This window comes from Pyrus communis, chromosome 2 (assembly GCF_041283825.1).
Source record: "Pyrus communis isolate YQ-2024b chromosome 2, ASM4128382v1, whole genome shotgun sequence".
In the NCBI taxonomy this organism is placed as follows: Eukaryota; Viridiplantae; Streptophyta; class Magnoliopsida; order Rosales; family Rosaceae; genus Pyrus; species Pyrus communis.
The window spans coordinates 15,957,744-16,097,665 of NC_142566.1; the positions used below are offsets into that span (position 1 = coordinate 15,957,744).

General features: G+C 36.8%; 14 protein-coding genes, 2 long non-coding RNA genes and 3 pseudogenes across 35 annotated transcripts; 11 read left to right on the forward strand and 8 right to left on the reverse strand.

Moving 5' to 3' along the window:
* The first annotated feature begins 4,268 nt into the window (after nt 1-4,268).
* Nucleotides 4,269-9,407, forward strand: XSP1 (xylem serine peptidase 1). The gene is made up of 11 exons (XM_068488874.2): nt 4,269-4,498; nt 4,576-4,673; nt 4,907-5,004; nt 5,120-5,263; nt 5,411-5,516; nt 6,213-6,726; nt 7,200-7,297; nt 7,400-7,624; nt 7,803-7,911; nt 7,998-8,211; nt 8,532-9,407. Exons 1-11 carry the CDS (start codon nt 4,334-4,336, stop codon nt 9,068-9,070), a joined length of 2,310 nt encoding a protein of 769 aa, XP_068344975.2. The 5' UTR covers nt 4,269-4,333; the 3' UTR covers nt 9,071-9,407.
* A 1,796-nt stretch (nt 9,408-11,203) lies between these two features.
* Nucleotides 11,204-14,048, forward strand: LOC148698640 (subtilisin-like protease SBT1.1 pseudogene; annotated as a pseudogene). The gene is made up of 2 exons (XR_015955879.1): nt 11,204-11,272; nt 11,565-14,048. The product of XR_015955879.1 is annotated as a subtilisin-like protease SBT1.1 pseudogene (transcript).
* LOC137748697 (subtilisin-like protease SBT1.1) lies at nt 11,572-12,636 on the forward strand. The gene has a single exon (XM_068488873.2). It carries the CDS (start codon nt 11,572-11,574, stop codon nt 12,634-12,636), a length of 1,065 nt encoding a protein of 354 aa, XP_068344974.2.
* Nucleotides 14,049-18,831: 4,783 nt separating the features above from the next.
* On the reverse strand, nt 18,832-21,715 carry LOC137748394 (uncharacterized). Of its 3 annotated transcripts, XM_068488541.2 has the most exons (4): nt 21,367-21,653; nt 20,475-21,096; nt 19,446-20,325; nt 18,832-19,339 (listed from the first exon to the last, which is right to left on the reverse strand). In XM_068488541.2, the coding sequence occupies exons 2-3, from the start codon at nt 21,079-21,081 to the stop codon at nt 19,451-19,453; spliced, it is 1,482 nt and encodes a 493-aa protein (XP_068344642.2). In that variant the 5' UTR covers nt 21,082-21,096; nt 21,367-21,653; the 3' UTR covers nt 18,832-19,339; nt 19,446-19,450. The 3 variants fall into 3 exon arrangements, with proteins under 3 accessions (XP_068344642.2, XP_068344641.2, XP_088540760.1); XM_068488540.2 differs by having other exon boundaries at nt 18,832-20,325; nt 21,367-21,715; XM_088684634.1 differs by having other exon boundaries at nt 18,832-20,325; nt 20,475-21,152; nt 21,367-21,654.
* A 2,527-nt stretch (nt 21,716-24,242) lies between these two features.
* On the forward strand, nt 24,243-27,263 carry SYP81 (syntaxin of plants 81). 7 transcript variants are annotated; one of them, XM_068488266.2, is made up of 9 exons: nt 24,243-24,380; nt 24,567-24,740; nt 24,868-24,998; nt 25,088-25,171; nt 25,262-25,366; nt 25,919-26,062; nt 26,361-26,603; nt 26,710-26,841; nt 26,984-27,263. In XM_068488266.2, exons 3-9 carry the CDS (start codon nt 24,921-24,923, stop codon nt 27,125-27,127), a joined length of 930 nt encoding a protein of 309 aa, XP_068344367.2. In that variant the 5' UTR covers nt 24,243-24,380; nt 24,567-24,740; nt 24,868-24,920; the 3' UTR covers nt 27,128-27,263. The 7 variants fall into 7 exon arrangements, with proteins under 7 accessions (XP_068344367.2, XP_068344366.2, XP_068344369.2 ...); XM_088684654.1 differs by having other exon boundaries at nt 24,264-24,380; nt 25,101-25,171; XM_068488265.2 differs by having other exon boundaries at nt 24,567-24,998.
* A 722-nt stretch (nt 27,264-27,985) lies between these two features.
* On the forward strand, nt 27,986-30,360 carry LOC137747498 (protein FATTY ACID EXPORT 1, chloroplastic). The gene is made up of 2 exons (XM_068487620.2): nt 27,986-28,155; nt 29,443-30,360. The coding sequence occupies exon 2, from the start codon at nt 29,453-29,455 to the stop codon at nt 30,086-30,088; it is 636 nt and encodes a 211-aa protein (XP_068343721.2). The 5' UTR covers nt 27,986-28,155; nt 29,443-29,452; the 3' UTR covers nt 30,089-30,360.
* A 1,274-nt stretch (nt 30,361-31,634) lies between these two features.
* Nucleotides 31,635-33,513, reverse strand: LOC137748301 (transcription factor TCP9). The gene has a single exon (XM_068488434.2). It carries the CDS (start codon nt 33,168-33,170, stop codon nt 32,265-32,267), a length of 906 nt encoding a protein of 301 aa, XP_068344535.2. The 5' UTR covers nt 33,171-33,513; the 3' UTR covers nt 31,635-32,264.
* Nucleotides 33,514-34,821: 1,308 nt separating this feature from the next.
* On the reverse strand, nt 34,822-36,624 carry LOC148698641 (uncharacterized). Its single transcript, XR_015955900.1, has 2 exons — nt 36,390-36,624; nt 34,822-36,305 (listed from the first exon to the last, which is right to left on the reverse strand). It is a non-coding gene; the product is annotated as an uncharacterized LOC148698641 (long non-coding RNA).
* Nucleotides 36,625-41,307: 4,683 nt separating this feature from the next.
* Nucleotides 41,308-43,590, forward strand: LOC137746484 (uncharacterized). Of its 3 annotated transcripts, XR_015955903.1 has the most exons (3): nt 41,313-42,252; nt 42,778-42,958; nt 43,149-43,590. It is a non-coding gene; the product is annotated as an uncharacterized LOC137746484 (long non-coding RNA). The 3 variants fall into 3 exon arrangements; XR_011069858.2 differs by lacking the exon at nt 42,778-42,958 and having other exon boundaries at nt 41,308-42,252; XR_015955902.1 differs by lacking the exon at nt 41,313-42,252 and having other exon boundaries at nt 42,260-42,958.
* Nucleotides 43,591-60,940: 17,350 nt separating this feature from the next.
* Nucleotides 60,941-65,539, forward strand: LOC137746753 (RING-box protein 1a). The gene is made up of 6 exons (XM_068486762.2): nt 60,941-63,118; nt 63,551-63,690; nt 63,798-63,848; nt 63,944-64,003; nt 65,022-65,093; nt 65,209-65,539. Exons 2-6 carry the CDS (start codon nt 63,558-63,560, stop codon nt 65,244-65,246), a joined length of 354 nt encoding a protein of 117 aa, XP_068342863.1. The 5' UTR covers nt 60,941-63,118; nt 63,551-63,557; the 3' UTR covers nt 65,247-65,539.
* Nucleotides 65,540-66,132: 593 nt separating this feature from the next.
* LOC137746752 (peroxisome biogenesis protein 16) lies at nt 66,133-69,793 on the reverse strand. Of its 2 annotated transcripts, none has more exons than XM_068486760.2 (8): nt 69,242-69,793; nt 68,591-68,648; nt 68,010-68,226; nt 67,604-67,908; nt 67,245-67,513; nt 67,068-67,135; nt 66,682-66,743; nt 66,133-66,557 (listed from the first exon to the last, which is right to left on the reverse strand). In XM_068486760.2, the coding sequence occupies exons 1-8, from the start codon at nt 69,308-69,310 to the stop codon at nt 66,496-66,498; spliced, it is 1,110 nt and encodes a 369-aa protein (XP_068342861.2). In that variant the 5' UTR covers nt 69,311-69,793; the 3' UTR covers nt 66,133-66,495. The 2 variants fall into 2 exon arrangements, with proteins under 2 accessions (XP_068342861.2, XP_068342862.2); XM_068486761.2 differs by having other exon boundaries at nt 68,575-68,648; nt 69,242-69,555.
* A 541-nt stretch (nt 69,794-70,334) lies between these two features.
* LOC137746750 (peroxisome biogenesis protein 16) lies at nt 70,335-73,408 on the reverse strand. Of its 2 annotated transcripts, none has more exons than XM_088684681.1 (7): nt 73,131-73,408; nt 72,500-72,557; nt 71,984-72,200; nt 71,574-71,881; nt 71,209-71,477; nt 71,014-71,077; nt 70,335-70,654 (listed from the first exon to the last, which is right to left on the reverse strand). In XM_088684681.1, the coding sequence occupies exons 1-6, from the start codon at nt 73,230-73,232 to the stop codon at nt 71,015-71,017; spliced, it is 1,017 nt and encodes a 338-aa protein (XP_088540807.1). In that variant the 5' UTR covers nt 73,233-73,408; the 3' UTR covers nt 70,335-70,654; nt 71,014. The 2 variants fall into 2 exon arrangements, with proteins under 2 accessions (XP_088540807.1, XP_068342860.2); XM_068486759.2 differs by having other exon boundaries at nt 71,019-71,077; nt 73,131-73,406.
* Nucleotides 73,409-82,935: 9,527 nt separating this feature from the next.
* LOC137747481 (zinc transporter) lies at nt 82,936-87,996 on the forward strand. 3 transcript variants are annotated; one of them, XR_015955918.1, is made up of 12 exons: nt 83,007-83,234; nt 84,368-84,560; nt 84,667-84,752; nt 84,989-85,073; nt 85,453-85,531; nt 85,705-85,835; nt 85,985-86,071; nt 86,241-86,353; nt 86,482-86,612; nt 87,047-87,184; nt 87,353-87,462; nt 87,570-87,996. XR_015955918.1 is itself a non-coding variant. In XM_068487595.2 (11 exons), exons 1-10 carry the CDS (start codon nt 83,179-83,181, stop codon nt 87,157-87,159), a joined length of 1,074 nt encoding a protein of 357 aa, XP_068343696.2. In that variant the 5' UTR covers nt 82,936-83,178; the 3' UTR covers nt 87,160-87,184; nt 87,570-87,996. The 3 variants fall into 3 exon arrangements, 2 of the variants coding, with proteins under 2 accessions (XP_068343696.2, XP_068343697.2); XM_068487595.2 differs by lacking the exon at nt 87,353-87,462 and having other exon boundaries at nt 82,936-83,234; XM_068487596.2 differs by lacking the exon at nt 87,353-87,462 and having other exon boundaries at nt 87,600-87,996.
* Nucleotides 87,997-88,628: 632 nt separating this feature from the next.
* Nucleotides 88,629-92,374, reverse strand: LOC137747480 (ATPase GET3A). Its single transcript, XM_068487594.2, has 7 exons — nt 91,875-92,374; nt 91,336-91,460; nt 91,034-91,184; nt 90,737-90,847; nt 90,198-90,336; nt 89,994-90,109; nt 88,629-89,185 (listed from the first exon to the last, which is right to left on the reverse strand). The coding sequence occupies exons 1-7, from the start codon at nt 92,133-92,135 to the stop codon at nt 89,009-89,011; spliced, it is 1,080 nt and encodes a 359-aa protein (XP_068343695.2). The 5' UTR covers nt 92,136-92,374; the 3' UTR covers nt 88,629-89,008.
* Nucleotides 92,375-93,576: 1,202 nt separating this feature from the next.
* On the reverse strand, nt 93,577-98,574 carry LOC137747530 (SPX domain-containing membrane protein At4g22990). Of its 4 annotated transcripts, none has more exons than XM_088684701.1 (11): nt 98,419-98,574; nt 97,653-97,723; nt 97,460-97,580; nt 96,645-96,959; nt 96,402-96,515; nt 95,796-96,250; nt 95,377-95,669; nt 95,108-95,292; nt 94,406-94,596; nt 94,183-94,316; nt 93,577-94,011 (listed from the first exon to the last, which is right to left on the reverse strand). In XM_088684701.1, the coding sequence occupies exons 2-11, from the start codon at nt 97,703-97,705 to the stop codon at nt 93,773-93,775; spliced, it is 2,100 nt and encodes a 699-aa protein (XP_088540827.1). In that variant the 5' UTR covers nt 97,706-97,723; nt 98,419-98,574; the 3' UTR covers nt 93,577-93,772. The 4 variants fall into 4 exon arrangements, with proteins under 4 accessions (XP_088540827.1, XP_088540825.1, XP_088540832.1 ...); XM_088684699.1 differs by having other exon boundaries at nt 98,304-98,548; XM_088684706.1 differs by having other exon boundaries at nt 96,380-96,515; nt 98,304-98,509.
* A 16,848-nt stretch (nt 98,575-115,422) lies between these two features.
* On the forward strand, nt 115,423-116,324 carry LOC148698642 (uncharacterized; annotated as a pseudogene).
* A 6,362-nt stretch (nt 116,325-122,686) lies between these two features.
* Nucleotides 122,687-124,973, forward strand: LOC137747513 (membrin-11). Its single transcript, XM_068487639.2, has 4 exons — nt 122,687-123,055; nt 123,331-123,451; nt 123,546-123,695; nt 124,647-124,973. The coding sequence occupies exons 1-4, from the start codon at nt 122,805-122,807 to the stop codon at nt 124,806-124,808; spliced, it is 684 nt and encodes a 227-aa protein (XP_068343740.1). The 5' UTR covers nt 122,687-122,804; the 3' UTR covers nt 124,809-124,973.
* A 324-nt stretch (nt 124,974-125,297) lies between these two features.
* Nucleotides 125,298-128,834, reverse strand: LOC137747512 (zinc finger CCCH domain-containing protein 48). The gene is made up of 8 exons (XM_068487638.2): nt 128,607-128,834; nt 127,389-127,902; nt 126,839-127,024; nt 126,639-126,740; nt 126,402-126,548; nt 126,090-126,269; nt 125,770-125,867; nt 125,298-125,682 (listed from the first exon to the last, which is right to left on the reverse strand). Exons 2-8 carry the CDS (start codon nt 127,899-127,901, stop codon nt 125,535-125,537), a joined length of 1,374 nt encoding a protein of 457 aa, XP_068343739.2. The 5' UTR covers nt 127,902; nt 128,607-128,834; the 3' UTR covers nt 125,298-125,534.
* A 3,299-nt stretch (nt 128,835-132,133) lies between these two features.
* On the forward strand, nt 132,134-138,579 carry LOC137748354 (protein-lysine N-methyltransferase EFM1-like; annotated as a pseudogene). The gene is made up of 16 exons (XR_015955935.1): nt 132,134-132,241; nt 132,324-132,414; nt 133,156-133,330; nt 133,428-133,533; nt 134,029-134,111; nt 134,818-134,859; nt 134,955-135,112; nt 135,233-135,346; nt 135,424-135,504; nt 135,811-135,872; nt 136,566-136,622; nt 136,766-136,837; nt 137,094-137,342; nt 137,602-137,717; nt 137,846-137,953; nt 138,143-138,579. The product of XR_015955935.1 is annotated as a protein-lysine N-methyltransferase EFM1-like (transcript).
* The last annotated feature ends 1,343 nt before the right edge of the window (nt 138,580-139,922 follow it).

Consider the following 139,922-nt stretch of genomic DNA (forward strand, 5'->3'; position numbering starts at 1 on the left):
CTACATAGGTTTCAACGTGGTAGTTATTGTCTAATTATTGTCTTGAATATCATTAACACTCAACAATGTTCTTCCAAAACATGGTGAATAAAGTGCCTCTTGAATGGTCAAAATAATGTCATTGGACAACATTATACGAGCCTTTTTATATCTTCAATCAAGTTGGATGGACCTGAGAGGGTTGTCAGAGGTGCATTATTAAGTACGAAGTTAGTAAAATAGATGCGTTCACGCAAAACGGTGTCCGTGGTTGCACTATTTGCTAGACAACTAACTTTCCCACTAGTCATACCTAGAATAAAATTAACTGAACCAGTCACATGCATAAAAGTTCGAAAACTTAAATCCATTCAATTAATTTATTTTTTTTCGATAAAAGTTTGTGAACTTCAGGTTTATAGTACCTGTAAACAAACGCATATATATACAAAAATACTCAACAAATATATACAAGTAGATCTTCCGTGCCTATGATTATGATTGAAATAATTATTTGGATTTCGGGCTAAAATTAAAGTTTGGGCGAAAAAAATTAAAACCCATAAGGCCTAAAAAAAAGGCAATATAATTGGTGGACCAAAGCCCTAATGGGCTTTTAAAAACCATTTAAATGAATGACGTCCAGGCCCAAAATTGGGCTAGAGACATCTCGAGTTGAGTAAACCATGGCTACAAGCACATTGGTTTAAAAAAAAAAAACATATATTGGGCTGCAGAAAAAGGCCCAAACAGAGGCATGCTCTAGTACTTCACGGATACAGGTGCACCAGTATAAGAGTTGGGCTCTGGTGCAACGCGGTGCAGGAATAGCGCCTTAGCTATGAGGGTTGGGATCTGCTACTACGTGGTGCAAGAGGACATCAAAACCCACTTGGGCTAGTGTCATTCCCAAGCTAAGCAACTAGTTTATGGGCTGCAATATGTGAGCCCAAAGAAAAAAAAAAAAATCTCTCCAGTGGTCTGAGAGAAACGTCATCCCAAAGGGCTGGTGCTTGGACCGAGGGTTAACCAAGCCCAGATGGGCTTGGGTAAAGACCAAAGAACATCTCAACGTCATTAGGTGATGTCGCCGGAGGTGAGGTTAGCATCGTCGCTACTGACAGCCACGTTTTGGGTCGAAAAAACGTCAGTACTAATCGGGTTTTAACAAAGAACCTCGATTATGACGGAGAAACGAGTCTTGATGTCTTACAAACCAAGAATCCATGAATTCGAAAACGGGGCTACAAATTTTGGTGAGATTTCGAAGAATCTCAACCAAGGGCATGTCGGTGATGACTGCGGGTCACTGAGAATGACATGCCATTGTTTCTAGTTCTGGGTTTGGAGCCCAGGGGCTCCGTGGTCTCGGCTTGCTCGCGGGTTGGATTTTCAAAAAATCCGAAAAAATAGAATTTTGTAATTTCCAGATCATAGTTTAATGCATATTCAACATATAATTTAATGCATGAGCAGATATATGATGCAATTCATGGCAATATCAATTCACATAATTCAACAATTATGGATATAATGCATACACAATTTATGTAGAATCTACAATTCAAAAAATGTAAAGTTGGGTCATGCATTATAGTGAATATTCATACTATATGGGCTGCAAAAATATAGAGATACAAATCGATGTTTTGGAAGAAGCTGATTGCGTAATGATATTAATGAACTGGTTTGGTGCATAAAATTATTTCTTTAATTTCGGCTTTCCATCTCCAAAGCTTGTATCACGTTCAAAACACCAAAAAAAAAAAAAAAAACAAACAAACAAACAAACAAAACAAAACAAAACAAAAAATTGAATCAATAAAAGTATATGGATTCAATAAAATCAAAATTTAATCAATTAAGAATAATTGAAACATAATACTCCCATGATTGAAGACGAATAATTTCCATGTTAGATTCCTAAGCACAACGGTTGGACCGTGCTAATAACGTGTTGTGGCTTATTTTAATCTAACATGGAGAGAGAAGGGGCGCACTGCAGAGAGAGAGTAAGTAGAGAGATGTGTTTGTAGGATTATGTAAAGGATGTGTTATTCCCCCTTACACAGTGCATTTATTTATAGTATTAAGGGAGGGAAGAATCCTTCTCCTCCAAAAAATACAAGTCTTAATAGGGAATAATAACTAGTATCAAATCTAATCTAGAATTTACACAATCACATTTAAATACAATGTTTATAACACCGTCGATATTTTAGTCCTTGGTTTGGTTGTAGTAAGAACAAAATGAAAAAGCTCTGCGCAATTCATGCTTCACCAATACTCCAAGTTAAACCTACCTTTCCTTATGTGAATATGCATATTTTATGGGGTTTTTATTGTTTATAACCAAAATTTGGCCATCCAATTCATAAATGTCAGCTTTTATAAAAAAAATTCAATTATAGCAGAAAACTCAACAGAATAGACTTATATGCCCTCTAAATTAAATTCGAATTACTATTTAGAACCCAAAACCCTTTCTCAAAGTTTTTGCACGGTTGTTCAATGAGGAATGGGGATGGAAAAGGTCAGGGACCAGTTGCAGGCATATAGAACAAGCCGTGAATACATGGTCAGCTGCGGCATTGAAAAAATCGAAACTTTTTTCATATGAATTACTTTTTTATGGAATCGATTAAAAAGTGCATATGCTCCATGCTAAGATTGAATTTATAAGCTCCTTTTCTTGGGAGAAAATAAACAATCAGTGAAATCAAACTTCATCATTCTCGGTCATTGCCATCAAAACCCTAATACTAAAATACCAGTTAATTGTTACACAAAAATATGCAGAAATTTTGTTCCATAAAATTATCAGTATGACCTATGTTGTAGCTTTATCAAGTAAGAAATGAATTTGACAGTTGTTTTTGCTCAATCTTTTTTCGTTCATTCTACTTTTTCATATTGGAATCTAGATATTATCAGACACTCAAACTATAAAATCGAAAAGAAGGCCATCTCTTGTTAGTTTACATTTATTCAGTTTTCAATAGTGAGGGCATTTGTTCTATTTACATGGTCTTTTTGCTATATTTGAAATTTTTAATAAAAATCGATACTTATTAATTGAGATGTTAAATTTTTGCTAAAAATGATAAATCCAAAATTTGGCCACCCAATTCATAAATGTCAGTTTTTATAAAACACCTAATGTTAGTTTACAAGTTTATTATATTAGAATAATTAAACACCTAATGTTATTTTATGCTAGAGTAATTAAACACCTAATGTTAGTTTAGAAGTTTATTATATTAGAGTAATTAAACACCTAATGTTAGTTTAGAAGTTAATTATATTATAATTCTTCCATGCAGGCTGAGGTAAATCCGTTCTAATTAAGACAAGCAAAATCCATCTTATAAGTTAAACGGTCGTTGTCATCCCATTTCTACCTATGAATTAATAGAAAGGTCTTTTGCTTGAATTGAAATTCAAGTAAAAAAAAAAACGTTTAAAAGTTTATAGGTTCTTTGTTTCCAAGCAACTCATGAGTAATGCTCAAAATTGGACAGTGATCTTATGAGTAATCTCCAGCTCATAGTATTCATTTCACAATGTTGATCCACATCAAATACATTCAATACAATACACCATAATATTCACCTACCATGACACATTCCACATATCATACACTAAATTGGGCGTCTGAAAAGGCCATAAAATCAATTTATGTTGAATGGTATAGGCATTTAAGACTCAATGTTAGCAATGCTGGGAGAGGAGGGAATCGAATACGAGATATAGTGTTCAAGGGTAAAAATTGTCAAGCATTTGAGCTGCAAGTCTTACGCAGCAACAAATAACCAAAGAATTATAGGATTACATAAATATTTAAAGATCAAGATTTTACAGTCGGGTTAACGACCCACTACTAATCATACCGATATTGTCTCAACTTGACCACCTGCACATTCTAGCAAGGTGTTGAAATTTATTACAAAAGACTCAGTGCAATTACACAAGTGGAACTATTCAATATAAGTTATAATTATTTGTAAAGTTTCTGATCCGAGACTATTCTTAACACAACCGTAGGGCTACTAAATATATATCCTCACATGTGCTAATATATATATATATATACACACACCCCATCCAGAATGTGCAACTGTAACAAACAAATAGGGAAGTGATATTTTCAGCAAGTTTCTCGAAAAGAAGCAATGTTAGCCCGTAGATAACATTGACATTGACATTGACCTGACCACAATACACAACCTGAATTTCTGTTAACTTACTTCTAAGCTTTCTCAACGAATTTTAAACAGTTCAAGGCTTCTTGCTCTTATCCTTTTACGTTTTTCTTGTGTTTGCTTCTTCTGAAACCACCTAGCTATCTCGTTGGATGTATAAAAACAAGAGGAACCAATTTGCGAGGCAGCTGAGTGCAAACCCAACACTAAATCTTGCAAGCATGTGGAGCAAGAAAATTAGTTCTTCCTTTCTTCTTCTTTTTCTTCTTCATTTGATCTTAGTAGGCGTTGTTTGTGTAAAAGGAGATGACCAAAAGGTACATATCCTAATACTTTGTCTTAAATTTAATTTTATGTTATATTAACCCGGTTTTGTAATTTATGGAATGCACAGAAGTTTTACATTGTGTACTTGGGAGCTCATCCTGTGAATAATGAGGACTCTGCAGCTTCCCATACGCATATGAAAATCCTCTCATCTGTTAAAGGAAGGTTGGTTGGCACTCTACACTTCCTCTCATGCACACATGCAAAAAACAATAAAATGTTGAACTATGCATGAAATGCACACGTGGGTTGGTTAGTTGGCCAAGATAGTGTGATTATTAGTTCGAATTCCTATCCCACAAAATTAAATTTAGAGTAGATATCGTCTTGAAAAAAACTATGGAATTATATAGAAGTTCTTTTTTCCCATTCGATGTTTACATGTTTATGTTTTGCAGCTATGTTGATGCTCAAGAGTCCATGGTTTATAGCTATAAAAAGAGCTTCGATGCCTTTGCTGCCAAGCTTTCTAGCAATGAAGCCAAAAAATTAGAAAGTATGTGTGTGACTGTATCGGTTTGAATCCAAATCGTCATGACCAATAGTTCAGATTAACATTGTGAGGTAAGAAAAAAGTTTTTCATGTTAACTTATGTGTTGTGAATGTATAGGAATGGACGAGGTTCTCTCCGTGATTCCTAATAGGTATCACAGGCTACACACAACAAGATCATGGGATTTCATTGGGTTACCACAAAAAGCTAGACGAAATTTGAAGACTGAAAGTGACATAATTGTTGGTCTCCTTGATACAGGTTATAAAGAATACTAATTTCTTCTTTCTGTTGCATATGACTTCATAAACTTTAAATTATGATGAAAATAAAACTTTTACACACACACACACACACACACACATACATATACTTGAGTCGTGTATAACCTGGTATTCAAATTTCCAGGAATTACTCCAGAGTCCAAAAGCTTTAAGGGAGATGGATTAGGTCCTCCACCAGCAAAGTGGAAAGGAACTTGTGGCCACTTCGCCAATTTTTCTGGATGCAACAAGTAAATTTTTTTAACAGATTCATAATTTAATAAGATTTTGCAAATACCCCTTTCAAGTTTTCTCATAAAGTTGATTGAAAAGATTTCCATCCATACACACCACAGCACAGAAATTAACAAGGTTCGTTTCCACATAATTGCCAAATGTCTTTTTTTTAAAAGAAATGAAAGAAAATGAGAGCATTTTTCATTAGTAATTTCAAAAATAAACATGATCATTTATGACCAACATTGACACCCTATGATTTATCAACATTAACAAAAATGATTCCAAGTTGTGATGAGTATCTGCACGTTCATTTCAACCAAAAACAAAGTAAAAGTTGAAATGATCTCTTTGTAAAATATTGCAGAAAATTTCATGAAGGGAATCCCTCGCAACAGTTCATGGAGCAGGATAGAAAGTGCCCTTGTATTTACCGTTTCTTGACCATGCATTGCTCATATAAAATCCTTAATTAAACCTCTAAAAGTTCACTTTATGGTCAATGCACGGTCACGAAATGGTCAATACGAGAGCACCATCATATCTCGTTTCATGAATAGTGGAGCAGGATCTTTATGAAGCTCATCCTATATGTGTGTGTGTGTATTATTTTTGGGAGTTACTTATGATTGTACTGTAACTTCTAAGTTATGAAATTAAATGTCCCCTAACCCATATATGTATTTGTCAATTAATATGGTCACTTAAAGCAAGATCATAGGTGCCAATTACTTCAAGCTTGATGGCAATCCAGACCCAGCTGACATCTTATCTCCCTTAGATGTGAACGGCCATGGGACTCATACCTCATCAACCTTAGCAGGCAACCAGGTCCCCAACGCCAACCTCTTCGGCCTAGCCAAGGGCACTGCACGAGGTGCAGTGCCCTCGGCTAGGGTGGCCATGTACAAAGTATGCTGGGCTAGCAGTGGCTGTTCAGACATGGACATCCTAGCAGCGTATGATGCTGCCATACATGACGGCGTCGATGTCATATCAGTTTCTATTGGTGGAGGGGGTTCAAGTTATGTGTCGGACATTATAGCAATAGGTGCATTTCATGCCATTAAGAAGGGTATTATTACTGTGGCCTCAGCTGGAAATGATGGACCAAATTTGGGAAGTGTTCTTAATCATGCACCATGGTTGGTAACTGTGGCTGCCAGTGGGATTGATAGGGATTTCATTAGCAAAGTTCATCTGGGCAATGGAAAGGATGTCTCAGTAAGTTTAATTTCTGCTTAGGTGGTGCACACCCGTTGAATTTTGCTTTGACTTTTTTTTATTTTTTATGCAAACGATATTTTACTTTAAACTAATCTAAATTGCAGAGCAGAGATTCGTAATCGAATGCATAGGGGGAACACATAGTATGATTATTTTGATCCAAAATTAACTACTAGATGATACTTGGTGGTGTATGATGATTAAACCAAACTGTAGGAAGAATTTTTTTTATAGTTATGTTTCGTACACGTTGAAGGTGTGACCTACTTGTATTGGTTGAGGGGCCCTTGACCATACTCAAGGGGCCTCAAGAGGACTTGAGAACCACTCGAGGGGGCCTCGAGTTGCTATTTAAAAAGTGCTAAAAGTGTTTATTGTGTTAGTAAAAAGTTAGAATTTTCTAAATGTCCCGTACTTTGGCTGTGTTGTATGATGCTGTTAATTTGATTGTGTTTATATGATACATGCAGGGGGTTGGAGTGAGCATGTTCAGTCCAAAGAAAAACTTATACCCTATTGTTAGTGGGGTTGATGTAGCACAAAGCTCTCAGACCAAGGAAGGTGCAAGGTAATCAATCACTTTGTTCATCATCCGTCAAGAAAAACAATTTAACTTAATCTGAGAAAATAAAAAGATACTAATTCTTCGGACGGTTGTCGTGTATGACAGGTTCTGTGTTCAGGATACATTAGACCCTGGAAAGGTAAAGGGCAAGCTTGTTTTCTGCAAACTCGGATCTTGGGGCGCAGATTCTGTGGTTAAAGGAATTGGAGGGGCTGGCATTATAATTGAAGATGATCAGTTTCTTGATGCTGCTCAAATATTCATGGCTCCGGGAACCATGGTCAATTCTACAATCGGGCATATCATAGATGCATACATTCACACAACAAGGTAGAGAGTGCTCTCCACTCTGCACCCAAGTTCTAGTCCCATCCTCGTAGTTTAGATTATCCCTCAAATGAATAATGAATAAAAGATGGGTGATAGTACACTAAGAACTTATAACTAAATTTATTTAATGTTTATATTTTTACATAGAAAAATAAGTAGCATTTTCTTTATCATGCAGATCACCATCAGCAGTGATATACAAGTCTCAACAAACAAAGAAACGTGCTCCGTTTATTGCTTCGTTCTCCTCCCGGGGTCCAAATCAAGGATCCAACCGCATCCTCAAGGTGTTGTCTTGGTCATTTTCTTATAGTTTAACTAAGACTGCTAGAAACTCATGAATTCGTTTTTGGTGCCGTATTATGTGATGCAGCCTGATATTGCAGCACCTGGGGTTGACATCTTGGCGTCTTATACTCTTAGGAAGTCGCTCACTGGATTGGCAGGTGACACACAATTTTCAGAATTTACACTCATGTCTGGAACTTCCATGGCATGCCCGCACGTTGCTGGAGTAGCAGCATACGTAAAGTCATTCCACCCGAATTGGTCACCGGCTGCAATTAGATCTGCCATCTTGACCACAGGTAAGGAACTTTTTTCATTTTTTAGTGCTAAATGTGTCCCCAAATAACTAAAAGCATTTCTGAAATGGAAAAACATGTAAAATAACACTCGCTTGGGGAGAAACACCCTTAAGTGCTTCTGGAGAAGCACGCTATACGTGTTTTCACAGGACGTGCATTTAGTTGAATGTAAATTGAGTTTTTAATGGACGATTTTATGAGCTTCTGACAAAAGCACTACGTGCATAAGCATGCCTTTACTAATAGTACTCAAATTCTTTCATTACGCTCACTGTTATCATGACTTGCACTCTGATTACATTGTTTACATCTTTGTCAAGCAAAACCAATGAGCCAGCGGGTGACCGGAGATGCAGAATTCGCCTATGGTGCCGGTCAAGTGAACCCAGCTAAAGCTGTTAACCCGGGCCTAGTCTATGACATGGATGAAATATTGTCCTACATTCAGTTCCTCTGCCATGAAGGCTACAAAGGGTCCTCATTAGCCCCTTTGGTGGGTTCAAAAACCCTAAACTGCTCCTCATTGCTTCCTGGTCAAGGCTATGATGCTCTCAACTATCCCACCATGCAGCTCAGCTTGAAAAGCAACAAGCAACCAACAGTTGGTGTTTTCAGAAGAACTGTCACCAATGTGGGCCCTGCAAAATCCATCTACAATGCCACTATTAGAGCACCAAAAGGAGTTGAAATCACTGTGAAGCCCATGAGTCTGTCTTTCTCCAGCACCTTGGAAAAGAAGACCTTCCAAGTTGTGGTGAAGGCGAACCCTATGACCAGTATGCGGATGGTATCCGGCTCGCTCGGATGGAAAAGCACTCGATACACCGTGAGGAGTCCCATTGTGATTTACAGTCCATGATCAGAATATTACTTGGAGTTGAAGGTGCCTAGTTAGTGTGTGTGTGTGTGTGTATACAGGAAATCCATGAAACAGTGAACTATAGTAGCATTCTCACAGGCTCTCTCTTTTATTATTGAATTAAAAAAAAAAAAAAAAAAAAAAAAAAACAACGACAACAACTATGGATAGAAATTGACTCAAATAAAATGTTTGTCCTCCATAGTTGTTTGTGTAACTCGAATATAATTTGACGAACCATTCAACTATTGTAAGGTTTATAAATGAGAGATGCAATCAATAAATATAGTCTAAATAGTTTTATTTTATTTGAAAAGGAATTGTATGTAGTATTGTGTTAGGTGAGATCCATTTGCATAAATGTTTCTCATTCGAGTCATACTCCCTAATAGTTGTAGTATGATGAAAGCTTCGCAAGGAAATCGGAGCAGGCTATCACGAGACAAATATTCTTTTGGATGAGATTCCGTTTGAAACTACTGTACTTGTGAAGTGGGGCTAATCATCATGTCATATCACGTTAGTAAGTGCATACATACCATTATTTCACATCTCAGTCCCACTACTAGTCGTCTACTACTACCTTGAATTGAACTCAAAGCAAGGCATTGGTGATAAGGCCACGTGGTGACTGCTAAAAGAACAATAATCAATTGGTCATTTTGCGGATTTGAAGGAAAACGCTAGAGAGTGGCCGGGATTTGCTTTAGCCAATAAATTTTGTTTTTGCTCTGGACTTTTCTCCCAAATGAACTAGTGCATGCTCGAAAAAATGATTTCAAATCGAGTAATCTTAGAAACATCATATTTTGGTCAACTGTACTATTTTTTCAATAGAGGACTGGCCGACAAATCAACAAGCACCTCTTATCTTTCAGGGGACCATAAAGCAAGGCTGCAAAACCCACTTCCTTTCACAATGTATATTCTTCTACACTTTGGCATGATTAATGGTTTCTCTCTTTAATTTATATGTTTTTTTTTTTTTTTTTTTTTTTTTGGAGTGGAGGAGCTGAAGCAAATTGATCGCATTGTCAAAAGTTTTTCCCTAATTTGGCATAAGCGTGGGATAAAGGACGACCCTCGAACACCCGAACGTACCAAAATTTATTAGAAAAGAAAATGTACAATGAGGGGGGACAAATAACCAAAACCCAGAAGAATAAATACACTAGAAAATATGTTGTAAAAACATGTATGATACGGTAGTTGGACATGCCCAACAAAAAGAACAGTAGAAGTGTCGCATATGTAAACAATGGAATGGTATTGCAACTTTGCTGTAGCATAATTCTAACTCGTTTTCCCAAACTGTAATCAAAACTAGTTAGCTCATGAAAGTATAAAAACCATAGCCCGTAGTTCATTCGGTAAATTGTTGTGCTTAAATGAATCAATAGGGTGATAAAAGTTGTATGAAAGAGGAAAAAAAAAAATAGTGATTTTGGTCATCGTATTTTAGCCGTATGCACTCTAAAAATGTATATATTTTCGACACTCACAAGAAGAGTGCGTGTAAGAGGCTAGGAGAAGAAGAAAAAAAAAAGTGTTAAAATCGCTAGCCAAAAATATAATATGAATCAATACTTGCACAAGCACTTTCGCAGCCGAAGGCATTTTCTTTTTTAAATATAAGAGGTGTTCCATCACACATGATTACAGACTAAATCTTCCTTCCCATGAATTACTTTTGCACCAAGAAGGTGTGTGCTGGATACCTCATGATTCGGCAGCTTACCTTTTGTTCAGTTATGTTTCTGGTTTTGATCCATTTGCAGGCGTGCACTTTGAAGTAGAGAAAGTGGGCACGCTTGTTGTCGGTATGGTGCATATAAGAGTAAAGAGATCAAATTGTCAACTTCGAGTCACCCTAAATGTTGAACATCAACCGTATTAATGAAAAAAGAAAAGTTTAAATACCCTAATTCCACTCCAACTAATACCGAGGCCTTTTGCAATAAAACCTCACACTTAACGAATTATGTAGGTTGTAATTACCAAGTTGGGGACAATATTGGTGTTGTTGGAGGTAGGCCTTTAGCCCGTCTCTCTGATAATTTCTACACTAAGTGCAATATTCGCATATATATCAAAAGCATGCTTCTTTTCTTTTCTTTTCTATATAAACAACCTTTTAAGCTGGTAAATCTTCACCCCACACAAAATACACTTCCTCATTCTCCTTGTTTAAGGCAAGCAAAGGTACATATTCGAACATCTCTTCGAATTTTTCTCACTCTCTCGATGTATCTCTTGAGTAATGTTAGACCGACCACATATATTTGCTAGCTACATTCATTACGCATTATATGACAACTGATGCGTACTTACTACATCAATTATTATAATCAGTTTTTCATTGACAACTTCCGCATAATTTGGTAGCTACATCATTTCAAAACTATGATCCCTCTAACATTACTCAAAGTTGGTGGTGTTTCTTTGCTTAATTTGTCTTCCTTGTTATTTATTGACTTGTCCTTTTTTTTTTCAGAGCTACCATGGTCATAATTAGAACATGCTTGCTGTTCTTAGTCTTCATGGCTACAACAAAAACCGCTTTAATGAAAGAACAGACATACATAGTTCACATGGACAAGGCGAAAATCACGGACTCAGATCACCAACGGTACTACAAATCTGTGATCGATTCTATCACCACACTCTCATCTCAAGCAAAAGAGGAAAACAAACCACCAACTCCTCAGCTCCTTTACACTTATGAAACTGCTGTTTCAGGTTTTGCAGCAAAGCTATCAGTCTCTCAACTCCGATCCTTGAACCGAATAGATGGTTTCCTCTCTGCGACACGTGATGAACTGCTAACTCTCCACACCAGACACACTCCTCAGTTTCTTGGCTTACAAAACGGCAAAGGACTTTGGAGTGCTTCTAACTTGGCCTCAGACGTGATCATTGGCTTTGTCGATACAGGGATCTGGCCAGAACATGTTAGCTTCCATGACACAGGCATTTCCCCGGTGCCCTTTCGTTGGAAAGGCACTTGTGAGGAAGGCACAAAGTTCTCAGTTTCAAATTGCAACAAAAAGCTTGTTGGTGCAAGAGCCTTATTCAAAGGGTATGAGGGCATTATTGGCAGAATCAACGAAACAGAAGAGTATCGATCTCCGCGTGATTCAAGAGGGCACGGAACTCACACTGCTTCCACTTCAGCTGGAAACCTTGTAAGCCAAGCTAGCTTATTTGGTTTGGCCAAGGGCTCAGCCAGCGGTATGAAGCGTACTGCGAGAATCGCAGCCTATAAGGCCTGCTGGCAATTCGGATGTGCCAACTCTGATGTAATGGCTGCAATTGACAGTGCTGTTGCAGATGGGGTAGACATTTTGTCACTCTCTTTGGGAGGCACTTCTAGGCCTTTTTACAGAGACAACATTGCTATTACTACATTTGGAGCAGTTCAAAATGGAGTTTCTGTTTCATGCTCTGCAGGCAATTCAGGCCCTTCTGCTTCAAGTGTTAGCAACGGTGCACCTTGGATTATGACTGTTGCAGCAAGCTACACTGACAGGCGTTTCCCAACAGTTGTGAAGCTCGGGAATGGGTAGATTTTCATAGGGACGTCTCTGTATTCAGGTGAAAAAACTAAGCAATTGCCACTAGTGTATAACAGAACCGCAGGTAATAGCCTAGGAGCTGAGTTTTGCTTTGAGGGTGCACTGGTCAAGAAGCTTGTAAAAGGAAAGATTGTGGTTTGTGAGAGCGGATTATACATGCCAGCAGGCACTGGAGAGAAGGTGAAGAAGGCAGGGGGAGCCGGACTGCTCTTACTCAACAGTGACGCCGAAGGAGAGGAACTTATTGCTGATCCTCACATTTTGCCTGCCGCTTCTCTTGGATCTTCGGCTGCAAAAGCCATCAGACAATATGTGATGTCATCAAAGAAACCATCGGCTTCGCTTGTGTTCCAAGGCTCAGTCTATGGCAACACTGCGCCTGTGATGGCAGCATTTTCGTCGAGAGGACCAAGTTCAGCTGGACCAGATGTGATCAAACCTGATGTGACTGCACCGGGTGTGAACATTTTGGCTGCCTGGCCACCCAAGCCTAGCCCAAGCATGCTCAAAAGCGATAAGAGAAGCGTGCCGTTTAATATAATCTCAGGCACTTCAATGTCCTGCCCTCATGTTAGTGGCTTAGCCTCTCTTCTCAAGTCGAAACATAATAATTGGTCACCTGCAGAAATCAAATCGGCACTAATGACCACAGCTTATACCATAAACAACAAGCGTTCTCCAATTTCTGATGTTGGCTCGAATAGTTCTCAACCAGCTAGCCCTTTTGCATTTGGTTCGGGGCACGTTGATCCAGAAAGTGCTGCTGATCCAGGCCTAGTTTATGACATCACCACTGAAGACTATCTGCTTTACCTCTGCAGCTTAAACTACAACTCTTCCCAAATAGCTCTTTTCTCCAATGGGGTTAATTTCACTTGTCCTGGTACTTCAGTTGTTCAGTCTGGCGACTTGAATTACCCTTCGTTCTCCGTAATTTTCGACCAACATAGAAGGAAGACGAGTGTGACATACAAGAGGACAGCGAAAAATGTCGGTAGCATTCCTAGTACTTATGCAGTGCAAGTGAAAGAACCTGCTGGAGTTTCAGTGAGTGTTGAGCCTAAAACCTTGAGTTTTAAAAAGATGGGTGAAAAAATGAGCTACAAAGTGAGATTTGTTGCCTTGGGTGGAGCAACTTCAACCAATTCTTCCTTTGGATCTTTAACTTTGGTGGCTGAGAAATATAGAGTTAGAAGTCCTATAGCAGTACTCTGGCTATAAGTTTTGGGGCTAAAACCACCAAACTTTTATTATTAGTGATTGCAAGTTTTAAAGAATTTGCTAGAACATTGGTTGATCCATAGAACCTTGGTTTATCTGCAATAAAACCCTACTACTTTATGTCATTGATGGCTATAGTTGAACTAAAAATTATCAATAAGAACTTTCTATGTTTATCTGAACTATATTTGTTGATTATACTATTGACGCATTTTTCATAGATAGAAGTTATGTAAGATTAAGATTAAGGAATGATATGATTAATAAATGTGGTACATGTAACGTTGTTTTTTGTTACGTGTTTTTTTTTTTCGCTCATTATGATCCTGTTGCGGTAGTGTTTGATCACTGGACTAACATTTAGTCAAATATGAAAAATTCTTGAATTTCATAACTTTCCTACTTCTTTGCTTTGTCCAATTATGTATCCTTGTTGAAGAAGATGGAGCAAAACTAATGATCCTTACGTTGTCAAAGCAAACCACATACATATATAGTTTGTACGGTGAAAAGTAATAAATTTAACTAGAAAATTTGTTGTGCATAACTCATGATGGATGACTGCACAGTGTTTACCAAAGCGTACTTAGGTTAAGGCAATTGATTAGGATGGTATTGTATTCAAGTTCAAATACTCTTTATTCTAAATTTGAGTATTTTAAAATATATATTTTTTAAAGGTGAGTACCATACCTAATCTTCATTCTCAAATATTTGTGTATAAAAGGAGAGTATTTGGTCGTTTCCTCCCTGAACTTGTATTGCGCAGCCAATTTTTATTTTATTTTCTTTTATTTTTATTTTTAAACAAACGATATTGTCTACACCTTTGTACTACATTTTCGATTTAACTCCCTCAACTTTTAGTTTGATCAACTCCCCTTAATTATAATACATGGCCATTTTCCCCTCAATTGTCTTGTCTTCGTTAAAAAATGTCAGATTTCAAGAAGAAAAAGATAACAAGTAACTTTAAGAAAGAAAAGAGAGCAAATAAAAATAATTAAGACAAATTCAGATTAAATAACAGTTTTCATATGAGTTTCAAGGGAAAATACTAAGTTTAAGAAAAAATATAAACCTTATCTCATTCCATTTGGGATTTGGATCCTCTCCGGATCCCCTCCTTGAGGATCCTGGGGATCAATGCACAAGGACTGTTGATCAAAGATCGCGCGGCCAAAATTAGATACTTTTTATATTTTTAAAAGTAAAGCAGTCTCATTTTACGTGAAAATCATTTAATTGTGGCCGCATGATCTTTGATGAACGGTCCTCGTGCATTGATCCCTGGAATCCCCAGGGAGGAGATCCAAAGAGGATCCAAATCCTGGTGCTACAATTGTTTTCCTTTTACCCAAAAATTTCATCCCTACCTAACAGTGATATAAAAATATAGGGTAAATTACACAAAACTATCTTAACTATAGATTGAACCACAATCTCATACCTCATGTTTTAAACATTGCAATGTCATACCTCAACTTATGAATTTGTTGCAATGTCAAACCTATATTAAATTTTCTGTCAATTTAGCTATTAAATGATGATGTGGCAGGAGCGGGTCCCACTTCTTTGCCAACTGGAATAGAAAATTAATTAATTAATAATAAACTAATATTTTTTATTGAACAAGGATTGTTCAATCTCTACCATTCAACCCCAAATGAACAGTCCAGTTTAACCCCCTAGAAAAGTTCTTGCTTCCAACACCAAACCTCTTTCTCCATCTTTCTTTCTCCTTGGATCTCATAATATTTCAGTCACTTTTTCTCTCCATTATTTTTCTTTTGTCAAAATTTCTCTCAAAGATATCAATTGAATTGCCCCCTTTTCTTCGAGTTAGATTTGATGTGCTTAGCGGCAATGGCGAAGCCACATGAGGACGAGGAGTGGCGGCCACCACTCCCCTCACCAAAAAACTCCATTGGAGAGCTAGGTTCAGCCCCTCCCCTCGACGAAAAACTGACTGGTGTAGCCCCTGTGCGCGCAACAGCAGCAGCATATTTGATTTTTTTTTTTTTTAAACGACCAAGCCAAAACAACGTCGTCTTGGTCCTGGTTTAAAATTTTTAAAATAAAACAGTTCCGTTTTGGGTGTTTGAAAAAAAAATTATATATATATATATAGGGGACAGCGTGTCGCCTTCCTGAGTCCTTCAGCCCTGTGTCATGTCCCCCTTTATTGTTTCAACATCTCATTCACCAATCAGAGAGAGAGAGCAGCTTTGCCCCCAAAACCTAAACCTTTTAATATATTTCTCACCCAAGCAACATCAGCTGCACTGTGTGCCAAAGCTTTATACTTAGCCTCAGTAGAACTTCCAGAGACTGAATTCTACTTTTTAGACTGCCAAGAAATTGGATTGTTTCCTAAAAACACAACATACCCTATGACTAATCTCCTAGTGTTGAGATTCCCAACCTAATTCGAGTCTGAAAAGGCATTAAGATTGAGCACTGTATCCGCAAAGTATAGAATTCCATATTGAAGTGTGCCCCGAAGATATCTTAGTATCCTTTTTACAAATGAAAAATGTGAATTTGTCGGTAAAGACATAAATTGGCATACTAAATTGTCTACATAAGCAATATCTGGCCTTGTGAAGGTCAAATACTGCTATGAACCAACCAAACTCCTATATAATGTTGGATCTATCAAAACCATGCCTTATGCATCAAGTAATTGTTGATGTGGTTTACATGGGGTTGTTGCAGGTTTGCAGGAATCCATACCTGCTTTGTGAATCAAATCTTTAATGTATTTTGACTGATTCACAAATATATCTCCATTAGCTCTGTAGTGAACCTGCAACCCTAAGAAATACATGAGTTTCCCCATATCTTTGAGCTCAAACATAGAAGACAATTCTTGAATAACCTGTTGAACTTTTGAAGAGTTTGATCCTGTAAGTATGATGTCATCTACATAAAGTAGTAGAATTATCATATATGTGCCATCTGTCTTAACAAACTTGTATCAAAGGGTGAGGCAACAAATTGTAAAGTTGTCAAGTAGCTAGTGAACTTGGAATTCCATGCCCTTGGAGCCTGCTTCAAGCCATACAAGGATTTGATTAACTTACATACATATGTAGGATGAGATGCATCAACAAAACCTTGGTTTGACACACATTGCCATTCCCAAATGATTAAGGTTGATTCTGAGTACTTCTATAATAACAATTAGGAGCCGTGTGACCTCTTCTAGAACATATTTGGCATTCTGGTGGCACTGATGACATGTAATTTGTATTGCCCTGCCAACCACTTCCTTGTCTCGAACCATTTCCAGAAAGTATCAAGTTGAGCCATTTGAACCATTCCCACCAAGGCTATTCTGAGAACCTCTACTACTCGAACCATTACCATTGTCATGACTAAAACTCCCTGTCTTATCACCAAAATTAAGAAAGGACCTGAAATTGTTGTTATTTCCAAAAAACCTCATGTTGTTGTAATTGTTGTAGTTATTTCTTTGTTGTGGATGAAATGATTTTCCCCCATTACCAGCATAACCAAATCCTCTATTAAAGTTCACTTCACCCTAAGCTTTCTGAGTATTAGAGCTATCTCCTTGTTCATAACCTTGATAGCCTCCCTGATATCTTTGTGAATAAGAAGGCTCACCTTGAACACACATAGCTGACATTGTATTTGACAGACTTGTAATCTTGGAATCAATGTATGCTTCAGCACCAAGAAGCTATGCTCGAAAATCTTTCAAAGAAATCGATGTATCTCTTGCCAGCAATATTGTTTTGATGACTTCAAATTCTATTGGTAAACCCACAACACCACAATCATAAAATCATTATTTGTTATCTTTTCACCAGCTGAGACTAACTGATTTCTAATCCCTTTCAATCTTAGTAAGAAATTGTCCACATAATCATTCCCTTTATGTGCAATATGAAACTCTATCTTCAATTGATTCACTCTTCATCATCGAAACAGATGCAAACCTTTCTTGAAGACATTCCCATTCTTCTTGTGATGTCTTACAAGGCCTCACCCAAAAGTGTTGCAATTAGTAAGCTTAATAAAGCTAAGTCCTTCTTGACAGTAGTGATGCAAAACTTTGGTGGACATTGATTCTCCATTAAAGAACTCAAACAAATCATATCCTCTGAGAACCGATTGGAATTGATAACTCCACTTGACAAAATTATCATCTTGAAGTTTCACAGTTATCATTCCTAGCAGACCTTCAATATTGACATTATTTGACCCCATATTGAACCAAAAAATTGCAGCTAATCAATCTTCACAGTAAACAATCTCAGAGAAACAAGCAATCTCCAATTCACAATTTTCACAGACTGCACAACAACAATCTTTATATTAACCAATCTACAATTCACAATCTTCACAATAAACACTCTTCAAGAAACTTGCAATTCACTTCTCAATTGAAATTCACACTTCTATTCTTCAAGAAAATCTCACTTCTTATGGCATCAGCCTTTAATCAACATGCTTCTACAATTCTTTCTTCATGAAAATCTCGTTTCTTTTAACACAAACTTCATCAAAATTCAACACAATTCTAAGGACTGACATTGAAACTTCATCAAAATTCAACACAATTCTAAGGACTGACATTGATCTTAATATCTTTCAACAACTGAACAATAATAGCTTCGGCCTCAAAAAACACTCAAAAGTGGAAAGATTTTCACTGTGACAAGTAAACAAACACTTGCTATGCATAAAGCTCCAAGAACATAACCAGAGAAAGCACCAATCTTGAATCGTAACCCAGTCTTGAATTGAGAAACCCAGATGAAGAAACTCCGATCAGAGCTCCCCAAGAAATCTCCAGTTCTTTAATCTTCAGCGGAAGAAATGGCATCGAGGATCGTCCGGGCGATTGATACCATGATAACAAAACCAGAAAACTGTAACAGATTACTAAAGCTAAAGAAATGTACAAAGCAAAGAGAAGGATGAACACTCAGAGAGGAAAGTAGAACTCGATCTTGTATTATTTTCTCATTGAATACAAATGAAGTACAATCAGTCCTTTTATATCCCAAATGAGTCGTACACTACAAGCTACAGTATTAACGAACTTTTAACAACCTCTAACAGCTCTAACAAACTTCTGCTGACAAGGCCTTGCTGATGTGTCACTCCAATAGGCTCACCCTGGCATACGCTCTGTGTTGGACCACCACCGCTTCCGACGACGACAGGACAGAGAAAGTAAAAAGATTGAGGTTTTAAAGAGAGTAAAAAGATTTGGAGATTGGGGGATCGAGAAAGAGAGTTTTTTTTTTTTTCTCTTGTAAGCCATTTCTGCCATGTCAGCTGTTAACAGACAAATTGACGGGCAAGGAGACGAAGGTTTGAAACCGCAAGAAATTCGAAAGTCAATTCAATACAATACAATCCATCCTTTCATGCTGCTTGCACTACTCTGAAATTTTGCTTACTAACCAGATCAAATACAAACAACCGTGCAAAACACCTGAGCTCAAAGAAAAAATTTATAATGAGAAAATCACACATTTCTGGATTCATCTCATCGAAACTAATCAGCTTCTTGATCACTAATCAGCGTCAGATTTAACTACCTTCTTCATGGGATGTTAACAAGCTTTGGCCGTCTAGTTTCTGGATTCACCTCTACTCGAAGACCAAGTTGAGCAATTTCTGGTGTATCAACAGCCCCTTGAAGCTCCAATTCAGCCACTACCCTTTCGTTTTCTTCGTTGCCTTCGAATAAGTTCCTCACGCACCAAATGCCCCACTCCCTTAAGTACGGATTGTCGTCATCAAGGCCACACTGTTGCAGGAGCAGAAGAATCCCATCCTTTTGTCTAATCTCATCTTGTACAAGCTTCCTTTTATATGTGCAATTGCCAATGACTGCCACTATATCTCTCCGAAATCCTTTATAAGGGCAGGGCTTTAAGGAAGAAGGCTTTGGTCCCTCTTGGTCCTCACCTTGCTTGATAGCTTTCCTCATTACTGATGTTGGCTCAAGATCACGAAGCAAACATAAAAGTAATTCTATGAGGCCATGGGATAGCAAAACATCAACAGCATCCCCCAGGTCCTCGTTAGAGCCTCTTACGGACTTCTGAGCACATACATCTCTCAGGATTGTGAGTGAGTATCCTAGAACATCTATCATAATAGAACCTGTTGGAAGTCCAGACTTGCCTCTTGCGGCATAATTAAGAATCCCAACAGATTTCTTAAATATCCCAAAGACACACAGTACAAAATCACTAGGTACAGTAATCTCTTGAAGCCGCTCATTCAAGATGTCAGATATGTTTCTCAAGAAAAATGCTTGCTCAGTTGAGAAAACGTCTTCTCTAAATTCAGTGTCTTCGCCATTCTCAGTAGCACCAACAAATCCTAAATTTGAGAAAAGTGACTGGAAGTAAGGTCCTTCTAAGCAGGTTCTTGAAAGAATCAACTTGTACCAATCTTCTCCGAAACCAACTGTAAGACACCCGAAAGGTTAAAACAAGGCACAGATTAGGGTTCGTTTCATTAATATTAGGTTTCAGCAAAGGAACTCAACTGAAGCTAAGGCGGATGGTATCAGTGAAATATTGGTGAGATAAAAAAAAATGAATATACAAAGTTACCTGCAGCAGTAGTCTTTACAATCTCTTTCACGATAGTTATCCCACGATCACCACAAAGTTGGGCAAACAGTTCAGGGCTTCCATCACAACAAGCATAGATAACCATGCACAAGGGATCACAAGTTTCCCGGCTCTGAACTCTTGCTATAGCGACAAATTCTTTCGGAAAAAGTTGCTGCCAAATGGCACACTGATGCCGTTGTCCAGCCAATGAAACATTAGCGAGAACTTGCAACCCCATCTGAATGATCCCAGTATCTGGCTCCGAAGAAAGACTTGCAGAGTTCAAAACATTCAATATGATTGCCACTCCATTTCTTTCAATAAATAAGTCCTGATTTGCAATCTCTCCCGCACAAAGATTTCTTAGGAGCTTTAAACATAATGTGAGAAGATGGCAACCAGAAGGGTAAGGGAGAGATTGTATGAGCAGGATGACACAGGGAAGAATATCCTTAGACGCAAGGCCTGCACGACCATCCGCAGTTCTACAAACTTGTATTAAATTTTCCAACGAATTTACGAGGGTAGATGAGTTTCCCTCACTTAAAAATGTCCGGAGAACATCTTCAGGTACAGAGCACTCTTGCAGTGCTGTATTATCCATTACTGATCAAATCAACTGATATCAAAACCAAAAAATGCAGAAATTTCAATAGCTAAATTGGGGATAAACAACTGTGGTAGAAAAACAAAAACTATATCTCAATCATTTCTTATTTAACATGAAATCAAACAAAAACCATATATGCTGAACTGAATTGAACGACAGTAAGTACTTCATCCCACCCAGAATCCAAATCCACCAATTCAATGCCAAAAAAAAAAAAAACCCAATTCACAAATTTTTTGAACAAGAAAAAACAGCAAATTCGGGTAAAAGTAAATTTACCTGGCAAGGTCGATCAAAACCCCAACTGGTAATCGATGGTAGGGAAAGGGACAAACCCAATTGAAAGTTTTGTTCTTTGTCCGACACCCAATTGAAATTTTCCTCGGCTGCGAAGCCGAAACAGTGAAACTGAAAGGGGAAGACGGTTAAATGGTGAAAAGATGGTCTAATTTGGATAAAAACTCATGTACGCTCAAAAGACTGGGTTAAAACTTAACGGAGCCTCAAAGAGTCATTGGGCTGGCCAAGCTAGGCCTTATACCAGCCGTTTCCTGGGCTGGTAGCAGCTGCTGCAGTCACTTTCCAGGTTCAACGCCCAGGTTTGAAAGAGTCCAACATTTGAATTTCCAAATGCCAGCGGCCGTTATTTAGTCGTTATATACACACGAGGTCTTTAAGAAAGAGATTTGTTTTTATTTTTTATTTTTTATTTTTATAAAAATAGTGATTGGTTGTGGGACACATATACTTGGGATGCAACTCGGGCAGGTTGGGTGGGTTGGAAAGTCAACCCACCTTAACCCAGCTTTTACAATTCAAGCTCGGGTTCGGGTTGGGTTTTATTTGGATTCATTTGGACTTGGGTTGAGTTTTATTCATAAGCCTGGCTCGACTGCTGTCTACAACAACTGCTCAAAATCATTTTTGGGTCTACTCTCTAGTGTGAGAGGATAAACTAATTGCTCTTCAGTGCGAAAGGGTAAACCAATTCCCCGACACGCATATGGGTCTGCTCTCCATTGCGAGAGGGTAAACCAATTCCCCGACACTTATATGGGTCTGCTCTCCAATACGAGAGGATAAACTAATTGCTCTCCAGTGCGAGAGGGTAATCTAATTCCCCGACACCCATATGGGTTTGTTATCCAATGTGAGATGATAAACTAATTGCTCTCCAATGCGAGAGGGTAAACTAATTCCCTGACACCCATCTAGGTAAGCTCTTTAGTACGAGAAAGCCACATGGCTCAAAGAATCGAATGCTTGAAGATCGAGTAGGAAGCAAAATGGTCAGGGGGCAGCATCCACTTTTTGCGCTCAACAATTCGCTCATCCAACACTTCATCTTTAGCAACTCTAATCTTGGCAGTTCCATCCCTGACTACTCCATCTGTGGTAGCTGAGAAATCAAACTCAAGCAGTTTCCTCATTTTCGACAAGCAGCCTAAACCGTAACCTATGCCATGTTATTTCCTCAGCCCATGCCATTTCCTATGCCTATGCCAAGCTAATCCTTGGCTTCAATCAAATCGAGCAGCACAAGCAATGGCACATGCCACACCACCTCCTTGGTCTATGCCAAGCCGACTCCTGGCCCCTGCCAGCCAACGTGCTGCACCACCCAAACGGCTGCACCGCGACAACACTATCTAAGAAAAAGACAAGAAAAATTAAATTTTTTACATCGATGCGGCGCGAAGACGAAGCAAGCAACGAAAGACGATCTTTTGCATGGGCAAGATGTAGAAGATTGCTAAAGGAGGGAGAACAAATATCCTCTAAGCTTTCTCTCTCTTGTATGATAGAATAAATCGCTCTCCAAAATTGATTTAACAACCCACTTAAGGTGCACTTAAATAGACTTTGAGAGGAATTTATTTCCTTTTTCTAAAAGGATCTAATTTCATATTAAAGAGGGAATCTACATCAAAATAGGAAGTAGTCCTAAGTTTCCTAGAGCAAGATCTCTACACCTGCTACCTTTTCCTACGAGCAACCCAGCAGGTGTGGGGGCATTTGTGGAGCCAAAAATAATCAAGAGGCGACATATGGATTTTTGGGTAAAGAGGACAAAATTACCCTTAAGGCACACCAGTTTTCCTACGCGCGAGCAGCGAGCAAGCATCCCTCAATCAAGCCAAAAGTGCCCAAAATAGGTAACAAATTCAAAATTATTTCATCCATCCTCATCTTATATTCCCTACAAGGTATTTACTCCATAACCTTCAAAACATTCCATATAACTTGAGTTACTTGGCCAATTAATGGATTTATTAGGTTCATGTATTTTTCTTCATCTCTCCCTCCCACAAATCGAGCATGGCCTAAATCGAATTCGAACTAAACTGATCAATATTAGGCCTAATTGGATTATTAGTTTCCGTGATGATAGGGTAGTTGGAATGTAGCCTCTTAAGTAAAAAAATTAGGATTTAAGCCCCAGTGGTAAAGATTTAGGCCCAAAATAAAAAATTCGGTCAACTCTTCGTTAATTATTAGCGCGTGAGTCACATATATTATTTTTTTAGTAGGTGCATCTTACATGTGAAGCTAACTTTATCTCTTTAGTCTTACGTGTGAGTCTCATATGCTAACAATTAACGAAAATTTGACAAAATATTCAATTTTAAATCGAAATCTTAACGGACTTTCACTACATGGGGTTAAATTCTAATTTTTAAGCACATAATTATCTTCTAACTACTTTACCATCACAAGAACTATTAATCCAATTAAGCCTTAATATTATTTTGCTGAGTTATCGGTTTTAGAAGCAAGGCGACCTTGGCAATGCCCACCTATGTTTGTATTTATAAGTAAAAAACTTCTAATCAATTGTATTATTCCTTCACTTGCAAAAGCACAAATTATTTCCTAAAAAAAAAAAAATTTTAAAAATTATAAAAAAAGAAAGGTAAAAAAAAAAAGGAAAACTAATGAAAATGGTTTAAAAACTTTGAGTTTTAACGATAAGGACAAAATAAAAGGTAAAGTGAATAGTACCAAGATTGAGTTTTTAGTGTAAAAATATGATTTTTCGTTAAAATAAAACAGTACTGGAAGTTTTTCGTTAAAATTTCAGTTAAAAAAAAAAAAAAAAAAAAAAGACAATGAAGGATAGAATTGTAATTCTGGTAATAAAGAAAGAGTACTTTGGGATCCAAGTAGAACCATCTTCTCAAAATTCTCAGCTTTGATCTGTGAGGGGTAAGGCTGCTACACCAACTCCAGATCCTCCACAGTTCTCTCAACTCATCTCTCAGCTCTCTCTCTCTCTCTCTCTCAATCTTCAGGTAACTGCCGTTGGATTTCCCCTTTTTTCATGATTTCTGGAATTATTTGGGTATCAAACCATGGAAATATTATTGAATTATTGTAATTATTGCAAATTTCTGGTGATTTGGTTCCTGGTATTTATAGATTGGCAGCTTTGATTTCAATTTCTGGGATTCTTAGAATTGTTGTTATGAATGTGATAGGATAATTCTTATCAATTGGTAAATTAGAGTAAAGGAAAGGAATTTGACAAGGAAAGATAAACGATCACTTGGAGAGGGAGGAGATCAACCTACAGGGTTTATACCTGAGTAGTTGTGTAGGCACAATGGCAGCAGCGACCACTTCACAGAACCTACAATTTCAGTTCAATTAGGGTTTCTCCATTCCCAAACTCTAGCATTTCTCCAAATTCTTTGGATTTCCCATTGAAATTAAGTTATTAATTGTTCTAATTTCTTATATTTTCGTATTTTGGTTGAAATTTTCTTTCTATCCCTGAAGAAGAAGAAACTGGGAATTGGTGAAATTAAGGGTTAGGGTTTGGATTGTAAAGAATGTCCAAAGTCAGGGATAGGATGGAAGATTTCAAAGATGCTGTGCGCCAATCTGCTATCTCAATGGGTTACAACGAGGTTCGTAGATTAATTCCATTTATCTCTCCAATGTTTACAAATATATGATTTTTCTTGTGAATTAAAGACTTTCATCTGAAACTTTACAGTCCAAATTGGCAGCGATTCTGGCGAAATTCATCATCCATGCACCCCGGCAGCGGTCGCCTTTCACCAGAGCTGCCCTCAAGACGGTATTTACGCATTTGCCACTCTGCTTCTTCTTTTCCAAAATCTTTTATCTGATTGTGTTTTAGATCATTTCCCTTGATTAATTGGGTTAGCTCGAAAGCATTGGAGCTCTAGAACAGTTTATGTTGAAACATCGAAAGGATTATGTGGATCTGCATCGCACCACTGAACAGGAGAGGGATAGCATTGAGCATGAAGTAAGTTATCAGTTGACAAATCTTTGCTTATTGTTTTTTTTTTTTTAAACTAAGTTATGTCGCTGTGGAAGATTTCAGGCTCCCACAGCTCTATTGGGTAGTCTTTGGATGAAGGAACTCTAAAAATCTCATCTTACTAATTATTATTGTTGTTTGTGCTGACAAAATGATTTATTAGACAACTCTTCAGAATTGTCCCTTTTGTTTAGATGCAAAAGTGTTAAATTATGCATTCCTACTTTACAAAGTTACTGAGCAGTTGATGTTACCAAACTCTGATTTCATATATGCTATTCAATTTGATGTTTAATGCGGGTATTTGTAATTGTATATGTAAGAATGAGTTGTAGATTCTGTAACGCTGAGCTTGTTTCAATGTGCATGCGTAAATCCAACGTATTCAGTATTTGCTTGATATCTGTATAAGAACAATGTCTCGTAAATTGCTTGTGATCTACATTTTTTTTTTGTACTTTTCTGCTTCTTGTGTCTTGAATGAAGCTATATGGTTTTGCAGTGTGCTTACTTTTTTCAATTTGTCATGATATGCAGGTTAGTGCTTTTATTAAAGCATGCCAAGAACAAATTGATGTTCTAAAAAATAGCATTAATGATGACGAGGCAAACTCAAAGGGCTGGCTTGGCATTAGGACTGACTACTCTAACGCTGATACTATAGCACACAAACATGGTGTGGTATGATTCTTTACCAGTTTATACCAAGGATACCTAGTGATATTATATTTTTATGCCCCAATAAGCCTTTGCACTCTCAAAGGAGAAACCATGTCCTCCCTGGTCGTGTTTGATATGGGAAGTTGTGTAACTTTTAATAGTTCTTTCTTGAGCTAAATTATATTACCAGATTATTGGGTGATTGTTAATGTTCAATCGAGTTAATTAAGATTCCATATTCCTCAGTGTAGACATATTTGCAAGGAATGAATGGCATGTTTGCTTATTTAATTATCCAATGCATATTCTGAAACTGCAGGTTTTGATTTTAAGCGAGAGACTCCATTCAGTCACGTCACGGTTTGATCAGCTAAGGGCCATACGCTTCCAAGATTCCATTAACAAAGCAACACCAAGAAGAAAACCTAAGCGGATTAAGACTTCAGCATCCACAGATACCTCAAACTCTGACAATTTGGAGCTCAGGGAACCTAATGAATTTCAACCCGAGCCTCTAACAGTGCAACAACAACTCTTGGATGATGAAACACGTGCCCTTCAGGTATTCTAATACTTAGCTGTCTGTCTATTCTTTAGACTTGGCTATTTCATTATTTAGAAACCCTCTATTGCATAAAGTTGCTTAGTGCTGCTCTTGGTACGCGCAGGTAGAGCTGACTAGCCTTCTAGATGCGGTTCAGGAAACTGAAACTAAGATGGTGGAAATGTCTGCGCTGAATCACCTTATGTCCACACATGTTTTGCAACAAGCCCACCAAATAGAGCAACTATACGATCAGGTGGGTGGATATAAGATATATGTTGGTCCATGGTCGTCGGTTGTTGTTTTGTCCCACTATTTGCTTTGAATTGTCAGTATTCTTTTATAAACGGATAAATAAATGTTCCAATAGCTGCTGATAATTATCTTCTGTTGAACAGGCAGTTGAAGCAACAAAGAACGTAGAGCTCGGCAACAAAGAGATCTCCAAAGCAATCGAGCGGAATAGCAGCAGCAGGACCTTTCTTTTGCTTTTCCTATTTGTACTTACGTTTTCGATTCTCTTTCTTGATTGGTATAGTTAAACATCGTATACATTATTTTCGTTAAACTTTCACACAGGAAATCGGGAAGAACTGAAAAGTTGAGTTGAGTGATGTTTACTTGTTCCTCTTAATCCCTTCCCAGTTTAATGATATGATAGTAAATCTTCCTCTTCCAGATTTTGGGTCGCACAGGGGCTTCTGTTTTGTCTTTGTTTATATGTGCTTTCCTCGAATATATACGTATTTGTGACTGATATATCGGAATTGTGTCTCCTGTATTTTGTACGCGTTTGTGACTCATGCTTAATATATTGTAAGAGAAGCAAATGCCATTTAATGTTGAATGCTCTTAACTAATCGAATTACAAGTTTTAACCAATCAAACTATAAGACTATAATTTTTGACATGCTAATAATAATACTCTAGAAAACACTATATTGGAAAAGAAAAATGGATGCGATTTCCACATAACTTTAGAACTCTGTTTATTTCTAGCTTTTTGGAATGAATACATCAAAGACACATAGAAATGGGTGTATGAAAAGAGAACAAGTGTGCGAAAGTCATTTTTCTATCGAAAATAATAAAAAAAAAAAAATTAGTGTTTTAAAAAACTCACCCCAAGGCATATCTAGATGGCTTTGAAGGCGGGGTAGGAAGAAAATTGCCTTCATTTTATGGATATTGGCGAAAAACTCGCCTAGACTTGATGGGGTGCGACCTGGGCAACCAAAGCGTGCCTCAGAGCGTTCGATTGGGCAGCCAATGCACGCCTCAGGGCATTTGGTGTGCTTTGCCTCTACAACAACAGCAACAACAAAAACGATGAAGGGTATTTTTGTAATTAGGCAGACAAAAAAAACAAATTTTGGTGTCCAAATATTACTATTTTCTCCAGTAGCAGCATCGGCCCTCGCTCACAGGCCCATTCCATCTGTCGTTGTTTATTCAAGTCGGCAGCAATTCCAGATCCTTCGCGGTTCCCTCACTCATCTCTCAGCTCTCTCTCTCTCCCTCACTCTCAGGTAGCTGCTGTTGTATTCCGTTTGCTGCTGCCGATCTGCAGGTACAGCTTCAATTTCCATATAAATTTGACATTTTTCATGCTTTAGAATTTGGGGATTAAGCCATGGATTTTGATGTGCAAATTACTAGTGATTCGGTGCGTGGGATTTAGAGATCGGGAGGTTTAATTTCATTTCTGGGATTATTATAATTGTTGTTACGATTGAATCCTTTCTGTTAGAGGCTACGATAAATTATTCGTAATCCAGTGGCTTTTTGAGAGAACTTTTTGAAAGAATTTCTTCATTTGTGATTCAAATCATAGTCAGTTTAATACAAGTAGATTTCTATTTGATATAAGCTAGGTTTCATGCCCTTTCAGAGGTTTTTGCTCGACATTAAAATACACGCAGACGAGCCAACTATCTTCACGTGTAAGTGAGAGGTTTTAGGTTCGATTCTCTCCAAAAGAGAATTTAAACCACATTATTGTTAGCCTATTGTGAGGTTTAGCTATTTCCTCCTCCGTTTTGGTGTAGATAATATATTTTGTTCAAAAAATAAAAAAAAAATTCCACGCAGATGTGGTCGTAACCATATTGGTTGGAGTAGATGTGCTCCCCCCTCCCTAAACACCCGAGTTCGAATCCCTCTACCCACAGTTTAAATAATTTAAGGTAGAATGTCACTTGTACAAAAAAAAAAAAAAAAAATCCATTGGATGATAGTATGAGTAACGATGACAGCTTCGGTTTTTCTTTTAACTCGCTTTAAAAGGGAAAGGGGTTAGGATTATTGATAGGGGATTGTTAAAGGGCAGAGAATCAAACACTAGCACAACTAGAGAAGGAGAGTAAGATGAAGAGCCAAGTTCTGTTCATAAATTCATTCAAATACATCCCCTCAACCTCCAGAATTCTAGCATTTTAAAAGGTCTAGCCAACTGCTTAATTAAATGCTAACCCAACTTCCTAGTCCTCAAAAACTTCATAAATGATAATCAAGTCCCAACCCAAATACATAATTAAAGCACAACTTACAAAAATACAAATTACTAAAATATAAATTAGCCACTTAATTATGAGAGCTCAATGAATTTCTCTTTCATGCACTACATCAATTATAGCTTTCAGTTTGATTATTCTGGTGGTTAAATGAATGTAATTTAACTCTTTCATACATGATGCATCCTCACATATGAGATTCATATCCATTAGATAAAACTAATTTCATAAATTTAGATGCAGCCACAGAAAAAAATAACAGTTCTGGATGAAATCCTTGTGATTTCTTTAAATATTTGATTAATTATGCAGGAGACTTCATTAACTTTAATTTTGTATTACAGATCAAACAACATGAGCACAATTGCAGCAGTGACGACTTCGCAGCTTTCATGCTTCTCTGCCATGAATCGTCAGCTCCGCCTCTCAAGACGTTCACTCCTTTGCCCAACCACTGCTCGTCCCAGGTCTTTGTCGCTTATTGTCATGAGCATTGAAGGGGGTTCCAAGGCCAAGAATAGTTTGAGTTACACAAGCGATGCACCAAAAGCAAAGTCGGATCCCATTTTAGATGACGAACATGTCGCTCAACCAAAAAGAGCGGCCAAGATTCATGATTTCTGTTTCGGGATTCCATTTGGGGGGATTGTTCTAGGTGGTGGACTTATTGGATTTATCTTTTCCAGAAATCCTGCCACGTTGAGCACTGGTGTCCTGTTTGGTGGGGCTTTGCTAGCCCTTAGCACCATTAGCTTAAAGATATGGAGGCAGGGAAAGTCCAGTTTACCGTTCATTCTAGGACAAGCAGCTTTGGCGGTAGCCCTCCTGTGGAAGAACTTACAGACGTACGCTATGACGAAGAAAGTATTTCCAACAGGCTTTTATGCTGCCATTAGTACTGCAATGTTATGCTTCTATTCATATGTCGTCCTCTCTGGAGGAAACCCACCACCGAAGAAGTTGAAGCCATCTGCAAGCACTGCGTCGTGATAGAAACTACCCGGAAGGCCTAATTAGGTATTAAGGTTATAAACTTTGTATGACGGACTTTTGTATTGTCTATACGAATTAGAGGTGTTTTCTGATGAATAAGAGTGTCAAATTTCAAACACTGTTTATGTTGAGGCTGATAAAATAGCATGGCAGAGGCTTGAAATGTTAAATCTGCTTCCAGAATTAATTTTGTAGTGAATGGATGGGTTTGGTCATTTTGAATAATAGAAGGCAAAAGAGTGGCTGCTGGGATTTAAGACCCCAAAAGAGTCTTTGGTGTTGCTTGTTAGGAGTCTTTGTTCCTATTGACTTTTTTAAATTTTGTTGGCAATATAGTACGGTTTTTTAGCAAAATAACGATATTCGTTATGTTAAAATTAAAAAAAAAAAAAAAAAAAAAAAAAATCTCCTAGACTCCAATTTAAACCCTTGCCTAGACGCCTAGGCATTAAGCACCTACTCGATTATCACTTAACATCTTTTAGAACTTTGATTAATAGAATCAAACTTCTTCCCTTGGGAACCAAACTTTACATTTTTAATTGGCTAATTTTAACTTTTACCAGGAACCGTTTGATAACACTTAGTTTTTGCTTTTACCTTTTTAACTAACAACTGAAAAATTGTATAGCTTTAAGTTTTTAAAATATTGTAAATGTTGTAGACCTATTTGATTGCATAAGTATAGAGAGAGGGTATGACAAGCATAGAGAGAATTGAGTGAATTTTTAAGTGTGTTTTCTCACCTCATTGCGCTTTTATTTATTTATTTACCCCAATAGTATTACAAATCTAATATAATAATATCTAAAGAAAATGTATGGTAAAATCCCATAAAGATATTCCAAGATAAATAAGATTTACATAATCATATTTCTAAACTATTAGGACTGCAACATAAAAGACTTACAAATCCATAGTGTTTAATGGAGTTTCATATACTCCTTGTGAATTTTAGGTAAAATCATTAGAAATCATAGGGGGGAGATGCTTGATTTCCTAAAACCTAAAAAACACTATAAAATCACTCTAAATCCATTAAAATCCTTCATCTTTAAAATACTTGAATATCATTTCCTAATTGAATTCGCATGGAGTTTTATGAAATACATTAAAATTTGAAATGAATGCACTCGTATTGCTATGCAATTTTATAAACTCTTCTAAAATCGTGATTCAGTACTCATGGATTTTCATATATTCAATTGATCTCTTGATTGAATTGTCAAAAAAAAAAAAAAAAATTGAACTCTTGATTGAAGACGTAGATTTGTAAACTCTTTTAAGATCCTTTAAACCCTTACTTGAATACACTCCCTTAATTTCGATCGCTCAACGTCGCCGCTTCCTCCCCCCCCCCCCACCCCACAAGAGTACACACTCTAACGCCCTATCAAGACATAATCCTATCAAGACATAATCGAGAAAGATTCAAACGCTGCTAAGAATGTCCTTAAATAAAGCCAAATTATAAAAACTTTGAATGATAGTCAAGGATTGAGAAAAATATGCACAAAAACATAAAAGAAAGTACACAAGTGGGAAAGTTAAAATTAGGTCAAACACTGAATAATGCCGTACGCTACATTTACATTTCTCTTCACCAAGTTGGGGTTTTTGCATCTAATGCGCCCATCTTCATCCCCTCATCACCGTCACCTTTCCATTTGTGCACAACCACAATCACAACCACAACCACAAACCCTAAACCATTATTTTATTACAATAAATAAAATAACAAGGGAAATAGGTAAAAACACTAAGCGGACCCCCACAACAACGGGGCACCTACCCATCAGACACGTGTCAACTTACCCCACGGACCCATCCAACCCTTCCGCTGGGACCACTCCACGCGAAGGCCGCCTTGGTAATGGTGCTTTTGAACTTGGGCCCCGCTCCCACCATCACATGGACAGTGAGATGGAGTAGGACCCGCGCAGATTACACCATACAAACCCCTACTCTCACCCACCTCCTACGCCGTTACACGGTCCACAATTGTGGTCCCCACCTCCGCCTAATCCAACCCCACTTCACACGTGCATCGCCTTAAAACCCTCTCCTCACGTGATCACGTGCTTCCCCTTTCCCACCCAAAGGCAAAACCCAGCGCCCTTCGCCGCCAAAATCCGAAACCGCGGACGATAGGTTTCTGGGTTTTGCTCCGCCGTCAGTGATTTGAAGAGCCAGACATGAATTGTAGCTCCTTTTTCTCGTAAATTTCCAGCGAGAAGTCTCTCAGCGTCTGAGTGCCGCCGCCACTGCTCGTTGCGGTGGCTGGAGCCGCCGAACTGGGACCAACGAAGGAGGATATGGGTCTGGCCGAGATGTTGATGAAAGGAGCGGCGGGGAGAGTGGTTGGAAACGTAAATATGTGAGGCTGGGTCGTCGAGGGGACCATGAAGAAAGCTCCCGGAACGACGGTGTTTGACGGTATGGCCCACATGGGGACCATGCCTTGAGGCCCCACCGCTTGTACAGCTGAAGTCGGTGGTTGTGGTGGTGGTGGTTGTCGTCGTCCTTCCGTTGTTAAAGGGGCTAAACCCGCCGACACTGAGACGCCGTCGTTTAAGTCCACGTACTCGCTGTTGGAGTTGCGCTTGCGTTTTTTCTGGTCGGGAGGGTCGTCCCCGGGTCTCACATCAGTGGGGATTTTAAGCGACCCGTTCACGGATATAGCAATCGCCGGCACCGTTCCGGTGCCTGTGGCGGCGATGATAGCCGGCTCGGCGTGCTCCAGAAGCCACTGTATTGTGTCCCCATCGGACTTGTGCCCGAGCTCCCGGGTCAGCTGGAAGATCCGAGCCGCGCACGTGGCAGGCATTCGGATCCTCCGTCCCCGCCCCTCAACCTTCGTGTGTCGGTCCTTGGTCGACGCTCTCCTCGGCGCGTGCACCGCCACCGTCATAGGTACGTCTTGCTCCTGCTTAGGCGGCAGCGCGAGAGCCCGAGAGGGGTCGGCGGGGTCTTCTGGGTCGGATTCTCCTCCGCCGTCGATTCCGAGATCGGCTGCTGAGGCGTCTTCGTCCTGGTCTCGGTCTCGCTCATGTGGCTGTTCTTCTTGAATCATGTCCATGTTTGCAGAAAAAAATCAAGGGAACCCAGTTGAGAAGAAGCAAACTCGGCGTGTCCCAGCAGGTAGAATCAGAGATTTGAAGTTGCAGAAAGAAAAACTGTGGGGGCAGGACAAAGAGTGGAGGGAAAAGCTTGAAGACGAAGAGTTTTCTCAATGTGCTTAAACCAACAGGTTTGGGGGGATATTCTCCGGTATTTATATTAGTGGATTGATTAGATTAATTTGATTATAAATAAATATGAAAGAAAATATTTGAGAAATAATCTACGGTTTCTTCTCCTTTCCAGCACCGATATGTGGGAGCCACCCTTGTGATGAGTAGTGGTGGGACCATTTAGTAGGGTTTATCTGTTAGGAATAGGATCCTCTTCAGATTCTCTTTACAAGGATCTAAGGGATCAATTAATCATGGTTGTTCATTGTATATTGTACGGTTATAAATTATTTAAAATTTAAAATTTAAAATTAAATTTAAACAGTACCTAATGAAAACTTACCGCACGATGTACAATGAACAGACCCGATTGATTGATCCCTTGAATCCTCACAAAGAGAATCCAGAGAGGATCCTTGTCCTATCTGTTCGGGTTGAGTCAAGGTGTTTGATGGGTCTCAATGAAAAATGCACTCTTAAAAACTACTCTAACTCTTGGAATAAAACTCAAATTTTAGGTTTTAAATTTATTCTAACTTGCTCTAACATTTGGGGCAAATATGAGTTAAAACCCAAAACTAATTTATGGGACAAATTTAGCCCAAAATTCCCCTGGGTTAATGGGGCTAGCTCATTTTATATGTGTATGTTTTTTAGTTTTATATTTATAAATTCATTGAATCCAACGACTAAAATCTAATTTGATCAAATACAACAGTAAAAAAAAAAATAAAAATAAAAATCTAATGGTCCAAATTTAAATCTAATGGCTAAAGTAATTAAAAAAAATTATTTTATGTGTTTCATACTCTTTCGTAGTGTTCCACGAGTTTTATGGTGCTGGTTTAGTGATTTTTTAATATTTATCGGAATCTAAATATTTGTAAGTTAAAATGTTTATAAAATTAAATTAGGATAGTCAACATAATTTTTTTTTTAAATTACTTTAAGAAAAAAAAATTTTAATTCATTATTTAATAATTTCAGGCTAAAAATTTAACCCATAAGGGTTGGAGGAAAAAAATTGTTTCTGAGTTAAAAATTTTAGGTTTTCATCAAAGAGTTGAAGATGGTCTAAAAGTTACTCAATTTTTATTTGTTTGGAAGTAGAGTAAGTTGCCAATTTCATCTCTGAACTTTTACTTAACTTTTTTATTCTCCCTAAAATTTTTCATTGTAAAATTAAGAACTTAAGCTCATTTTTTTGGCCAATTTCACCCTGCTGTTAGTTTTTCATTCATTCAATCCAATTTCTATTAAATGGAAGTATATGCATGTGAGGATAGTTATGTCGCTTTGTTCTTTAAAATAATTGAAAACCCCAGATTTATAGTATGTTAGCCTATGCAAATCTATGTGATTTTATAGCTTTTATGTTTGAATGACACACCCAACCCTCATATCCTCCAAACACCAGGGTAAGCACGTGTTGGTCGACACTCGAGGATGACGAAGCCATATTAACATGCACATAAAAATATGAAGAAAGAACGAATGTAAGATAAAACACGTAAACTTAACTATAATGAATATGCAAATGTGGGAACGTGTTCAGAGCATACAACTAATCAGGAATACTGTACAAGGAATATTATGAAAAGGTACGAACAAAGGAAGGGGTCCTACATCGAGAGGACTCGAACATACCAATGCAGGAGTGCCCTGATGCTGATATTGTACGCTTGGATTCTAAGTCCTGAAGGGGGCGCAAGACAAAGCATGAGTGGACCAAGTTTATATATAAGTAATACTAAAATCAACTACTCCAAACGTACTAACCCCCAGTTTTAAAAACTCATATAGCATAATAAATAATAGGTTTTTCCAAAACCCTAGCATGCCATAAAACGTTGGATTAAAACATATATCGTATATAGTGTGCTTTGTAGTGCTATCACAATCGCCCGAAGGCACTACATCGACCACTTGAAAGCATTAATATATCTTTTGCCCGAAGGCACTACATCGCCCGCTTGAAGGCACATATATCTTCCGCCTGAAGGCACTACATCGTTCGCCCGAAGGCACATATATCTTCTACCTGAAGGCACTACATCGCTCGCCCGAAGGCACATATATCTTCCGCCCAAAGGCACTACATCGCCCACCTGAAGGTGCACACACACACACACACACACACACATATATATATATGAATATCCACTAAGTAAGCACAAAAAATCATGAACATAATCTTTCCAAAATATATCTCATCAGAGCTCAATAGCTCAAACATCATATCATAAAACCATATTCATACATATTTAAGTAAATGTAAATATGATAAAGCATGACATTTTATAAAGCGTAAATCCGATAACTCATAAACGTTTAATAAAACGTAGTTATAAAATCATGATTTTCATGTATGCATTTCTAGCAATAAAATCATGCATTTTAGAAGGGGTCCACTCACAAATACTCTGTCACCAAAAAGCCGCTCAAACTAGAGAGGACGGGGTCATCCCTAACAAACGCATCTAAGCACATAAAAGGACCAATTAGTAAAACTCTACTAAAACGATTGAATTTGGGAAAATGGAATGCGGATTTGGGATCAAGATGTCGAAATTAGTCTAGAAAGGGTCCCGGAAAAATTTCATATAAGTCAAATATTCCAGGGAATTTCCCTAACGGAATATTCTAGGAATATTTCCTAACGGAATATTTCAAAGAATATTCCATTCGGATTTGAGTCGGGTCAGAACAATGTTTTGGGTTGAGGGTCGGGTTGACCCGTTTTCAAGCTGTGGGTCGGCAAATCTCCATGAAGAAGAAAGCCGGAGCTTGCAAAGCTCTGTTCATCCTCAAATCTTAACTAAAACTAGTCATTCAATATACCAAATTGAAGCCTAAGGAACAAGGAAGAATATTATACCTATCCCCTGGCCAACCGTGACCGGAGTTGATCGAAAAATGGTCTGAAAGGCTCGGGTTCTTGCCGGAATTTGGGGAAGTATCCCTGAGCTATTTTTGCGATGCTTCGACATCCATAACACACAAGCACGATCAAAAACAAACTATGGGGACAAAATGAGAAGGTTTAGAGTGTTTCTGAAGCTTACCCATGTCGATATTGGTGAGAGTTCGCCGGAGAACATTTTGAACAGTGACAGTGACACTATACCGTGAGAGGGAAAGAGAAGGAGGAGCCTTGGTGGTCGCGACAGGGAGGTCCTAAGGATGATGGGGTTTGCCAGAGCGACGAGGCTAGTGATGGTGGAGGTGGTGTCATGTGTGAGTTTGAAGAAATGGAGAGTTACATAGAGATGAAAGTGAGAGAAAGAAAGAGAGAGATAGTGAAGATGAAAGACAGAGAGTGACGAGGAGAGGGAAGAAGGAGAGAAGGCCGGAAGACCAAAACAAAGGGGTGGGCCCTACTGGCAAGCCCAAAAAGACAAACATGAAAAATATCTCCACACATAAAATTACCAATTTACCCTCATTCCGAAATTTGTAAAATTCGGGATGGGTTGTTAATTGAAGGTCTAGTGAAGTGACCCTTTTATTCTCAAAGGAGAGTCACATGGTATGCACGTGACAAAAGTTAATGTTAATAGGAAATTATATTCACACGCCCAAGTTACTTCTCCCATACAATTTTATTTTTTTAATATTTTTCTATCAAGTGTTAGTGGTGTGCAGAAAATATTAAAAAATTAAAAGAGTAGAAGTAATTTGGGGTATATGAATATAATCTCTCAATGTTAATTTGGATTGAGTCTATAGAAAACTAAAGATAGGGGAGATTGACAAAAAAATTAGTTTAAGTTCTTGATTTTCCAATTGAAAAGTTTAGGATCGAAAATTAAGTGAAAATTCACGAGGGAGATCGGGAGTCTATTCTTTGGAAATAATATGCATTAAGAACAACCAAATTGGGACGGTTCTGATGAATTGGGTTTCCTACTCAAACTCTATGATGATGCATAAGTTCGTCTTTCTCAAGTTTAAAGGGTTAGAATAGTAATTGACCGGGATTGGTATAGATTCAAAGTCCCTTGTGTGCAACTATTGGCATAGCTAAATACACCAGACTATTATGTTTCATCCTCTATATTTGATTCGCATCGTAATGCTAAAGAATACCTAGTGCTTGTAACTGTGATTGTATTTTAACTGTACAAATGTCATCACGTCTGTAATTGTATTTTAATCTAATTAACCGTACAAATTTTAACACAATAACCATTTGCTTTTCTTGACATCATTTTTAGAAAAATTTGATAAAAATCAATATCAATGATCATTTTAATGTATAGTACAAATCGATGATCTTGAAAACAATAACATTATATGTCCAATATAATTGAAAGGGACTAGGGAAATGAAAACACAAGTTTTGTCCTTTTAAAAATTAATTTTCAAAAAAGTAAGAACTATTTTTCAAGCTTTTCTTTCCTGTAAACTTTTGTATCCACTCTAATTACTTCATCACCTCTTACATGCATCGTGACATCATCTACCTTAATCATCTATCTAAAATTAAAATAATATCAACTTGGACAAGTCAAAACATTGAAAAGAATATGCCGTTAGGTGGATGAATGAGAATTTTCTCCGCCATTTAACAAGCGATGCCAATAAAGTTGTTGCTCGGGAAAGGAGGGCAATAATTCAGTAATGTATGGACCCAACTCTCTCAATTCAGAGCGATGCATTTCATGTTAACATAAATTAGACAAACAAAATGTGAATATAATTTCAGATCCGGCATTTGTTTTTTCAAGTAATGGTGCCCAAAATTTTTGAGCCGCGCTGTATCATCGTCGGAGGTCCGATGTAAGTGATTTTAGTCGGATTTTACTCTTGGGATCGAGGAAGGGATACAAAACTCAGGTGGTGCTCCACCAAGATGGTTGCCGGAAATGACCATCTTAAAATCCAGGTTTTAGAGTATTAGGGACTTTCGAGCTAAATTTTATTGTCTACCCTAAAATTGGGTGAAACTAAGTAAGAAGAACAAAAGGGATCGTTGATAGCTGTCAGCGGACACCAATATCACCCATAATGGCGATCGGATGGAGAATTTACGTATAGTCAAACTATTGGGTCATGAACAGTTGGGGTTGACCCGACCTCCTTAACCTGGTCTAGTCTGGGATGAAACTTTCCATTTCCATAAAGTTGGATTTTTATGAGATTATGGGCCTCCTTGCTATTTATATCATTTGGAAAAAAACCAAAATACCCTTCAAGTTAAAATGCTTCTAACTTATTTGTTCTAACTCCGTTTTAGACGCCATTTATGCCCATACTCTTGTGAAATCAATGTCTATTCATCTACTCTAAACGCACGTCAAAACACCAAAATGAAATATAAAATAACCAAAACGCTCCTCAATACACTTTTCTTAAAACAATAAATAAATAAATAATAAACTCCGTGACCAAATATCACATAAGTTGTATGACATCTTAAAACTTAAAGGACCCCCAAAGGCCCAATGAAACTACAAGGCCGGCTATAGAGAGAGAGGGTTAGGTTCTTCCAAGTCATTCAATTTCAAGGGACTATAAAAAGGGAGTTATAACCTAAGCCTCACTTAGGTTTTGTTAGGAGGAATTAGGAAACATTTCTCCTAATTTTCTCTCTACAAAGTCGGCCCCCTATGAGGAGACTCACTAGCATCAATCTCCATCCAAGGCCACTCATCTTCTCTTCACATCTCTCCTTGGTGTGGAGAAATTAGAAGTTCCCTATCTTGTGAACTTAGAGATTCCTATTCCGTCATCCAAATCCAAGAACCCAAAGATCCAACGAAGAAAAGGAGAGCAAATGTACAAGCTTTCGCTCTTTAATTGTTAAATGCTCAATGTATGCTGCTCAAATAATCTTAATTTAGCCAATGTTTCCTTCACCTAATGGCCTCAAAGCAACTTACCACTACTTTTCAAACATGTCACATTTTTTTTAACAAACGACATTATCTACACTAAAGGGGGCGGGGAGTAGGCTAAGCCTCATAATAGGCTAATAATAATGTGGTTCAAAGTCGCTTTTTGGCGACAAATAAACCTTAGACCTCTCACGTACAAGTGAAGAAAAATATCACAAGACCATTTAAAATGGAATTTTGATGACTGTTTTGGACCATTTATGAGGGGAATTGTACCTACAAATAGGAGTGTATAGGCCTCTAATTTATCAATTACACATATTAATCATCTCTCGGTCTCCAGTTGCCTCGTTCTAGACAAAAAGGTGAAAATAATAATGGATACTTAAGATAAGACAGTTGAAATTAGTAGTGACAACTGCTGTTTATTAATGGGTTACCAATTTCAAGTGGCAAGTTAACGTGCTACAACCTCATTCTTACATCTTAGGTGTGTGGCCCAAACATAAATGGACAAAAATAATTCTCAATTTGACAAAGTAATTGACAAAACTAACTGTTATGAGATATTTTTTTTTTTTTGGTTAAATGATAGATTTGTTAGATTAAAGAGTCAATAAGGTTCGAACTCACATGGTAGTGTAAGTGCAACACTCATCTATACCATTGTGGTGGAGGGCTCGTAACCAAATTTGGAAACAAAAATTTTGTCCATTGGTTTGGGTCCCTGGGGGAAGCTTTGCCTTTTTATGGGTGGGATATGAGGAATATGATTCTATTTGAATTCTTTTTATGAGGATTTCAGAGATCAGTTCATTTTATGCGATTAGAAATTATTTTAAATTTTTTATTTAAAATTAAATACAAATAGTACTTAATGAAAATTAAATATACGATACATGATAAACAATTAAAATAAATGCATGAAGATTCAGAGAGAATCCTCGCCCGGGATACGAAGGATTAAAGATGGGACCTCACCGCATACGCCTCTAGTTTTCTAACACGGTGGGCCTACTGCACACGCACTTATGGACAAGGACCAGCGAAGTACCGCTGGGGTTGGGCCTCTCTAGATAGAGTTGGTGGGTCCAACTATTTATTTTCTCATCTTTGGTGATGGCCCACACCACTTTTGGGTGGACCACAATGGCATATGGCTGGTGAAGGTTTTGGGTGCGGACACCGTTGATGGTGGGCCCTTTTGCTTTGTGCGAGGGAGGGTGGGGTACAGTGGGGTCGGGGTTGTGTGGAAAAATCAAGGAGCTCATGGGGTAGAGATGTTTTTGTGTGTGGGAGCCGTATGGTCAACTGGTCCGGCCAGAATTTCTCGAATGGCTGAGGGAGACCCATTTTGAGCAAGTGGTCCCTATTTACTTTTTAAATAAGGGATCATTTATTTATAGGAAAATTAATAAAAAAAAATTTAAGAACTTTGAGTTTTAACGACAAAGATAAAATAAAAGGTAAAGTGAATGGTATCATGATTGTTTTTTTAGTGTAAAAATATGGTTTTTCATTAAAGTGAACAGTATTGGAGGTTTTTCGTTAAAATTCCCTTTATTTATCTTATTAGTTTACTAGATGATATACTATCACGTGACGTTCTGGTTCGATAATGCAACATCACATATTATCAGATTTATACAAAGCATTATACTACAAGATTGGAATGCTATAATAGCGGTAAACATGTTGCATAAGCAACGGAAACTTTTTATTTCCACAACATAGTAACTGGAAATGACATTTGAAATTTTTACTACGAATTGTCTTTTTTACTTTATTATAAAAGTATCGTTAAGCACAAGATGCATTTAAAAAGAAAATTAAAATTATCAATAAGCTCATCATAATCATTTCATTTTTAATTTTTAATTAGGAACTATACAGAAGTAAACAAGTTTAATTTTGTTTAGTATACTGATACAAATTCTATAGATACTAAAACCCAATTAAGGAGGTTCACTGTTCTTAAGCATAGTGAACTGGCAGAATTGCCCCTCTTCATACGTTCTTTTCCTTCGCTTTTTTTATGGTTGTATAGTTAAAAGACTAAAAGGCCCATTTTTACACGTGGTGAGCTCGCAGCTTTCCTCCTCCACCGCGTCGTTCTTGCTCCAGTCTGAATCGACACGTCCCCACACGTTTTCCTTCTTGCTGCGGTTCGAATCCAAAAACCCAAAAACCCATATCGTTGTTGCTCATCCAAAACCCACACAGCCGCCACCACCACTTCATCCATCACCACATTTTACAAATTCCTCTCGACTGAAGGTAAGCGAAATTTATATCGATTACTAGGATTTTGGAAGGGTGTATGGGTATGGGTAATTTTCATATTATTTTGTGAGTTTGCCCACTTGAGGTAGAGCTTTTGTAGACAGATAATGGCTCTATAGGCAAAATTCTTGCCTTTCCAAAATGTTGAGGAGGTCATTGAAACTAAACTAATTGATTAAGTTAAAACAAAATTATAATATTTTAAAACATTATTTGAATTCTAGCATTTGAATTGAATTGGTATTGATTTTTTTCCATATATTTTGGAACAACGAGATGGGCTGTAGGCTGGCAAATTGCTGTGCTCTTGAATGATGTTTTGTTTGGCATATAACTGTGATCGGAACCTGGTTGCTTTTTATCCGAATATTATTATATTTTCAAGTCATATCTTATGCGATTAGTCGTGTTTGTACCACACACGATATGAGTTAGTGAACATAATGGGAGGAAGAAGACTATGGGATCCTTTTTAGGTGGAACATGTTAGTTTGCAGTCTTTGGTTAACATTATCTGTATTTGATGTGTTCTCTGAAGATTATTTGTGTTGCTGTTCTTTCCCTAAATTTTTTGCATGTTAATGTGTTTGACGCTTTATGTGTTTAAGTAGGCGTGTGACTTTCATCTAAATATTATTATATTTTCAAGTCATATCTTATGTGATTAGTTTTTGTACACGGTATGAGTTAGTAACCTTACAAACAGGAAGAAAACTATGTAAACATATTGACAGGAAGAATTTGGAGACCTAAAATTATAGGAAAGGATAATACATTTGGCGGTCTTATATTGGTTGATGAAATGGTAAGAATTTTATTTTTCTTGGTTTTTAATTTTGATAATATCATATTCCATGAATTTGTCAAGAATGTTAACCTAAATTTTGCAGAAAATGTATAGATATTTTAGTTATTCGCAAACTTATAGATGATCTTTCCTAAGAAATAGAAGAAATTAGATGTCTACATTAAATGATTATTAATTAAAACATAAGTAATAAAACAATTTTGAAATAATATGTTGAATAAGTTTAAAATTATGATCATTACTAAAATTTCTTGAATGAGGATGAGAGGAAGACTAGATAGATTGTTCTCCACTTCTCTTATCTCCCAAATGAGAAATATCATCACTCCATCTTAAAACAGCTTCCTGGTCATCACTGCCAATGCTTGAATTAGATGGGGAGAAAGGCCTACTAGATTTCTCTTCAGATCTTATATCACCAAAATAAGCAACATCATCAGATTTGTTTCCAGTTTGCATCTCACTCCCATCCGTTTAGTTATTCGCAAACTTATAGCCTTGGATACATGTTGATTTCTCTAGGTATGTGAGCCATCCTTGGCTCCTTAAGTCATTGAACGTAAAAACATTGCCTAGCTTCTCCACCACTTCACCTAGACCATCGCCACCACCACTTCATCTAAATCTAACATACATGAATCTTCCCATACCAATGGACTCACCACCGAACTCCCCGAAGTTTCCAAAACCTGCTTTACTGAAGGTAAGCGAATTTGGTTTTCTAATTATGTTGGAGTTGAAATATGTTTGATTTCCAAACCACTGCTACCACCAGTCCTCTTTTTTCTTTGTTTTTATCTTCTAGAAAGAAAAAAACACCATTTTTTTTTTTTCCAAAAAGTTTAAATTTTTTTCGGTTCCTTGAGATTTTCTTTCTGGGTTTTGGTCCCCAGGTTGCGAATTTAAAAGGGTTTTGGCTTTCGAAGGCGATGGAGATTGGTGACGATGATCAAAGTTGTAGCTTTGTGAATGATTCTAGTGAAGTGTTTATTCTAGTTATTTCTAGGGTTTTTGTGCGTGAACTTTGGGGGATTTGGTTTGGGTTTCTGGGTAAGCAACTGTCACCTCTATTGAACCTAAATTTAGTTCTTTTCTTGTTCTCAAAATTTGTTTCATGGAATGAATGTTTGATCCTTTGCTAAATAGTTGTCAAGAAAAGTCGAAATATTTAATAGTTTTGATTCCTTTTGAATTTTATATATTTAATTTTCAAGCCTCTAATTTTGTAAGGACTGTTTCATTGTTAAAAGTGTGAGTTGATGATTACATGAGCCCATTATCTTGAAGAATTTAAATAATGTGATGATGTCTCATGATTATGTGAATGTTTATAAATTTAGTTGTGAACGACAACCTTGATATAGAGTTCAAGTTTTTCAACGTGTTTCTCGATGATTTCGACGACAGCCAGCCTCGAGGTTGGTCTCAAATGATTCCTCCTCACCTCAACATCTGTTTAATTGTGACGATCCATCCCTAATTTTCTATGTAATTTTCTCCCTAGGTATGTAAATTGACGTTTATGTCATTTTTCGAAAAAGTGGAATCTGACATGGATGTAATTATTCGACTTTTAATTATTTTTCTCGTTATTGTAATTAAATAGTACTCATTGTCACGGTCGTGTGAACTCGAATTAGACCTGAATTGGACTTGTAATGAAAAAGGTACGCCTAGTTAAGGTGAGTTAACAACGGGTAGATTTTGTACACATGCGTGTTAATTATTTAGTGACCACTATTTTTGACAAGGCACGTTAGATTTCATGTGATTTCCACTGTACAAAACCCTATCATTTTTCTCTTTAAAAATCTGACCCGTGCCTTGCTTTTTCTCACCAACCAATTAGTTGTTCTCCTCAAATCTCTCCTCCAATAAGACATCTTCTCTTTTCACCCAATCAGAAAACCTCTCTCTCCTCTCTTTGCCCAATCAGAAGCTGTCTCATTCTCTTTCTCATCTACTCCTTCTCTTTTTATCTAACACCCGTAACTCTCTTTTCTCTGCAACTCCAAGGACTATCATCAAACTCCATAAATCGAGCCTAAAACCACCACCATCGAGATCCTCTCATCCTCACGAACCTATCCGTACCAACCTATCACTAAATGGATGAGTTTTGAGTGTCCAACTTGAAGCAACTCGGAGCTCCGACTCGGGTGTCTGTTCTCCAACGAGTTTCCATTCAATTTGCACGGTCTTAGGAGTTTTGGAAACATCTAGGCAACTCCTCGAGGCCATTAACCTAGTTTTGAAGTGGAGCCAATGAGGAACCTCACGGTTTTGGGACGTCGAGTTTAGGTCCAAAGCTTTCGAGGCTTTTTCAGTCCTTTTTCGAGTTCTTTTTGGACTTTCGGAAGGTACAATCTTGTTCTTTTCTTCTCCAGCTTCATTTCCATATAAAGTTTGTCAAAAATGGTTGAGAAATTATTCATGAAGAAGATATGAAGATTTGAATTTTTTTTCCAAAATAAGCGAACCAGATGACGGCCCCGGCTTTGGCAGACGGCGAAGGACCATCAGAGAAAAAGGAGAATATTCTGTCAAAGTTGACGAAATATTCTTACGATGTCAGGTAACGTCGTTAACTAACGTCATTATCGTTAGTGGAATATTCCGTCAAGTGTGACGGAATATTTCTTGAGTATGTCAGCTTCTGACCTGCGCGTGTGGTCGTGGACTACGCGGCATGTGAGGGCACGTCCAGCCTCTGGCTGACGTGTACAGATCCATGACTTCATGTATAATGTTTTCGTATATTTAAACCCTTCGTTTAGGCAAACTATAAGGGATTTTCCTAGCCTTTTCATATATGTCCTTATTAATTAATTATTGTTAGTTGTTTTGCTTATAGAGGAAAATTATCCTGAGGACGTACAAGGTTAAGCGAGGTTAGTAGGCTACGATCCATTGACGTATCAATGAGCAGGCATTTGTTTATATATATATATATATATATATGTATGTATATAACCTTCTGTGTATTGATGCAGCATGGAAAGGTGATCGCGTATGTTTTGCGACAATTAAAACCTCATGAAATGAACTACCTTACTCATGACCTCGAATTGGCAGCTATTGTTTTCGCTTTGAAAATTTGGAGGCATTATCTTTATGGGGGGAAACGTGTTGAATCTTCACCGACCATAAAAACCTTAAGTATACCTTTACTCAGAAAGAACTTAATCTTCGGTAGCATAGATGGATGGAATTGATCAGCAATTATGACTGTACTATTGAGTATCACCCTGGTCATGCGAATACAGTAGCATATGCTCTCATTAGGAAATCTCACGGCCGACTTAATGCTCTTTATGCATGTCGTGTTCCTCTTTTGGCTGACCTAAGATCTACTAAAGTGGTTTTGGAAGTGGATCACTAGAGAGCTCTACTTGCCAACTTTCAAGTTAGACCAGTTTTGTTGGATCGTGTTCTCGAGGCTCAGATGAATGACTCATAATCCCAGGAGTTAAAACAGGCAGTGTTGAACGACAGTAGAGGAGATCTCAGGATTTGAAGGCCTTATGGTATGCTCATGCAAGGCGATTGAATGTATGTACCGTGTGTGAAAGAATTGAAGAAAGAAATACTCGATGAGGCGTATATCTCAGCTTATACGATGCATCTCGGAAGTACTAAAATGTATCATACTATTCGACCTTTCTACTACTGGTCAGGAATGAAAAGAGAAATTGCGGAGTATGTGAGTCGTTGTTTGGTCTGCCGGTAAGTCAAAGCAGAAAGAAAGAAACCATTCGGTTGCTATAACCACTTCCCATAGCTCAGTGGAAATGGGAAGATATCATAATCGATTTCGTGTACAAGCTGCCTCATACGTGAAATGGCAATGACGATGTATGGGTGATTGTAGATCGGCTTACCAAGTCCGCACACTTCCTACCTGTTCGTGAGAACTACTTATTGAGTCGGTTGGCCGAACTTTTCGTCACTGAAATCGTCAAGTATCATGGTGTTCCAGTTAGTATTATTTCTGATATGGACCCTAAATTTACTTTGAAATTATGGGTAGCTTTTCAAGAAGCTTTAGGGTCGAAGTTACTTTACAGCATCGCCTATCATCCTCAGATCGATGGGCAGTTAGAGAGAACTATTCAAACGTTGGAAGATATGCTGAGATCTTCAGTCCTATAGTTTGGAGACACATGACACAAGCGTTTACCTTTGATAGAATTTTCCTACAACAATAGCTTTCACTCCAACATTGATATGTCACCATTTGAGGCACTTTATGGAAAACCATGTCGTACCTTGTTGTGTTGGTCTGAAGTCGGTGAAAGAGTTTTGGTGGGCCCTAAAATCGTGGATGAGACGACATAGAATATTCAGGTGATAGAAGCTAACATGAAAGCAATGTTGGAAATGTGCCCTAAAACTAATCATATGATGATACTTTACGGACATTTCACATGTTAAACTAATCTAGTTTAATATAAAGGGCAAAAATTATTGTTTTAAGCCGTCTCATATAAATGTTATATGCTTAAACGATAAGTCCAATGAATGTGCAATTGGGAGAATCTAGAAGTTAGATTCATGAGACCATTCTCTTTCATATACATGATCATAGGATTGCCAATTGGGCATGACAGTCCGTTAAGATTAGTACGTGCTATGTCTTCTCTTAGGGAGAGTGACTGGTTTCGAGTCATTGGTGTGACTGACACTAAGACAAACATGTAGGTGCTCAATAAAGAATGAGTCCACTAAACACGATCAACAAGAAGTTCTTATGCTCATGTTACACGAGAACTCATGGTTGGGATAATGCAAAGTAGTCCTTTGACCTGAGGCATCATAGTTGTTTTGTGGTTAGGTCCTTGATCTTTGACTATGTCAAAGTTGCTCCATCAAAGGGTGTCCACATCATAGCTGGGGTTAAGCCACTTAGCCATGGAGGCAAGTGAATGCGCAACAAGGGATCTCTAACCTTTAAACCGTTTGAGGGAGAATACTTTATGATATGATTAAGAATCTCTGGCCAGAGTATAGATGAGATTTAGGAAGTCGTTCCAAATCACATTCAAGCTAATCATATAAGTAAATGAATCACTAGATAATAGACATGAATAAACTATCAAACCAAACAATATGGTCAAGAGTATTGTATTAGAGAAAGACCGTATTGCATTGTAATCCTAAACTAAATAGGTTCTCCACCTCTTCTGATTAGCTTGGGTGGTTATAACATACTATTAGGTGTCAATCATGGTTTGTAGAAGCCCTAAAGGTGTATAATCACTAAAGGGAGAATTGAAAGTATATTTCAATTCACAATCGATTTGAAGAGTTCTAATCGCCCACTACCTCGCTAAAAGGAACATAATGGATCATACACTGTGTAAGGTAAAGATTGAAGAAACAACGGAGATGAGTAAGGATAATTAAATGGTTTAATTATTTATGGTTAGAACTAATTAATCAAACGAATAAGTTTGTTTTAGACCTGGGGTTAGTTTTGGGCCTTAAGGCCCAATGGGCTTTGAGCGTCAAGCTCATTGACTCAAGTTGTATGACATCTTAATGACTAATGATTCATAAAGGCCCAAACAACCCAAAACCTTTGACAAGGCCGGCCATATTTGGATGAAAGGGTTTTTGGTTCTTTTTCTCACTTTATTGAAGTGACTATATAAAAGACTTTATAAGCAAAAGTCATAGGGGTTATCTTTTGAGGAAATTGGAAAGAAAAGTCCATCCATTATCTCTCTAGGATGCCGGCCCCCTTAGAGGGGATTAACTAGTAATCTTCCATCCTCCAAGGTCACTCATCTCTTCTTCAAGCCCCTCATTGGTGTGGAGACTTAGAGGTTCTCTATTTTGGGAACTTGGAGAATCCATTCTACCATCCTCATCCAAGAAATCCATTGAGCTAAGAAGTAAGGAATGAAGGCCCTATCTCTTGAGTGATTAGCCTTTGCTAATGCAAAGAGGAATCAACAAAGGTATAATATTTCTCAACTTATTTTGTTCTTGAGTTGAGTCTTGGTTCACCACACTCACCAGGCCTTGAATTTCATGGGTAAAGTTTTGTTTTTGAGTGCATACAAGTATGATTCCGCTTTTTAATTGTTAATTGCATGCATAGATGTTGCTTAAATGAACTAGTTTTCACAAATATTTCCTTCAAGCAGCCCAAGATCGACAAAAGAGTATAGCAGACAAAGTTGTCGCCATGGAAGGCGTTGTATGATTTGAGAAAAAAGGAAAGCTAAGCCCTCGTTACATTGGGTCATACTAGATCATTGAGCGAGTTGGTGAAGTTGCTTACTGACTTGATCTACCTCCAGAGTTGTCGAGAGTGCCTAATGTATTCTACGTGTCCATGCTACAGAGATGTGTCTCTGATCCGTCACATGTGATTCCTCCTCAGCCGTTAGAGATTAACCCAGATTTGACTTATGATGAGGTTCCAGTGACGATTCTTGACTGGAAAGACAAAGTTCTGAGGAACAAAACTATTCGTATGGTGAAAGTCTTATGGAGAAACCACTCTGTTGAGGAAGCTACCTCGGAGACAGAGGAGCGTATACGAGATCTTTATCCATGTCTGTTCTTTAATTATGATCTTTAGTAGTGTTGAAATTTCAGGGACAAAATTTTCTTAAGGGGGTAGGTTGTGATGACCCATCCCTAATTTTCTCCCTGAGTATGTAAATTGACGTTTATGTACTTTTTGGTAAAAGTGGAATCTGAAGTAGACGCAATTATTTGATTCTAATTATTTTTCTCATTATTGTAATTAAATAGTACTTGTTACGGTCATGTGAACGCTAATTAGACTTGAATCAGACTTGTAACGAAAAAGTTACGTCTAGTTAAAGTGAGTTAACGATGGGTAGATTTTTTACACATGCGTGTTAATTATTCAGTGTTTGAAAACCATTGTTTTTTTATAAGGCACGTTAGATTCCGCATGATTTCCCTTGTACAAAACCCTATCATTTTTCTTTTTAAAAATCTGACCCGTGCCTTGCTTTTTCTCACCAATTAATTAGCTTTTCTCCTCAAATCTCACCTCCAATCAAACATCTTCTCTTTTCACCCAATCAGAAAACCTTTCTCTCGCCTCTCTGCTCAATCAGAAGTTGTTTGTTTCTCTCTCTCATATTCTCTTTCTCTCACTCTTTCTTCTCTCTCTCACCTGTAACTCTTTCTTCTCTGCAACACCAAGGACCATCATCAAACTCCATAGATCAAGCCTAAAACTACCACCATCGAGATTATCTCATCTTTACGAACCCATCTGTACCAACTAATCACGAAATGGACGAGTTTTGAGTGTCCAACTCGGAGCTCCGACTCAGGTGTCCATTCTCCAACGAGTTTCTATTCGATTTGCACTATCTTGGGAGTTTTGAAAACATCTAGGCAACTCCCTGAGGCCATTAACCTAGTTTTGAAGTGGAGCCGACAAGGAAACTCACGATTTTGGGACGTCGAGTTTAGGTCTGAAGCTTTCGAGACCTTTTTCAGCCCTTTTCTGAGTTCTTTTTGGACTTTTGGAAGGTACAATCTTGTTATTCTCTTCTCCAGCTTTATTTCCATATAAAGTTTTTCAAAAATGGTTGAGAAATGAAGAAGATATGAAGATTTTAAATTTTTTCCAGAAACTGGCGAACCAGACGGCGGAGGACCATCGAAGAAGAAGGAGAATATTCTATCAAAGTTGACGAAATATTCTTACATCGTCAGGTGATGCCGTTACCTTTAGCGGAATATTCTATCAAGTCTGACGGAATATTCCCTGAGTCTGTCAGCTTCTAACCTGCGCGTGGGCACGCATGTGTCCATGGGCTAGGCGGCACGTAAGTGTGCGTCCGGCCTCCGGCCGACGTGTACGGGTCCGTGACTTTGTGTAGAATGTTTTCGTATATTTAAACCCTCTGTTTGGGCAAACTATAGGGGTTTTTCCTAACCTTTTCATATATGTCCTTATTAATTAATTATTGTTTGTTGTTTCGCATATAGGGAAAAATTATCCCGATGATGTACGAGGTCAAGCAAGGCTAGGAGGCTACGATCCATCGACGTATCAGTTAGTGGGCATTTATTTATATATATAAAGTTTTATAGTTTCCACAAATGCTTTTGGATTGATTTATGCCTATCATGCCATGTTTTATTTAATTTTAGAAATGTTATTACGTGGTTGAGGTTTATATACTGTCATGACATGTTCATATGCATTTTACCTGCTCATCATACATTGCTACACCCGATGTTAGTGCTCACCCAGGGCCAGGATCAGTCTTTCACGTGTATATTCACATTCGCACTGCACGCTCGCCTTGGATATCCGACTCGTATATGACCATGAATAACGCCAGTCTTCACGTGATTGTAGCACTAGAGCATATATTATGATTACACCCAATTCTGTTCATGTCAGAAATCCTCTGTATGAACTCGTGTGTCAACATAGATTGATGAGCACCTGATTTTATTATACTACTGTTGAGATATAGTGATTTGGCATACTTCTGGATTTACTGTTGATTTGCATTTGATTTCATACTTATACGTTGTATGATTTTCTGGAAACTATACATGTTTTACGGCGAGGGGTTAGTATGTTCATAAAATAAATGAGTTTTATAAACCTTTGTTTTTGCCCACTTACCCTTTTGTTTTTTGCCCCTCCAGGTCCTAGTTAGCTGATTTATTCTGTGGCGGACGAGGAATATCCGGCGGTTCTGACATATCCATAAATAAATGTAGGGGACTTTTCCCGGTTGTGTATTAAGTACTTTATCTAGTTTTGACTGCACACTTTTAGGTCATCTATGCTCTGAACACTGATGTTTTATGGGTTCTTCCCACTACGTCGCACTTGCTACATTAGATTAAATAAATGTTAGTTTTAGTTTAAATTTATCCATATTTTTATGCTTCACTTCCCTTTTTGGTTAGGTCACCTTTGGGTGACGGCCAGCATACTTCGACTCCGGTCGAGGTGTGTCATTAATTATGAATCTATGGTCGTGGTGCTATTTCTTGATTTCTAGACTTTGGGGTTTTTTTTTTCCTTATTTCAACTACAGAGAGAAGTATAAAACGTCTACTCCCAGAACAATCACTAAACACTGTGTTTCAGTGACGTATATCCTTTTTTAATTTCACATATGTATTGTTAAGGACAATTAGATGATATTATGCGCCTGATGGAAACTATATTGTTATAATGTTGAATTGAGTACTCTCGAAATCAGTTTTTGTGCAAATTATGTATCTATTTTAATTGATGTTTGCATCTATTTCATTGTGGTGTTAATCCAAAAATGTATTTTGTAGGAAACCAAAAAAAGAATATGAAGTGTAAATATGCCTGGTTATTCAATACGAAGTTTTTTGCTTGATTGGCCGAACTAGACTTGCAATTACAATTAACCAAATGTTGATTGGCCGGTCTGTCCATGTTCAGTTAGAATTAACTCCATAACTCTGCTGAACTTGCGGGAAATGGAATTCATATACGACATGCGAGGGCAGATGGAGAAACTCTACCGTGAGATGTCGAATCTACGAAAAGTAGTTAAGAGTTGTGTTATGCAAATGGTAATGCAGCATTCCATGAAGCATGAAGTTCATTCAGGTTCGAACTCTCTTTCATGTTTTATGATTCTCCATCAGATGTTCAATTCCAGAGTCTAGACTCTTAACACGATGGCACCTCAATACAGTAAGTTTGGGTATTAAATATAATTGAGAGAAGACGTTGTATTTGAAGAGTTCTTTGTCATTATAATTTCTTGGGTTCTTTAGATATAAGCCCTGACAAATTACATTTCATAAACAAAAACCCATATAAATTTAAATCTCTAAATAAAACCCAATTTTCAAACAAACTGACATGTAAGCAAAAAAGTGACCTATTGTTACAATATATTTACAACTTATGCCACAACTCCCTAATTAAGTCAATAAAGGTTATCATAACTCACCCTAATTATGATGAGCAACAAGCTCCTATACTGTTAATATATTATACCAACAAATTTACCTATATTTTGTTGATTAAATAATAAGTATATTTATCTAAGAAATATCAATAGTATGCCTAATAAGTGGATTTATATGAGAAATATCGATAATATGCCTACTAATAGAGGCTCAGAATGCATGATAAACATGTATGAAATATTATACTAATTTACCTATATTTTGTAGATTCACTAATGTAAATAATAAAATATATTTTATACGAGAAACATCAATAGTTTGCCTAATAAGTATATTTATATGAGAAATACCAATAATATGCCTACAAATAGAGGCTTGGGATGCATGACAAACATGTATGAAATATTATACTAATTTACCTATACAAATTAATTTACCTATATTTTGTAGATTCACTAATTTAAATGATAAATATATTTTATACGAGAAATATTAACAATATGCCACCTAATAGAGGCTCAGAATCCATGATAAACATGTATGAAATCTTATACTAATTTACCTATATTTTCCAGATTCAAAAATTTAATAACAGGTGCATTATTTTTCAAAATGACCAAAACTATTAGTACTAAGTAGGTACACTAATCTTTTCAAAACAAAAAAAATAGGTACATTGATGTTCAAAAAATAAAACAAAACATACTAGACACATCATTTTTTACCCCTTTTGTTTTAAAGAAAACAAAAGCATGGTTTTTATTAAATCGCAATAGGGTACATTAATCTGAAAATTTATTGTTGAATTCAAAACGTTTTGAATTTTTATTCCTACGTCAACTAAAATTTCAAAGCCAGTACACACGTTACAAGAACATTAAAAAAGCTTTCCATTTTAATTTTGATATCAACATAAATTGCTATAATGACTTAACTAAGGGTAATTTGGGGAATCCAAATAATATTAAATACGACGCACAATCTCGATTAGGTAATTTGCTTAGGTGGAGCCTAGTCATTGGGTTTTTGTTAGAAAAATATATTATTGTGGGTTTTATGTAAAAAAAAATTGAGTTTGAAGGGGTAAAGTCACATTTTCAGGAATTTCTTTTGAATAATATAAAGTTATAAATCTATAGCCATAAAACTTTGAAATAAGTGGAAAATACATTTAAGGGTGGCAGTAGGCTATTTAGTACATTTGATACATATTATATCGGTTGTTTATGTTGTTGAATCCAAGATAACTGTAGAAGTGGAACCATAGTATGGTTGCATCTTTCTACCTTATGTCATTTTTCTGTAGCTTGCTTCCTTCCTTTCGGATGTAGAACTTTACATCTGTGAAGCACATGTCTTCTTGATGGCCAATGGCTACTCTTTAGATGTATTTGTGGTGGATGGATAGCCTGTTGAGGTAGTTTTCTTTTATGATATAACTTGTTTATCGTCATTCACTGGTCCTTTCTACTGTTAGAGTTCTGTATCTTGAAATTTTGCATGTTATTATATTATTAAACAGAAAGTTGGACGACATTTCTAAAATATGTGCTGCTACAATATGCCTATTTTTGTAGGCTATGGATTTTGCTATACTGCAAACTGTTTATGTGCTTTCTTTTTGTAAGCATGGATGAATGCTTTTTAGTCAATGTTTATCTCTGATCTGTAATATGGATTGCTGTTGTGATTACAAGTTAGTTTTATACTCATTTTTAACAATTATGCATCGAAGTTAATCTCTTGCTTGGAGTTTACATTTTTTGCACATGATGTAAAAAAGGAATAAGAACAGCAAAATAAATCAAATGGTACAATATCATACTTCTGGCACTCTCCGTAGTAGAGGATGCGCGGTTTTGCTCGTGAAACCTAAGGTGGCATGAGGAGGCTATATACACAAGGAAGTCATATGCAATGGAAAGAAAGGCTTCAAGTTGACTTGTAGAACCTAAACACATTAATCTTAGATCTCACAAGTCCTTCCAATATTAATGGCGATGCAAATACGAGATAATTCAAGGTTTTTTTTTTTTTTTGGTCAAATGATAACTTTTGTTAGATTAGCTACGGAGTTCGAACCCACGTCGTTAATCAAGAGCTCAACTTTTTTTCACCATTGTGGTAAAAGACTACTTGCGATAATTCAAGGTTGTTCAATTGTAACATATATTATTACTTTATAGCCTTTAATTTAGTTAGAAAATAAGGTCATGGTTTCAAGTTCAACCATGCTTATATTCTTGACCGCAACCCTAGCCGAGCTCTCCCATGTCGGCTTTTCCCTTCCAAATCGACGTCACAAAACGGAAACCTACACCAAATGTTGCAGCCATGATCATCTCCCTCAGGTTTCTGTACTCATTATTTTGTTGCCAAACCTTATTCGAATCAAATTTCGAATGGCAGCTTTTTGTGCAGGTTCACTGACCCTCCCCATGTGCGATCTTGATGCTTTCGTTGCGCATTTCCAAATGAGCATTGAAACTGCTTGTACGCGTGTAGGTTTCGACACACTGAATAGAACTGGCTTGCATTAGATTGCAGAGTGACAATGTTTGAGGGATCAAACACATACCTCCTCATTATGCACTTTACTTCGACAACTTCCTACCTGGGTGGCGGTGGCTGCTGTGACGACAAGCTAGACAAATATAGGAGAGATAAGCGCCGAATTTGGGAAGCAACATTGCCTGATCATAACTGTCAATGCTGAGCTGAAGGGCTGCAGTTTTGGGCCAACAATACATGAATGTGCATGAAGTGGATGCATTAGCAAACCTTACGTGAAATGCTCAACCCGATTGCCATTCCACCACATTCAAAGAAGTTGACTTGCATGGTGCAGGTCGCACCAGAAGCAGTTGCCCCGTGCCTGCTTCTTGGCATTCAATTTCCACGGGAAGGAATTGTTTTAACATTCCGAGATTTGGATGTTCCAAAATATTTGACAACCAACAGTTGGCTATTCGGACTTTGATAACAACTCCTTTATCGTTACACTCGACCACAGAGTAACCTTTGATTCTTCCTGCTAAAGGGTGGAAGTGAGTGAGAGTTTTAGCAAGCAATTGTATCATTGGCCGTGACACTACGAGTAGTAGTAGGAGGATAAGAACTAGTTTTGATGGGATAAAAAGGAGTGGGATGTAACTGTAAGTAGACTCGGCAATTTACACCATACCCACCTGTTAAATTAGTATTTGGGTCAATGCTTAATGGGTTCCGTTAACCACCTACCCGTTAGATAACAGGTTATTTTGGCTCAACCTGCGAGACCCGTTAGCACCTGCTAAGTGAGGGTGTTTGAGTAATTTCAGTAAAAACTTAACTAAAAAAACCTGGCCGACTCTCTTGTCTTGCAGACTCACACTGTGCGACTCGCAAATTTTGAACAAGTTGCATTATAATTTGAACAAGTTGCTTAGCTGCCCACGAGTTAGTTTGTGGTGTTGGTGGGAATCACAGAGGAGGCTTTGATTTCCCACTAGCTCAGCAATAGGTTTAATGTATCTCTTGCTGAATCTCCCCAAGTCGTTCAGTATCTCTTGCAGACTCCATGCTCGAAACGAAAACATGGGTTTCTCCAAATATGTTGGTCCTAAAGCAATTTCCATGCCTGCACTCACAGAAATTACGGTGTTGAAGCAAGACATGGTGTTAGGCTGTTAGTTAATATGTGTAATTTGTATTGGAATGCAAAATTTAAAAATAAAAAAAGAAAGACAAGAAAGAATTGTTAACGAGTGAAACGGGTGACTTATTAGATTAATAGATTGGGTTTGAATGACCCGTTAACTTAACAGGTTGAGTTTTGAGTGACCCGTTAAATTAACAGATCGGGTCAAAATAGACCCAAATCTAATAAACCTGACTTGTTTACAGGTTTAGATGTAACCTATATTGAGCTATCATATGATATGTAGTGATGATGTGGCATTAGTCATGGTTGTTAAGATGTAATGACAGGTGTCATGATCCTAGAGATGTAGTTAGTTAGGAGGTTAGCTTACTTATTAAGCTACATCCTTACTATAGATAGGTAGAAAGGATAATTGTGTAATTACCCTGAGTTGTATTGAATGGAATCAGTTTTCTTCCTTCTTAAGTTTTTATATCTCTCTTTCCGCCATAGCTGTTAATCTTCAAGCTTTCTGATTACTATTATGATGGTATCAAGAGTCAAGGTTACTTAACTGAGGATCCTTAGGAGTGTTGCTAGAAGTCGAAGCGGTGGACGTTCTGGAAAGTGAAGTAGTCATCGGAGATCTTGAACGATTGGAGCAGTTTATTGTTCTGCTTCTTTGGTGATCTAGTGGTATTTGTTCTTACTTTAGACTTGCGATTTTGCGATTTCCTTTTTTGTTCGAGGCGCGAAGCCATATCTGAATTTGTGATAGATTCTTGAGCACGAAGCTGAATGTTGTTTTTTCAACTGTTACAATTTGATGAAATTGTCTCTGAAATTGATGAATATGTTGCGATTTTGGCACGATCGTTTTTTTATTGGAGTCTTGATTGACAGAATTTGAAGAAATTAGGGCACGGAGCCTGTGTATAATTTTTTTTCTCTGAAATTGTGAATTTAACGAATTTAGGGCACGAAGCCTGAGTATCATTGTTCCTCTGAAATTGTGAATTGGAAGAAATTAGGGCGCAAAGCATGAGGATATTTCTCTACATACTAGTGACTGTATGTTGATTGATCTGTCTATTAATTCATCATGGCCTCCTCTTCTTTTAAGATTGATGGTCTATTAGGCATGCTTACATTTTGATTGCAAGAAGATAACTTTGCCGAATGGTGTTTTCAGTTTCGTTATATGCTTAAGGCTATGATCTGTTTGATTACTTTGATGGAGCAAATGTTTGTCCTCCTAAGTATTTGATCTCTTTGGAAGATGGAGTGACTAAAGAACTTACATAAGCATATAAAGGTTGGGTTAAAACTGATAAAGCTTTGTTGAGCTTGCTGATAGCTACTCTTGGAGATGAAGCAATAAAGTATGTAGTGGGTACTAAAATTGCATTTGAGGCTTGGACCAATCTTAATTATCGATATGCTATTGTGTCTCGGGCTTGAATTAATCATCTTAAGACCGAACTTCACACTATTAAGAAAGGGTCTGACTTTGTGGAACGATATTTGCTGCGTCTTAAAGGTTTGAATGATCAATTAATTGCTGCAGGAGAAACCATTTCGGATAATAATTTGATTGTGGCAGCTTTAGCTGGTTTACCCTATGAGTATAATATGATAAAGACGATTATTGTGGCTAGGGAGTCATCTATATTTCTCAAGGAGTTCCAAGCACAACTACTAAGTGCAGAGAGAACAGCTGAGGAGTCTCAGAGTATTACTCAGTTTTCGATGGCTGGAATGTATACTACTGAAGAATCATCTAATCTTGATCAACATTTTGATTTTGGACTGTAAGGTGGTTTTGGTGGCAAACAATTTTATCATGAGGAATCCTCAAATGCTGGAAGTCAATAGAGAAGTAATTTCACTGGAGGTAATTTTGGTTTTGTTGGACAATATCAAAGATCTAATGGTACTGGTTCCTCTGGAGGCAGTTTTACCCAGGTTAATATACCATAGAATTTTCATTGCAATAATGGTTATTCTGGTGGTCAAAGGTACACTAACAGACTACGGTTCAATGGAGGTAATGGTCTCAATACTAGGAACTTTGGTAATGGATTTGGTAGTTCTAATGGCTCTCAATTTGACTCAAAAAGAGGAAGATCTAATTGGTTTCACTGGAATGGTAACAATGGTACTAAGTCTTATATTATTGCCGAATGTCAAATCTACAACAAGCATGGTCACACTACTCCTAACTGTTACTATATGAATAAGCAACAATCAGTGTGTAATGGCCCTATTCCTCAGTGTCAGGCAAGCGAGGGCACACTGTTCTCAATTGCTTTCATCGCAGTAACTATGCCTATCAAGGAGCATCTCCACTTGCTACACTTAATGCCATGACTGCTTAAGCTCCCTTTGATTTCAATCCAAATCAAGCCTGGATTATGGATACTGGAGTTACTCATCATATGACAGGAGACATTAATGTATTTCAGTTATTGACACCATTTGAAGGGGATCAGAAAATCACTATTGGCAGTGGGAAGTGCCTACCTGTGAAAAATACTGAAACTAATTCTAAAATGTTATATCTTGCTACTATATTGCATGTTCCTTCACTAGCTGCTAGCTTGTTATCAGTGTATACATTATGTAAAGATAACAATTGTTATGTAATTCTGGATGAATAGTTTTTGGGTGCAGGACAAGGCAACAAGGGCAATCCTAATGAGAGGAAAGAGTAGTGGAGGTCCGTATTACATCCCAAAGAGTCTATCTTTCAAGCAGAATAAGCATCAGGGTGTTTCTAATCCAAAAGCATTTATTGGGCAAATGATGAAGGCTTCTTTGTGGCACCACAAATTAGGACATCCTAGTGATGATGTGTTACATAGTATGTTGTGTCATTCTAAAGTTTTGTATAAATTAGATATAAAGAAACATGTATGTAGTTTTTGTCTCAATGGAAAAATATCTAGACAAGTATTTCCGTCTAGCTCACATGTATCTGTGAAGCCATTTCAAAGAATTTGTAGTGATGTCTGGAGTCCCTCACCTGTTGTATCAATTGAAGTTTATAAATAATATGTTAGTTTTATTGATGACTACGCCAAGTTTACCTGGTTGTTTGCTCTTGTGCACAAGTCTCAAGTTTTTTCAGCATTTGAGAATTTTTACTCCTTTGTTCAGAATCATTTTCATACTTCCATTCAATATTTTCAATCTGACGGTGGTGGTGAATACATGAGTGTGGCATTTAAGAAATTTATTTAGTCTAAAAGTATTCACTTGGTTTCCTGCCCATATACTCCTCAACAAAATGGTATTGCTGAAAGGAAATATAGGCATGTTATCGAGACAGTTGTTACTTTGTTAACCACAACCTCTTTGCCTTATAATTTTTGGATGCATGCTTGTTCATATGCTATATTTCTTATCAATAGGATGTCTTGTCAATCACTTGACATGACTTCTCCTTACTACAAGTTGTTTGGTTCTCATCCAGTAGTGACAGCTATTAAGGTGTTTGAGACTACTGTTTACCCTTATCTGTGACCTATACCAATCATAAGTTAGAACCTCGAAGAGCTTAATGTGTGTTCTTGGGATATCTTTTAGGCTACAAAGGAGTGTTGTGTTATCACAGAGAAAAGAAGAGAATTTTTATTTCAAGGCACGTTGTTCATGATGAAACCGTCTTTCCTTTTCACATTAGTCCTATAAATCAGCATTCACATGACAAACATAAGTTAGTACTGAGACATCCAGTTATTGTTCCTTATGTGTTTCCAATTCAACACTCTACCACAGTATCATCTACTACTCAAGCACAAGCTTCTGGTTCTGGACATCATGACACAGTTTTCGTGGTTCACAATGATAATTCAGTGAGTACAGGTTCTTTGACTCCTGCATTGGATTCTTGTTCATCTCAAGATTCCTTTATATAGACTTCTCTTCATAACGCTACTCCACAATCCTTTCCTCCAGCTCCTCCTTTGTTGCATGTCCAAAGTCCTGCCCAATTAAAGGTACCTCTTTTTTTGGATTTAACTGCTCATTATTTGTCTGGTATATCTCATGCTTCCAATTCTATGTCTAATTCTGTGCATCATATGAATACCAGACTGAAATTCGTGCAATTTCTAGAAAAGATTATAGTGCTTATTCTGCAGTTTCCCAATCTATTGTTCCTGTTATATCTTCTAATGTTCATTCTCCTTGTGATGTTACTTCTGCTTTCTTTAGTGTTGTCAATTGTTCTAACTTGCCTTTTATGGATAGAGATCTTATGTTTGTTAGATATATTGCTGTGTTGAACATCAATAAACCTACTAAGCCTACTTCGTTTAAAAGTGTTGTTGCTCATCCTCAGTGGAGGGAAGCTATGATAGAGGAATTCTTAGCTCTTCAAAAACAAGGTATTTGGAAGTTGGTTCCTATACCTTCGGATAGAAACATTATAGGGAGCAAATGGGTTTATAAACTCAAACAAGGTCGTAATGGGAACATTTCTCGGTACAAGGCTCGGCTTGTAGCTCAAGGTTTTAGTCAAGAGCATGGGTTGGATTATGAGGAAACGTTTAGTCCAGTTGTTAGGCATATCACAGTGAGGATTTTACTAGCTCTTGTTGCTGCTAACAAACGGAGTTTGAGACAACTAGATGTGAAGAATGCATTTCTTCACAGTGATTTACAAGATGAGGTGTTTATGAAACAACCTCAAGGTTTTCAAGATCACCAACAGCTTGATTATGTGTGTAAATTAGTAAAGTCTCTCTATGGTTTAAAACAGGCACCTAGGGCCTGGAATTCCAAATTTACATCCTATTTACCTACATTGGGGTTTAATGTTTCAGAAACAGACACCAGTTTGTTTGTTAAGGCTCAAGGTTTAGATGTCATTATTCTTCTTCTCTATGTTTATGACATTATTGTCACTAGTTCTAATACTGTTTTAATGCAGCAAGTCATTGGTAACTTGAATTCCATTTTTGATATGAAAGATATAGGCATACTTACTTTTTTTAGGACTTCAAGTTACATATAAGGAGAATTGAGATTTGTTTATCTCCCAAGCTAAAAAAGCTAAAGAGTTGATCAAGAAAGCTGGGATGTTATCTTGCAAGGCATGTCCAACTCCATGTAAGCCACATACAAAGTTTTTAAAGAATGATGGTGAACCAATGTCTGATCCTACTTTGTTTCAAAGTTTGGTGGGTGCCTTACAGTACCTCACTTTTACCAGGCCAGATATTATTTTTGTTGTGAATTATGCCTGTCAATTTATGTCAAATCCCTCTGAGCTTCATTTTACTTTGGTAAAGAGGATTTTGCATTATCTACAAGGCACTGTTGAATGTGGTCTCACTTATTCTGCTGCTCACAATATGGAGTTCTTGGCATTCAATGATGCAGATTGGGCCTCTGATATTACTACCAAACATTCTACGACTGGATTTGTTATTTTTCTTGGTCCCAATCCTGTGTCATGGCAGTCTAAGAAAAAAGGAAGTGTGTTTCGGAGTTTTACTGAAGCAGAATATAAGGCTCTAGCTCAGGCTGCAGCTAAAGTTGCTTAGTTACGATTTCTCTTAAAGGATTCGTAAGTGTTTCTACCCACACCTCCCATTCTGCATGCTCTAGCCTTATGTTCTAATTCGGTTTTTCATACTAAGATAAAACATTTAGACACAAATTTTCATTTTGTGCGTGAGCAAGTTCAAAAGGGTGATTTGCAGGTTGATTATATTTCGACCACATATCAGGTTGCTGATATCTTTGCCAAAGGGCTTTATGGTCCTTTGTTTCTGCATCATTGTACCAATCTCAACCTTGGATTCCCCGGTTGAGATTGAGGGGGGGGGGATATTGAGCTATCATATGATATGTAGTGCAAATGTGGCATTAGTTATGGTTGTTAAGATGTAATGACATGTGTCATGATCCTAGAGATATAGTTAGTTAGGGGGTTAGCTTACTTATTAAGCTACCTCATTACTATAAATAGCCAGAAGGGATAACTGTGTTATTACTCTGAGTTGTATTGAATGGAATCAATTTTCTTCCTTCTTAAATTTCTATTTCTCTCTTTCCGCCTTGGTTGTTAATCTACAAGCTTTCTAATTACTGTTATGAACCTATATACAACAATCTGGTTGAAAACCAAGAGCTTATTGCTTCTAAGGCGATGAGTAGTCGAGGAATGATGGTTTATCTGTTTGCCTCTTGATGACTTCAACCCTTCATTTTTGTCACCATTTTGGCTTAACTGATTGATTGATAATATACGTGACGTATCTAATGATACCTTGTGGAATAGGATATGAACATATCTTTGATTGTGGCATCCTAAAAATTTCTTGGCATAACTATAATACACTACATGATAAAAAAGAAAAAAATTCAGATTTGCAAGGCATTTTAGTAATTTCCCTACTTTAACCAAAATCACTAAATCAAGTAACACTTGACCACATTTTGCACAGCATTTAGTAATTTCTCTACTTTGACTTAAAATGCCCAAAAGTCTACTTACTGAAATGCAATGCATTACTTTGGAAGAACATACAAAAACAACCAAACCAAATCAGTTGGTTCAATTTGGACTTATTTTCTGAATTGACCTAACTAGAAAAACTAATTTAAATTCAAAAAATCGATTATAACCGATTTCATTAGATTATATAATCAAGTATTTTGTTATATGTGTATCACTTTATCGATCTAAGTTTTTGTTTCGATGTTGCAATGATATGCATACTGCAATAAACAAATTGTAGCTTAGAACCCGAATCATCTCTTCTTCTATCTCATTTGAGACACGCAGATGCTAGCCTTCTCTGTGTGTCTCTCTATAGGTTGCATTTTGACACTATGATACAGTCCAAAAAGTTTCTTCAATGACGTAATCAACACCATAGTCCATTTCCAAACATCAAATATGCCGAAGTGAATTAGTCCTAAACTTTTGTAAATGACATCATTATTGTTTTTATTCGAGACTTTTGTGATGGAAAAAAAAATTGAGAACCAAAATAAAACAACCACTAAACTTCAGGGGCATATTTACAATTTACTCATAAGACAAGTCGGAATGACAACATTGTGTTGCAACTTTTTTTTTGGTCAAAATTTTTGTAACTTCTCAAACAGGATGTCAACATAAAGTATTCTCACAAGATCCGAAAGCAACCAAAACAAACCCGACCCAACTCCAAAAACCCGCGCCGATTTATAATCCACGCCCCTCACTCTCCCTCGTCTTTCATTCCAAGAAAAACTCTCCGATTCTTTCTCTAGAGCGAGAGAAGAAAAGCTTCGCTGCCGCTCACGATCGCAATTCTTTAGGTACGTCAATTTTTATTTTTTTTATTTTTTTTTTTAGGGTTTTTCAATTTTCCATCAATTTTTTGTTTGTTCGGATTCTTATCTATTTTAATCTCAATTAAAGTTTAACCCCGTTTTGGATTTTTATTTTCTTAGTTTTGGGCCGTTTCTGGTTTCTTGTAATTTCTTCGATATCTTTCTCTATCGATTTTTAGTGTTATACATGATTTGATATTCCGGAAGTTTATAGTGTAATTTATTGTTGCCGATCTGCAAGTAAGCTTTCATGGAATTTACTTCTGTGATTTTCTTATTTTTGGGGCTAACATGGAAATATAACTGAATTTTATAAATTTAATTTTTGTTTGGGTTTTTTTTTTTTTCCTGATAATTTTGGTAGATATTTGGTGTAAGACGATGGATTTTGAGGTTTTTGTTTTTCTGACTTTGCAGGGAAGCAATGGCAACACTAGACTCAGACGTTCCGATGATTCCGGCAGGCGAGGGTTCGAGCAGTGCAGGTCCTTCGTCGACCAAAAGGCCCAAGCGATTTGAGATTAAGAAGTGGAATGCTGTAGCTCTCTGGGCTTGGGGTAACCACTCTAAACCCTAACCCTAGTTCCTCTGGTTTATTTGGAGAATTTCGATGAATTTGGTGTTTAAGTAGGTCACTGATGTTGTTTCGCCTTCTTGTGTGCAGATATTGTGGTTGATAACTGTGCCATTTGCAGGAACCATATCATGGATCTCTGTGAGTCTTTTACCTTACTTTTTCATTGTTCGAATTTATTGTCTTGATGCCAGTCTTTATTTATTGATTGTTATTTTCTGTTTCGTCATGAATAGGCATTGAGTGCCAAGCAAACCAGGCTAGTGCCACAAGTGAGGAGTGCACGGTTGCTTGGGGTAAGCTTTTGCTTTCAAACCCTAGTTTTCTTAAGTTAATGTATAGCTAGTAGTTTAACTCCGGGTTCTGATTTTGTTTTCCTTAAGTTAATGTATATGCCCTTGATATAGATTCTGATTCAGCACAGTTTACATAGAGTGTATATATGATATGTCACCATTGATAAGTATCTTATAAGTTCACTATTATTTAATATTTCAATTATTAAAACTTTGTCATTTTTACGGATATCTAATTTGTTTCTTATATTTTCCCCATGTTTTCTACCCCAATACATTCTGCAAAATTGGGAAGCATCTTCTTTGTATTCTTTATAGTTGAAGTCTAATATGGAAGGATAAGAGCTCTGCTCATAAGATCATCATGATCATGTAAAGATAATGGTTGAGACTTTTATTGATGTGTTTAGTGCTTTTCTGAGGTGCTTAGATATAAAGAAACAAACACGGAAACTCCTAGTGTTATTGAAAAGAAGATTCTTGTCTAATCAAAGGGAAAGAGTTTCTTGAAGTGGTGTTGCGGAGCTGTACTGCATAATTATCTAGCTTTAGCATGTGTGAATTTATTTATATGCATGTGCCTTCAAAGCTGTTGTCAGCATTATTGGATCTAGAGATATTGTAAGATGGAGAAGACAAAATTGTTGTTCCTATGGTGTGTGGGGACGATGGGGTCAGTCCATGGATTTTTCTTCCATTTTCCTTGCTTCTCTTTGTTGGGCGGGGCATCAAGTAATTGTATCTTTACCGGTTAATCAATTTTTGTTTACTATCTTTTTGACCACAACACAATTCGTTCCCTTTAAGACATTTGTTTGAAGCTGGCCTATGATGTCATATGTGAGCCCACTGGTTAATGCTTGAAATGGGTGTCTGTAGTGATGGATTTCTTGTATGGGCACCTCGGTGATCATTTCTTGTTCTGAAAATAGTAGATCAGATATTTATTGTATTTATCATTAAGCATGTGGTGCACGTTTGTCTAAACTTCTTCCTGTACATTTTCTTATCTCTGTAGGGGTTTGTAACCATGCGTTCCACTTCCACTGCATTAGCCGATGGCTCAAGACCCGACAAGTGTGCCCCTTGGGTAAGATTTTTGCCTTACTCGTCCCCTTCCTGTTCTTATATTAGATCTTTGACCGTCTGTATGGGACGACAGTGCCTTCTTTCCTAACTTTTGTTGTGGTTTTCTTGTTAATCAGATAACAGCGAGTGGGAGTTTCAGAAGTACGGTCACTAGACTAATGTGGCAGGTTGAATGTTCTGTGCACTTTCTCCGCTGGCGGTGTCAATGAGGGTCTCATCCCCTCGTGTCTATCCTTATTCAAGCCTATGTTTTTACTTTGTACTTTGGTAATTCAACTGAGCCGGTATATTTTTTGTAAAGCATTCGGCTGCTCAAGTGTCTGATCGTGGATTGGATTTGTTAAGCAGTCAGCTACAACTTTTCAACTATATCGCATTTGTAGGCAGGGTTTTCTTTTGGAGTAGTGGGTTCATCGTTTTCTCTGTGTGATTTCGTTCTTGGTTTAATGTTTTATGTTTTTCCCAGTCAATGCTTAAAGTGCATCTCTGATCTAAGAGTCAAGACGCATGCCATTGTTTGAGGACCTTAGAAACTTTGATGGACTTGCTGTAGAATGTTTGCCATAAATATCACAAGCTTATGTGCTCTAGGTGACCTGGAGTTCCAAACCAGTGTTCTTAACACCATCAACCACCCACCTCAATTCCCGCCGGCGAACCCCAGTCTCTTCTCTCCCTCTTCTCTTTCTCTGCTTCCCTGTCTCGCTCGCTCTTATTTCAACAGGGAACCCAATCAGATCTGTTGTTGCCGACCTCTGATTTAAGAGCTTGTGAGGTCCCTGGATTCCCCTTGCGTCCTTTTCCGGCGTAAGAGAGGAGAGCAAGAACAAGAGGAAAAACAATGAGAAAGAAAGAGAAAGACTTTGTCCTCAGGGACCTGAGATGGTTCCTTTCCTACCCACAAGGACCTGGCTTATAGCGTGGGTTGTGATCGATGGAGCAATAAATCGACGGCATTTGAATTCAAATGTGCGTGTAATTGTACTTTAGAGGGGCTGTGATGTGAACAAGGCTATATGCTTAAAGCAATGAACCATGCATCGACAATAAAGAGAGCGCTAGCTATCAAAAATAAGAGCAGCGAATGTGTACAAGTTTGCAATGCCAAAGTACAACCAACGTCCAATCTCCGTGAAAACTCTCAATCTTACATGCGTACATCTTGATTTGAGCCCTTTGAACTCAGGTATATTGTACATACGTGTGTTCCTTGCGAGTTTCATCAGCAGAATTTCCACAAATTCTATAAAAAAATTTAGTTGCTAAAGACAACATTGAACCTTTCCTAACAAACTCGATACAGCCATGGGACACATTCGTCAGTATTTGAGAAACACGTCAAAATATACCTTTGCCCACGAGATGTCAAACACTAAAAAGCATAACTCATCGTGGTTTCCATCTTATGATCCCGACATGTAAGTATACCTTGTCTGAGCTCCTATAAGAAGCTCAACAAGTTTGCCTGCACAAACCAAAGATTTTGTTGTTCAAGGATTTGCCCATGAATAAATCAAAAACTCAGCTTGTAAAAGTAGCCGGACAACATAAAATGTGAGGGAAAAAAAGAGAAGGGAATGTAAACCAACCTGTAAGAAACCCAACAATAGGTACTGGTTCCAAAACTTTCTCGGTGCTTTCGAGTTTTTGCCTGAAATATATGACAACCAAAATAACAGAAGACATTAGTTATTCTTCCTTAGAAAAGCCTGCACACTATCATTAAATTTAACTCATAGTAGTAGCATAGCATAGCAACCCATCAAAACTCTTCATGGACACTGCAATCGCTCACAAACAAAAGTATTAGAAATTAGGGATATTGCTACTTTGGTAATGTTAGTAGCCAGCTGAATCAAGTGTTTTTCTATGGAAAAAATATTGAGAGGGTGAAAAACCAGGTGGTGGAGTTCGTAGTTGAAGGGTGGCAAGTGTCAGTCGTAACTTATAACTACACTCAGAAATTCAGCATTACCTGGTATACTTGCTAAAAAATGGATCTCTCATGAGGTAAAGTGCCCACAACAACTTTCGTCTTTTAAGCTGAATCCATGCCATAAAATAAATAGCTATTCAGCACCAATTTTCAAAGACAAAGCTAGATAAGACAGGTTATCAGAACAGAGAAGGCAAGAATTTTGGAAACCCTAACCTCATTCTTTTCAGAGACAGAAAGATGAAACTGCTGCTTTATTGTACCACCCCTGGATGATGTAATTCGTGAAAGCAAGCCCATCCCAGTGATGTCAACAGCCAGAGAAAGGAACCAAGGAATCCATGAGCTAATTCCATACTTCCGAATAAATAAAACATAGATGAGTGGTCTAGTTATAAATAGAGTCTCCCCAAAAATATAAAACGCCCCTTGAAGACCTTTCTCGGACAATAAGGTGGACAGGGTCAACTTCTCAACCACTGGAGCTGTAAGATACAACATCTATATAAATAAAAACGCATATAACTTGTACTTACATACCGTAACCAATAAATAAATTTTATCTGAATAGTTACTTGGAGGCTCCATAATTGCTTGCTGGTGTTGAACCCTACGTAACCATACTGGTTCTGAAACCATCCTGGCATTTTCTCCAAACCTAGTCAATGCAGATAGTGCCCTTCCTTCTAAATTCCATGGGTCCTGTCCATGATTATTTCTTAAGTAACCAGGCCCAAGCTGCCCTCCAGGTTTCGTAAAACTACCCATGTTACGTTGAGGAGTTGAAGCTTCCACATGCATTTCATCATTTGGTGTCTCTCCTCCATGCAGAAGCATCTTATATCCATTGTTCCGGAATAAAGCTAACCTAACTAGCACCCTGATGAATAATGAAATCCACAATGAGGCAATAAACAGAATCCTGCATACAATAAATTCTTGAAAAACGACTGACTTATGAATATAATAAATAGTCCTTACTTTGCAGCTTCCATAATAGCAATGAAATTCCATTTTTTCTCATCACCGAAATACTGCTGAGCCACAACTTCAACCAACGTTTCCAAATCCTTTAGTGCAGATATGCACAATGCATATGGGAAAGAATAATCCTCAGTAGAGCCAACATGCATTGAAGTAGGAGATGTGTTGATTATATGTTCATTGATAGCACTTATTATTCCCAAGAGAGTAGTTACTGCAGAAAACATATTAAGAAAAGATTACCAATTCCTGTATTGCATGATATGTATATTCACAGAAATATGCAGCGGGAAAGAGACTTACAAATCGGTTTAAGATATAAAGTTATTCAATTGAAAATTGGACAAATTGAACATCCTATTCCAATTTTAAGGTATGAAACCTTTTAAATGTACATTTTGAATCTTTTGTTTTTATTTTGATAACTTTCGTTTATTTCTTATCGACCAAAATTAATTTTCTAAAGTGTAGGATTACTCCAGAGAGAACCGCATAATCACTAACAGACACAAAAGGATTCCTGCCAACTTCTAAGCTATAACAAGAAGTAGCCAAATGTTACCAAAATTTCAAAAAACCTGCTTCTGGTCCTATCTCTGATTCAGAAAACCGTTCAGGTACAAGCCACGTGAATCCCTGTACAAAGTTTTCTCCATCCAGTTAAGATAACAAAAATAGACGATAAAAACACAATTGAAGGCCAATCATTCCATGCATTTTCGCCAATTATGAGTTACGATTGCTAATAAAGAAGAAGAAAACCGAAAAGGGACTGACAGAAAATTAACCACACAACATAAATGCAACCTTGAGTGTATTTCTTAATCCGAAACCCGAAAAGTACAACCATATATACTGCTTCCAAAGTATATATGTCAATTGCATCAGCAAAACATACACACACATACACACACACTGTGTGTGTGTGTGTGTATATAATTATACAGTAATATATGGCAATTGTTAACAGCCATATGTCTTTATCAAAAGGGAAGAAATAAACCTTCAACAGCTATATCAGCTAACACTATCTCTAATTCCAAGTTAAAACATTAAAATTGCCATTTTTTTTTTATCAGAAGCCACGATTTCTAAGTTCATTGGAAACCCATTTACATAAATAGCATAAAAAAATCGAGTAAACCTAAAAAAAAAGCACAAAATATCATATAACTTGATAATCATCAACAAATGAAGTAACAAAATTTAGAGAAATTGAGAGAGCTCACATTTGCCAGAGATTCCAAGGAGTGCACGTAGTCCTTGTTCTCCCGAACCCATTTCTTATAAGCCTCCATAGATTCAAAGACTCTGCCTGCCTTTTCCCAGCAACACAGCCAGAAACTTCCCTCAGAAAACCCTCCTACTCAGTTTCTGTGCGATTTGGGGAAGACCCAGAATTCCAGAGAGGCAAAGAGAGAGGCCCTTTAGGGTAATTTGGCTGTGGACTTCCTCGGTTGCTGAATTGCTGATGGTGCGGAAGGGCGAGAGTGACGGTTCGGTGAGGGGTGTCTCTTCGGTTCTGTACTGGAAAATGGTATTTAAAGCGGATCGTTGATTTTGTCAGATTTGTGATGCCGATGGGGTTCAAAGTAGTGGACGGTGGAGATCTGGTGTCTTTTGCCGCTTCAATGGATGAGATGTTGAGATATTAGCGATAGTGAGAGAATTTTATGAGGTGGCATAGCAGATGATCAAAGAAATTGGATATGGGTTTTGCTCATCCCAAAGTGTTTATGTGAGGGATAGGACCATAGGATCTAGGAAAATCACACGGAAACAAAAAGGGGCTGTGATGCCTTTCTGTTCTTGTTTTATACAGCAATATATTCACAAAAAGATACGATGATTAAACTAAATTTTTCTAAATTACGAAGAGCAGAGTCCAAACTTTTGTTGAGTCGGAGCACATGCTTGCAATGTATTTGCATTAAAGGTAGTAGATTTGTGTTAAGTCACATGATAAGGATTCATAATAAGTTAGCAATACGCTCATTATATACAAAAGTCAAACTTAAGACCTCTTATTTATAAGGATGATTCTTGATTGGACTTTAAAATTTGACTGATTGTATCATTGTATTACATAATAAAGTAGACATAAAAAAAATTAACGTGAAATTTCCATATGTAGCAAGTAAAAAAACTATACACACCCAAAATGTTCTTTTGGTCGCTGGATAACTAAGAATGTATGATTACTCATCCTTGAATATGATAGTAGTAGAGAATGTATAATCATAATAACGTACCTAATCTAAAGACGGTATTAAAATACTAAACCAACACCTGGTATTCATTAAGGTGGTATTCAATATGGAATTGGAAGGATGAAAATCGAATTAATAAATGTGAGGAGATTATAAAAAAGAAGAGAGTTCCATGTAAAACTATGCAAACGCCTATAACCGCGCGGTTAAATATGCTACTAGTGTATCAGTCTAATAATATTTTTTTTTTACTTGTAAGCGAGAGGACTCAAAGTCAACTGCAAGCGTCCAATCATGGCACCACTGATGGGCTCCAAATGACGACAACCCAACGACCCTACTTACAAACGCTGACTAAAGAAACTGTACTTGTTAGAGAAGAAGCTTGAGGTTTTTGCTCCACTTTTGCTTTCATCTTGGCTACTTATGAATCTGCAGAGGAAAATACAATCAGCGATTAAATGTTGAAGTAATCAAATTATGTGATAACAGCTTTTCAATTAAGTATTTGGTTCGGAAACGACGTCTCCTGAGGCTGTGTTTGGTTACCGAAAAACCCGGTAGAAATCAAAGGAAAGGAAAGTGTATGAATCTCATATTGTTAATCTATCTGGTTACGGAACTCACGAAACTGGGAATGTTTTTCGTTTTGTTTGGTTAGCTATGAGTCTCAGTTTTCTTGGTGCCGGAGGGGTCGAGAATATGAGTAGTTGAATAAGTGTATAAGTATAAATGTCAAAGGAGAAAATCGAAGGAACTAAACACGGCATTGACTTGCTATTCAGCATTACCTCACCTGGTATAAAATGGATCTCTCATCGCGTAAAGTGCCCATAACAGCTTTCGTCTTCTAACCTGAATCCATGCCAAATATAAAGAGCTATTCAGCGCCAACTACGGTGACAGACTGAATATTGACAACGGGACTAATTTCAAAGAAAAAACTTGCTTAAATAAGACAGGTTCAAGGTTTCGGAAACCATAACCTCATCCTTTTCAGAGACAGAGAGAAGAAACTGTGGCGCTTTTGTACCACCCCTGGATGAAGTAATTCGGGTAAGAATGCGCATCCCAGTGAAGTCCATAGCCAGAGAAAGAAGCCAAGGAATCCATGAGCGAATTCCACATTTTCGAATAAATAAAACATAGATCAGTGGCCTTGTTATAAATAGCACTTCCCCAAAAACGTAAAACGCCCCATGAAGATCTTTTTCAGACCATAACGTGGACAGGGTTAACCTCTCAACCACTGGAGCTGTATGAAAACAACGTCTACATCAATAGAAACTAAAATAACTCGTAATTACGTACCCTAACCAGGAAATAAATTTTATATGAATTGAATAGTTACTTGGAGGCTCCATAATCGTGTGCTGGTGTTGAACCCTATGCAACCACACTGGTTCTGAAACCATCCTAGGATTTTCTCCAAACCCACTCAATGCAGATAATGCTTTTCCTTCTGAATTCAATGCGCCCTGTCGATGATTATTATTTCTTAAGTAACCAGGTCCAAGCTGCTCTCCAGGCCTCATAAATCCGCCAATTTTACTTTGAGGAGTTGAAGCTTCCAAATCTGTTTCATCATTTAGTGTCTCTCCTCCATGCAGAAGCATCTTATATCCACTGTTCCGGAACAAAGCTAACCTAACCAGCGCACTGTAAAATAATGAAATCCACAATGAGGCGATAACTAGAAGCCTAAAGACAATAAATGCTTGACAAATGAGTGACTTATGGCAGAAAACATATGGTCCTCACTTCATAGCCTCCATAACAGCAATGAAATTCCATTTCTTCTCATCACCAAGATACTCTTGAGCTACTACTTCAACCAACGTTTCCAAATACCTTAGTGCAGATATACACAATGCATACGGAAAAGAATAACCCTCGGCAGCGCCATCATGCACTGAAGGAGGTTCTATGTTGATTATATGTTCGTTGATAGCGGTTATTATTCCCAGGAGAGTAGTTACTGCAGAAGATCATATTAAATAAAAGATTAGCATTGAAAAGGTACATTTTGGATAAATTAAACATGCTGTGATGAACGATGACACTTTGTTATTCAGAAACACAAAGCCAAGAGATTATGGACAACTCCAATTTTACTTTTCTCGTTTTGATAACTTTCCGAGCAACCAAACTTACTTTTATACATTGTACAATTACTCCAGAGAGATGTATATAATTACTAAGAAAAACCAAAGAATCCCTGCCAATGTCTAAAGCTACAACAAGAAGTAGCCAAATGTTACCAAAATTTCAAAAAACCTGCTTCTGGTCCTATCTCCGATTCAGAAAACCGTCCAGGTAGAAGCCACGTGAATTCCTGTACAGGGTAATCAAAATCCAGTGAAGATAACAAAATTTTGCAAAACACAACTTAAGGCCAATCATTCCATGAATTTTCACCAATTATGAGCTAGCGTTGTTGATTTAGAAAACCCAGATCACTGATCATATATAAAAAAAAAAAAAGAAGAAAACCATAAGGAGACATAGTACAATTAACCATAAAAAACAATGTGAGTGAATTTCTTATGTATGAGCTACATATTAACCCCCAAAAATCCAAATAGTATTCCCATAAGTGTGGATTGGTATCAAAGTATATATGGGAATGGATAATACTTCCCTCATTCCCCACTAACAACGTGTCTTCGTTTTACTGTACAAACGTCATAATTGGAAGCATTCACAATTTCACATTCACATGTGGATATGGAAAAGGAAGAAAAAAAACTGTCAGGTTTCACCATTTCCAATATCATTGAAAACCCAGTTAACCAAATAGCATAAAAAATCCAATTAACGAGAAAAGAAAACGCAAAATATGCCGATTAAGTCACGTAATTTGATGATAATCAAGAAATAAAGTAAGGAAATCGAGAGAGTAGCTCACATTGGCCAGGGACTCCAATGAGTGGACAAAGTCTTGTTTCTCCCTAACCCATTTCTTGTAAGCCTCCATAGCATCCCACAATACACCCCAAAACTTCCCCATTTGGAAACGACCCAGAATACCGGAGAGGTAAAGTGAGAAAGCCGTAATTTGGCTGTGGACTTCCTCAGGCGCCGCCCAGATGCTGATGTGAAGTTGCAAAGTTCACTCACAGAGTGATGGATCGTTGACACGTGGATTTTTAGAATATTTGTAGTAAAAAGATTTGATTTTTTCAGTCAATGTGGCACTCAACTAACAAACTTGTGGAGTGTACCGACATTAACGGAACGATGAATGCTTTATATTTTCTCATATTCAATATAAATTGTTATTAGCATTCTACAAATCTCATTTTACACTTCAAATTTTTTATAGTTAGAAAGAAAAATACACTTGTGAGGAGTGAGAATAAGATTTGTGGAGTGCTAATAACAGTTCCCTATTCAATTGTTAAAATACTAGGAACCAGATCCATATATAATAAGCTTATTGGGCAGGCGATCCGGACTGTTGAAATTTGATTCAACGGCTATAATTATTATAACTTTTAGAAGGCCCTCTATTTGTAGCCATTTGATTAAATTTCAACGGCCGGATCGCCTGCTCAGCATGCTCAGTTTTATTGGATCCGGAGGGGATCCAGTTCCAAGATACTATGACTACTACAGGCTATGGTCTGATGGTACTTTTCTTTACTTGTAATTGAGAGATATTGGGTTCGAATTTCGTGAATAACGAATTTGATACCAAATTAGGTTGCCTATTGTGTAGCTTAGGCGAGCTCCCCCTCTTTTAGTGTAAAATATATGTTTGTACTAAAAAAAAAAATGATTCAGATGCTAAATCTAATGAATTTTAAGTTAAAGGACTTTAGTTACAGTTTAATGATATAATTCAACGACTATTTTTTTTTTTTTAGAAAAAAAATTGACCATTACTTTAAAAAATAAAAAAAAATAACGAATCGGCTCACTACTTCATCACGGAAGTCTACTATTTCGAGAGTCAGGAAGACTCACAGAGGTATTTCAACCTCATACTGGCCACCATTGTGTGAACCAGTACCAGGAATTGAACGTTAATTTCTCTCTTTTGATTCTTTACAATTCATTCCATCCGAATGTAAGAAATTGAGATGAATATGTGAAAGGTAAAAAGAAGTGTGTGGATAAAAACTCACTAATTCTATTACTTGATAAACCAAAAATGGGAATGATAAAATATAGAGTATTTCCTTGTTTTTATTTCACACCATTTCAAACACTAAAATGAAAGTTGTATGTTCTCATGCCATACGAATGAGAATGAGGAAAGAAAATTTCATTCTCAAAGTGCATATTTTATTAGTTAAAAATATAATTACAAATTTTGTATTAAATAAAAATAAATAAGTTGTAAGCGACGAGGCCAATGTCAAAGGCAATAAATTTTTCACCACTCTTTTTTCATTTTGCAAACTGATGCTTATTTTCATCTTTTGATTTTCTTTTAATTCATTCAATCCAATGATTAGCAATAAGTGGAGTTACTTGAAGTGAGAAAAAGAATGCAGTGAAATTACTTTCCAATGTTAATAGAGCTTGAATAAGTAACCAAAGGACAAAGTTATATAGAAAGGGCACGTGGATTTCCTCATGTTTCCCTCGTAACTCAAGTGATTATCATTTTAGGGTGAGTTTGTTTGGCTTTAAAAATTTCACTGGAGGGACTAAGAATTAGTGTAGTCTCGTGTTTGTTATGTGCATGGACTAGCTTTAATGGGATTTAGCTTTCATTTGCCTCGAATTTTGGGGGGGGGGGGGGGGTGGGGGAGGGCTCACTAGACAGTCTTGGCAAGACCCCTAGAAACCTTGGGATTGTTAAGATCGTCCTCTCTCTTGTTCCTCACCTTCTTCTCCTCATCAACTCTCATCGCCCACAACCTCGTCTCTCTCTTCGCCTCCCTCCTAATTGTCAAAGAATCTAAAGTCTTCCTCGTCATCATCCTCTACAAGCTCCCCTTTCTCCAGTTGTAACAACCCGTCTCGGATTTGGCGAATCAAAAGTGTAAATTAGTAATTTTCACTTTGCTTGTGGGATATTTGTTTGAGATGTTGCTTTATGGCCTTAATTGGTGTGCCCAAGGGGGCCACCCTTTGAGTTTGTCCCCCAGCCCACTTGTTCTTCCTCTCTTCCCCTCACCATGACATTCTCTTTCTTTTTCCCCCTCACTTTATTTATTCTCTCCATCTCTCCTTTATTCCTCCCTACAACTCTCTCTTTCTCTCCGAGCTCACCACACCTTACACAACGAAGGTCAACGACGACACCACCCTTATTAGACCTGCACCACTGTCTCAACCGCAGGCCAAGACTCTACACCTTCGGTAGTGGTGGAGTCACTATTCTTGGTTTCCTGACACACTATCAACGTAGGTACATGCTTAGACACCAACCTATCCCATAAACCAACCTAGATCCTAGGCTGCGCATGGAGCACATGCGCCTCCACCGAAGGTACTATGTTCCGCCGCCATCCACGGCGGCACCGGCGACTTTTTCGGTGACCAAAATGGCGCCCTCAAATGGCGCATAAGGGCGCGTGCGGCGGCGTGTAGGGGTACTCGAGGTCCTTTTTTTTTTTTTCAACATCTTGAATCCATTTATGACATCCATTTTCTGAAATTCAATCGTTATGGTAGAGTTCATTTATTGGACCCTTTATGTGCTTAGGTGCGTTTGTTAGTGGTGTTCCTATCCACCCTTGTTGCACGGCTCTACACCAACGGTGTAAGGTAAGTAGACCCCTTCTAAAATGCATGATTTTACTATTAGAAATGCATACATGAAAAGCATGATTTATTGGTTATGTTTTATGAAACGTTTATGAGTAAATTAGGTTTACACTTTATGGGATATCATGTTGTATTGAGAATATTTTGGAATACCATACTTTATCGATTTTTACGTTCTTTGTAGTATATATGATTGATGACTATATACTATGAAGATATTTTAAGATATGATGTTTGAGCTACTGAGCTTTGTTGAGATATATGTATATATGTTTGGAAATATTATATTCAATAATTTTTGTGCTTATCTAGTGGTCACTATATGCCTTCAGGTGGGTGTTGTAGGAACCTACGAGCGATTGATACTTATATGCTTTCGGGTGGGTGCTATAGAAGCCTACAGGCGATTGAAACTTATATATGCCTTCAGATGGATGCTGTAGGAGCCATGGGCGAATGAAGGCCTTCGGGTGAAGGAAATGTTCTGAATGAAGTGTTCTATATGCCTTTGGTCTAATGAAGAGTTCTATATGCCTTCTGGCGATACTGATACCACTACTTAGCATATTATATACGATATATGTTTTACACAAAGGTTTTATGGCATGCTAGGGTTTTCAGAAAATCTATTACATATTATACTATTGAGTTTTCATAAACTTTGGGGGTTAGTACGTTGATGAATAACTGTTTCAGAATTACTTATATATAAACTTGGTCCACTCATGTTTTGTTTTGCACCCCTTAAAGACCGAGGAGTACAATCCCGGCGTCAAGGCACTCCTGCATCGGCATCTTCGAGTCCTTTCGACGTAGGACCCATCCTTTTGTTCATTCAATTTTATATTATTCATTTTTAGTGTCTCAGATTAGTTGTATACTTTGAGCACGTTCCACAATTGCATATTCAGTATAATTAAGTTTACAAATTTTAATTATGTAGGTTAATTGTTCTAGTTCTCATGCATCCTAATATGGCTTCGTCACCTTCAAGTGTCAACCAGCACATGCTTACCCTGGTGTTTGGTGAATATCAAGGTCGAGCTTGTTAATTTGGTATCAGAGCGTGGTTTGTTCAGAGCATACTTAGGATCTTCTGTTACTGTAGTGGTGTGTCGGTCATGACATCACTTGGATGTCACAACTTCCGGATTTGTTGTCATTCGGCACAGTGGTGCAACCCTCATTTTGCGTGAATAGTCATATCCTATTGAAGAAGAAGAAATTTCATGTCGAGATTGTGCCTCATCAGTGACGAAATGGATTGTTGGACGACTTTCAACATCGGACCGATACTCTGCAACATGCGTTCCTTAAGAATTGCGGGCAAAGTCGTATCTACATAGAAGTGTGGTGAAACGAAAAATCTAAGTGGTTTGAGTTCGAAGACCTAAAAACGGTGATGTTTTACTAAAGGTGTCGTTGTGCATTGAGGCAACTTATTGGGTGACGCTTTTACTTTTCGATGGTTGGGAGCACCTGATGTGAACCGTCCTATTTCTGACTTAGAGTCTATAGTTATTGTCCTGACTTCAAAATCTAAGGACACCCTCACCGTGGTGAAACGCGTAAGATCTTTATCAACCTCACAAAACTTCGTAGTTAGATTCTCAGTCGAAATGAGCTAAGTTTATGGCGACGGTGATTGATAGAGTATATAAATGTCTACGACTGCACCATCGTGTACCACCCCAATTATGCAAGCGTAGTTGCTGAACATCTCAGTAGAAAGACACACCAATACCCGAATATTCTTCAATCAGTTATATTTCCCCTTTGTACAAAACTCTTGGATATTTTGCGACATGATTATGGATCATCAGGAAACCGAGTTAGCTAATTTTTAGGTTCGACCATTTCGAGTTGTTACTACCCAATCAAGCTACGTACTTTTATAAACTCAAACATCAGAGTTGTATATTTAAATCCAGATATCTTGTACTCTAGATTTAATGAACTTGTTTTGACCTTCATCCTAGAGTGTTCTTTTAGCCTTCTTGACGTGGTTTCTTGCTCAATCAATGAGGAATTCACGATAGATCGACTCGGCGAATACGTGCGCCCAATTTCATATCAATGCTAGTAGGAATATTTGGAGCATAACCTTCTCGCGAGCCTACCAAACTTATTAAGAAGAGTTTCATGTAGCCTTGAGGTTTGAGTCACCTTTTAGTAAGGGATTAGTGAAGGTAGTAGTACGGGTGGTCAGCGAATTGCATCACCAGTCACTATGTTCACGCAGGAATAAATAGCCACCTCATATTATCTTGCTACAATTCATAGGCATCATATCGTACTTTAGCAGTTCTTTCCCAACAATATATATATATATATAAGTTCATTTGCCTAAATATTTTAAGGGTATCTTCCACCCAACCCTAACACACCTTTTATATACATCTACTGAGATTAAATTCCATCTTAGGTTCCGAGTTTGGTAATTATGAGCCAGTTTATGTGAATGGTTTGAAGCGGTAGTCGTTATTCGAAGGAAGTAGTATGAGTGATTGTTCTTCTAATATAGGTTTCGAATCTTGTACTTCTTGGCTAGGAGAGCGATGATCGCAATTAGTCACGAAAAACATGTTTACGATATGTGTTCACCTTCACGCATATTTCGACTACTTCACTCCAGGACCTTGTTGTTCGGATGCCCGTGGATGTCGAAGCATTTCTGACAGCTCTGGTTGGTACGCTTTAGAGTAGTACAGCAGTATAATTGAGGCATGAATCGAACGATCTTGGCACATTTCACATTGAGGAGCACAATAGCGTTTTGACAACTTCGGAAACTTTTCATTTGCTTACCGAGACAACGATGAGTTATCGGCATTACATGCTACAGACTATAATATCGATGGCTTAATTGTTGCGTTCGCTAAGCAAGTGGGCGAGTCGGTTGTCGATAGCAGGAACTATTAGTTAGCTATGATGAAGACTCGACCCAAGACACACCCATTCTCAAAGTACGTAACATGACTAATGTTTGGACAAGGCCATTTTCATTTTTGGTTTGGATTTTCAGCACAAGTATTTTAACTTATCTTATTATGGTTATATATGTATTTTTTGACGTTACAAATGTTTTTAGGAGAAGTTTTTTTTCGTTTTCAGTTTTAAGTTCAACATGAGTTTTCGACCTCTATGTTATTACACATCTATTTTGACGTTATCGTATTATACGTACATACTTTTAATCTTACATTATTATATATTACGACTTTATATCTTTATAAAGTATGTTTGTACTATTATGCTGATAGGGGAAGAAAGTAGGAGCTTGGAGGCAAGAATAAGGATTTTGCAACCCGCTCGTGACGGTGTGGCATATTCTCTTTCATCTAACCACTTTGACTTGATTTCTTCTTTACATATGTATATTCTTCTTCCTATTTTAGAGTATTTTTGTATAGCAAGTTATTTTAAATTTTGGGACAAAATTTTCTTAACGGGGGCAAATTGTAACAACCCGTCCTGGATTTGGCAAATCGAAAGGGTAAATTAGTAATTTTCTTTGGTTGTGGGATATTTCTTTGAGACGTTGCTTTATGGCCTTAATTGGTGTGCCCAAAGGGGCCACCCTTTGAGTTTATCCCCCAGCCCACTTGTTCTTCCTCTATCTTCATCACTGTGACACTCTATCTTTCCCCCTCACTTTATCTCTTATTTCTGTCTCTCCATCATCTATCCATACAGCTCTCTCTATCTCTCTCCAAGCTCACCATATCTCACACAACGAACGTCAACGAGGACACTACCCCATCAAACCTGCACCATCGTCTGAACCTTGCTGTCTCAACCCCAGGCCAAGATTGTAGACCTCCAGCAATGGTGGAGTCACTGTTCCTGGTTTCCCCGACACACTTTTTAGGTACTTAGACTCCTTTGGGTTGTGCTTAGGGTTTGATTAGGGTAGATTTTAAGTGGTTTATACTTACTGAATGCAAAAACGGCTCGGGGAAGAACTTCCCAATTTTTGGTGAGGGAATCCGAGACTTGTAAGCCGTTTTCAGGCCATGTTTTAACCACGGCTGGACCTTAAAATGGTATAATCCTAATCTACACTTGGTTGTCTTCAATTTGGTGGGTAAATCGTAGGTTATGGTTGAGTTTCGAGGTTGACTAGAGCTTGGGAAGCTTCGGCTTTCGTCTCCGTGAGAACCAGTTTGAAAACTGGGTTGACCCGACCCGGTAACCCTAAACCCAAATCCACCGGCCCAAATCCTTGGGTTGGGCTACCAGACTCTAACCCAAAACCCAACCCAGCGTATACGATCCCAAACCCAGGCCTTTGGCCCACTGAACCCAAGCCCAACCACCAACCCAGCCCACAAACCAACCCAGAACCCAGGTCGTGCGTGGGCGTCTGCCTTGGTAGTCTTTCGAGGCATGTGGCAGCGTGTAGGGGTACCTGAGGTCCCCCTTTATGTTTTTCGAAGTCCTGAATCCGTTCATGATGTTCGTTTTTTGAAATTCAATCGTTACGCTAGAATTTTATTAATTGGACCCTTTATGTGCTTAGGTGCATTTGTTAGTGGCGTTCCCATCCACCCTTGTTGCACAGCTCTACGCCAATGGTGTAAGATGAGTGAACCCCTTCTAAAATGCATGATTTTACTATTAGAAATGCATACATGAAAAGCATGATTTATTGGTTACGTTTTATGAAACATTTATGAGTAAATTAGATTTACACTTTATAAGATATCATGCTTTACTGAGAATATTTTGGAATACCATACTTTATCGATTTTTACATTCTTTGTAGTATATATGATTAATGACTATATACTATGAAGATATTTTAATATATGATGTTTGAGCTACTGAGCTCCGTTGAGATATATGTACATATGTTTGGAAATATTATATTCAGTGATTTTTGTGCTTATCTAATGGTCACTATTTGTCTTTGGGTGGGTGCTATAGGAGCCTACAAGCGATTAATACTTATATATGCCTTCGGGTGGGTGCTGTAGGAGCCTACGGGCAAATGAAGGCCTTCGGGCGAAGGAAGTGTTCTGAATTAAGTGTTATAAAGGAAGTGTTCTAAATGAAGTGTTCTGAATGAAGTTTTCTAAATGAAGTGTTCTGAAGGAAGTGTTCTATATGCCTTCGGGCGATACTGATACCACTACTTAGCTCATTATATACGATATATGTTTTACACAAAAGGTTTTATGGCATGCTAGGGTTTTTGGAAAACTTATTATATATTATACTATTGAGTTTTCATAAACTTTGGGGGTTAGTACTTTGATGAATAACTATTTCAGTATTACTTGTATATAAACTTGGTTCACTTATGCTTTGTTTTGCGCCCCCTCAGAACCTAGGGGTACAATCCCAGTGTCAAGGCATTCCAGCATCAGCATTTTCAAGTCCTCTCAGCGTAGGACCTATCCTTTTGTTCATTCAATTATATATTATTCATTTTTACTATCTTGGATTAGTTGTATACTCTGAGCACGTTCCACAATTGCATATTCATTATAATTAAGTTTACAAGTTTTAATTATGTAGGTTAATTGTTTCTAGTTCTCATGCATCCTAATATGGCTTTGTCACTTTTTGGTGTCGCCCAGTACGTGCCTACCCTAGTGTTTGGTGAATATCAAGGTTGGGCGTGTCATTGGTTCCCCCAACATCATACGGTTCTTCCTGTTCGAATCGTCAAGACTTGGAGCTCATATCACTCGATTTATCTGTGTTTTAGCGATTTTTTTTTTTTGAAAATAAGTTGTTTTTAAATGTCTACCAAACACCTTTTGGGGCTCAGCTTTTTTAGTACCCACTTTTTTTAGAATTTAAGCTAAACCAAACTAGTACTAAGTTAATTCAGCATAGTCTAGCCTAAAGCCAGTCTAACTTAGTCCCTAAAACTAGTCTAATTCGAGATATTTTAGTGCAACAAAACCACTCTTAAAGTTTGATTCTACCTTCATCACTATTGTTTGTATCATTAAGGCCTTGTTTGGCACACAGTATAAGACACCATATAGTACTAATAATGCGAAGTACGATGTTTGGTGTCCGTTTGTATTAAATAGTCACTAGATTAAACAATTTGGGCCTACCTATTTTATACGGTATATACCCGCTTGCTTATCCTCTCCAAAACCATGGTACAATTTAGTCCGGCGCTCTTTCCTTCCTTCCAGATGCAGCCGCTCTCTCTGCTCCGGGATTGCTGCCCTTCTTGACAGTAATGATGTTGCCTCCCACTCTTCCACCGCCCACCACCACGCAGTCAATAGAAACCGACTGTGTGCCCTCTCTATTAACCCCTGACGGAGATATGTTTGACTCTTTGGCCATCGAGCATCGTAACTTTAGGGATGGGGAAGTTCTGTTTGGTTTAGAGTCCACCACATAAATAGAGAAAGGTCTGTGACAGTGAGGTGCAGAAAAGAAGAGAGGGTGAGTGGCCATGATCCTGGCGTTGCTCATGGCGATTGGCTAGCAGTGACCACCACTGGCGTCGACTGAAATGAACATCTTCTTCTTTGTTTTCCCTCCCTCTGTTCTTCCCCCTCATTCCCACAAATCCCAAAACCCAATTCCTTTGCCAGCCACCATAAACCACCACCATCACCAGGTTCCATCCAACCACCCAGAACAAAACTCTTTTCTCCCTGCATCTTCTTCTGGCTACCGGATCTCCCTCCCTCTTCTCCACCGCTGCATCTCCGACCCCTACAAACAAACAAAGATTTGTCAATTTTTTTTTCTTTCCTTTTCTTATCTTGTTTAGTACCAAACACAATATAAATAATACGATCATTAATCTGATACTACACCAAACGCCCGACTAATTTAATTAGTACCATCTGGTGACTATTTATCTTATCCGACAGAAATAGTCAGTACAGTCCGAGCTGCCAAACGAGGCCTAAAAGAAAAATAAATTTAGTGTTTAGTGCTTAGTGCTTAGGGATGGACCCAAAATCAATACGGCCAGGATAAGTGACCAAAAGCCACAGCTGTACGAAACGGGCCTCACGTCCTTCATTCGTGGGCTCCCAACATAGCAAGGGCCCAACGACCCCTTCTTGCTGAAGCTCAAGCGAAGAAATTGAACTTGGCAGAGACGAAGCTTGAGGAGTTTTTGCTCCAGCTTTGCTTTCTTTTTCTCCAGTTACGAAGCTGCAGAGGAGAACATAATCCGCGATTCAATGTTGAATTAATCGAATTCTGTGATTAACTTTGCGATTCAGCATTTGGGTTCGAAAATGATGTCTCCGAGGCCAGTTCCTGAAGATCGAGGAGGATCTTCTCCCCATTTCAGGTAACCCAATCAATCCAATCTCATTTCTCTGTAATTTTTTTCTTTGATTTTTGAGGATTTGAATTGTAAAACCCTAGGGCCTTTGTTTGGTTTGCGAGAAAGTGTGTGAATCTTGTGTTGTTAATCTATCTGGTTACGAAAATCATAAAACTGGCAATGCTTTTCGTTTTGTTTGGTTTCTGGGAAAATTGGGTCTGAGTTTTCTTGGTGCTCAAGTGTTTGAGAATCATGAGTAGCTGAATAAGTTTGTATAGATATAAATGCAAAAGGAGGAAATAGAAGGTAAAAAAAAAAAATTAGCTTTGTGAAATTGTGAAGTTGGGGTTGGTTGTTGTAGATATTGTTGGGTGGCAATCAGCTACCTACTTTGGAAGACTGTTCTGCATAGTTTTAAGAAGGTTTGGGATGCTTTGGCGTGTACGAGGGGCCATTGGATCATTAAGCGTAATGCTTTGCAAAATTGGTGTTGATTACTTTTGTTTTTCCTCTTTACTTACATGGGAATTTAAACTTTAGTTGTCGCTGAGACAATGATCGTAATTATAGTTGCCGCAAGTTTACAGTAAATGGATCTTCCCCCACCGTAAGTCCTTGATATCTCCAGCTTGGTGTGCAATGGTCAATATCCTTTACCACAAAGTATTAGGTTTTTTCTTGTTACTGTTACAGAAGAGGGGATTAATAGGTGAATCAGAAGGTAGTGTGATGAGATTTCCATTTTTAAGGAGGTTCAATCTGTGGTTAGTTGAGATTAAGGGCTTATAAGTTTTCAATATGTACTAACTAATGAGGAGCTCTGTAGTATCTGGTGTAGTACAGAAGCAGTCCTCAGGAGCTAATATTCAATGTTGAAGGTAGACGTTAGTTGCTGTATAGTCTGTATTCAGTCTGGATTTTGTTGTTTCTTTTAGCTCCGGTGGAATAGATTTCTATTTCACCCCCTTCGGCCCAATAAGAAACCTATAGTAGAAGAACTTATGGAAGTTCAGAGGTTTATCATATTGTATCTAATACGCCAACGTGTAAGCCCAATATTTTTTTTTTCTTTTGGGTGAGATCAGCATTTCATGTGTTTTTACTTCGTTGTTCTCTTTACTACAACTAATTATGCCACTGATCTTATCTTAATGTAGGCAAACACCCTTTCAAATAATCCATATTATTGGAAACTTCTTGAGAATATGGTCAATTTACTCCCTGTACCGCTACTTGTCTGAAACGGGAGCTTCGGTTGTACTTTTTCTGTTCACCTGCCTGATCCCAGCATCCATCGTATTTCTAATTATGCAAAAGCCTTGGAAGGGCAGGCCGCTCTCAAATACGCAGGTTCCATGATACTTTGGCTTTTATTAGAAACAACTGAAAAGGCATCTGTAAAGTTTATTCAAATGATTGCTTTGCATACTTCTTGAGTGTTCCGTGTTGTTTTCAGGTGGTGCCTTCTGTAATAAATGGTGGCATAACAGCTTTATACTTTATTTTGTGGGGAAAAGGCCTCAAATCGTGTGGACCTCTGAGGTAGGCTTGGCTTATAAGATTTCAGATACCACTACAAGTGCTTGTGTGTATAAGTTTCAATTTTATGAATATTCTAATTACATTTTTTTCCCAATTTTTTCAAATTATGTGAGTATGCATTTGAGCAACAATCAGCCAGTAGCAATAAAAATATGGAGCATTGAACATAATTTGAACAAATAGAATTGATTTTGTTAATTACAACTGATTTGTTTCATCTTTGCATATTATGTTAGAGCTATATTAGCAGAGTATTCTGGTGCTGTCCTTGGAGTACTGTCTGGAGTATTATATGGGCGCAGGGGTCACGTTTGGAAAAAGGTAGCTCGGTTAGATGCTTTGTCCTTTGCTTAGAATGTGTCTTCATGTAAATAATCTACCATTGTCTTCGAGCGCATAAGCTAACATTTTGTGTTTGGCATGTTTCTCTCTTAATGAAGGCCTTCACTAATGTCCTTGGCCATTTTCTCGCTTCATTATGTTATCTTTTCTCTAATTACATAAAATAGGTTAGGACTTTACTGATTAGGCTGGTTGGTGTGTGGACTTTTACGTATTCAAGTTTTAGTGAAGATAAATCAAGGAATAATAGTACAAGACCTACAGTTCTGGTGACTTGATATAAAAAATAATTTGATTGAAAAATTGGAGCTATGAGATTCTTCTTTACTCACATGGATGTTTCTTCATCTTTTACCAGGTAGGTGGGCTTATTGCAATGGTGGCATCTTTCTACTTCTTATCTCAAGGGTGGGCCATGGAAACATATTCTCCATTCTATATCCTCTTTTATTAAATCCGTCCTTTCCCTACTGATTAGGATTGTTGTGTTTTATTATTGTTCCTTCCCATATCCTCCATGTCGTCTTTCCTCTTCTGTCTTTTTGGTTTGTCTATTTTCAACATAATGATTGCGTTTTGGTAGTGTTATTGTGACTTAACCTGAAATTACCATTTAAAGATAGCCTTGATGATGAGGTTCAGACGGAGCCATTGTTAGGTATAAAAGAGATGGCCCTTCCAATCTTTGCTGGCATCTTATCAGCATTGAGGAGGGTGATCGCACGGCGTGTTTCACTCAAGGTGCTGAATTGCTGATATTTGTCTATCTTCAGTTATCTTATTATTCTTTTGCTCTAACCCATTCCAAGGAATATATATCTGTCTAATTTTCTATTAATTAAAACTATTAACAAATTACTGCTGCTGGTTGCATCATTCTGTGCTTTCAGAATCAACTTAAAAGGCGACTTAATGCAATAACTGTTGCCTCTGCAACATGTTTCCTGTTCCCTGTGGCCATGTGGGACATGATCATAGTAAGTTGTATGATATGATAAGCGGTTCTAGGTCAAATTTGATTAGATTTACATTTTCAGTTGGACTCTAGTTCAATTTTATGGGCTTGCTATGTCTGTTTTGTTCTTTATTAGCCCTCTCCCTGTTGTTCTTTCTGATTTTTCGTGTTGTTTTTGTTGGGGCACTTAGGGATCACCTTCAAGTACCAGCGATAAGGTGCCATTCTCTACTTGGGCTTTTTTGAGCACCATTCTTTTTGGAGTAATCTTGATATTCTATGTTGATAGTATCGCGGAAGAGAGGTATATTTCAGAACTTTCGATGCAGTTTTGGTTAATCTATGTAGAAATGCTTGATTATCAGTTATTACTTGTCTACATGATCATTTCATATACTTAGTTTGACCATTAATGCTCCTAATGTATTATAGGTTGCACATGGTTTTCTCTTCTCCAAGGCATTTAATGGTAGCTGGAGGATGCATTATCATTATGGAGATTGTGTACAAAATGGACTTTTCTCTTCCAGGCTTTCTAATTTGCTGCTTAATTTTGGGCTTTGGTATGTGTATAGTATTTATCACTGCCAGCGTCGGCATTGTCATTAAGATTGTGATCAACATCAACCTCATCTCTATTATCGTATCTTGTCTTCCATGCAATTTATTGAAATGAAGTATTTTCTGGTACAGATGAGCGCTTCTTATGGGTGCCATTTGTTTATTGAGTAATATTTTTTTTAGTAGAGCAATAGTGTTAGTGGGTTAGATGTTAATTGTTAAGGGGGAGGGGAATCTGTGGGGACTGAACACGCACCATGATGCATATGCATGATTGCTTTCCGCCACTGCAGTAAAGCGCCATCTACGTTTATTGAGTAATTTATTCATTCACTTATTTGCATATCCGCATTTCCACTTTTTTTTTAGGTTTCTGTTTTGTTTTTATTAATTAGTTTTGCATAAATTGTCTCTAAAGTTTGAATAACATTTGTAGGGATATATGAGGCAACTTCTTTGGAACGTGGTAGAAAAGATTCTTTTCAAACTGCAGATTCATCAAATGGGATGCTAGGGGACGAAATTCAGATGTCGTCACTTCCAACTTGATTTATGTTTACGTTTGGATTACAAGGTTGTACTTATCGTTTGCTTACAAATTCCTCATCTTTATTTGCTATAGGCAGTAATAATCTGTTGTGAGTCGTAGTCTTGAAAGTAATAGGCATATTGATGATGTTAGTTCCAGTTATGTGAGGATCTACAGATTTTAGCAGTGTAATAAATCCTGATATATGTGAAGGGTTAGAAAAGAGATACGTTAACGAGGATCAACATCCCACCCGAAAAGCTAGGACATATGATTAACTGATATTGTCTGTGCACTGAGATACACACAAAGCGCACAACATTGTCAGCAAATTCTCTCTTTTATTAGTATTTCATGATTAAACCAATATTTCTCATCGCAGATCTGTGCTTTCTTTTTCTTTGCTGATTATTCTCTGTTTCTCATTCAGTTGCAATTGTGAGTTAAAGTACATCAGTAGCAAATTCGTCGGCTGCAAGTAGCTACACAAATGTTGGTCCACTGGTCAGATGCTAGAAAACCATAACCAGGAGGGAAATATACGCGTTGCAAAACTTTACACAAACTCTGGATTGTTGAAATGGTAGGAAACTCCCAAGAAATTTGTTGGTCATCGATCCTGATGTGGAATGTTGGTGGATCGTGGCAGTGTTGAATCTGTTGAATCCATTACCACTTAGAAATGTGCCGTACAGTTCTAACCGGTGATAGTTTACCATCTGTTGAAGAAATATACTTGTACTAACTTTTCAGGAATTATACGAGATCATTTCTCTCTTAAAATTTGTTTTTAGGCGTTGGATTTTCGCCAAATGGTTGGTGAAGATTATATGTTATGATTTGTATTTGGACTCGCATTCTCTTCCCTTCTATCTCTTTTGTCTTGTTGGTGCCTTTTTTTAATCAGAACCATTCAGCTAGATGCAGTGGCTAAGTGCTACCTCCTACAACCCAAACTTTGCTCGTCTTTCCACAGTGTCTCCACCATCTCGCCATGCTGACAAAACGATCTAAACCGTGCCTGCTAGAGGTTGTTGTCGCTTAGGTGGCAAGGGACTTAGAATCATACGAGCAGTCTAAAATAGAGGACGTAGAGTCACCATGGAGTGGCTCAGTGGTTGGGGATGAATTTCAAGCTCATATTCCACACGGCACGTTCTGTGTTCGATTCTTGGCACCTGGATGGTTGCCAGGGAAGACTGAAATGCCTCTGTGTGTCTTCACGTCTCCTAGAAGGGTGGACTACCATGGCAAAAAGAGAAATTTTACGATAAAAATTACACTCAACAAGTAGTAAGTAAAATAGAAGACGTAGGAATGTTGTTTTTTTGGAAGAATTTACTTATCATCCCACCTAAAACATCATTCCGCGTTTTCTGAATATTGTTCAACTTAATCGTACAACAAAATATCACAGCCTTATGTTATTTTCATTCAAATGCAGCTGTTCAAATGTATAAAAATCATTTGGTACGCAAGGAAAGATAAATTGCTGTAAAATGCCAATTCATATTCCCACACAATCCAATGTGCACAGAGCTTATAATCCATTCACTTTCTTTCCGGAACAAAATTGCAACATACTGATTTTGACATAAAGCTCAGTCAGGGCACATAAAAGAACAAGAGTTTCACCTATAAATTGTTCGATGTCGGAACATCTTGAATGAAATAAATTACATTAATGTGCAAGACATGGCACTTCTTATGATCTTGATTCTAAGAGGACAGAAAATAACTCAGCAATAAACCAATCAACCCGGAAACATCAATCAGTGGTAAACAGGATACACCTTCCACTGGTAGCCTAAACTGGGAAGAAGATGATGCCATCTGATGCTAAATTACAAAGTGGTGAACCTGGCGTTATTAGACCTTTTGTTTTCCTTTCCTCAGTCTTTCTAGTTCTGTTTCGGTGTCTTTCAACTGCTGCCTTAGAGTGACCACCCTTTTCTCTAACTCTTCCAATGTGCCTTTGCTGGTGGAAGGTTGGTATGGTGTCACAAAATGACACGAAAACGCTTTTAGAGCATCAACTCCTGTAACCTGCAAAATCCAAAGTAATCAAAAGGTTGATGATCAATAAGCAGCCAATAATAGTATTACGAATCGGTGTGGTACAAATTCTAAAGTTAATAAGCCCTAAAGTAGGAAGCCATGAAAAGAGGTGAATTTAGTTACAACATACACCTCATGAAAACATTAGACTCATTTGCAATGTTCCTTCAAGATGTTCTCCCATTGAAACAATAGGTTACGTTTTTGGAACCAAATCGAAGAATAAAGAGGCCTCAGATATCTAATGGATAGATATCATCATATGGTGGTCTCACAGAAACCATCAAGAATAGCTACATCCCATAGTACTATACATTGTGGAATGGAAAGAAAAAGAGATTCAGAGCTAAAATAGTTTCATTATCTTCATAATTCTTTTAGTAAATTGATCAACCAACCCCAGAAGGATCAAAGCACTGGGATATTCGGTGTGAAATCACATTCCTTACTTTTTCTCAGCTGGTTGAATATTTTACATAAATATATAAGAATATTTGAATAAAATATAACTAAACAAAAAGATTAAGTACAGAATATCCCAGAGAAGAAAAGGAATGGCGGGTGGGTAAATCATGGTAAAATTCCATCATCTATAGCCCTCTTTCCTACTAGGTTGAGATTTTTGTAAAAAATGGAGATAAAAGTCTCAATGCGTTTTGAGACATTCACAAAATAACAATCCCTCAAATAGAAAGTACGGGGAAGCTCGCTGCAAAAGTTTACAGATCACCAACCCCCTTTTCTTTCCAGTGCAAGAAGTCAAAGTTTCATAAATTATGGCACTCTATGGTCTTACCTCTTCTGGCAGCAATGGCAGCTTGGTGATGTTAAAGTCATCATACAACATGTAGAACTGATCAAGGTACTTTTGTTGCATTCGCATTCTTGCTTTGAGTAGTTTAGATTCTGTGCCTACAAAAACAAAATTACCCAATAGATAATTAAACTTAAGCTAAGAGCATGTAAAAGAAATTAATGTACACGGACACTGTAGGCATACCTTCTTCATCATAAAGTACTTGGTTAATGATGATATTGTGTGTATCTATCTCAAATTTGGTGAGTTCCTGCACTAGTCTCTCTGTTTCATAGAGAGAGAGGAATTCAGGAATGCAAACGCAGACAAAGGTCGTCAAGTCCTGCAAAAGTGAGATATGAATGCCTCCACAATGCCTATATATTTGGAAATTTAATTTGGAGGCAGAAGAGTGATGAAGTTTGGAAAAGCAACTTCAGATTTTGAAAAGAACTTAAAATTCCTCCTCCTTTCAAAACTGACTCATGAAAGCATCACTACTCATGATATCGAATGAAACAAAAGGTTTCAGCTTCTATCTAAATAAGTGGAAAAAGTATCTTCTCTTCTTTAGGATCCAAAACCCAACCAAGGAAAAATCTTTATTTATTTTACCTTTTTTAGCTTTACACTAATCTAATGTGTTAAAAATCTGAAACATATCTGTTACCGTACAATAGTCATCCCATCCAAAATCAATGATACAGACAACAGAAAAAAGAAAAATGAATGAGCAGACTTACAGGGTCTTTAAATTGTCGATTGACTTGTTCAATCACATCTTTCATGCCCTCCAGCTTTCCCAAAATTGCATCCTCTCCAAATTCGTCACCAACACCAAAGAGGCTTGTCATCTGCCTTGATCAATTTTGAACACTTAATACCATAAACGTAGAAACAGTTTTAACTGACCAATTACAAGCTTACAAAACTCAGACAAAAGAAATTTGCAAAAAAGTTAAGACTCCACGTGTGTCTTAACCATATAATTTTGAATGCAAGGGAAGATATGACTGACAAAAGGGTTCAACGGTATATACCTGAGTCATTAGGCCGCCAAATTTATTTTTCAAAGACATCACTTTAGCCAGACCTTTCTCCAAGGTTGATGGAAACTGCAACAGCCGAAGCGTATGGCCAGTTGGTGCAGTATCAAATACTATAACCGAATAATCCATTGTTTGGACCAATCTGCATGGACATAATTTCCACAAATGAATTAGCAGATTGATTGGTAAAACACTAAATTAAAATAAGTAACACATGAGAGGAGCTCTACCAAGATAGTAAAGAGCAAGTATTGATTTGCAAAGAAACAAACATAAGGGAACAAGAATCTCACTTTAGCATCTCTGCAAAGCTCATGGCCTCATCAATTCCAGGAATGGCATTTGCTAGATCAGAAAACAGATTATCCATTCCATCGTTCCCACCCATGTCTTCGTGCTCAACGGTAGGATCCACTTCCTATGTAGGATCAAAACCAAACAATGAGACTGCATAAAATGCAAAGCGCGCGCACACACAAATGCATGCATAGGGAGGTCGAAATTCAGCAACAAGTACTAAGCCAAGCAATGAAGAATTAATTGCCTCTAATTTCAAAAAATAAATCAAATTCTCAACAATTTGTTCATATAATTGAAGCTAAACTCAAAATCTATGAACTGGGAATCCCCAATTTTATCAAACAGCACCAAATTCCAAGAAGCCAACAACTGGGAATTTCTTTTGCCCCAAAAAAAAACGGGTATTTCCCAAATTCATCAAAAACCCAAATTCCACCCACCAAAAAATTCCCAAAACCCACAATTCACCTAAAGCAAGAATTACCCAGTAAAAAAAATTGAAGGAGGCAAGATTGTGAATCGAAAAGCGTACCATGGCATAGAGATTGGTGAACCCGTTAACCAAAGTGGGAGTCTTGGTGAACTTCTGCTGAAAAGCATCGCTGAGATTGTGAGCAGGGTCGGTGGAGATGATCAAAACGGAGGATCTGACTCTGGAGAGAAGGATCGAGAGGATCGAGCTACATGTCGTTTTGCCCACGCCACCTTTGCCGCCAACAAAGACCCACTTGAGGCTCTCTTGTTCCAGTACGTTCTGTATAGTCCCCTCTGGTAAATCAGACGCTGTCGCCATTTACTCACAGAGCACTGTTCACTCTCTCTCTCTCAAGAGTAAGCAATTGGAACCCAGAAATCTAGAGAGAGAAAGCAACAGTGGGAAGGAGACAGTGAGAGATCCACCCCGAGAACGTACGCTGCCGTGGATATTTCGGGTTGGGTTTTTGAGCCCACGGCCTTCGAAAAATCCGAACGAATAAGTTTCACAACATTCGGTAGGTAACGACCGAACAATTTATCATTTTCCTTCGGTTTGTTTTAGGGGGGATGTATTCAATTGGGAATTTGAAAGATTTCAATAGATTTATAAATCCTTAGATTTTTAAGGAGTTTAATTGATTTGTAGAGATTCCATGTAAAATTTTGATTCAATTATCTCGAAATCTCATGAGGAGATGTGAGATTTGTGGATGGTAAAAATGCACTACGAAATCTCTCAAATTCCCTCAAATTCCTTAACTTTTTCAAATTCTTTAAAATTAAATTCTAATTGAATACACTTGGAATGTTATAAACTTATTTAAAATCTTAATTAAATACATCCAGATTTCTAAAGATTTTAAAATACTTTCTTAAAATCTTAATTGAATACACATAGAATTTCAAAGAGTCACTTAAAATTCTGATTGAATACCCTTAGATTCATTAAAAGAATTAAAATCCCTCAAAATCTCAATTGAAAACTTTCCTTGAATGTTGTTTTCAGTTTTTAGGAAAATGCTTTTAATACAATAGATTTACACAATTTTTCATACTCGGTTATATAATCCTCCCAAATTATCAACCCACATTCTATTCCACTTTCTTCACTCTCTCGTAGCGATCCAGAATGTATACAATCAGTTGTGAATTATTAATGCATGTGAAACATCCACACGTACATGCGCAAGTGATTGCCCTTAACATTAATCGGGATATGTTTTCTTTTACTATTTAAAATGACGTTGATGAAAGGAGATTTGGACTTAAACTCCAGTAAACCACTAAAGACACAAACTCCTCACCATAATATGTTTGTGCCATATAACTCATTTTCTAAGGAGAAATAAAAAAATGTTGAAAAGTCTCATGGGCAATGAATGCCCACAGTTTCATTTGTGAAAGTCTTCTGGGCAAAGTTTTCAATACCCATGCAAAGTGAAAGAGATTGTATAGTCAGACGAAGTTTCATAAATTTCAAGATGCATTAACTGCATCAGTTTGGAGTTGCTCTATAAATAGAGCACTCCGCATGTTTTTAAGTTACAAGGAAAGAAAAGAAGAAGTGAACGAGAGAAAAAATATCAGTAACATCATCTATTTTCTCTGCTTTTATTTGTTATCTGTCTGTGCTATAGTTTTAGTGTGGCATTTTACATCTACCTTGCACCTACCATTAAAAAGGTTATTCTCTCAAACTTTAACCCTTTTATAACAAAAAACCCTTAATTGGCAAATATCAAATGAAACACTAATAATTTGGGCATGTAATAAAGTCTGTTGTGTTATTATATTAAGCTGCTACAACATTTTGAGAACTTGAAAAACATATTGCAAGAGATTCAAGTCCTCACTTTTCATGTAAACACCACCAATAAAAAAGCATTGTTGGCATTGGTTTAATACTGAGAAAGTGTAGAGAGTTCCATTGTACAAAGAGAAGAGGGATGGAAATTAGTAGAGAGAGTTGTAGGTGAAGCAGGTGGCAACAATGGAAGTGACACAGATGAAGAGTGCAGGAACTAAGGTGGTGTTCAACAGCTTGCTTTCGCCCAAAGCCCCCGATATGGTTATTGTTCCATCTGCGATTACCCGAGCTAGGGTTCCTGCTTCGGTTGAAAGCAGTCCGCCATTGTAAGTCCCCCGAGCAAGCCTCGATGACATGACACGAGATAGGAGTGATAAGTTCACACCTGGATTAGTACATCAACTGTCAATCTTTTCATTTCATTAAGCAAAGCAAAATTTCATGTGTATGTGACCAGAAACTAAAAAGATGATTTTTCAGGGCAAACACTTCAAAAAATTCTTACCAAATGCAAATAGAGAAGCAATTATCGTTCCAAATCTAGAGAGTGAATTACCTTCGAGGACTTCAGCTGCCACGAATGTTAAAAGCGCTGAGCCGACATATTGAGGCACGGAGTAAGGGATCAATACGTGGAAGCTTAGTAGTATACCTATGCATACCAAAATCTCCGATACCAGTAAAACTTGCCTGCAATCAGAGAGAAAAAATATGCATAAGCTGATGAGTAACATATAACAGATAATACACACAGTGACTTCTCAATTTTGAAGGTTTACCTTTCTTCAAACATGTTGCTGATGTAACTTCCAATAACAACGTTCACCGGAAGCACTGTTAACCCAAGACATGCAAGAAAGGCTGCCACACTACTAGTTGACCAAACAAAATAATATCCAGTGATGACACTGGATTCAGCAAGCACAATCTCCATTGCGTATTTGAGCATGAAATAGATATATAGTTGAACCTGTTGAGCGTTCACAAGATTCAAGTAAGACGTCGTGCCAAATGTTGGAACAAGTTCAAAAGAGATGAAAGATCTAAATCAGTAATATATGTTCATGCTACTTTACTAAAGCAAGCTTGAGAGCTGAAAAAGGGAAATGAACGAGGCGATCTAAGAAAACCAGAGTAACATATGCTGAGAGAGAGGATCTAAGAATGTACAGTTAGAAAATCGTATTGCTACATTCTTCGGATTTCCATAAACCTAAACAGATTTGCTTCGAAAAGATACAAAACTTCTTAGTTTCGTGAACCTACGAAATACAAACATATGACTTCAGTGATGCCATTTTGTTATGATGAGTTTTCTTAATGAACGATTTTTATTTCCCATGGTTTTAGAAAATCGATCTGCACAATCTAGCTTACTCAACAACAACTAGTCGTTGAAATTCATGAGGTGAATGTTCCTCCTTCTCTCCTCGACGAATAAAGACTTCAACTACAAGTAAGAACTAGAAAATACTCAATACCTTGACTGAAGGGGTTAGTAGTCTATATGCTGACACAATTGAATTGACTGGTTTCTGAATTTGCACAGCATCTTCCTCGGCATCCTCACCATCTGTATCTCTATCTTCAAGTTTTTCCTTAGCTTTGGAGTTTGTAAGGAACGGTTGTGTAGAACCATTCTCCACAGAAATATTTACGTATTTCCCTATTCCAAAAAGCTTCATATCAGTAATAAAGATATTGTGTTCCATAAACAGTATCAAGAATGAAGCATATCTTGCTTACAGACCAGAATTAGATTCTCGTGGCACTTCTGGAGCACGAGAAGGTTCTTTGAAAGAGATTGACAACCACAACAGATAGATGAGCCATGCGAGAGCCATTACCCAACCAGGTAATGTGTCTTCATTGAATGTCAACTTATAAATCTTGAAATTTCTTTGGAACAAACAAGCAAGAGCAGGACCACATGCCATTCCAAGCGCACCGGCACTAACAAAACCAGCAGAAGCCTGCATTCGCAGTTTCAGGGGTACGCAGTCACTGATGTAACGCCTATTAACTGCTCTTGCAGAACCTAACCTGCAAAATTGACAGCATGACTATTGGTGTTAACAAGGTAAACGAGAGAATTAAATTCCAAAGCATGAATAGGAACGGATCACTTGTGCACTAAATTTACAGTTTAACTATAAAAAATTCACTTACCCACAGAATAATCGACCAATCAGAAGTACTGATATGGAATTAAGATCATAAGCTAGAGCATATAAAGTATTTCCCACCAGAAGTATGATGCTGCTAAATATGAGTGGTCTCATGTATGATCTATTTGACCAAGCACTGAAATAAACTGAAGAAAAGATCTGGGCAACAGCCATCGATCCAATCACAACACCACAGACGGTTGCTGCAGCTCCGAGGGTCATGGAGTAATTGTCAGCTGTTGGGACAATTATATATGTATTAACCATATACAGAAATGTGTTTGCCAAGTTTAAGATGAGTGACATGAAATGATATTTGCTGTCATCAGCCTGATCCCCGGATAGAATTGGTAAATCCTCCTCCATGAGAAGTGCATGTTTTCCCAAATAATGAAGGAAACTTGTTGAATTTGACAACCTGTTCACCGCTGCCCTAAGAGAATTAACGACAGGATCCTGCGAAATAAGACCAAATATTTAAACGTCAGTTGAAATTCAATATTGCATAACATACTTGCAGAGGCAGAAACAATTTGAAATTCAATGAGAGGGATTAGAAAAAAGAATTGTTGTTGCAAAGAATACTTCAATGGATATTAGAGTAAACCGGGTGAGAAAAAGCAGGTTGATCATATATTGATATGTAGTTCTCATATTGCTGTTGAAATCCTTGAAGATCCGCAAGGTTGCGAGATATGGCTCCAACAACAGCTCCAATACCCTGCACGTTTAGCTATCAGTTAATGATCCTTGTTTTCAAATATAAAGACTGTATAATTCGTGGAAAAAATTCATAAGGTGCAGTTAAATACGAAAGTTAAAGAAATGAGTACAAAATTCATCACATTACCACATGCTTGCAAACTTGTCGTAACTGAGAATAAGGATGATTTGCACGAGTTTTGACATAGTAATCTGTAAATTTATAGCCAAACCGCTTATCAAACTTCTTCAATATCTTACGCAGACCGATAGCATTCATCTCAACAAAAGAGAGGATTCTTAAAAGATCGCGTCCAACTGATCTGTATGCTTCTTGCAGTTGAGAAATTCTCTCTCTATCAGCATCTTGTCGTATGAGAGACTCATATTGTTCTCCAAGACTAGATAACCTGCTTGCAAGCACTCCTTGTTGTTCCAGCATAAACATGACAATCTTTTCAATCTGAATTTAAAAGACAAAAATACAAAAATTAAAAAAGAAATCATGCTTCTGGCGATGATTTAACACCTAAATCATCCATCAGTGTGAATGGATCAGCTCTACCAGCAAAAATCTATGCTTCGACGTCAATGAATTTAAAAAAGACGAAGTTGATCCACACCAGAAAACAGGGGAAAAAAAGCTCGGGAAGTCTAGACATTTCATTTGGACCATATCCAAACAGATTATCAATTTAATAGACAATAGTTCATCGGCATATGTCCTAATGTCTTTATTTTCCATGCTTGAAAATAAGACGAAGGGTAAAAAACCAAGCATATCTTCCTATTAATATTATCGACGAGATGCAGCAACAGATTGGCCTCACATGTAGTAAACTTTAGCAGAAGGATCACAAATGTGCATGACTTTTAGTTTCAGCAAACATCGCGAATCAAGATAACAATGGCGATTTTGAGAAGTCCTTAAGAACATAATTCCTACATGAATATACGGGTTACCTCGCTATCGAGCAATCTTGAGAAGTCTTTAAGAACATGGGGATGATTTTGTGTTCCAACTTCAATTTGTTGAGTATACTGGTTGAGTTTCTTCTTCATCAACTTGTAGTCCAAATAGCATCTGAAATGAAATAATCAAACTAAAAGTCTAAGCAGATAACATTTTTCAGGTCAAAAACTTACTCGAACATACCCTTGCCATTCTTGAATTTGCGATTCTCGCAACTTCTTCCCGAAGGCGACCATCTTCCAGATTCAATGCAACTGCACGAAGAAAATCAGCAGCAACACAGTGTTTTTGTAAGAGTTGATAAAGCAGCAAAGTGAAGTACTAAAATTTTCCTTCCTCTCAAATGTTAATTATATGCTTTTCGACTTGTAAAAGGAGCAAGATTTTGTTTTGGTAAAATTTCTAGTTCGATTTTTACCAAAACAAAATAATCTAGTTTGGCAATTTCTTCATAACTACTCAAGAATGGAAAAAAAATAAAATAAAATAAAAATCTTCTCCTTTAATTTTTTTCTCAACGAAAACTGGAAAACAACGAAATCTTTGATTTGCCCCATTTTTCTCAATTTCACTTTCCTTGGAGTAAAACGTCCATATCAAGAAATTTTAACTGAAAACATTTAAAAAATAAACACATGAAATGACCTAAACAGTGTGCTCCCCCTCTAAAACCCAAGTCCAAATACCACTCGTCATATATGGCCTTAGATTAAATTAATTAGAATATTGCTCGAAAACACATAAACACAATTCCATATTAAACAAAATCGAATTCAAACAAAAAATGAACAAAAACCCAGAAATTTCATTGGCTGGAGAAGGAGATAACGTTACCAAATCCCAAATAGTTCATCCACCACACACGTTCATGTTTTGGCAAAAAAAAATATCGAAATGGATTCGATTTGAAAGAAACAAAGTTTGTGGGGAAAGCCGAAAAGGCAAGAACCTATTTGCGTGGGAATGGAAGTCCAGAATCATGAGAAAGGTTCCAGAAAACGGATTCCGATAAGAATCTAATGAAGAGAGGATCTGTGTGTGGTGTGGAGCTCTCCTCTTTAAGTGTTTAACTAAAAGAGAGAAGAGTGTAAGTGAATGAGTCAATGTCATGAACTGTCGCGCGAAATCTGTTGTATACGTGGAAGGAGTAAAATGGTAATTATGTTGTATGTATCTCCATTTCACATGATATTTTGGACGCTTTCTGCAGAAAGCTAACGAACCAAAAACCATGCATAACGCCATCCCAATATGCAATAGCAGCCCCAAAAAAATTAATATGACATACAAAATATCAAAAGATCTACAGCCACGAGGTATTGTAAATTAGATTTTTTATTTTGCTAAAATAATTTTTTTATATAAAAATTCTTTATAATAAATTGATGGCAAAATTATGTATTTTTTTTAATTTCAAAACCCTGCTTATTTAGTTGGACTTTATTGTTCTACTAGTAGTTTAAATAACTCAAAACATTTTTGGTAAACATGTTTTTTAGGGTGAACTGCCAATTTAGTCTTTGAATTATCACCTAAGTGAAAATTAGGTCTCTAAATTATTTTTTTTTCTTTCAGAAAAAACAGTATTTGAATTATAAAAAAAATCTACCAATTACATCCCTAATATTATATTCGAAGCTACTATATTCAATTTTCCATCAATTTAAATCATGTTACTTGCATGCGTTACATATTGAAGGGTAGGTTGGTAATTTTACATAAAAAAAATTTATGGAGGTTAACTTTCGAGGGTAAATTAGACATTAATTCGCAACCTATATGAAGTGTTAAGAGCTTATAGGCGAGAAAAGAACGGTATTACACTCTAAAGTGTGTTGATGAAAAATTGGATAAATAGCTTTGAATATAATAGTAGGGATGAAATTAGCAAATTTAAATGAATTTAAGAACTTATTTTACCGAAAAATAATTTAGGAAACTAATTTTCACTAAGATGATAGTTCAAGGACTAAATTGGCACTTCACTCTATTTTTAAGTCAGTTTTTAATAAATATGCAAGTAAGTCCTAAAAGAATACTTGAAGTACTTCTTGCAAGAAGTACAAAGTGTACAACTCAAAGTGTTTTAACCTAATAGATTTTATTTGAATTGTATTCTTTAGAAGGCCAAATTTTACTTCAAATCTTAGTTTATTTTTGCACTATTTTGATGTGGGCCATTCGGATTTTGGTGTTGATCCGCTAATATTTATGTTTTACCGACTCAAACGTGGGGCAAAAACTACAACAAATCTTTGGGTTTTGTATTTATCTGTTTGTATATATATATTTATTTATTCTGATATATTTTGATTTTCTTAGTTTTGTATTTTGAGAAGTTATTCTTTCATGATACTCAAAGTTTAGGAGTGATGTAATTTTGGATTGGGATAGTTATTCATTCAAAGTTAACTGATCTTGTTGTCCCAAATTGCGCTTTTATTTTTATTTTTTCTATCATGAAGTTTTGTCCACATGATTTTCTATCATGGTAGTGTATTTTATTTTATGCTGCGTAATACTATTTTGATGGAGTTTTAATGGATTTTCTTATACTCTATGCAGATTCTTAATCTCATAGGGGGGCTGGGTAAAGTTTGAAATACACACAAATTCTTCACTTTTCGCATCCTTGAACAAATATATAACTATCATCTCATTTTATCAAATGTGTGAGAAGTGTTAATTTTGTCGACGCAGTAGGGACTCTTTGACCTTTTTAGTAGTGAATATGGGGATTAAAGAAATTGTGAGTTTCAATGACCATATTCGGAAATTAAGCTATTAAATTAGTGTTGCCAATGAGAGGATTATTTAAGGTAATTTTGGCAGGGTTTTTTGTTTTCTGTTGTTCATGATAGGGTGATTTTGTTGTTTCAGATATCCCAACTATGAAAACGAGTTGAAAAAATAAATAAATCAAAGAGCCGCCTGCTAGGTTCGAAAACTAATGACTTCTTAAACTCAGTTCACATAATGTGTAGAATATAGGGAGCATAGCAAAATTAAGTCACATATATGAAGAAATCACACTTCAAATTTGATCAGAAACAAAAGGGTTGAGATTATTATTTAAAAAATGAAGATATATACCTAAAAAATATACACGTTTCTTACTTAAATTTCAATATTTATATACGTTTCTTAGTCAAATTTCACCTGAAAACGGTAGTTTAAAAAATTGAAGATATATATCTAAAAAATAAAAGGTGTTTTTTTAACTTTAATCATTCAAGAAGATTGAAATTTAAAATAAACTTGGTGTTAGATTACATATTGATTATAATCTCTTGATATGTCTTTAATTCAAAATAATTAATGTGCATTTTATTTAATGTCTCCCCATTAAATATTTAAATTTATTCATATACAAATTTTAATTTATTGTTTGGCAAAAAAAGTTTTTTAGTTTATTAATTTTATTTAACATTCTTCAAACTTGAAAGACTCAATTAATGCACCTAAATGTTAGTACCGAAATGTGTGTACCAAAATATATTATGTTGAACTAATGTATTTAAATGTTAGTACCGAAATGTATGTACCGAAACATATATACCGAAATGTATTATATTAAATTAATGTACCTATATGTGTGTATATGCACCGAAATGTATTATATTGAATTAATGTACCTAAATGTTTGTATCGAAATGTATGTACCGAAATATGTGTACTTAAATGTATGCATCGAAATGTATTACAATGAATTTAATGTACCTAAATGAAGAAGACAAAGTATATTTAAATATATTGTATAACAAAAATTAGTTTATCTAAATGTTTACAACAAAATATATTACGATAAATGAAATGAAAATGAAAATTATAATGAAATAAAATTAATACGTTAAAAATTAGGAAGAAAAAGAGAAATAACTAAAAAATAAAAATATAATTAATAAATGAGATTATTAATGTATCAAGGAACTGAAATTAGATTTTGATCTTACTCATGATTTTAATTTAAAAATCATCTTTGCCAAGGATTAAATTCTAAAAATAAAGTATATCTTAAAAAAACCTGTTATTACACTTTGAGAAGGGGTGATGAGGATTGCCTTTGATCAGAAATTGAAAAACGAAGAAACTGAAACAAAGGCCGGGTGAGTTTACCTTTATACAGTCCGTATACTTTGATACATATATGGTGGAAACACAAACACACAAACATACATACATACGTGTGTGTGTTTCCACTGTATATGTATGTATGCCGAAAGACTAGCTAACTATAATTGCAATATCTGCGTTTCAAAGCATAATGCAAAAGGCAGGACTTACAGTCACAGAAGAACTCAGAAACTCATGATCAGGTCGTCAAAGTTCACCCTACTGAATGCTGACAAACCTTGTAGGCCTCTTTTCACGTCAAATGAGTAGGAGTACTACTACCTTTTATAAAGAATCACACCGCGGTAAAGTGAGAGATAGAAAGAGAGAAACAAAGCACGAGTTGCCTCTAGACTCTAGAGGATGCCTTTCCACCAAACTAATTATAATTAAGCTGTTTCTTTATTTAACACTCGGCTTTTGAAACAACGAAGGGGTAGTTAAAACTGAAATGGATGAATATCCGCCGTGTTGTTCATGAGCACATGTGATTACATGCCATGCACCTTTACTATTTTGTGGTTCAAAACACAAGAAAAATCATAGATTTTAACATTAGGGTGAGGGTCTGAATCGCAGAGCCTTAGCCAAGTGTCATACATAGAGGGCGTGGATGTAAGTTGCTGTAAAACAATATGAAAAAGACTAGAGAAAACTATCTTATTAAACCACATTTTATAAACGACATGATATGGTAATAAAGTAAGATTTCATGATTTAAAAAAATTTTAAAAAGGCAAACCTCAACAACATCATATGATTTATAGACCGTGGTTTAAAAGATGATCTCTCTAGCATTTCCTCAATAATATATATAATAACGACATGATATGTATACATGATTCTCCTCTTCTCATAGTTTAGTTGAATTTAGTATAAATTATACTATCATGAATTTAGTATAAATTATACTATCACTTGTCAAAAAAAAAAAAAAAAAAAAAAAAAAAAAAAAAAAAAAGATCTACCAGTTGGCATATGAGGATTGCTATTGAAAATCGCTCATAAGCAAATTAAGTGAGACTTGTGAACACTTGTAGTAATTTCTACCTAACACTTAGTAGTAACGCAGTAAAAAAGAAATATTACATGTGTCAACAAGTCCTACTTTAATGTGCTTTTTAGAGAATTTAAGTTATGATGATACAATGTGATATAAATAATGTAGTTTCTCTAACATTTCTCACATAATATCGTTCCTCTTAGGTATATAAGTTTGAGTTCATGAATCTCACCTGGAGAAAATTTTGTTGAATCTAGTAGTACTACTAGTAATATAGAAAGAGTGGTAATATTACTTTACATGTTTTTCTCATTAGAAGAAGAGGGGGTTTTAAATTTGAAAGCTTCTAAAATAGAAATACTGCTAGATAGATCAAGAATTTGTGGGTAACCCTAGTTTACATGTTAAGCTGTGTTAGGTTGGCAATAAGATTTGGCAACAAAAATGCACCGCAATCATATTCAAATACAGTTTAATAACATTCCAATCTGATATATCCAAATCACAAATCCAATCCAACTTATTTGGTTTGCACGACATTAATGTTTATTTTGATCCTTTGATTCAAACACCAAAACATATAGTATATGTTTGAATTGACGCCAATATACTTTTTGTTTTTTAATACAACAATATATTTACATTAAAGAATGAGAGATTTGTCATTTAGTCTTATTATCTAGTAATATTTATCTTTACTTGTAAGTAAGAAGTCTTATGTTTGATTCTCGTTAATGCTGAGTTCAATACCAATTTATTTCCCCACCCCTTAGTATAAACATATCGTTGTGCAAAAAAAATAAGGAGAGAAAAAGTTGGACTAAGCTGCACAATAAGTCTATCAACATTACAAATTGACTTCGAACTCGTCATAATAAATTGATATTACTAAACTATAGTACTAACTATTAAGTTTCGAATTGACATGCATATTACCTCATGGGGTCTCTTGTTTTTCCTCATGATTCAAAAATCAAAACATCTTTGAAGACTCGTAACCTTATGAACTCATCATGATCTTTTGAATTCAATTCATTTCCCAATTTCAAAAAGAAAAAAAATATTCTTTCTATTTAACAACAAGAACAGGCTTAATATTCATTGGCCTTCTGAAATTCACTTATTTTTTTCCTTCACCTTCCCTTTTTCGGTCAACTTTTTCATGATTCGGTAGCACATTATAGGCATTTGATCATACTGTTATTGATGTGGCCTTTTGTTGGCTTCCAATAAAGAAACCCACTTTATATAATGTCATGTGGATAAAATTTACAACAACGCATTATTAACACAAGACATCACTTAATCCTACTTAATCCTCAATCTAATTGACCAATTCATTTTTTCTCATTCGAAAATAATCCACCACCCAACAATTAACTAAATAACCACACCAAATCCATGCCACTAGTATCAACAAATCGAAGATATACGGCATAGTGACAAGAGCTTCAAAGGGTTAGTAGGAATTTTAGAGGACAAGGTGAGACTCAATGATAGTTCAGTGCCATGTCAATATTTAGAAAAATGCCAGGAAAATCATATTTTTGTACTACATTTGTGTATAATCTGATGTAGCAAGTGACATAGAAATTGATACCAGGTAAAATACCTTACAATAAAAAACTTAAAACCAATTGTACTGACTGGTCAACCATATTAGTCAATTGAGTACAGATTGTTAGAAGCCCACCAACATATAAACCAACCAAACTTAAAAGGTTAAAACTTAACAATGTGAACTTCAGTTAAGGTTTAGTCTTAGTACTTGAGTTAAGTTCACTTGGTTAATAAAGTGTCAATACTAGCAAACCCTACAATGTTTAAATCCAACGAAGGTTGTAAATGAAGCTTGGTAAAGTATTGAACACAAGGAAGTTTTTGGCCGGAAAAACCCACCTTTGGGTTAAAAAACTGAGGACTGTCCACTGAGTCCAATCCACTAGTGTAAACAAAGGTTCATTCAAAGGCCACAAGCTCAATTCCTAGATCCCTATCTACGGAGTAGTTTTACCTTTGTGCAACATTGCCTTACACGAGATAGACTCCTTCGGTCTTCACGAAGTGGCAACTCCTCCTGAGCTCATCACCTTGTGGCACCGAGATCAACACGATTAATGATATGATGTTATGATATGCTTATGAGATCTGAATTCAGATGACTAGTCAGGTTTTCCAGTCAAATAGTTGAAGAATAACCTAACATGAATCCGAGAGATTGGTTCATGAAGGATATGAAACTTAGATTTAGACCAAAAGCTTAATGCAAAACCATTAAAACAATGCAACCCTAATATGCAGTGATTAGGTTTTTGTGCATGAGATGGTTTTGTGGCTAGTGATTTGATTTGGAAGCTTAAAAGGTAGCTCTAGGCTAAATGCACTATTCTTCTTGAAATGTAAATAACCTAGCCAAACACAAGTGAATCTGTGAAAACCCTTTTAATGGGAGAGATCAATGTTTCAGATAAGGGGAACAAGGAGACACGTGTCACAAGCCAAAGAAACCTTTTTAGATCAAGCATGAGAAATCCACTCATAAGAAAAGGTGTCAGATAACACATGCAGGCTACCTTAAATTGCGTGCCTAGACAGTTGGACAATAGAAGGAATTTATGACCAGACAACTACACTAAACAAAAAGAATCTGGAAAAATAAGCTTGATATGTATATGCAAATGTATGATTCAAACCTTTTGTAGTGAAGATAGCTGGTGTTTTGACAAGTTCAATCCCAGTCGTAATTCCAGATCAGCATTGTACCCTAACTCTAAATTATGAGCATGTGTGGTAACACTTAAAATTTTGACAAGGGAAGCCAAACAATAAACCTAGTACTCAACAATCTCCCCCTTTGGCTTTCCTTGACAAATAACCAAAACCTATTACTAAAACCACACTTCACCCACACTTAAGGAATCATGTTGTGACAAGAGAAGAACAAGTAACAACTCTTGTAGTAGCACACATTTCTCGGCAAGAGACAAGTGAGATTTATCATGAATTATTACAACACAAGCTCAATCTTAAAAATGACACCACAAATTGCATGATCAACATGGGTTATTCCAGTACCACATTTAAAACACATTTAAATTTTTTTCTCCCCTATTTTGTCATGGTAAGACCAAGGAAGAAGGTGATAAACAAGTAAGCACAACAAATAGCAAGGAAAAAACAATGTAGCATAAAAAGTAACAAAGAAAGGTCAATGCATCTAGGAAAATCAAAATAGCCCACAAAGTACAATTCTTGGTACAAAAATAATAAATACCAAACAATTTAAATTCAAGGGTCATGATATGCCAAATAAGAACAAACTAAGAGTAGCAAGGTTAATTACAACAAAAGCCAAAAAGAAATGGAGTTTCAACTTTAACAACCACTGTTTAACATTAAATAAAAGGAACTCCCCCATAACACTTGCTCTCATAAAAACAAAACTAAAACCATACAAGAACATCCCATTAACCTAGAACTCATCTGATTGTGATGAGTCATCTGAACAGTTAGGAGATCTAGCAGCAATGCCAGCTTCAACAGAGGCATCTCCAGGATGTACACCACTACCAAAACCTTCGAGATATGAGTAGATGAAAAATGTTGATGAACACTAATGGATACACCCTTTCTTGTAGCAGCATAGATTACGACCATCTTGGCAGCAACGGCACTCGAATGACCAGATGAGGCAGCATAGTGATAAGACACAGAAGATGGATCCAAGGGACGCTGAGGAACAAGTTTTGGAGGACGTAGAGACAGCTCAGGGACAAAAGATATAGGATCCAGGGAGGTTTGACTCAAAGACGGTATAAAGAACGAGTGACTGACATGAGGTGAAGACGCTGATGGATTGACCAAAGATTTAAAATCAACAAATTGCTTCCTAAGGGAGTTGATCTCGAACTCAAGATGTGTTATTTTTCTTTCCTAGGAAACATTTGGTGGTGGGGCTGGTCTAGAATTACCCTGAGCAACAACATTAATTACATTGCTCAAGTTCATCATATTTACGTCAAGATCCTTAGTGGTTCTTGGAAAAATATCACTCATACACTTTTGGACACCAGCATGCTCACAAAGCTGAGTGATCAAACAAGGATGAATTGTACAGCCTCTTTAGTGGGTTCCAAAATGTTTCAACTTAGACAACACAGATTTGAAAATCAAAAACCCAAAAGGAACATCACCATTAGTCAACATTGAGAACAATACTTTGGCAAACTATACGGTAAGATTACCATTGCTTGAAGACGATAAGACATTTCTACGCATAAAATATGACCAGCTCCTATACAAAGGTTTGAGACGAAACTTGAACACTTGACCATTAACCAGCAGAATGGACGAATCAACATAAGCCTCATGATGGTAGGCTTTCATGTCATACTAACAAGTAGCTAAGTTATAGCTTGGTAAAATAGAGGCAGGGGATAGATCAAGTTCTAGAACCGTACAAATGATGGACGTGTCAAAGGGCACTAGAATACCACAAACATACACAGCCCCACCAAACTCAAGAAAATTTGACAGAATATTAGAATAAAATTATGGACCATTGTTAAATTGAAATTGGGAGGAGGAAAGTTTACCCTACGAAGCTTGTACCTTTCGATGAGGTCATCAGATTAGATAACATCAGTCACTAAGAGATCATTTTATACGATACTTCGTTCTGGTACGACTTTTCGAGTAGCCACTGGTGTGAAAAAGTTCTTGGCTCGAGTGGTAGAAAATGCAGGAGCTTGATCCCTAGATGCAGCATTAGATGAGTTCCTTGCAGTCTAAGACCGAGTAGAACAACAAGAGGGTTGAGCATAGGAAGAACTTTTGTTTCCAGCCATGGGTAAGCAATCTTTCTTGCAAGATGGTTCAAGAATTTGAGATGGAGGGAAGGAAATCAACCAAGGCTAACGACACATAATGAGGTAAGGCAAAAACCTAGATGGGTTAGATAAAGTTAATACCCAGGACACTGTGAAATAGTCTAAGCCGTATGATGAAAACCAACGGATGAGATGCAACAGTTAAAAATAGACAGTGTAAAGACAAGAATACCTTTAATGAACCTCACCTTGCTGATTATACCACGTGACTAGTCAGAATATTGAAATTAATTACAACAAAACTAGTTAAGTGCAACAAAATGCAATCAAGGGAGAAGACAGCACAAAAGACAGGAGAAAACAAGCAACAGTTGCAAACCTAGTACAATTTGAGCTACTGTTAACTGGGAATTTCATAGAGAAAAACCAAGAATAAAACAGATTTAGAAACCCTGCTTCCAAGACAAATTTGATAATAATTTTTTTTTTTTTTTTTTTTTTTGATAAAGTAAGTACATTAGAAAAGAAACATGGAATGCAATACTTCAAGAAAAAATCTTTAAGGTCACACAAGTATAACACAACATAGATTAACACTAATTCACACAATAGCCATGATGTGTCAAGGTATGGAAAAGGGATTGGTGATAGCCATCTTAAAGTCAAAGTTTCATGTAACTCAGCAAAGAATTTAGTCAAAGGCTAACCAAACTTTTAATAACCTATTGAGATTAAGACACAACCCTTGCAACATAAATTGAGCCAGTATCTAAACACAAAACTACACACAATAAAGAACCCATCCAATAGAACTTTTAAGTTGGTAAGGGTGATATGGAGCACATTACCATTGATAGGATTGGTGAGAATTGCATTTGGATAATCCAAGACACATTTTGAATCCTTCTTGAGATAAGGAAAAATGAATTGAATGCCTATAACATTGCATGAGATAAAACTTTTGAGAATTTTTGGAATTTTTCCTTTTCTTTTCTTTTTTTTTTTTTTTCGAATTTTTGAATTTTTGAATTTTTGAGAACTTTGCTCATGAATTTTTGAATGCCTATAACACTCAGATATATGATTTTTCTTTTGAGAGGGTTTGGGCACAAAGAAAGACAAACTAAGTGGTGTTTTGCACTAGAAAAGACACTTAGCACAATTTAGAGAGAATAATTGTCCTTACACCTCAATCAAGATCAAAGTAAGCCTAACCCTTAAATCAGCAAGTGCTTTTGACATATGAGACAAAGATTTTTTAGAAGCTATTAGCCATAACAGGGAGAACCTTTGACATCATAGAGAAAAAAAATTAATCAAGGTTAATCTACAAAATGTCAACATGTGAGACAGTTAAGAAATGCACAAAGTGACACACAAACTTAACTGATGAGTTGATTGGCAAGACAGATATAAGATCAAGAAAAGAAACATGTAGAAGAATAACAAAATAGAAGCAAGGTTACTCAACTTATTCAGTCAAAGACACAAAAGTTAATAGACCATCAAAGATTTTAGCGTCTTCGATTTTCCAAAAGACTTATGGAATACACAACTGGTTGTTCCTTACATGGCACGAAGTTTATAACAAAAACATTTCTTTGCAAAAACCTCCTAAGAGCAAGATATTTGTTCCCAAGACATTTGGAATATAAATATTTGACAACATTCATCCAAACAACCAGTGCATAGTCATGATTAGAAAGACATCAAGAACCAAATCAAGGTCATTAACTTGAAGAACAAACCACACTGCAAAGATGTAATCCAACAAGGCATATGAAGAATTTGCATTCATAAGTGGATAAGCATACCTTGGTGTTGTAATGCTTCCAGCAATCAATATAAGAGGCATCTCACCGTGAATCAACATTGGAGATTGAATGATTGAAATTTCATTCTCTAGATAATAGGCTTAGGCAAAATCATAGCAGTACGCCTTTATGTGAGATATAATAGGATCCCTTCCCAAGATGCAAGGTTCACACAAGTAGCATTTAGAGATAAAGACTTGTAATTGTCCACATTGGACCATTTGTTGAAAATGATCAGTGTTCTAACCTGAGCAATCATCACACTTAGAGGCAACAATTGTATAACAATTTTCCTTTTATCTTGGAACCACCAACATGTTCTTCCCACATTTATCAGCAATTATGCAACTCGTCTTGGAAAAACAAACTTCATTAGCAACTGTGTCATAAAGTTGATCAATTCTAAGAAGACTAGTTGACAACCCAGTCATATAGCAAACATTTTCAAGTATAGGGAGTCCCGGAATTTTCATCACTAATTTTCCAACAACCTTAGCCTTGTCTCCTCCCCCAAACTAAAACATACCACTTTTGAATGGTACAAGAGATAGAAAAACATCTTTGTCACCAGTCGTGTGATGAAAGCAACCACCGTCAAGGTGCTAAGTGTCTGGCCTAAAGAATGATGTTGAACTTTGAGCAATCAAACACTTCCCAAATCCACGTTGAAAATCACTTGAATTTGACTTGACATTTCTTGAGCTTGAAGAATTAATAGTATTGGACATTCTGCTGACCGCTCTGGTTAAACGATCCACTTGTTCCTTTAGATCATTTTTCCTTTCCAGATATAGTTTTCTACACGTAGGTAATGTGGCCAAGATCACCACAATTATGACATTTGGGAACGAAGATAGTCCCTGAAGCAAAGTCAACCAAAGGAGATACAAAAGGGAGTTCCTCAAAAGCATATGAGTTGACACCCATGGAACTTGAACTGCTTCCATCACAAGCAAGCACATATATACCTTCACACTAAGTTCCAATATAGAGTATTTTTCCTAAAGAGTCAACCCTCATAGATAGACAATTTAACTTGTGCGAAGCCTCATCCAACTCAGAAAACAACTTTAAATTAGCTTCTCGATATAATTCATTGTTTTCCTGCAGCAAATTCATTTGTTAAAGTAGACTTTCATGTGAAATCATTAAACTCTGAACATGATCTTCAAGAGAGGCAATTAAGTCATCCATTTCATCATCATCACCATAAAATGAGCCTCTTTCATATAGCATGTGAAGTTTAGCTTCTAATCATATGATTTAGTAACTCAATTCTATTTTGACTAGTCAGAGAGACTCAACCTCTTTTTGTAACACAACCACCGTTTTGGTCAACTCAACATTGTCCAACACTGCAACACACATCTCATCAAGTAGAGATTCATACAGGCTTGACAACTCCTGAGATGATAACACATTAGTATCATTAAAAACTTTATCTTTTCCATTAGAAGATGCTTCATCAACAGATGCAACAAATACAACAATCCCTTCATCATCAATTGATGACTTGTCTGATGACACAAATCTTGATCATCACTGCCACTCTAAGTAGCCATCATAGGCTTTTTACGTTTCTTAGCAAGAAGTCTGGTGTTGGCACATTCAGCTGCACGGTGCTTACTTTCATCACAAGCAAAACATGGACCAGAACTTTTGGATGAACTTTTGTCTTTCTTTTCTGAATAATCACTAGATTTCTCACCAAAGAATAGTTTTCCACGATTGTTTAATGACCTCTCAAACCACTTGACATCCATTCCTTTGTTTTTTAGACCTCTTCTAAATTGCTTGACAAATAGAACAAGATCATCCTTTGAGAATTGTTTACAAGAGTCACTAGTAACTTTGTTGTTCTCAACACTTTGACGAGTGGCATCTTTTCTCTTTTTGGAGATACCATCATCTATGTTAAGCTGAAAATATCATAGATAATGAGTTTTCCCAACTAACTTTCCAAGTTTAATCTCACTTAAATCTTGAAACTCTTGGATGACAATTTTCTTTGCTTAGAACCTCTTGGGCAAAGATCTTAAGATCTTTTGAACAATCATTGTTCCACAGATAGGTTTCCCTAATCCGAAAGCTTCATTCGTCAACATTTCAACTTTTTCATAGAAGGTTGAGAAGGTTTCAGACTCAAGCATTCTTAAATCTTCAAACTTTGAGAGGGTCATTCCGAGCATTCTTCTTCGGATGCTTCTTCTCGAGACTTTCATAGTGAAACCTTTATTGAAGCATCAAATCTCTAACTTGTTTGTCACCTTCATGAAAGATTCAGAATTTATCCCAAGCTTGCTTGGCAGTTGTGCAATAATGGATATGAGCAAACTGAGTTGGTGATATGGTAGATACAAAAGTATTTATTGCCTTCCTATTTGCCATTGCAAATGTCACTTCATCAGTAGTCCATTGACTTTTAGGTTTCATCACTAACTCCCCATCAACAGCTCTAAAGAGAACCCTCTACTCAAGAGTAAGGTAATCAACTGCAAAAAAGTCATGTGCCTCAAGGAATATTTGAAACTTCTCATTCCACCACATAGTTCACGCCATCAAAGAACGGATGAGAGTTACACGATCATAGTCCATGATATATGTCCACCCAATACCAGTAAAATCTCAGAGATTACTTTATGTATGTCTAGAGCAAAGCTCTGATACCAATTGAAATTGGTACCAGGTGGAATACCCTACAATAAAAAACTTAAAACCAATTATACTGACTTGTCAACCGTACTAGTCAAATGAGTAAAGATTGTTAGAAGCCCAGAGCATGTAAACCAACCAAACTTAAAAGGTTAAAAACTTAACAATGTGAACTTCAGTTAAGTTTTAGTCTTAGTACTTAAGTTCACTTAGTTAATAAAGTGTCAATACTAGCAAACCCTACAATGTTTAACTCCAACAAAGGTTATAAATAAAGCTTTGTAAAGAATTGAACACAAGGAAGTTTTTGGCCAAAAAAAAACCCACCTTTGGGTTAAAAACCCAGGGACTTTCTACTGAATCCAATCCACTAGTGTAAACAAAGGTTCATACAAAGACCACACAAGCTCAATTCCTAAATCCCTATTTACGAAGCAGCTTTACCTTTGTGCAACCTTGCTTTGCATGAGATGGACTCCTTCAGTCTTCACGAAGTGGCAGCTCCTCCTGAGCTCATCACTTTGTGGCACTGAGATCAACACGGTCAATGATATGATGTTATGATATGCTTATGAGATTTGGATTCAGATGACTAGTCAATTACTCTAGTCAAACAATTGAAGAATAACCTAACATGAATCCAAAAGATTGGTTTATGAAGGATATGAAACTTATATTTAGACCAAAAGCTTAATGCTAAACCATTAAAACAATGCAACCCTAATATGCAGTGATTGGGTGTTTGTGCATGAGATGGTTTTATGGCTAGGGATTCAGTTTGAAAGCTTAAGAGGTAACTCTAGACTAAATGCACTCTTCTTCTTGAAATGTAAATAACCTAACCAAATACAAATGAATCCTTGAAAACCCTTTTAATGGGAGAGATGAATGTTTCAGACAATGGGAACAAGGAGACACGTGTCATAATCCAAAGAAACCTTTTCAGATCAAGGGTGAGAAATCCCCTCACGGGGAAAGGTGTCAGATGGCCCATGTAGGCTATCTTAATTTGTGTGCCTAGCCAACTAGACAACTACACTAAACAAAATGAATCTAGAAAAATAAGCTTGATATGCATATGCAAATGTATTATTCAAACCTTTTGTATTGAAGATGGTTGGTGTTTTGGCAAGTTCAATCCCAGTCATAATTCCAGATCATCATTATACCCTAACTCTAAATTATAAGCACGTGTGGTAACAATTACAAATTTTGACAAGGAAGCCAAATATTAAACCTACTACTTAACAAACATGCACATGTCATGTCAATTAATGTATTTATTTTATCGAATATTGATTGTCTGAATTATTTGCCATATGAGATGATACACATATAAATATGGTCTCCTTAACACTAATCAAATAATAAAGCCAAAAAAACATAAAAAAGTTTAGAGTTGTACTACACTTACTATTTATTTGTATCATCTCTATAATAGAGGTATAACCAACTAACACTTGTAGATCTCATCTCTATTAGATGGATGATATAAATAATGGTACAAATAAATAGTAAAAACAACATTTTTGAAAAGTTTAACAAACTTGTATTCCATGCCACTCCATAATCCATCCCAAATACATACCATTAAATCACACAACATGGGAAAAACAGATAAGAGAAATAGGAAATAGGCAAAGTGACATAGAATATGAGCCTTAACACTCTGTTTGGATACAGTAAAATAAAACAGAATTTCACTTAAACTAGGGAATTCAAGATGGAAAAGTAGTTTTCCCTCGTTTGGGAACCTTGCACCTCGAGAAAAGGCAATTTCTACAAGAAAAAAAGGTGGAAATTGGGGACGAAGATTTCCGAGTTTAATTTCCACCTAAAGAGGTGTAATTTCACAATTCCAACAACAATGAGAATCTCGAATTCATTTGTAGGGAAATCTTGCGAGTGCCAAATTTCAGGATTATGGCGCCAAACTGGGATGTATACTGCCAAATTTCACAATAAAAGGGCTGCATCTTCACTTTGTTAACTCTCCAATCTTCCAAGGGATTTTCGCTCATGCAATCATCTTCTTCCTTTGTTCTAGGTCAGCATCTCTACTCTCTTCTTTCTTGAATTATTTTTGGCTTTTTGGGTATACTCATTATAGAATTGTGAATTTTGTTGATAGTTTTATGTTTGGTGTGCATATTATGTTTTTTTTCTCCGATTGAATTGTCTACTGGGTCTATAATTAACCTTATCTGGGAAAGGTGGAAGGTTTTTGGTGATGGTGGTGGTTTGGGGGAGAGGGCTGGGTGGGGGAAGGAATACACTCTTTCTATACTACTTAAAAACACGCTATTGGTTGTTCCCCTGAATTGTTTCCTTCACTTCAAAGGAGGAAAAGAAAAAACATAGTCTAGTAGTCCTCCATTTTTAGTTTTTTATGGCCTTTGGTGTTAGTTCCTTGTTATAGATATTGTGCTTTTGAAGGTTAACTATAAAAAACTAAAATACAGATGCTAGTATGATTGAAGCCGTGACTTTCATTGCTGCATTTAGCAGTATAAATAAGTGTTGGATTACAATAGTCCTACGGGGATTCAAAGATCCCATCTATACCAAATACATGAGTTTACGATGGTCACATTAACAATAGCCAAGATTGATCAGATGTTGTGCCTTTGGTGTTAGTTCATTTGTTTTTTGGTTGCCTCGCCTCATTCTTGCTTCAAAAACCTTGTGTATTTACATTTATATTTACAACTTTTGGTTAAACAAAAAGTCGCATATCCCATAAATATTTGTTGCATATCACAATACATCTTTGTTCATATATTCAAACAGGTATGGAAAATACTCATATTGTAGACATACTAACGAGGTTAAAGTGAAAGCGTGCTATAAATGAAGAGGAAAATAGGGAAAAAAATATTTTTGTCAGCACAATTATATATGTTATTGTCATGGTCATGCATTAGTATAGTAAGAGTGTTCTTCTCAAAGAATCTTCAAATGGACTAAGTTTCAGGATACATTGGCATTGCAGGTGTTCCACGATTATCAAGCTCAGAGAGTTGCCGATAATTCCTAATGGAAAATTAGTTGCTTTTAGTTTGTATTGTCATAGTGAATGTGGATTTCATATGAATACTATGGCTTTATGTGTTTCTTGAACTTGTTCTGTTTGATTTATAATGCTATTTTTTAAAGAGAAATGTTATTGGCACTCCAAAAATCTCATTATTGGAGTGTAGAATGAAATTTTTGGAGTGCCAATAACAATTCCCTTTTTAAAAAAGATCATGTTTGTGCAGCTATATCCATATAATGTATGTCTATTTCAAGCAACTATACTCAAGTTTTTGTAGCTTAGCTCCATATAATTATGAATGTATAAATGTTAGCTAATACTCGGATTGTTACTATGAATGTGTATATGAGTGACTTAACGTCTCAATAATATATTTTCTATGTTAGGAGCAATGGAATGATCTGATAGAAAACCAGCATGCAAACAAAACCCAAGGAGAAAGAAAGAGAACCAGAAAATTGAAAATGAAGGAGAGGAAAATAATTATTTTAGATGGAATGTAGATATGGAACGTGCTTGGGCTAACATTCTTTGCAAAGAACGAAGATTGGGAAACAAAGGAGATCGTGGTTGGAAGACAGCTGCTTATAATTCTACTATAGCCATATTATTTGCTCGATTTAATGTTCATATAACTGCTGATAACATTCAAAATCGTGTGAAGTCTTGGAAAAAGTTTTATGCAATAGTGAGTAATATACTAAGTCAAAGTGGATTTAATTGGTATGTAACCAAAAAGATGATGAGTGTAGATGAAGACCCTGCCTGACAAGAGTACGTGAAGGTAACAAATTCATTATTTTTCTTTTGTGTGTGTGAAATTCTTTTAATTGTTCTTTTTGATCTTTTATGTTTTGATTGGTAGTCACATGATGGTGTTAAAATCTTTCATTGGAAGGTCATTCAAAACTAGGATGATATAGTGGATTTGACCGGTGAGGGTGCTGAAACATGTGTAGAAGCCGTTGAGATTATGACTCCTTCGCATAATGAATCTGATCATAAGATTTGGTTGGTGATGCACAAAGTTTAGAAGATATTGAAATTGTTAATAAGATTTCACCTAGTTCAGCCAATGGTCAAAAGACTCAAAGCAAGAGAAAACCAGCAAGTTTTGTTGATGTGCCTCATACAAAAACAAGATCAACCATCCCTAAAGATATGATTGCATATTCACTTGCCAAGATGGCTTCATCCTTTCAAGATTATATTTTTGCAGACACAAAGAAACTTGATCCAATAGAGGTATATGATGAAGTAAATGCAATACAAGATCTCAACTAAGAAGAACAAATCAAAGCATGTGCTCAGTTAATCGAAAATGACAAGCAATTTCTCATGTTGAAGAAACTCCCAATTGAGAAGAAAAAGAATATGGTATTATTGCTTACTTCACGAGGCACATAAGATTGTTTTCATTATGTTTCTCATTTTAGTGATTTTCAGTAAGACATTAGTTAGAATAAAAGTCCTGCATGTCACGAATGTTCGTTGACATTTGCAAGTGCGCTTTATAGGAACTTTCCTACTTCAATCAACTCTTATCATATTATTGCAAACCTTTTTTCCAATAAAATATTATTACAGACCTTTTGAGAAGTTCTTAGTTATTGGAAAATTTAGACTATTTTCCTTTAATGCGGGTTTGGCAACCCCAATTTTTGGTTTCATGACCTTTATCATTGATGACTTTGTTACCAGTTTTAACATTTTTCTTTATTCAAATTTGTATTCTTCTATGGAATATAAATTCTAGGGAATATCCAAACAATGAAATTTGTAATTCCCTTCATTTTGTAATTTCCATGTATCCAACATCCAAATAATGAAATTTCACTTGACGGGGTTTCAATTATTGGGAATTGTAATTCCTGTCATTTAGAATTTTATGAAAATTTAGAAATTTTCCATCCAAACATACTGTAAAAGGTTGCCTCATGCGTTTTTTACAAATTCGGGAATTTAGTCACCTGCACTAACTTTTGTATTTAAATTGATGTATTTGTCGATTTGTTCCCGAACTTGTATAAAGTTGCCAATTTCCTCCCTGAACTTTTATTTTAGCCAATTTCCCCTAAACTTTTATAATTAGCCACTTCCGTCCGAACTTTAATTTTAGCTGAAGTTTTATAAATAGCCACTTCCCCCCTAACGCTAGATTTTAAAAAATTTCATCCAATTTTCCATTACTTTTGCCCCCATACAGTTGTCATATGTTGTCCATGTGATCAAAATAGATGGAAAGTTGGATGAAATTTTTTAAAATCTAACGTCAAGGGGGAATTGGCTATTTATAAAAGTTTAGGGGATAATTGGCTAAAATTAAAGTTTAAGGGGGAATTGGCTAAGTATAAAAGTTCAGGGGATAATTGACTAAAAGTAAAGTTCAGAGAGAAATTGACAGATCTATACAAGTTCAGAGAGCAAATCGACAAATATGCCTTTAAACATTCTCACTTATTCTCATATCACATGTTATGAAAGGCATCTTTATATGTGTAAGTGAAACTCGATAATACGTATAAAAAAATGTAAGAGAGACTAGGGGTGTGTTCGGTTTCAATCAGTTCGCTTTTTTGCCAAAACCGAAATTTCGGTTCAATTCATTTTTTTTCACTTTTTGTTCGTTTTAGTTTAATTTTGATTTCGTTTTGTTTTTTGGTCCACTTTCGGTACGTTTAGGGTTTTTTTTTTATTTTTTATTTTTCTTAATTTTTTTTAACGATATAGTAACTGGAACACCGATCCATTAAATCTCATGTCCATAGGTTCATGCAAAAGACCTGCAGATATAGGTACAAAAATTTCTTTCACATTCATCGCATTGTCCCTTTGTTTTACAACAACAATGAGCAGTCTCAGAAGCATTTCCCTGCTTGAATTATCCGATTTCAGACTGACAATTCTTGTCCTCTTCTTTAATTTCTTGGACTTGAATTATCCGATAGCTGCTTGAATCATCACCCACTTCATTGCACAACTGAAGAACATTGTTTGCTTTCAATTCTGGTTATGGCATCTTCCACTCTGTGTGTTTATTGTTTTATTTTTACTCATTTGTTTGCTTTCAGTTCTGGTTACAGCATCTTCCACTTTGTAGTTATGCCATCCTGTGGCTCATTGCTTGAAAGAAAACATAGAACAGACAACAAGTCTGACCTCCAATGAAGTTTGAACCTTGAGTTCAAGTTGACTTGAAGATAATATATGTTATTAATAATTAATAATATATATATATATATATATATATATATATATCCGTTCGATTTTCAGACCATCAAAATCAAAACTGAACCAACCAATTTTAATTTTGTTCGATTTTTTTATTTTTAAACCCATTCCTAAGAGAGATCATTCTTTTTAAAAAAAAATATATCTTTGTTCAAGATCACCAAATAATGATAATGCTCACCAATTTTACGACGCATATATAATCAAGCCGAACAGAAAAACAAGTTTAGCAAACCTGCGTGTTCCACGCACCGAGCAATAGGTGCCACATGCTATCTTTTTAGGCTCATTTATTTGGTGTGACGCGCACATATACGTTAAAGGGCACTGTGCTTAACTTTAGTTTACTAGTCTTTCGGGGAACAAAAATAAAAGGTTAAAGGCACAATGCTCCGCTACCTAGACTTTCTGGAACACACCTTTAGGTTACTAGGGACCAGATATGTTCCACGTGTACGGTGGATTTCTTAATTTACTAGAGACAGAAAACATAAATAGGTTGATCACACTTCACATGTTAGTTATCTTAATAGTATTTACAAGGTCCACTAAGAATATTCTCATTCGATGCTTATCTATTCCAGTGAAGGAATCATAAATTTAAAATGTAAACATCACAATTACATTATCCTCGAGAGATGTGAATGTGGGTTATATTTCATTAAAAAGATAAAAATTTGGAATTTCATTCAGAGCTTTTGTCTGGTCTGGTGAGCTGAATATGACTGTGCTTTATGGATGGTATGGATTGGCATAGACTTGTATGACAAGATTTGTAACTCATGTATAGGGATATGTTAGATAACTCACTTTACTAGGGTTTTGATAACTCATCATCTCCAGTCATGCTCATCTTACATTTTAACACAACAAATAATGAACTGAACTCTAATTCATTTTAATTAATCACAACATATTTCATCCATTGGTGGACCCATTTTTTCCTCTCAATTCACAAGGTCTACCCTTCTAAAAGTGTGAAAAAGATGTATATTATGTGAATTGATTGCCAGAAGAAAAAATTGGTGACGGGTGGTCTTGTTAATTGGAGTTATAATATAAATTTTGTACTAATATTTTGTGAATCCATCTGAATGGATTAGGAGTCGTTTATTTGATGATTAATATAGATCCCTAGGACTATCCTTCTTTGTAGTAATCTCTTTGAGCAACTTTAGGGGTGCTTTCACCCGCGATTATTACAAAAATCAAATAAAATAAAAATGTATATATGTATTTTTATTTACATTTTTGAACGAAGATGGATATTTTATATCTCCTAAGGAGAGCTTTTCAGCTAACAAAAAATGTAAAATGTCAATTTCAATACATTTTCCATCTCCTGTTTGAGATGCTCTTATTACTACGATATAATGTTATTTCTCTTCACTTGTAGGTGAGAGGTCTTATGTCCAAATCTCGAGCATGACAAATTCGATATCAATTTATTATCTAACCTTTTAGTGTAAATATATTATTGTATAAAAAAAAATCATCTTTCTTCTAGTAATTATTATTAATTTTGTTTGCAATTTCTGGTTAACAATTGTTTGACATATATATTTTGTATAGATTTATTCTAATCAAATTAATTAGAGCAGTGTTCTTCACCATGTGTCTCCAAATTTGAATACCTCTTTTTGTAGATATTTTAATATAATTATCATATAAGTCACTTAGTACTATGGTTTGGTGATATTCCTCTTCACTTGTAAGTGAGAGGTCTTATGTTCGATTCTCGCCCAAGGCGAATTCGATTTAGTCTGAGTCAAGACGAAAACAGTCGATGTACGTTTGGCTTCAACTACTCCATTCATTGCCTACCACGGACACCTCGACTCCCTAATCAACTTATTCTAGCTAGCCCATTGTGAGGTTTAACCCACTTCTCCTCTCCATAAAGTAGATAGTAACGTATGTGTTAAAAAAAAAAAAACAATAATTATCATATTGATGTAAAATAGAAAACACCACAAGATTTTGGATGGCAGACTATTGATTTTTAAGGGATATTCCACCTTTAAATTAGATCTGTCTTGACCCTAAGCAAAAGCACGCTCCAAATGCAGACGAATAAACTAATTGGAAAGGGATCCTTTCCATATCCCTTCCTCCTAATCTTCATAACCCACAAATCCAGACTCTTGAAATTTGATACAACAGCTAAAAACAGGGGGCCTATTAAAAGTTATAATAATTTTGGCCGTTGAATCAAATTTTAAGAGTCCAGATTTGTGGGTTATGAGGATTAAGAGGAAGGGATCCATAGAGGATCATTTTCCAAACTAATTAACTCCACCAAGCAACCAAAATAAAAATAAAATCATCAAATTAACTATAAGATAAGTGACATTCAGGTGCAAATTAAACTTTTTGGCATGTAAAGAGATTATTTTCTAGGTAAAAAGTGGTCCTTGTGATTAGTGGAGTAACCAACCAAATAATATCAACTTTAAATTTTGTAGATTTTGTATTAGCTCAAAAATCCATCTTACCAACACAAAACAATTATTTTTTTTTAATCAAGGAGGAGTTTATTTTCAAAGTCAAGCACTAAGTAAGCAAGCAAGCTACCTTTTTTTATGATCGAGCGAGTAAATTACCTTACTTTGTGTGTCACTGCCTCTCCTAACACATTCAATTAACCCTCTCAATGTTTGTTTAGGGTTGGATAGTGTGCTAGGATGAGATATCCTTTAATCTTGGGGGATATGAGATATCTTTTAATTTGGGAAGAAAAATGTCACTAGATTCAAATTTTGATTTTGTAAAAAGTACTCATGTTTAATGCTGATGAAGCACTCTTTTTTCTTTTTTCTTGGAGGTTTTTGAATGAGACTTCTCTTGCTCCCACAATGTCACATCCCGGCCCGGGTGGGACCACTTCCCGGGCCCGACCCCACTACCGTAGCACGATATTGTCCACTTTGGGTTTACCATTCCCTCACGGTTTTGTTTTTGGGAACTCACGAGCAACTTCCCAGTGGGTCACCCATCATGGGATTGCTCTAGCCCCTTCTCGCTTAACTTCGGAGTTCCTACGGAACCCGAAGCCAGTGAGCTCCCAAAAGGTCTCGTGCTAAGTAGGGATGGGAATATACATTTAAGGATCACTCCCCTGGGCGATGTGGGATGTTACAATCCACCCCCCTTAGGGGCCCGACGTCCTCGTCGGCACACACGCGACCAGGGTTAGGCTCTGATACCAAATTGTCACATCCCGGCCCGGGACGGATCAGTTCCCGGGCACGCTCCACCACCGTAACACGATATTGTCCGCTTTGGGCTTACCATTCCCTCACGGTTTTGTTTTTGGGAACTCACGAGCAACTTCCCAGTGGGTCACCCATCATGGGATTGCTCTAGCCCCCTTCTCGCTTAACTTCGGAGTTCCTACGGAACCCGAAGCCAGTGAGCTCCCAAAAGGCCTCGCGCTAGGTAAGGATGGGAATATACATTTAAGGATCACTCCCCTGGGCGATGTGGGATGTCACACATAAACCCTTTGTACTATGTGTTTACGTAGAAATGGAAAACTCAATTCTATATAAATAAATAAAAACATTTTTTGTTAGAAGTGTATATTTTTATTCACATGCCCAAGTGTTCCCTAAAAAAATTATATTTGGAAATGTTTCATGAAGAAGAATTTGCTAGATGCTTCTCCAAAAGCTCTTCCATAACCTAAAACCACTTCAAAAATTTTCTCCAAAACACATTCATAAAAAAAAATTATTGTCAAAAAGCAACAGACCCTAAGAGTTTTATTTTTATTTTTTAATATGATGATATATTTTTGCTATGGGGATTGTCCTAAGTTTATTTTAATTTATTCAATATCTGGCAATTTCGAGGTGCTAAGTTCAAATTCTTTGGTGCAAATGGTAGATTATTTATTTTAGTGGTTAGGGTCTTCTTCTTTCACCCACTGTATCTGGATCAAACCCCTCATCCCCTTAGTATAGATTAGTATAAATAAAAAAAATTGCCTTCGGTGCAAATGATAGATTGTTTTGGTGGATAGTGTTTTTATTATAACCACGTTAACATTTTTATTTACAAACCCCAAGTGTTCCCTAAACAATTGTATATGAAAGTGTTTCATGAAGAAGTATCTGATAGCGATTATCCATAAGGCTCTTTCTTAACCTAAAAAGAGTTCTAAATTTTTTTGCAAAACACATTGATAAGAAATTTTTATGTCAAAAAGCAATAGACCCTAAGATTTTTTTTTTTAAATTTTTTTATGTACGAATATTTACGCTAAGGGGTATCGTCTTGAGTTCTTTTTAATTTGTCAGTATCTCGCAAATCCGAGGAGCTCATTTCAAATTCATTGGAGCAAATGGTAGATTGTCTTGGTGGTTAGGATCTTCCTCTTTCACCCACTCCAACCGGATTCAAACCCAAAATAAATTATTTGGGCCTAAGTGGACTTGACAAACTAGGCTTGAGTTTCAGCCCAGATTGATTTGCTGTTCTTTTTAAGCCCATGGCCACCATTACCTTTTTCTCTTTTCTTCTTCTGGTCTCCCCCTGGATTAAGGTACCGACCTGTTGAGTTGCGACTAAAATCATTCGATATTCAATCAAATTCAGTTCGGTGCGGAAACACCGAAAGAAAAAGAAAGAGGGGAAATCGCAATCACAGTTGCAATGGCATTGTCGGTGGAACTAGGAGGAGGGACGTTATCGGAGATATACCAGAGCGCCAAGAAGGTGTTGCTCAGAACAAGAGACGGCCTCGAGAGGCTGGAGAGGTTGGAGCACGCAGGTGGCGGCATCGACTCCCCGGACCTTTCCACCTCCGTCAAAAGAGATATCTCTCAAATCCAATCCCTCTGCGCCGAGATGGACCGACTCTGGCGATCTGTGGGTGCCAAATCTCAACGCGATCTCTGGAAAAGGTTGGTTTTCTTGCATTGATCCCTTGAACCTTGATGTGGTTTTTTGCCATTTTCGCATATTGGGATTGGAATTCGACTTGGCTTTTTCAAATTCCGTTTATTACTATGATCTTTGAGTTGGGTTTTTGTTATTTTGGATACTGTAATTGGAATTGGGGCTTTTTGCTCGTTAATTCATTGAACATTGCGGTGGGATTTTGTCAATTTTGTATATGGTGGTTGTAATTGTGATTGGGTTTATTGAACTGGATCCTGATTTGCTTTTTGTTATGCAGAAAAGTGGAACAAATAGCGGAAGAGGCTCAGTCTTTGAAAGATAGTCTGGATAGGTATGATGCGAGGAATCAGAAGAGGGCGACAGAAGCGAGAGAGAGGGCAGAGTTGCTTGGAAGAGCTGTATTAAACCCGAAATCCCTTTTAACATTTTGTTTGCTGCGTCAGTATCATGTATGCCTTTTGTTTTATATATGCCTATGTTATTGTGATGTAGAACGGGGATGGTGCTCATGTTATGAGAATCTTCGACGAGGAGGCGCAAGCAAGGGACTCAGTTCGTAACTCTGCTCGCATGCTTGAAGAAACCAATGCTACTGGGGAAGCTATTCTTAGGAAATATGCAGAACAGAGGGAATTTCTAAAGGTATCACCCTATTTGTGCTCACTGTTATGCACCTCAACTTTCATGATTATCGAAAAGAAGCAAGGGTGAAACTGTGGCTTTGTCTATATCATTTTTGTTGAATATAAAACGTTTATTGGAGTACTCTGGTTTTATAGCAAATTTTAACTTGTAAAGGACAAGAAAATTGGTAGCTCTTCTTTGATATTGTGTGTACATAGTAGTTCTATAAACAATTAGGTTGAGTGAACGTTTGAGATGAACATATGTGACGCAGGGTAAGAGAGAATTAGAGAGGAAGTAGACAGAATAGGAAACTTAAACAAGGATTTAACTGGAACCAATATTCTTATTCTTTCCATGTATTGGCAGAAGTAATCAGTCTCCAACTATCATGAATATCCTTGTATTGAAGTTCTACCTGAAACACTCTATTGTATGATTCATTTGTTAGTGACTGAATTCAAACTAGTCAAATCTAGATGTGATAATCTTCCCCCGCATATCCATACAGAGAGTACTCTGATATAGCCCTTCCCGATATAGGATAAAACATGTGTTGGATTGTAACAAGAGAACTCAGGTGGCTTAACGTCATTACCTTGGACGGTTTGATGCATTGGTGTTGATTTTAGGAATCCAAAAATGCCTCAAATAAAACTGAACAACAACAAAAATAATACTTTGATACGGCCCATCCCCAGTTTTGCAAGAGAAGATCTGGCTTTGTTCTTGAATTCAGGTGGCTTAACCCTTCTATCTCAGGAACTTTGGTGTATTGATGATGGTTGAATCTACAATTGCCATGAACTTTTTGTAACAATCTGAAGATTAGTCATAGCAAATTAAAAGAAGTTAAACAGGCCGATAGCTATATAATCTGTTTGATACATAACAGTTAGTGATGCATTACATGTTATTGCTACTAATGCTTGTTAAAATGATGCTGAATCATCTACTAACTTTTTTCAGAGAGCACAACGAAAAGCACTGGATGTCTTGAACACAGTGGGTCTTTCCAACTCTGTTTTGAAGCTCATTGAGAGGCGCAACCGTGTTGATCAGTGGATCAAGTACGCAGGCATGATTCTGACAGTCGTTGTTCTATTCCTCATATGGAGGTGGAGACGGTGATCTACGCTGCAACAGCTGCTAGCCTATTCTGTTTCTACTTTTTGTGGAAAAATCATATAGTTCCTAATGTAATTTGGTCTCACATTTGAACAGGCTCACAATCATTTCTGAGGCCATATTTTAGATGTATCACTCGTATAAATATAAATGTACGTTCACGTGAAAGGTAAAATTGAATCCAAGAAAGATACCAAGCATCCTCTTAATTTCACCGCTTAGCTAGACGGGTCTCAAGTTCAAACTTTCCTCATCCAAATACAACAACAATAACAAAGTCTTACCCCACTAAGTAAAGATTAGCTATATGAATCCTAGAATGTTATTGCGTCCGGTTTTGTGCCATGTCTTCAACAAATTTCCCTCGTCCAAATAAAAAAGAAAATATGTTCAATCCATGCACTTCCATTCTAAAATCCCCCACAGCCTTTTTGGTTCCAATTGAATGAAAGAATTTCAGTTTACTAATAGAGACAACTCTGAACGACTGTATTTCTGATGAATGTAATCTATATAATAATGATTCATACTTTACATCGACGAAATTCATAGTTCATTCGTATATGAAAAATTGAGCCCTAGAGCAATGAACAAACCTAATCTGAATGCATGAATGGATTTTAAACTTCAGATGAATGCTTAACGGCCATCACAGCAATGGCTCTTGCAAACCAAAAGAATCATGTCCGACACAAAAAAATATATGGAAGTGTCGGGCAGTGGAGTAACTCATGAAGACTCAACTTTGTTGTACGGCTCCATCCACTTCCAAACAGAAACGAGACCGGTTGCATCCCCGCTGAAGAATAATCCTCCAGGTCCTACCCCAATCCTCCGAATTTCTCGTTTTGCAAATAATCTGCCCCTTTCAGAAAATCTGTAAAAGCAAATCATAAAGTGAGAAGCTTTGGAACTTCAAACAACAAAGAATCGGAGCGTTTAGTATCAGGCACTGTGGACTTACGATGGTAGCTCCAATAAGCGAACAGAATTATCATTGCAAGAACAAAGCAAGATTGGCTTCGTTTCTGGGTCTGTCATTCCAGCAAGATCAAGGACACCCTGTTGCATGAAGAATAGTATCATAAGATTTGGTTTGTGCAAAAAATGGAAATTGAGCAGACCACTATCAAGTATACAACAAGACTTTATCAGACGGTAATACAAATTGCACAACTGAATGCAAGAATATTACTTTGAACCGTGAAACCTAACACCCTAGAACACTATAATAACTGAAAGTACATAACAAAATGGAAAAGGATTAAAGACAAAATAACATACATGCTCCTCACTGTGGGTGTAGGTCACTTCCAAGCTGCCTCGTTCAGTCGCTGCCCACACCTTTATTGTGCAGTCCAATGAACACGAGAGCAAAAATTTATCCCAGCAAATAAGAGACATCACCGCACCAGAATGCCCTTTTAGTGTCATAACACACTGTAAAGTATCAAGATCCCAAACCTGAAACAAAGAAAATCACAGTAAATTACTCTATATGACATTGAACAGAAGCACTACAAAATAAGGGTTTTGGCTACACTGCATTAAGTAATATCCCAACAGCATATATTACAATAAATTCTACAAACTCACCCTGATTGTATGGTCCACAGATCCCGAGTACAGCCTGTTTGCCCCAACAATTAAACATACAACAGGACCAGTGTGGCCTTTCAGAGTTGCAGCGGGAACAAACGAATTTGTTTGGGGACAGCCTTTCCACACATATATAACACCATCCTGCAGTATATAAGGAAACAGATAAATCATTTGAAACTTATGAACTATGAATAAGTGGATGAAGAAATATCCAATTGTTAGGTTCTCTACCTGTGCCCCAGCAAAAAGCATTTCTTTACCAACCACAATAGCATGCACTTGGCCTGCAGGTCCATCCAGATTGAATTCCACATTTGATTCAATGTTCCATGCCTGCAACATCAAGCACAATCAGCATAAACATATTGAACAAACCAAGCAACAAAAAGAATACACAACTGTATAATAATGAAATTAACACGCTAAAATACCTTAACTAGATTTGGAACGCCAATGAAAATCCATGGTCCTTCACTAACTAAACAACCTGCTTCATCACCAAGGTTCACCACACGGTCACACTGACCATTATGGCAGTCCCAAACTCTGGCTGCTCCGTCTTTACCAGCGGAATAAAGCTTGTTAGATCTTTCAGGAAGTGCAATACCAGTGACAGCCTGTTGACATATATTTCACCATTAGAATGACTGTCCAAACACAAAAATTAAGAAGAACGACAAATACCTATTTGTGCTCTATAGAAGTGGAAATAGAAGGTAAGCAAAATTTGCTTTTTAGAACATAAAATTACTCTATATAACTTTAATATTTCCATAAAAAATTGTGTTTGAAAATATATAAATTATAATTTTGGAAGACCAATAACTAACACAAAATAAACGAGCTTGAGTAAAACTGTAAAACAAGTAATAGCCAAAATTATATTGTCTTCTCCACTCATCAGTTCCTTCTAGTTTCCCGTTCAAAGAAGATAAAATAGAACAAATTTAAAAAGACAACATATTTGTTCAATAGAAATACCTCCTTGTGCCCTTGGAGTTTTGCCAACATTGAGAACCCCTTTCCACTAAACCACTTGTGCAAATACAGGCATCGATCACCTTTCACACAATTCCCATCTACCCAGTACTTGCAGACTTGGGATTTCTGAATAGCATTGCTTGTCTGAGTAGCATTGCTGATCGGACCAGGATTGCTCTTCTGAGTAGCATTGCCTTTCTGAGCAGCAATGCTTTTCTGATGAGCATTGTCTGCATTGCCTTTCTGAGCAGCATTGTTTTTCTGAGGAGCATTGTATGCATTGCCCTTTCCGGTAGTAGTTTCCTCCTTTGTCCAAACAAGAGCCTTCTGTTTTGAAATGTGAAGGTTCATGGATGACTCTGGTGCACCCGGGTGCAAAAACCTACAGGATTCCTTAGTGCATCTTCCAGCTGCCCAATAAATGCAAACAGATTTTGAAGGTCCTCCTACTGGTCGACTATACGCTGATCTTTCTGGTCTATTCGCGGGCCTCCTTAATGCCTTAGTCGCCATACTATAAACACAAATTTAGTACCAATGAGAGATTGCCGGCACGCAGCTTAAAAGTGACCCACCCAAACAGAAACCCTAAATACCAAGTATCAACAGAACCCCAATTCTCATATTCTAATATGTCCTCCTTTCTTCAAATAACCCGAAAATTAAATGAAACCCGGTAAGCCTTCAAATCTGAATGGATGTAGTACAAACACGCTCTAGGAATCGAGAAACTATCAATGTCGGATTCTTTAACTCAAATCATGAACCAAAAACGAAAACTTTTCAATCTAATCAGCCGCCGATTCCTGGGCGAATTCTATATAAAAACAAAAGTAAGCCGAAAATCAAAACCCTAGATTTGCAGCCTGATTGAGAATCAACTCCTTAGCACCATCACGCTCTAAGAATCGAGAAACTCAATGTCGAATTCTTTAAATCCTTGGAAGAAATTCGAAAACTTTGCAATCTAATCAGTCGCCGATTCCTGAGCGAATTCTAAACAAAAATAAGAGTAATCTGAAAAACGAAACCCTAAATTTGCATCCTGAGCGACAATAAAACCCAGACAGAAAACCCATCATCATCCTTACGACAAACGCGTTCGGCTAAAAAAAACCCTAGATGGCCTCCTGGGGTATCCGTTAACGTCGTGTAAAGAACAAAACCCTAGATGTAATTACGCGATTGCAGAGACGTGCGTACGGAGAAGAAGCAAACCTGAGAGAAGAGAAGTAATCGATGATCGATTCGATTAGCCGAAAGCTTGAAGGCTTGAAGCGATTCGAGTCTCGTGTAAACTGTTTCCGATGCCCAGTCAATCGAAGTCGACGAGCGATCGCAGAGAGATGGAGAGAATGTGAATAGTTAGCGATTGAAACCCTAATTTTATGAGAAGTTTGATCGCAGAGAGATGGAGGGAACTGATGAAATATGATCACACTGGGCCTGTAGCTGCTTTTATATACTTATCGTAGGTTGGAGGATCCTACTCGCGCCAGATAAAATGTACTGGGACGCGGGATCTGACAGCTAATCCTGACCCTCCGTTATAAGTTTTTCATACGCAACTAATCCTGACCCTTGGATTTGTATATTTTGGAAATCACCACAAATAATTCCGTTTTCCTCGCTTTCAGAAAAACAAAAGAAAAACCGTTTTTCCCTCTTCATAAATTTTTCTTTTAAGTCCTTATAATTTTTTTTATTCATTTCATCCCTTTCTCTAAAGATAATGTTTAGACCTACTCCAACTATTGAAATAAAACTTAAATTTTAGGTTTTAAACTTATTCAAACTTACTTCAACCCTTGGGACAAATATGAGTTAAAACTCAAAACTTTTTTCTGAGCCAAATTTAGCTCAAGATTCCCCCTGGGTTAGTGGGGCTGTTCCACCATATATATATATTTTTTAGTTTTATATTTATAAATTCATTGAATACAACGGTTAAGATCTAATTGGATGAAATTCAACAGTAAAAAAAATAATCTAACGGTCTAAATTTAAATCCAATGGCTAAAGTAATTAAAAAAAATTCTTTTATGTGTTTCATAGTGTTTCACGAGTTTTATGGTGTTAGTTAGTAATTTTTCAATATTTGTCGGAATCTAAATAGTTTTAGGTTAAAATGTTCATAAAATTAAATTATGATAGTCTATATAATTTTTTTCTTTTAAAAAAATGTTACTTTAAGAAAAAAAGTTAGCCTAAATTCATTATTTAATGATTTGTGGCTAAAATTTTAACCTAGAAAGATTGGATCAAAAAAGTTGTTTCTCGGTTAAAAACTAAATTTTATAGGCTCAAATTTTTAGGTTTTAGCTCAAGGGTTGGAGATGGTCTTGAATGACGCAATTTGCAGACATCACATGCACCCTAAGGCCATCTTCAATCGAGAGGGTTAAACATAACCTCCTCCATAATTATAGCTGATGCAAAAAATAATTTAATGAACAGTGTCAGGCCACGCTTATATTCTCCAATCAGAAGGCCTTACAAATGATATTATCTATGGGGGAGGGGTGGGTTTAGCATCACAATGGGTTAGTAATAATATAGTTCAAATTGCCTTTTGCGAGAAATGAACCTAAAACCTCTCATTTATAAGTGAAGAGGAATACTATTAGACATTAGTTTTAAGTGGCGGTGGGCTTCATAGAGTTAGAGATGAGTTTTTGATAAATCCAGCCATGTTTGAGTCTTTTGACTTACACTTTGTTTGGATACAATAAAATAAAACAAAATTTCATTTAAAATACAGAATTTGGGATGGGAAAACAGTTTTCCCTCGTTTGGGAACTTGTAGCATAAGAATAGCCAATTTCTACGGGAAAAAAAGGAGGAAATTGGGATGAAGATTTTCGAGTTTAATTTCCATCTAGATAGGTGGAATTTCACAATTCCAACAACAATGAGAATCCCAAATTCATCGGCTGGAAATCTTGCAAGCGCCAAATTTCATGATTAGGGCGCCAAACTGGGATGATTAGCGCCAAAGTTCACAATAAAAGGGTTGCATCTTCACTCTGTTAACTTTCCAATCTTCGAAGAGATTCTTACTCGTGCTTCATCTTCTTCCTTCGTTCTAGGTCAACCTCTTCTCTCTTCTTGAATTATTTTAAGCTTTTTGGGTATACTCTTTATAGAAATTGTGAATTTTGTTGATAGTCATATGCTTGGTGTGCTTATTAGGTTTTTTTTCTTTGATTGAATTGTGTATTGGGTCTGTAACCTTATCTAGGAAAGGGGGAAGGATTTTTTATGGCCTTTGGTGTTAGTTCAGAAGTTCCTTGTTACAGATGTTCTTTTGAAGGTTAACAATAACCAAGATTGAATATGATGATTTTGTTAAGACACCGAAGCAATAATTGAACGAAGGAATTACTCTCATGATACTAATTCCAGATGGTTCTATCTTTACGAACCAACTGTTGATTTGCATGTGACTTGTATGACTACTCATTTTTTTTCTGTTCACTTTTGCCTCATTTGTTTTTTGATTGCATCGCCACACTCTTAATTTCTTGCCTCAAAAACCTTGTGTGTCTACGACATGTATATCTACAACTTTTGGTTAAAACAGAAAGTTGCATATCCCATAACTATTGTTGCATATCACAATATATCTTTGTTCATATATTCAAATAGGTATGGAAAATACTGATGTTGTAGACATGCTAATGAGATTAAAGCGAAAGTGTGATATAAATGAAAAGGAAAATAGGAAAAAAAGGAAAATTATTGTCGGTACAATTATATATGTTATTGTCATTGTCATCCATTGGTATAGTAAGTGTATTCTTCTCAAAGAACCTTCAAATGATTGGAATCAAGAAAGACAACAAATTTTGTTGATGTGCCTCATACAAAGAGAAATCCAATCACCCCTAAAGATATGATTGCAAATTCACTTGCCAAGATTCATCCTTTCAAGATTATATTTGTGCAGACACAAAAAGCTTGATCCAACAGAGGTATATGATGAAGTAAATGCAATACCAGATCTTAGTAAAGAAGAACAATTCAAAGCATGTGCTTGGTTGATAAAAAATGACAAACAATTTCTCATGTTGAAAACATTCATAGTTGAGAAGAAAAAGAATGTGGTATTATTGTTTACTTCACGAGGTGCATATGATTGTTTTCATTATATTTCCCATGTTAGTATTTTTCAGTAAGATATTAGTTAGAATAAAAGCCTTGCATATCATGAAAGTTCTTTAACATTTGCAAGTGTGCTTTATTGAGATTTTCGTACATCAATCAACTCAATCATATTATTGTAGACTCATCACATTATTGCAGTTGTTAATTGTTGGAAAATTTAGACTCTGGTTTTAACTAACTAATGTCTTGCTAATGTATTATTTTGAATCAAATTGATGATTTTATAACTAATGTCTCATTTTTGTTTGATGACCTTAGCTCTAATGATTTATAATCAGTTTAACGTTTTTATTCAAATTTGTATTTCCTCTATATAATACAAATTCTAGAGAATATCCAAATGATGAAATTTAGAATTCTTGTCATTTTGTAATTTCTATGTATCTAACGTCCAAACGATGAAATTTCAATTAACGTGAATTTAATTACTATCAATTGTAATTCCTGTCATTTAAAATTATGCCATAATTTAAAAATTCTTCTTCCAAACGTAATGTTATGGATTTTAACCCTCAAATAGAAATGGCCTGAGCCCTTCCTTTGTAGACGTACGATACTGAAACACTTGAAGCTGCTATTTGCTAAACCCCTCACTCTCTTTCTCTCTCTCTCTCTCATTAACACACACAGCAATGGCGAGCTCACAGGAAGAGGCCAAGCTCAAACGATTCCTCCAGTAGTTACAGGTTTTTTTCTATATAAAATCTTTCACTAATCAAATAGTGCAACTGCGTTTTTGTTTTCGATCATTTGGGTTTCTGAATTCAGGTTAATGGAACGGAGCTACGCGGCTGCAAGATCAAATACTCCTATTCCAACAAAGGGTTTGGCATTTTTTTCGGCTAATGATGTTTCTGATGTTAACCCACCTCTTCCTTTTACTCATAAATTGTTGGGTTTTTGTTTATCATGTTTTGAGTGTCAAAAGGCTGCATTCTTTGAAAACCATATGGGAAAATAAACCAGAGAACTCGATTTATGGGTTTCTTGGGTTGGACAAACCTTGTCAACTCGAACTTATGCTCGAATTTTGGGATATTTGATAAGTTTAGTAAACATGGACATAATTTCTTAACCCGAATTAAAGGGCCACTAACTCAAGAAACTGGATATAAATATATGGGTTATTTACATCTTACATTTTTGTTTTAAACAGTAAATTGTTCATGATTTATCTGGTTCTTTGTCTAAATTATTTATAGAATATAATGAAGGGATTGAAGATGATTGTAATATATTTATTAGCGTAACTACTGGGTTAAACAACCATTTACATTTGTTCATAATAGTTGCAGAAGATTTGTCATAATTTTTTTTTTCCAATCTGCTCAGCAGCTCGAGTACTATGGACTACTTCATTTCTCTGACTTCCTTATTCGGCTAAACTGTTCATGCGCTCCCCTTATTAAGATCCATGGGTACAAATAGAATTTGTTATGTGTCGCAATAAAACCACATTGTAAGGGGTTGATCCCGAAAATTCATACACCAGTTTGGGATGTTCTGTTTTTCCCTTATGATGTGGGACATTCTAAGTTGTAAGTTGCAACAATCTCACATTTGGAGCATAATTCTGATTTATATTGGGAAATAAATATCAGGGGTTCTATTAGTTGTTCCTCTAGATTTGGCAATAACTCCAATGAGAGTTTGCAAGACCCTCTTCTTGGACCAGAATGTAGAGCAATGTTTGAAGAAGGTGATGCAGATGATAGGTTCTTGATGATCTTATATCTGACAGTGGAGCGCCTCCGCAAGAATTCTTCTTGGAAACCGTATGTATAGATTTCCTTTTGTTGAATTATCAATTCCAAACTTTCTCGTTTCTTTGGTAGCTGAGCTTCTCTTGGGTGGAATGGAAGATAACATCAGGTACTTTGATATGCTTCCGACCACTTTTGGCAATCCACTTTGGTTTACTGATGATGAGCTTTTGGAGCTAAAAGGGACAACATTGTATCGAGCAACGGAACTGCAGGTAAAAGAGTTTTGGGCATCTGGCCATCATATTTAAATATCCAAATGTAGGTTGTATATGTACATGTCGTCTGATGTGGGAAACTGCATCCAATGATGGTTTGTTATGGTTCTTCTAAGATGAGGTATAGATAATGTACAATACCTTTTTGAAATTTTTTCTTATAAGATGTCAGAAAATTCTTTTAATTTTTAGCTAGCATTCAGGTGTGCAGCAGACTTTTAGGTTGGAGTTTATTTTTTGTGATATTGATAGTGTCATTTGTTGGGCTTTTAGATTAAACTTGTACTGATGTTCATGCCGAAAATTATCTGTGTGGTTTCACAAGTTTTTCACTCTAAGCTCATTTGGCTTCCCAGCATGCCAAAGTTTAGTTTAAATTGTATGGTTTTACAAAGTATCTATTGTCATTTTTGATATATAGTTCTGTCAAATATGTTTGTAGTTTATCTTCCGCGTGTAATACATGTGACCAGAGACAGGTTTATCATACAGAAGAAAAGCTTGGTGTCGTTATATGATGACAAACTGAAGGCTCTGGTGAAGAAACTGTTAACTCTGGATAGGGATTTGGAAAGGTGTGTAAATCCATATATATATATATATGTATGTACATATTTTCCTTATAAATTTCTGAAGGGAATGAAATTTGTAAGTATTTAATTCGGAAATCACAGAGGTAACGTACGGTATAAATGATTGGTTGAGAAATAATTAGTTCCATTCTTTTCTTGTGGTCCTTGTCATGCCCTGTCTTGTGACTTTTTCCTAACTAGTGTTGGATCAACAAATATACAGCTCATGTTAAAATCCTATGAAAGAATTATTTTTCGTTTTTGGTTAAATGCGAAAACATTATTTGGTTATGTAATACTATTGGACTGTAGACCACAATTTATGATGAAATCTATCTGGTTGGTGGACTTCTGAAGTTTCGTATTTTTTTTCCGGTTGCATGTAATTCATTGTTTCATCGTTGAGTAATCAGGTGTCTTAGTCTGCATGCTTGTGCTACTTTCATATGAATTGATCATCTATTTAATGGTCAGACTCTTGAATAATGGTATACGATGGCAGACTGTCAATTTTTCATGGTGCTAAGCTTTCAGTTGTCATTATGTTACAAGTGAATGAGGCGTATACTCTTGTAAGATGCTATGTAAATTGTAAAGTTACATGTTGAACAACATTCTGAAGGATAGACATTAGAATCAGTTGTATGCATCCTCAGAATTTACTATGATTAATTACTGATCATATACAATACCTGTTGCTTCTTTTCAGAGATATGTGCTTTGAAGATTTCCTCTGGTAGGTACCATCTTTGTGACTAATCTAACGATTTTTTTAATTGAATCCTCTCTAGTCTTCATGGTGCTTTAGACCTTTGTTCCTATTTATTACAACTGCTTTCATGCTAGAGCAAATTCTCTGTTTTGGACCCGTGCTTTAAACATTCCCCTTCCATATTCTTATGTATTTCCCAAAATTCAAGAAGACAGTGCTTCAGATGGCAAAAATTCTGAGGTTTCTACAAATATTTGCAAAGAAGAGTTGGTTAATGGAAGAGATGAAAGTGGTTAAGTCAATTTTTTTACGTCACCAATACGCTTCATCAGTATGTACTAGGTGTTTGATTTGGTATTTTTTGATACAAAATGTTTCTGTTTATTCTAATATAAGTGATTTCTTTAATTAGGATGTCAGGTTGAAGGGGTTGATATTCAATTTGGTAAAGTGACATCCACGCCTAAACAAAACGAGATTGTCTGGGTGTAGGGTCTTGTTCCTGGCATTGACTTTTGCAACCATGGTATGCCGGTTGTTTATCTAGTGTTTGGAGAGTCTTTATTCTGTAAACCTTACTAGCTGAAATATGTGGCTCTTCAGATATAAAGGCAGCAGCAACATGGGAAGTTGATGAAACTGGATCGATAACTGGAGTTCCAAATTCTATGTACCTTCTTTCTGGTAGTATTCTTTTAACATCAGTTGCTCCCCTTTTCTTGTTGAAAAGCAACAGCTTAATTTGTTACACTCATAATATCTTGTATTGGTTTCATAGCACACAAATTTATCTCACCGTGACTGTTGCTATTGAATTTTCGCAGTACTTGTTTTCACTTCTCCTCTTTTTATATTTAGCAGAGTTTTAATCTCATCACATACAAGTTTATGCAACTTTGACAGTTTCTATGAATTGTTCCGCACTTGTTTTCATTTCTTTTCTTTGGTCTAATTAGCTGGGCCTTTTTTTGTTTCTCTTCAATTGGAAAGCTGGACAACCCTTGCAGATTGACGCACAGATTTCCATAAGTTATGGTAGCAAAGGGAACGAGGTACTGTTTGGTGTCACTTATATTTTTGTTTGTTTCTGACACCAAATTTACTTTTAACATTTTATTTATTGTACTCTGCATACCTCCTAACAGGTGCCACCAGACTTGACCTTCATCCTAGTAACTTAACATAATTTCGTCAAAATGGTTGCCTTTGTCCTCGCACATCGTTGCCTCAACTTATAATCTGGAATCATGTTTCATTTCATGTGCTACTTATTGCATTGCATGTTAACAGTTTCATGCATTGAGCATACATTCTTACTTAGATTTACTAGTCCAACAGATTTAACTTTGTTTTGACTTGCCATCGTAGTTTCTTGTTCAGAAAATTTCTTTCTCAAGTGTAAATTGAAAAAGCTACTTTGTCTTAACCACGGCAAGTGGCCCAGTGGTAAGGGTGCGGACTGCGACTCCCTAATAAACCAAAAAAATGTGGGAGTACCCAGGTTCGTTGCTCCGAGCTGATGAGTCTGCTTGACTATGGCCACGGGCAGGGTGAAATTCCCCATACCCTCTCCCAGCCCGGAAGGGGTGAATAACCGTGGCTTGCCACCAGTTGTCCCCCTTTTTTAAATAAGGAAAAAGAAACTACTCGTCTTTGCTATCCCATATCTTGTTTTTCTAATCGATTTATCAATTGAAAAGCTCGATCAACTTTCTGAGTCCGAGTCCTTCTCTGTGTTTGTGCAGGAACTGCTTTATCTATATGGTTTTGTCCTTGATGATAATCCAGATGACTATCTCATGGTAATGCCTCTAGATTGGAATGTCTTGTGGACTTGTCTTGAATGCTCATTTGTTTCTTAATTAAAATTACTCATTCACAATGGTTATATTATTTTAGGTTTAATCCAAAGAAACTTAAACTTGACTCTATTTGATCTATTAAGGTCCATTATCCAGTTGAGGCCATTCAAAACGTTCCCTTTGCAGACTCGAAAGCACAGCTTCTCGAAGCACAGGTCCGCTATTGTCTGTTTCTGAATTTCATTAAGAAATAAAATAAGTAATGCAATTGGAAATTTAAGGGCATAAACAAAAATATTTCTTAATTTTTTTGTTTGTTTCCCCAAATTTTGCTTCATTATTCATAAACCTGGATCTAACGGAAGTCATGGCACAAAACCGAGCACAATGGCGTTTTAGGATTCATATAGCCCACCCCACTTAGTGGGATAAGGCTTTGTTGTTGTTATTCATAAACCTGGTTGTTCACAGAAAGGCGAAACGAGGTGTCTGTTACCTAGAAGTTTACTGGATCATGGCTTTTTCCCAGTAGGCAACTCAAATACTGAAGGAGGTGAGAAGTGCAAACTCGACCATGTTTGCAGCTATAGTTGGAGTGGCCAGCCCAAGATGCCATCGTACTCGAGCAGGTTGGTTTTCCATGAAGCCTTTTTGACAGCCTTGAGGACTATAGCCATGAAGGAGGATGAGCTACTTCAGGTTTCATCGCTGCTGGAAGAGGTAACAGCTCTGCAGCTATGCATTTTTTTCCGACGAAACCTCGCCATTTCAGTTTTTGCTAGCTGAGAATATACCTTCTTTACATAAGAAAAATTTAAGTTTATGGTAAAGCATTAGCGCCCCACCATAGCGCTACGTGGCTAGTCACCGCCCCAATGAATCCCTAGGCATTTGAAAATTAAGGAAGAGCGCCTAGACCTCTGTTGTGAATAATATGCTTCCCTGATTAATACCCTAATTAAACTATTTTATCTTAAAGCTTGTACAATCAAGAGAGGGGAGGCAACCATCTGATTCAGAAGTTCAAGCAGCGGTATGGGAAGCTTGTGGTGATTCCGGAGCTTTGCAACTACTTGGTGATCTTCTTAACATGAGGTAACTAGTAGGAACCATCATTGAATGTATCTAGCAATGTATTATGACTAACTTGTCAATGAGCATGCCTACATATACATGCAACTTTCAGAAGAGTTGTATTCCTAATCGGATTTCCTACACGCAAGGATGGCGGATCTTCAAGAGTCTTCTGGTACAGAGGACTGCGACACCAGTTTGCTTGAAAACGAACATATTACTGAAAGTGCGACCCAGCAGAGTGAGAACAATTTAAGGTACCATCTTCGCCAAAACACACATATTAGTCACCTTCCTATGCGTTTTGCCTACACTAAATTTCCTAGTATTTCCGTCTGTGCAGTTCGTCTCTTATCATCCATTGTCTCCTTTCCAACAACAAAAATGTCGGTAGAGAAACTCAATGTGTTTGTGTTAATCTTGAATTTCCTCGTTTCTTTTTCTAGCTGCAGTGGACAGACGAACGGAGTTGCACGACACAAGTCAGTGAGTCGAAATGACTGGTCTAGTATAGTCTACAGACGTGGGCAGAAGCAACTCACTCGACTATTCCTCAAGGAAGCAGAACGCGCCCTGCAATTAGCCCTCAGCGAAGGGAACCGACTGTTTATGTAAAATCATGCAAGCCTTTGCCAACTTTAGGAAGTGAATTTCGACAATGAATGTTCATAATAAAAGCACTTCTGCACATAGCTAGAAGTGCTTTCTGAAGCGGCAATCCCAAACCGGCTAGTGCTTTTAATTATTTTTTCTCGTGCATGCTAGTCGTTATTTGTTTCCCTCGTACAATAGGGTGCCACCAAAGTTTTCCTTCCCAACTTCTTTTGGTTACCAATCTCTGTAAGACTCAGAGAAATACCAATCTATGGCAATTTTGGTGCAACCCCTATGGTTAATACTTTCGAATAAATTTTCATGAAATGCTACCAACAGTCATCCATGCGCTTGGGTAGTTGTTGGGATGTGCTTGGTACCCACAACGTATGTTGTATATAAAGGTCTAATGGTACTCTTTCTGCTTGTAGGAACCAATGATGTCTCCACTCCCTTATAATTTAATCTATGTGGGTTAGTAGAATTGAATATGTACCTTTTGTTAATCCAAATTCACACCAAGTTTTTGCTACAACCAATTGTATACACATTTATGTACGTATCTCTATCATCACACTCTTATCAATCTCTTTCAAGTCATAACTCATAAAACACGTGATGAGACTACTTTTTCACGATTCAACTTATCAAATCCAATGTCAATTCATCGAACAACAATCCCAATGCACATATACAGCAAATTCTTGAGTTCATAACATATACCACATACCAAGCATTCTGCACATTTTCTTTAGGGCAAATCTCAGTTTACTATTCTCAAGTTTTATGGTTTTTAACATTTAGTACATGAAGTTTTTTTCGTCCCAAAGTCATACCTAAAGTGTTAATTTTGGGACAGTCTCATACATCCGTTTGTCTGGCTATTAAGTCTCTCATTAACTGATGACTTGGCACCCATGTAGACAATGACTAGGCGCCACATATCTTAAAAAAAAAAAAAAAAAAAAAAAAAAAAAAAAAAAAAAAAAAAAAAAAAAAAAAAAAAAACCAGAACCCCATTTCTTCTTCCCCACCCAACACCCCTCCATCCCCTCCACCCCTTACCCACCGACACCTTTCCCCTTCCCTAATACCCACCCCTACCACCAAGCATTTTCTCCTTCCCCAAAAACCCATCCCATTCCCTTCCCCCAAAACCCCAAAAGAATTCGATTTGGGTTTTGCAAACTGACCCTCCATTCTTCCCACCTATGTAAACAACCATACCTAATTTCACAATCCATTTCAATTCCCACAAATACACACAAATTACTGAAATTTCAAGCAAAAACAATGGCTTGGCGGTGTGGACGATGACGATTGGCTAGACGGACTTGATGGGCAGAGAGGGTTGGTGAGTTATGAAAGAGGGTAGGATAGACTGACCTTGAACAAAGCCAGAATTGGTGGGAATCAGAGCGTTGCTGCTTGTGAGCGCCATTTTTGTTAGATTTTCTAAAGATATATTTATATATATATATATATATATATATATATATATATATATTTTATTTTATTTTTTTCTTTTGGGTGTAAAGGTACAATGAGATTGGAGAGAGAAATCTCAGAGGGTACCTGAGGAAGGGAAGGAGAAGGAGATTGTGAATCTGGGCCCATTGTTTTTTCTTGAAA

Coding starts and splice junctions, on each gene's coding strand:
- SYP81 (XM_068488265.2), top strand. CDS start 24,921: ATGTCCAAAGTCAGGGATAGGATGGAAGATTTCAAAGATGCTGTGCGC. Junction 24,999..25,087: donor TCTCAATGGGTTACAACGAG/GTTCGTAGATTA, acceptor GAAACTTTACAG/TCCAAATTGGCAGCGATTCT. Junction 25,172..25,261: donor CCAGAGCTGCCCTCAAGACG/GTATTTACGCAT, acceptor TAATTGGGTTAG/CTCGAAAGCATTGGAGCTCT.
- LOC137747481 (XM_068487595.2), top strand. CDS start 83,179: ATGATGTCTCCGAGGCCAGTTCCTGAAGATCGAGGAGGATCTTCTCCC. Junction 86,354..86,481: donor GATAGTATCGCGGAAGAGAG/GTATATTTCAGA, acceptor AATGTATTATAG/GTTGCACATGGTTTTCTCTT. Junction 86,613..87,046: donor CTGCTTAATTTTGGGCTTTG/GTATGTGTATAG, acceptor TAACATTTGTAG/GGATATATGAGGCAACTTCT.
- LOC137747480 (XM_068487594.2), bottom strand. CDS start 92,135: ATGGCGACAGCGTCTGATTTACCAGAGGGGACTATACAGAACGTACTG. Junction 91,461..91,874: donor TCACCAATCTCTATGCCATG/GTACGCTTTTCG, acceptor GATCCTACATAG/GAAGTGGATCCTACCGTTGA. Junction 90,848..91,033: donor TTGGCGGCCTAATGACTCAG/GTATATACCGTT, acceptor TGATCAAGGCAG/ATGACAAGCCTCTTTGGTGT.
- LOC137747512 (XM_068487638.2), bottom strand. CDS start 127,901: ATGGCGACTAAGGCATTAAGGAGGCCCGCGAATAGACCAGAAAGATCA. Junction 126,741..126,838: donor GCGTTCCAAATCTAGTTAAG/GTATTTTAGCGT, acceptor TTGATGTTGCAG/GCATGGAACATTGAATCAAA. Junction 126,549..126,638: donor TGCTTTTTGCTGGGGCACAG/GTAGAGAACCTA, acceptor TATATACTGCAG/GATGGTGTTATATATGTGTG.
- LOC137746752 (XM_068486760.2), bottom strand. CDS start 69,310: ATGGAGGCTTATAAGAAATGGGTTCGGGAGAACAAGGACTACGTGCAC. Junction 67,136..67,244: donor CTGTCTCTGAAAAGAATGAG/GTTAGGGTTTCC, acceptor GCATGGATTCAG/CTTAAAAGACGAAAGTTGTT. Junction 66,744..67,067: donor TTTTTTAGCAAGTATACCAG/GTAATGCTGAAT, acceptor CATATATTTCAG/GCAAAAACTCGAAAGCACCG.
- XSP1 (XM_068488874.2), top strand. CDS start 4,334: ATGTATAAAAACAAGAGGAACCAATTTGCGAGGCAGCTGAGTGCAAAC. Junction 5,005..5,119: donor TGAAGCCAAAAAATTAGAAA/GTATGTGTGTGA, acceptor GTGAATGTATAG/GAATGGACGAGGTTCTCTCC. Junction 5,264..5,410: donor TGTTGGTCTCCTTGATACAG/GTTATAAAGAAT, acceptor TCAAATTTCCAG/GAATTACTCCAGAGTCCAAA.
- LOC137748301 (XM_068488434.2), bottom strand. CDS start 33,170: ATGGACATGATTCAAGAAGAACAGCCACATGAGCGAGACCGAGACCAG.
- LOC137747513 (XM_068487639.2), top strand. CDS start 122,805: ATGGCATTGTCGGTGGAACTAGGAGGAGGGACGTTATCGGAGATATAC. Junction 123,056..123,330: donor CAACGCGATCTCTGGAAAAG/GTTGGTTTTCTT, acceptor TTTGTTATGCAG/AAAAGTGGAACAAATAGCGG. Junction 123,452..123,545: donor CAGAGTTGCTTGGAAGAGCT/GTATTAAACCCG, acceptor ATTGTGATGTAG/AACGGGGATGGTGCTCATGT.
- LOC137748394 (XM_068488540.2), bottom strand. CDS start 21,081: ATGGATAATACAGCACTGCAAGAGTGCTCTGTACCTGAAGATGTTCTC. Junction 20,326..20,474: donor TGTAAAGACTACTGCTGCAG/GTAACTTTGTAT, acceptor GGTGTCTTACAG/TTGGTTTCGGAGAAGATTGG.
- LOC137748697 (XM_068488873.2), top strand. CDS start 11,572: ATGGTCATAATTAGAACATGCTTGCTGTTCTTAGTCTTCATGGCTACA.
- LOC137747530 (XM_088684701.1), bottom strand. CDS start 97,705: ATGGTCGCCTTCGGGAAGAAGTTGCGAGAATCGCAAATTCAAGAATGG. Junction 94,597..95,107: donor TACTAACCCCTTCAGTCAAG/GTATTGAGTATT, acceptor AACGCTCAACAG/GTTCAACTATATATCTATTT. Junction 94,012..94,182: donor GGCAGCTGAAGTCCTCGAAG/GTAATTCACTCT, acceptor GTACTAATCCAG/GTGTGAACTTATCACTCCTA.
- LOC137746750 (XM_068486759.2), bottom strand. CDS start 73,232: ATGGGGAAGTTTTGGGGTGTATTGTGGGATGCTATGGAGGCTTACAAG. Junction 72,201..72,499: donor GGAGATAGGACCAGAAGCAG/GTTTTTTGAAAT, acceptor GATCTTCTGCAG/TAACTACTCTCCTGGGAATA. Junction 71,478..71,573: donor CACGATTATGGAGCCTCCAA/GTAACTATTCAA, acceptor GTTTTCATACAG/CTCCAGTGGTTGAGAGGTTA.
- LOC137746753 (XM_068486762.2), top strand. CDS start 63,558: ATGGCAACACTAGACTCAGACGTTCCGATGATTCCGGCAGGCGAGGGT. Junction 63,691..63,797: donor TGTAGCTCTCTGGGCTTGGG/GTAACCACTCTA, acceptor TCTTGTGTGCAG/ATATTGTGGTTGATAACTGT. Junction 64,004..65,021: donor GGAGTGCACGGTTGCTTGGG/GTAAGCTTTTGC, acceptor TTATCTCTGTAG/GGGTTTGTAACCATGCGTTC.
- LOC137747498 (XM_068487620.2), top strand. CDS start 29,453: ATGAGCACAATTGCAGCAGTGACGACTTCGCAGCTTTCATGCTTCTCT.